Raw genomic sequence first — 144,179 nt, 5'->3', positions numbered from 1 at the left:
AATGTGGTCCTTCTCACCGCATTTTGCGCAGGTGGGTTGACTGCGGCACGCCGTTCGTGAGTGACCGAATTTCTGGCACTTGAAACATCTTACGGGGTTAGGTATGTATGGGCGGATTTTGAGGCTATAATAGCCTATCTTAATATCTTTCGGCAATGTCGGTGATGAGAATGTCAGGATTATGTTACGTGATGGAGCTGGATTGCCATCTTTGCGGCTCATAATATGTTTGGCAGATGTTACGCCTTGAGACGCCAGTTCCTCTGTTAGTAGTTCTTCATCCATATTAATCAAGTTAGTATCTGAAATCACACCACGTGAATAATTCAACGTGGGATGGATTTTGACTATTATTGGAATGTCTCCGAGAGATGTGAGCTTTTGAATGGGTTCGGATTGTTTAGGTGTGTTAGTTTCAATTAGAAGGTCTCCTGAACGAAGAGCCTTCACTGATTTGAATGTGCCTATTGCGCCATAGAGAGCTTTGTCTATTATGAATGGTGACACTTTGGCCAGTGGTGTATCAGTGTCAGTACAATGCAGGAAGAAAAATGAAACAGTAGGAGCAGGATCAGTGACAATAGTTTCGCTCATAGCAGTTCTTTGACGTTTTGGTGCATTTTGATTTTTCCCCATTTTGGAGATAATGTGTTCGGCCCCTACCGACCATGCCCACCATGGAGCCCTACAAGGGGACGCGCACACGTAACCGATGAAGGTTAGTAGCAACGCCAGGTTAGGTAGGAGCTATACACCACCGAAGCAGGCGAGCAGACGCGTTCAAGATCCAAGATCGTCGTGAAGCAGCACCAACAAACCTCAACGACGTCCGGCAGGCCCGGCCCCTCTACCTGCCCAGTAGTGTAACCCCTTCAGCCACCGAGGCGACCAGCCGATTGACCCAGACGGGGCTAATCCAGGCCTCCCGTTTCGGCTGAATCCGAGGCCAAAGCTAGCGCATCAGGCTAACCAGGATCCCCATCTCCAGCCTTACGGGTCTCCACGCACGGCAAACACGCAGGTAGACAGCATCCCAGATAGGGCATACGCTAGAAGCAATGCCCGTCTGGGACGACCCCTCCCCGCCTAAGCGGGGCCCACAATGAGGGGTTGGACACAAAAGACAAGGACATGTACAGGACAGACAGATAGACGCAAGACAAGTATTGTAAGGTGTATGGAAATTCACATGTAATCTGGGCTATTGAAATGTGAATGATATCAGCACAAATATACGAAGACAATGACGTGTGATAGATTTAGCGTGACCCAGGGTGCACCACGAGGAGGCCTATCACATTACACCCCCCTGCAGCTCGAATGCCAATGGCTAAGTGTGGGCTTGATGGCATGAAGTTTATTATTAATTTGATTGTTCCACTGATCCTGCCAGCGGCGATGCATCACATCCCGGAGGATTGAGAAGTGGTCACTGGCAGGTACCGAAAGGCTATTATCAATGTTAGTTGTTGTTCGAGCTGCGGTGTCTGCTTTTTCGTTGCCCGGTATTCCTACATGACCTGGTACCCAGTAAAATTTTACTGCAGTACCATGATGCGTGAGGTAATGTAGTTCATGAAAAATGGCATGGATGAATGTGAAAAGTGAAGGAATACAGTGCTTGCAATGCGCTGCGAGAGTCGCTATAGATGATGCATCGTCGGTGGCGTTTGCGTCGTATATGACGTAGAGCCTGAAGGATTGCGTACAGTTCTGCCGAATAAATAGAGAATGTGTCGTGAAGTTTGAAAGATGTCTCCTCACAGCAGATGTAGGCACAACCGACATGCCCAGGGCTCTTGGAGCCACCTATATATGGGGAAGTACCTGTTGTACCTACCCCTGTGCCTGAAGAATATCTGTCGATATATGACATCTGCTGTGGTGGCTCTAGGGTATAATGATAATGAAAGAGCGATATCTGGCAGAGACTGCTCCCAGGTGCCAATTGCCAAGCAACTGGGGCCACACGACTGATGTCTATTTGTATTTCTTCTACAAGTGCCCTCATACGAAGACCATAAGATGGAAAACATGAAGGTCGAGCAGCAAAAAGTCTATGAAATGAGGGATTAAAAATGACACGATGAAGTGGATGACCTGGCAAAGACTTCATTTTGATATGATATTTCAAACAAAGTCTTTGGCGTCTTGATGTCAGTGATGGCTCGTTGCATTCGACATACAGGCTCTCCATTGGGATAGCTCCGAGGTGCCGACCCGTATACAATGGAGCCGTAGTCAAGCTTCGATCTTATTAAAGCTTTATATAAGTGAAGGCGCGACTTACGGTCAGCTCCCCACGATGTAGAAGAGATGACCTTCAAGAGGTTCATCGTCTTCATGCAACTAGCTCTTAACTGTGCAATATTAGGTATAAATGTAAGTTTCTTGTCAAATTTAATGCCGAGGAATTTTGAATTCTCTACAATAGGTATTTGACTGTTATTTAAAAATAATTGTGGGTCATCATGAAGCTCACGACGCCGGCAAAAATGCACAGCGACGGTTTTGTCAGCGGAGAAAGCGAAACCGTTATCATGAGCCCACTTGCTGATCTTGTTGAGTGCGGTTTGTAATTGTCTCTCGGCTGACCTCATATTCACTGATTGATACGATATCAACAGATCATCCACGTAGAGTGCGCCAGTGACAGACAACGGGAGTTGGTTCAACAACCCGTTGAGTCTTAAAATAAAAAGTGTAACACTTAAAATGCTACCTTGAGGTACACCTTGATCTTGAATTTGAGGAGCTGATAACGTGCTTCCGATCCGTACTTGGAAGATGCGGCGAGCAAGAAAGTTCTTAATGAAAATGGGCAAGTTGCCCCGCAAGCCGCAATTATAGAGGTCGGAAAGAATTCCGTGCCTCCATGTACGATCCTAGGCCTTTTCTATATCGAAAAATATAGCTATCATATGCTCCCTCTTTACAAATGCTTGTCTAATTGATTTGATGTCTCAAGGCGTAACATATTGCATGTTGTGGACCTGAACCGTCTAAAGCCGCTTTGATGTTTAGATAAAATATTGTTAACCTCAAGGTAGTGCATAAGGCGATAGTTGACCATGCGTTCCATGAGCTTACATAGACAACTGGTCAAAGCAATAGGTCTGTAACTGTTAGGTTGCTGAGGATTTTTGCCAGGCTTCGGGAATGCAAGAAGAATGGCTGCTCGCCAGGTGTCAGGAAATGAGTGACTGACCCAGATCCGATTAAATAATATGAGTAAATGTGAGAATGATTCAGATGAGAGATGCCGAATCATGGAATAATGAATGGCATCGGGCCCTACAGCTGAGTCAGGACTTCGCTGCAAGGCCGTCGTCAGTTCATGAAGGGTGAACAATGAATTGTACCCCTCCGGTGTAAAAGGCCGGAAGGTGTACGATGTACGTTCGGCCGATGATTTAATGGGATGAAACGATGGGGGATAGTTCGCATCGCTGGAAACAGCGGCGAAATGGGCGGCGATGGTGTCCGCAATATCCCTCACATCGCTGATGATAGTGCCATTGGTATTTAAAATGGTGATGGGATGAGACTGATAATGACCATTGATTTTTCGGATCCGGTCCCAAATGATTTTCGATGAAGTTGATGAGTTGATTCCCGTCGTAAACTTTTGCCAGGACTCACGTTGAGACTGGCGCCTGGTTCTTCTCGCTATCGCCTTTGCTTTTAAAAATGCCAACTTGTTTTCATGGGTAGGATACCGCCGGAGCCTACTCCATGCTTTCTTTTGAGCTTTAATTGTAAGATTACATTCGTGTTTCCACCAAGGTTTAGGAAATTTAGGAAGTTTCGAGGAGACTTTGGGTATTGTTTCATTGGCTGCTGAGATCATACAACTGGTCACAAGGTCGACACAATGGTCGACTTCGGATTGCGAAACCATATTCTCCGTGATTTCTGCCTTGAACGTGAAGTCAGCCCATCGGGCGGCCACAAGCTTCCACCGAGGTGGTCCCTCAGGTATGATATGGCGTCGGTCAAGGCACTTAACCACTAGAGGAAAATGATTGCTCCCGTGGAGGTCTGGATCAACTGACCAGGACCAGTTCGGCAAGAGTGAGGGTGAACATAAGGATAGATCTATTGTTTGTGGCATGGAAATGAGTGAAACTGCCATCATTCATGATGGCAAGGTCCATGTCGTCTAACAGCCGTTCTACCATTTCCCCACGAGGGGTGTTGCTGTTAGAACCCCATATCATGTTATGTGCATTGAAGTCTCCAAGAAGAAAAAATGGTGGTGGTAATTGATCAATCAGATCTTCTAGATCTCCCTGTAAGATGGTGTCATTTGGTGGCAAATAAATGGAGCAGATGGTAATTCTTAGGCCTGTAGATATTTCCATCGCGATGGCTTGCAGTTTCGTGCGCAGCGTTAGAACGCGCGACGACACGTGATGTGGAACCAGCAGAGCAACACCGCGGCAAGCCCTACTCCCGTCATCGTAATCGATACGGAACAGGGAATGTCGCCTGATGTTCCATGTCTCCGAGGGCTTCGTAAAAGTTTCCTGGAGTGTCACGCAAACAGGATGATAGTGATTGATCAAATCCTTGAGATCTTCGTAATTGGATCTAAGACCACAAATGTTCCATTGAATTATGTTGGCCATAAATTAAGTAGAAGTAGATGGTTTAAGGTCCTTAAATTTATTCCGGTATAGTTTACGGCGAGTAGTACCGGAATCCGATCTATTGTCAAGCTCCATGTCACCAATTGATGTGTCATCAATTAGTGACACATTCTTCATGGATGGACATTTCAGCGCTCTCTATACAGCTTTTCGTGAATATCCGGTCTTTAACTTTTTAGATTTATTTCCAGAATTAATCTTGGGTTTAGTACCAGATTTTTTGAATGTGTTAGCCGTTGCTTTTTTCGCTTCTACTTCGGAGGTAGTGGACTCCCTCCGGAATCCAGCGGAGCAACAGCAGCCACAACTATTGCATGGTTGATTGGATGAAGTTTGAGTAGATGTGTTAGCTATTGGTTCGGTCTGAGTTGTAATAGAACTTTGGTGATATTGTTAGTAGTCGGTGATGGTGTAGTCATGTTGGTGTATGATTTACCAACTATTGGGGCTTGGTTAGATGTTACGCGACGACGTGCTTGAATATACGAGATGTTATTAAGGACCTTGATCTTCTGGGTCTCTTTTTCTTCATTCCATTTCGGACACTTTCTGTCAAATGCGGGGTGATTACCACCGCAATTGACGCACTTGAATGATGTTGAGGTGCAGTTGTCCGAAGTGTGGTCCTTCTCACCGCATTTTGCGCAGGTGGGTTGACTTCGGAACGCCGTTCTTGAGTGACCGAATTTCTGACAGTTGAAGCATCTTACAGGGTTAGGTATATATGGCCGGATTTTGAGGCTGTAATAACCGATCTTAATATCTTTCGGCAATGTTGGTGATGAGAATGTAAGGATTATGTTGCGTGATGGAGCTGGGTTGCCATCTTTGCGGCTCATGATATGTTTGGCAGATGTTACGCCTTGAGACACCAGCTCTTCTGTTAGTAGTTCTTCATCCATGTTAATTAAGTTAGTGTCTGAAATGACACCACGTGAATAATTCAACGTGGGATGGATTTTGACTGTTATGGGAATGTTTGCAAGAGACGTGAGCTTTTGAATGAGTTCGAATTGTTTGGCTGTGTTAGTTTCAATTAGAAGGTCTCCTGAACGAAGAGCCTTCACTGATTTTAATGTGCCTATTGCGCCATAGAGAGCTTTGTCTATTAAGAATGGTGATACTTTGGACAGCGGTTTATCAGTGTCAGTACAATGCAGGAAGAGAAATGAAACAGTAGGAGCAGGATCAGTGATAATAGTTTCACTCATAGCAGTTCTTTGACGTTTTGGTGCATTTTGATTTTTCCCCATTTTGGAGATAATGTGTTCGGCCCCTACCGACCATGCCCACCATGGAGCCCTACAAGGGAACGCGCACACGTAACCGATGAAGGTTAGTAGCAACGTCAGGTTAGATAGGAGCTATACACCACCGAAGCAGGCGAGCAGACGCGTTCAAGATCCAAGATCGTCGTGAAGCAACACCAACAAATTTCAACGACGTCCGGCAGGCCCGGCCCCTCTACCTGTCCAGTAGTGTAACCCCTTCAGCCACCGAGGCGACCAGCAAATTTACCCAGACGGGGCTAATCCAGGCCTCCCGTTTCGGCTGAATCCGAGGCCAAAGCTAACGCATCAGGCTAACCAGGATCCCCATCTCCAGCCTTACGGGTCTCCACGCACGGCAAACACGCAGGTAGACAGCATCCCAGATAGGGCATACGCTAGAAGCAATGCCCCGTCTGGGAGGACCCCTCCCCGCCTGAGCGAGGCCCACAATGACGGGTTGCATACAAAAGACAAGGACATAAACAAGACAAAACGAGACGCAAGACAAGTACTGTAAGATGTGTAGAAAAAAACATGTAATCTGGGCTATTGAAAGTGTAGGATATGAGCACAAATAAGCGATGACAATGACGTGTGATAGATTTAGCATTACCCAGGGTGCACCACGAGGAGGCCTATCACATTACACCCCTCACTCAAGTTATCCGCAGCACATTCCCAGATTACTTAAGTAATCCGCGGCATAATCACTTTTATGACGCGCGGCACAGGTCCAGAGCACTTAAGCGGCCTGCGGCACATTTCCAGATCACTTGGATCCGTTAAGTATTTAGAGACCACTAAAGTGGCTCTGTAGGGGACTCAATAGGGAGAATGTTAGTTCAGGTACCCACAAACTAGTGGAAAGTTTTATTCGTTTTTCGCGCACCGAGTAAGTCGCCATTAAGAATATTTTATATTTTTATAAAAGCTGGTTGATGATGTAAGCATCATCCAAACCCTCCCCCCCTCAGTCATCAAAATTCAACAAATCGGAAATCCCCCATCGATGCTGACGTAATACTTGAATAACCCCTAACATAAAGATACCCGAAAGTTATTTTCTGAAGGGTAAAAAAAGTGGGTTCCGTCTTCCCCCCCCCCTTCCTGTAAAACCAGAGGTGGCTCGGGCTCTGTCACCTAAAGACGAGTTTTCCTAGAAGCAGATTTTCTGTGCTGCGCGCAACGTGAATCACCCAGCGCGACACGCCATCCATTCACCAATAAGAAAAGCAGTACGAGTCTTTTCCTACAGAGCGCAATACGGCTCACGACCGCGCTTTACGTCGACGCGTGATTGGCGGACTGCTTCTGGAGGAGTTAAATGCGTCGTGTGTGCCGCGCGTTTCAGCGATCTTCTTTTTATTTTCGTGTTGTTCTATTTCCCTTCCCTTCAAACCAGAGCATAAAGCCGATAGAATAGCTGACGTCAGGACCAAACTATATAGCCGTCCTGAGCTGATGCGCCACGCTTGGAAACACATCATGTAACACATTTCTGCCGACGCGAAATGATCCAGTTCGGTTCACGCGGAGCAAAAAGCCTTCGCCTAGGAAAACCCGGCTTCAGGGATGAACGCTCGTTACGGAATCCCACGAGAGAGAAACCTATAGTCTCTCATTGAATCTGGATAGAGCCTGTTCTTCCCTCCTTTTTTTGCCTTCTTATTTACGGCAACCCATCTACGAAACAGATTCGCTTTCCCCACCGAGATTTTGGCACTTTGACTACAGCGCGGCAGCGAAAAGATACATTTGTTGTCGTCCCCTTTCCAATGGAACTGAATTTTTTTCCTTCTGTTTTTTTAGTAGCGGGTTGTGCTGCGAATAAAACATTTCAAAATGGGAAGGAAAGCAGTGACATTTTGCGGTTTCTCGGAATTTTCGTAGCGAGATTTTGGCTGTAAACAAAAGGGAGGGAGAGATAAAATAGGAATAGTAGGAGAGAATTGCGGAAAAAAAGGACGATTGCGGCGAAAGTAGGAAAGGAGTACATTTCTAAAAAATATGAAAAGTAGGAAAAATAGGGGCGCTGCGAGGTCTGCACCCTTTAGACCAGTGATTCCCAACGTGGGCGCTAACGCCCCCCTTGGGGCGATGGAAAGTTCCAGGGGGGCGGTAGAAGCAATGTATATAACATAGGATCCTATGGGTGAGATTGCGTTGGGGGGCGATGGGAGAAAAAATTTCTGAAGAAGGGGGCGATGGGACAAAAAAGGTTGGGAAACTATGCTCTAGAACAGTGTTTCCCAAAGTGGGTAATATCGCCCCCTGGTGGGCGATGGAATGGTCCAAGGGGGGCGATAGAACCTACTGATTTAACATAGGATCTTATGGGTTTACTTGAGTTGGGGGGCGATGAGAGGAAAAAATTTCTGATGAAGGGGGCGATGGAACAAAAATTTTGGGAGACTACGCTCTAGACAATGGCAGTTTTGCATAAAAATGTATAACTACCTCTAAAAATAGTGTTTTTACCTCTCTTCACGCTTGAGATAAAACTATTACAAAAAAGAAATTTTTTTATTGATTAATTTGTGTTTGTGTTGTATGTGTGAAATTGCCCTCAGATGTTAATTTGAAGAAAGAATCATTGTAAAAACTACTTAATGCCTAAAAAAAATGAAGATTAATATATATATAAGATTCATACATACGTATACTTCTGGAGCGAAGAGGTTGCACATATGTCACATGTAACATACATTTACGTACTCTAAATTATTACATATATACGCTACACGAAATTTCATTTCTTATAATTTAGAAAAGTACTGACGATGAGGTATTGCAATTTTCTTGAAAAATTCATTTTACTCCTGAAATATTATGTAAGTGTTTACATTTTTGTGTGATAAGGTTATAAAAGGTTTTTCAAGGAAATGTTGGAAATGAAACTTTTACTTATTATTTAAATATTTCATGACTGAATATGGTATGAGTGTGAATGTGTTACATTACATAACATAATATGATGCATTATAACTATATACTCAAAATAAATGCATGATTAGAGTAATTTTAATGTTCTTGGAAGATAATTTTTATATTTTAATAACCCCTAGTTAAAATAAATTTTCGAAATTAAAAGTGGCAAAGTGAATGAGAAGAGAATATTTAAAAATATAAATGAAATAGGCTGCATATATAAGAGATAGGTTATATAATGAGATTTAAAAACTCAAAAGTCTTAAATTATTAGGAATTATCCCTTTTGGAAAATAAAGCAATTTCGTTTTTCAATATTTTTTTATATTATATAGAATTGATTTTTTTTTTAATCCCATATTCCCTAAATATTTTACAAAAGAATGAATGAAATTCATTGAACAAATGAAGGAAAGTTTTCATCAACTCGATCGAGTCAAATTTCGTTACAGCAACATCCTAGCATTAACACGAAATCACTATGTTCTGCGAAAACGAGCCAAATGTAATAGCGCAGAACCTGTTCTTTCCCCGACAATACTGCTCATCTTTTCTTCACGATCGACAAGTTTTATGAATAGCGTGCGCTGTCTGTTTATACCTTTAGTCTATGGTGGAAAAAACTGACAGCTGACGTGAGTGTGATTCGAACCTTTAATTAGGGGTCATTCAAGCATCGATGGGGGGGGGGGGGGTTCCGATTTGCTGACTTTCGATGACGGGGGGGGGTTGGATAATGCTTACGCCATCAACCACCATTTATGAAGAATATGAAATATTCTTAACGGCATCTTATTTGGTGCCCCAAAAATGGAAAATAACCTTTCGATAGTTATTGGGCACCTGAACCATATAATTCTCCGTATTGATAAGTCCCCTACAGAGCCACTTTGGTGATCTCTAAATGTTTCGCGGATCCTTCTAGTGCTCTGAAACTGTGCCACACATTACTCAAGTGATCCGTAATTATATACCGCGGATCACTTAGATAATCTGAGAATGTGCCGCGGGTAACTTGAGTGATGTAGAACCACACTGGGGGTCACTTAAGTGCTCTAAATGCAACATGTCACTCAAGGGATCTGTAAATATGCCACGGATCACTTAAGTGTTCTGCAACGGTATCCCGGATCATTTAAGTGATTTGAAAATGTGCCACTGGCCACTTAAATGCTTTGGAATTGTATCACGGACCACTTAAGCGATCTGTTAATGCGCCGCTTAGTTCATTTTTACAAAATTAGGTTTGAGGAGGGCAGGCAGCATCAGATAACCCTCAGGGCCATATTTTGTCCGCGGGCCTTTATGCGATTTACCATATATGGCTTAGAGGGTGGGTCGCAATTAATTTATTAAAGATAAATTTTAGGTTCATACTTCAAATAGCGCCGCTGTGGTGATCGAGTGACGTACTCGCATCGGGATGATCCGGGTTCGAACCCCACCGTCGCACAGTGGTGCGTTTTACAGAAAACGTGGTCAAAACACTTTACTCGCCTTGAAATTCGTTGCATATTTTTGAAAACTGTTTGGAACAATAGATACTATGCTTTTTTAACGGCGCGGTGCAGATTATGAGATTAAAGGGATCTTAAGCATATGAAATTGATAAAAAATGATATGTCTGTATTATGGCTATTGATAGAATTGCGATAAAAAAACATAGCATGGATTTGTTCATGATATCTCATCATGACATATATGACATTTGAATTGCAGTAACATGCAAGGATATTTCTGAGATGCATTAAAAAACTTGTAACATAAAAATGCTGAATAAAAAAATTGATTAAAAATTCAAAAAGTAAAAACAAGAAGTTAAAAATAAGCGTAAAACGTAATTTAAACACAGAAATTTATAATAAGTTTGTAATGGATGGAAAAATGTTTCTGATCGTGGTCTGGGTGTAAGATCTTATGGTCACAACGATCACAACGATATATTAATGTGTATCATAATAATATTACGATCATAATTATGATTTATTAACAACTAGCTTTAACCCTCTGAGGATTACAGAATATTCACAAAATGGTTTGAGAAAAGAACACTTCACCTTCAACAAAATGTTTTCAAAAGTGGCCAGCTAGAAAATGCTTCCCCCCCCCCCCTTCTGCTCCGCAGGACATCGGGCAAGGTGTGGTAGAGATTTGACTGAAGTGGCATTTGTGTAACGCCCGCTTAATGCCTCTATTCTTTAGGCTGAACAATAGTGCACCTCTGGATTTTTGTCGAACCTGCTCAATCGTACTGACAGAGTAGAGAGTTATTTACTTGGTCCGGTTTAACTATTCAGAAATATAGATGAGGGAAATATGCTGAAAAATTTGTATTTTAGGTGTTCTGCTTATGAGATAATTTATAATTTAGGTGTTAAAAAAATAAAGGAGGAAAAGTGTGTATATATCTTGAACGTATAATTTAAGCTTGATCTTTTTTTTAGATCATCAATCTATTTTAGAGGTTCTTATCGCATCGGCTTCAGAAATGGGTCGTACAGATCCATCTAAATTATAAATATACCTTATATTTGCTGTTCCACTAATTTCACAAATAATGAAAATCGAACATTTTGTTTGTATAGGTGTGTACAAACTTTTTTTATAGGCGCTTTCACAGATTCAAAATATAAGGCTTCTAAAGTTGATCATTCTGTTGGATTTATGTTACGGCTAAAAAAAGTAAAAAACTCCAATTTATTTTAATGCCATGTCATTTCCGTTTTCAAGACTCAAATTTTTTAGATCGGCGTTTCTCAACCTTTCTGAACCCAAGGACCACTGAAATGTCTCATACAATTTTTCGGACCACATATGTCCCCTATTACGGGACATTCCTGTAATTTTTGTTCCGATTATTTTTTTTATACAATTTGTTCCGTTTTTTTCAACGAGGCTATATTTAAATTTGTAAATTTACTGAAGTTGTGAATGCACAGACACACATTCATGTTGCAAGGAGTACTATAGTTATTAAAATATAAAATTTAACTTTCTATACGGACATACTATGCCCAAAAACCAACTAGAAAGTTGTTGCCCTGACTCTCCTTATGATGTCAAAAAATTCCACGTTTCTAAGTGGAATATTCACTGAGATATCGATTTAGAAAAATGGGGGAATGTTGGGGAAAAATAGCATTCGATGCGGGTAAACTGTTTTATCACGTGGAAACGTGGAATTTGTTGTTGTTGGCTGCAGTAGAGAGACAGACAGGGCACAACATTTTAATTTGATTTTCGGGCACAGGGTGTCCGTATAAAAAATTAATGTGTTTTATTTTAGTAACTAAAAACCCTTTGAAACATGAATGACGTATCTGAGTAATGCTCGCTATTTGGATACTGTTTCTAATTGGGAGTATGCCTCTAATGACAACGTTCGCCAGTAAAATGCTGTGCGTACCGTTACCTGTGCCCCCGTATATATTTTATGGGAAAAGCGAAAAATTCGGTTATTATGCATAATTCCAGACCATTTTGACAAATTTGTTAAATTTTCTGAATTTATCACATTTACCGGTGATTGATAAATAGACAAATACTGCTATAGGCATTTAATTTTCAATTGCAACACACAATTATTAAAAGGTTGCATAAAATTTCTATGATAAACACAACGTTTAATAAAAATTGGCGACATTGATAAATTGACAGAATGAAGTATGCACCAGTCTATCAAGGCCTTTTAGAAGAAAATCTGTTTCCCTTTGTTGACGGGAATTATCTGATATCCAAGAATGCTTCTATTTCACTGCTGAGTTCCTAATACCTCCCCAACCTAAAGTAGTCTTCCTGATAATCCTCGAAAAAAACCGATGTCAAACAACATTCAATTGTTCATCTGTGTTCTTCTATGTATGAGTATTTGTGTTATCAATGTGTAGGAAGGTACATGTGCCCTACAACTCTTCTTTTCCCGTGTCCTTTTATTTTAGAGATCTTCAAGTGAGGGGCAGTCTGAAAGATTAAAAATGGAGAAAGGAAAGGGGCGTACGACATGACAGTATTAGTGTCCGGTGCAATACAAAAGATACGGGGGAAGGAACTGGTTTTCTCCGACGCAGTTGTGCGTTCCTGGCACTTTCGAAACCCTTTTTGGTGAACGCATATGTGAGTTGCTGCCCCTTTTGGTACACTAAAGCAGTGTTTCTTAACCTTTTTTTGCCCGTGGCCCCCTTTGAACCATATTTTTTTTTCTCGTGGCTCCCCTGTCCTACCCAGAGTTTCAACTCTCATCTAGAAGCAAGACACTTTATACGTATTGAAATGATTTTTTTCAGTGAATTTGTACTGAAGGAAAATTTTGCAAATAAAATTGGCCTCCAGACCACAAGCCTAGAATTTATTGATCTCCCCACTAATCCGAGTTCTATCAGCATTGTCTCAACATCATGGGGACCCCTCACAAGAGTGGGACTCACAGAGCTACAGCCCGGGCCTAATATGGTTTTCATCATTTTTTTTTGTTTTTCATACAATAAATTTCATATAGAGAAGGGGGTCCAAAAAATTTAGTCGGGGACTTGAGAAAAACCCCATCCTAGGGAACTTGTTGCAAAATGTAGGCGGTGAGGCCTGGGTGGGTCCATGCCCTAAAGAAGGCCCTGATTTTATGAGTGGTTTTGTTGGATTCTCTCTCTCACTGAAAGTGTTAGTCTCTAATATAAAATCTTTATTTCTTCACACCTTAATTTTTCTTCTCAGTTCTCCAAACCACCTGTCATGGCCCCTTATTCCATTTTCTTCCGTGGCTCCCTTGAAGTATCCCAGTACCACAAGGGGGCCATATGGCCCGCGGTTGAGAACCACTGCACTAGAGTTTTGACTCACATGCGCGTCGCGGCCCCTCAGCTGGATAATACCCTGCGTTGCCCAGGTTTTCTCAACATACTGGGAGCATTGAAGAAGTGACAAACCATTGTAAAGGAATAAACATGTCTGAAGTGCATTGTTAGTGATCCGCGGTGAACAAAGTAAACATTCTGAAAGTCATTGTTGAGGCCCAAGAACCATTGCGGCCCGACAATTTCGGGCATTTGACCTGTTTTCACGAACTTCACTTTGACTTTAACTTGATTAATTTGATTCTTCTTTTTACATAATTTTTAATTTCCTTTCAGTATATGTAATCTTTGACGTATCAATAAATAATGGTTTTGCCGGAGATGCCCTGGACCCAGTGGCGTAGCCAGGAGCGGAGCAGAGGGAGCAAATGCTCCCCCAATCAAAATTCTGCCAACATTGGCACCTATCTTCCTAAAAATGACTAACGAGGTCTTCAAAAATTGCGACAAAAAAACATGTTCTGAAGTTTTTACTGTCATTCTCTGTTGATTTTACTGAGGTTGATTATACTTGCTTAGAAGGGGGGGGGGAAGGGGGTTTAAGCTTCTTTTGTAGTTACACTGTGAGCTCCCATAGATTTCACGAGTATGCACTGGAAGGATAAGGTGAGGTGCGGTGAACTTTTGGAAACCAGCAATGAGTCAGAGTTAGCTTATGTATGGGTCAGTGGGGGGAGAGAATTCGGTGCTCTTGAGATAAAACACCCGAGGTCAAACACAACAACAGGGTTTGTTCCAGGAAATGCTAGGTAGGTCCTCAAGTAAAAGAGCTCCAAGGCCTGGAAGTTCCTCAAGCTGAGGAACTTCAATCTTTAAATGATTACAATAGTTCACATGTACAAATATTGCGGTATCATTGGGAGTTCCAGCGCCCGCTTGACGACTTTTTTCCTTCTTAAGGAAAAAAATGGAGAGCAGTGATTGGTGAAAATTCTTGAAGCGAGTTTTAAACCCGCTTTTTCTATTTCCCATGTGAACGGAGCTAATGAGATAGTAAATGACAACTGCGTGATAAACGTTGGATCCACCAACACATATGTCCGCTCGGACAGACATTCTAGATCAAATCAATACATAATTCTTTTAACCCCTCTGCAGGTCTGGTGTCAAAATGGCACCATTTTTCCCAAGAGGTTGGGCGGCTTCAGACAGCACAAATATATGACAGAAATTATTCCAAGAAAATGACTGACACCTCCATCTCTTTTCCCCATATGTACTTGATGGCCGTGTACATACAATCAAAATCAAAGATTGACACAATTAAGCATACACTATACCAGCGGTTTTCAACCGGTGCTCCGTGTGCACTTCCCAGCGGCGGCTTGAGGAAAAATAAAATTAGTAAATTTGATAAATGAAAAAAAGAGGACTACACACACACAGATAGTTCCGCCATATATACAAAAAGGGCTCCTCGAGTCAAACAGGGCTCCGATATAAAAATTCTCAAAAGGGATCCGCGAGTCAAAAAAGGTTGAAAACCGCTGCACTATACAATTGATAAAAGCAAGTTTTTGAGTAAGGAAAAAGGAGGGCTTTAGAATGTACATGAACTGCGGTTGCCTCTCACAAAGATATACTTTCTTCCAGAAGCTTGTGTCCGTTTTATAGTATCATTGCTTCTCTACCACTTCAATACTGATATCTTCATACCCTAAGTGGAGTACTAAATTATTTTTTCATCAAGTGGTCAATATTTTTTCTAGATATTTTCTTTTCCTTAATATTCGATTATTGAGTACATTTTTGAATAAATATTTTCTTTGTGTTCATACAATATAAACTACTACTATGTATTAGCATTTGTTTATACAGTATTAAGTAATACAGTTGCCTTCATAAACCAGCCGTGCACTATACTGGCCCGACCAGCAATGTGGCGTTTTCGGGCTGATTTCTTTAGTGTCTGGAAGTGGAAAACCTATTAGTCTCTCCAGGGCCCGACTTTGATATGAGGAGCCATGGAGAAAGCAGAAATCGTGGGACTCTTGCAACTTAGATCAAAGATGTTTCATCTTCCGGACCCCCAAATTTATGATCAGGGGCAAATCTCTCCCTGCCCATGCGGAAATCGCACCTTGTTCGTATCTATGCACAGAAATTTTTTCCAACTACCTTCCGGTAATCCGGTGATTTCAGTACTTTATCCTGGAAACCCACTTTCTCTGTAAGATCGATCTTTCAGCAGCACCATACACTATAACGCCGATGTTATATATTTGACCCACGTTGCTATATTTTCTCTTAATGTTATAGAAAAAGAGGTCGAATTAGTAAAGAATTGAGCACTTGGCGGGCAAAATGGCCGGACTAGTGAGAATGTACTGTATACTTTTTGAGATCTTGGAAGCGATGTCATGTTAATGCTGTATACCAGGAGCAGTGATTTTGCAAAATCTGTATATGTATGCATTAGAAAAACAGCTGCAGATATATCACTGATTATAGTACTCTGGCACAAGACATTATTGACATCGGGTATATAAAAATGGTAGTATTAGTAGTAGTGAAATGGTAGTTCACTACCATTAGTAGAAATGGAGTGAAAATAACACCACGAACTGGTTGCTCCAGAACTGGACAAATCTCCAAAAATTTACATGCTCGAATCAATATTTTATGTACTAGCGCTGGATACATATGTAGGCAGAGAAAGAGGAGCATGGAAACGATCATCCCCTCCCTGTTCAGTGAAAAAAATTATGTATTATTGACATAGGTGGCAGGGTGGAAGTAGAACTTCGCCGTCCGCTCCCGTTCACTATACACGCTACTTCGGTGATTCGCAACGCCCCCCCCCTCCCGTTCGATGAGTTTGCATTCACCAATAGGTCGGGTATTTAAAATTTTTACATGCCCCCAAGGTTGTCGGACAATAGATTCCTTCAGCCCTGGTTTCCTCCCCAAACAATAGCATAAATTTACCTAATGTATTGTGTCAAAACATCGCCGCAGGAGTTCATGAATTTATACCTCAATCACACCTTCAACATTGAATTCATCAATTCTCATTACGATGTGTGCGCAGAATGCATTCTTAAATAACGAAATTCGTCAAAATTATGAAAGTCAATTTCAGACTCTAGAATCAACTGCTTCCGAATTAGCGGGAAAATGCGGTATTCCTGTCGAGTTCAAAAAATACAGGATGCGAAAAAAAACTTTTCCATGATAAGATCACCAAAGATGAAGTTGTGTTGAATAGTCGAAGAAACTTCATCACGAAAACATTTCTAGTCTCAATACATTCCATCATTAACATCTTAACAGAAAGACAGGCAGTTCGAAGAAACAGCAAGCAACTTTGTCTCCCTGGATCCGATTCACTTTTTAGAAGACGAAGCGCAAGAAGAAAATCGCTGTTTTGGCTAAAGAATACGATGATGTCTTAGTTAAAGACGAACTGGTGAAGGAATTTCTTTCATTAAGAAACCTATGAAAAGATATATGGGACGACATAAAAGCATTAAATATCAGCACAATGCTAAAATTCATGATTACACATGGAATGAACGCAATTTTTCTAAATATGGAAAAAGTGTAGACTTTATCTAACTTTGCCAATCAGCAGCTCTTCTGCAGAAAGATCATTCAGCAGGTTAAAAATTATAAAATATTATTTAAGATCGACCATGAAAGAAGAAAGATTAGCGGGATTGGCTTCGTTGTCGATAGAAAGGAAATTAGCTAATGAGCTTGATATTCAAAAAGTAATTGAGCACTTTTCAAAGATTAAAAAAAGGCGGAAAAAGTTCTGATTATGAATTTTGGTCTTGCAAAAATTCGCGTCAAAACTCAGAGAATAAGTGGATCATATAGGTTTTTATCGAACTTTTTCAGCTTCACTCATGAGTACAAAACTGTAACAAACATATCCCATGATAAAAACAATATTACGCAGTTCTAGAAACCCATAAATATTTTTTTTTCACTGTCGTAACAAGTTCAATTTCTTATATATATATATATATGAGGAACGAAAAACCCTATATATCTTGTGTAGTTTACACCAAACTATTTTATTTCCTTTTTTATTTTCAGTTAAAAAAGTTGTGTGAAAAATAAACACGAAAACAAAACGTAAGCAAATGAAGTTTTTATTGAAATTTTAACAAATTTCTCTGTATACTTAATTTTTTTTAAATTGCGCCAATATGAGGAACAGAATAAGGCGCCTTATTATATTTCGCTCCCCCACTGACACAAACCGGGCTACGCCACTGCCTGGACCTCCCCCCTTCTGGGGGGGGGGCAAAGAGCTTACATTGCTTCTTGCGAAGAGCCTGGGTGTCTCGCGGTTTCTACAGTGTTAAAGCTCAAATAATCTGCCATTTTTAAAGAAATTTTCTCAAATTCAAATCTATTCCGCGTTTGTATAGGCAAGACTCAACTATGGCATGTTGAAGAAAAGTCGGTCAGCTGAGTAGCAGATATTAGCAACTAATTTCACCTTTTTCATAAACTAAACATGTTAAAGTATGTTGAGAAATGAATTTCAGGAGGTCACATCAGGTCATTTTTTTCTACCGCCACTCACAAAACTTTTTTTTTAAAATAACTTGACATATATTTTTTAACAATTTATTTTTTAATAAAAATACCAAAAACGAAATCCAAAATGTATTTCTAAATTGCTAACACACTTGAAAGAAAAGAAATAACTGCGTAAAATTCCCTGGAGGGCTCTGTAGGTTTAGATTGATGTGCGGTATACTGCTACTTCAGGGGTGCAAGCTCCCCTTATCCATTTTGAAGCAGAAACGTTCATTTTTGGAGCAGAACTAAAAAGTAACTGTACCTGCAATATAAGGAGTAATTTTTCTGTGAAATGGTTGGAACGAATAATTGTAAATAAATTTCCTTCACAAATTAAAGTCCATTTAATTTTTTTCTGAAGTATCTTATCTCTGTCACTATTAAAACATGCATTACTGAAATGACGCATAAAAATTATTAGACTCTTTTCAAATTAAGCACCATGGATGCATACTGAAAATCTAAGCAGCAAGAATTCCTGCTGCTTGAACACCAAAATCTTGTTCATCCTGATATGGCAAAAAAAAGTGCGTGCAGAATATAATAAGGGTTTCCAGGGAAAAAAAAAGTTAGCTTCTCACAGAATTTAAAGAAATTATTAAATTAAAAGCGAAATGCAAAAAAACGAGAAAAATATAAATACCTTATTTACTTAAACAATTTCTCAACATAATAAATTGGAAATGTTTTTTTTTCTGCTGTTTTCTGAGCCCGAAGCCTGTTACAATATTTTCTATACGAATCACGAGTTGCTTTCAGAAGTTCAGCATCTTAATGACAATTTTTAGCAAATTTTTCATGCCCTTGAACATAAGATTTTGTGTCTCTTACTCTTTTAAAGCATTGGATGGACAGATTTCTCACTGTACAGACAGACTTTTGTTAACACTGAACTCTCTTTCACTGTCTGCATTACCAAGTGCTAAAGATAAAAAAGCCTTTCACCAAAACTGGCAAAATTTTGAACTTTAGGCTGCTTTCAAGGTTACAAAGTTTGAATATGTCTGCCCAATATCTATCTATTCTCTGAACTGATTTCACTTGTAATTCTTTGCATTGTAGAGCAACCCATTCATCACACATCATTGATAGTTCTGTTGGTGATGCAATGTTAAGCAACATCCCAGCAATACGTGTGGGAGTAATGTACCATCCCAGCAATGCATGAGAGGGTGCAAACATTTCATTCTCTCCAACATGTTTTGGAAAGGTAGGACATTTATATATAATTGGTATCTCACAGAAGTTATGTATATATAAAATGAGTACAAACTCCTTCCTTTGACTATTGTTAAGAGCATGCCCCTCCTTCACCAACGCAGGGGCGGACCGTGCGGCCATATTGGGCGCCGCTCTAGGAGAGGTGCCAAATGGAGTTGAAAGGGTGAAAAAAGCTTTGTCTATCAAAAAAAACGTAGTCAGTAGCACCAAAAATAGGTTCTGCATGGGTAGATTTTTTCCTTGAGCTGGCCCTGTTCGCTAAATCCGGATTTTTCGCGATGTGAAATTGTCACGATCGGCAACCACCGATGATAACCACACGACCGCATAGTGGCTAGACGACAAAACTATGGATGTTTTGGCTGGAGTTCTTACAGATCCCGTTTTTTCCCAATGATCTCCGAAAAATTTCGGTAATTTAAACGAGTAAACCAATCCCCCTTTTCGATTCTTCGCAAAGGAGCGTGTGCAATCTTGCGGGAAATAAAGCGAATTCACGCCGTAGATACGCTGTCTCTGAACGCAGGTTGGTAGCGGAGAAATTACCGTTATTTTCAGTATATAACCCGCAGGAGAAAAAACGCTCTCCGAAATCGGAAAATTCGGCACATTCATTCAGGGACTTTGATAGCCTGCGAGTTATACCAATAACGAGAACCGTTAATGGACTACTTCAAAGTAGTACAACTGCTTTCCAAAGTCACGTCACGAGATGACATGATTGTGGTAGATGGTGGGAAGTGAAAAAAAATTGAAAGTTCCCCTTCCATATCTTTTTTTCTTGTCTTGGAAAGAACGCGTTCCGTGAACAAAATTTTCATGCTTCTTTTACCTAAATTCCGGGTATTTGACACACTACGTGCATAAGCGGTACCTCCGCGAACCACAAACAAGAATTAGCGCAAATGCGCGGGGATTCGGCGCCCTGGCACACCATGTAGCAAGAGAACCGTTTCGGCGCAGTTTGGCGCAGCTCTTGCACCCCTGTGCTACTTGAATCACCCACATTGGAGCTCCTTCTGGGAGACAACTAAAAGGTGATGAACGAAAAAAAACGTACATCGAGAAGCAGGGGGTCATTCACTCTTCATCTGTGGAAAAATCAGGGTCCAACGGCAAACAACTTTTTTGGGGTTTTTGCCACGATATTCGCAAAATGCACCACTGTGAGTCGCCGCAGTGGTGGTCGGCTGAAGTTGGTTTCCTGTGGTTCACAACTTTGAGGCGCGAATGCGAGCCGATCTCCCCATTGAAAAGTCTCGCCACAGGCAGCAACAGGCCAATTCAATAATTACACTTCACTCATAGTTAGAAAAAACTGGTGGCAAATGGCAGCACTACACATATAACAAGCATTACACAGAAACAAACTTCACGTTAGGTTTCACTACTCGCACACTCCAACGTGTACCAATTCGTTAGAGGTTCCGCAGAAGCGGAATATGGACGAGGTACATGTATGGTTTAGTAGCCTTCAAATAGCACTGAAATTAACAGAAATTGATTATAATAACATATAAAGGTATTTGTATTTCTCCGAAATTATAACTTGAAAGAAAATCTTTTTTTGCATTAAAAAAATATTTTTTTATCGTTGAAGGGGGGCGCACGAGCTTCCCCCTATCCCCCCGTGTACGTCTCTGATCCCACCAATATGCGTTACGATTCAGAGGGGCAGAGCTGATGACGAAATTTTGCTGACAAGGGGGGGGGGGGGTCAAAAATGACTAAAAATTTGCTGAAAGCGTGTTTTTACATTGCGCCCGCTATGGTTCACAGATAGCGTGCGTAAACGAACCAAATTTTTACGCGTCCTTTTCTGAAATTCTGGGTGTAGATATTGGCATCTCTTGAATGTTAGTTACTGTCCAAGACCATGAAGTAGTAAACACTAAAGTATTTTTTTCTATCCATTCAGAAATTTTTACTACTACTCTACTAGTTGTACCCTTAAACTAGGCCAAAAAAAAAAAAATAATAATACATGAAATAGTCCACATACAATCTTAAAAATGATACAATTTTTGCTTTAGCAGAACCATTAATTGCAATATACAATATTTGTAGTATTTGGCAGTATATCTATGATTTCCTCCTCTATTAAAATCAATTACATGAATTTTGTTGATAGGATTTGGTAAAAAAGTAGGACAAAACTGAGAAAGTAAGACAAAAGTAAGCCATTTTACCAAAAAGTAGGACAAGTGGGAGCCCTGTTAAAAATAAAAATATTTCTGAGCTCTTCTTACACGGGTAGGACATTACTAGTGAGTCTTGTGTCTTGAACTTGCATGACAAGATTTTATCAAATTTGAATAAGTCATATTTTTTCAAAACATAAAAATCATTTTCCATTCAAATAAGGAATGCAATGCGGACATTGCTTACAGATACAATAAACCTATTCATAAATTTGTAACTAACTTTTTCAGTAACCTCAATAATACTGAAGAAAAACATTGTTTTTGCAATGACAATAATTTGCATAATTTAGTTGATAGTGATTATGGACACCATAACTGGTAATCTTGCTATTATAATAAGTATGGTACGCTCAGAAATTCAACGAGTCTTCGCAAAAAAATTCAGACTTCAAAAAAGCTTTCTGGGAAACAGATCAATCTTGTATGATGTTTCAAGTAATATTAATATCTTTATTGTCATGATTTCTCAGAAATATTCTTAGCCAGTTGAAGATTTTCAGGAATGGAAATTCAATGTAATTATATCGACATAAAAAATATTGAGTTTATATTGTTATTGGTCTGAATTTGAGGAAAAAAAGACTTTGGCAACTTTAAAAGGCTTTTTAAAGAAATTAGAAAGTACAGTAAAACCTCGATAACTCGTCATCTCATGTTATCGAAAAATTATGACGGCTTAAACGGAGTGACGACTTAAGCGAAGTGACGTCAGTTTCAATGCGTAATGCTGGGAAAATCGTATAAATTTAAAATAACATAACATTTATTAAAATATGAATTAAAATTACAATATTAATAAAATTTATAGATTGCAAAAGAAGAAATTTAAGTTTTTACCTTTTTAGAGCTTTTATTACTTAACTTACTGTGGTAAAATATACTGGTACAGTTTGGTTTATACTAGTGATTTTTAATTTAGACTAATCAGAGCAACTGCTAGGTTTTAGTTAGCTTTTCTTCGCAACAGAACTACAGCACATCAATTTTACATATACACGAAGTTTAATCTTTGTGTTTTAATTCTTTATCAGTTAAGTTCATGAAACAACTGCAAGGTAATCTTGGTAAAATGTATCAAGGTAATCTTTCATATTATAACTACAAGGTAATCTCGAACACAGGGTCCACTTTGAGGGAGGTGTGGAGGGCCCAGGGTAGGGAAAAGCACACATTAAAAGACCTCAACTTTGAAAAAAGTCTGGTTTTTTCAACAAATATAATTTGTTCAAATTTGAACACAATTCACCGCCATGCAATTCACCACTAGGAAAATTCACTGCCTGAAAATTCACCGCTAGGAAAATTTGCCGACAAGTTTGATGCGAGTCAGTGAGCGATTGAGTTACTCAGGCAATGAGCAAGAGAGTGAGCAATTGAGTTACAGAGTCAGTGAGCAAGAGAGTGAGTGAGCAAGCTACTGAATGGATAAGTGAGCTACTGAGTGGATGAGTGACCCAGTGAATAAGTGAGTGAGTGACCTAGTGAGTGATCTTAAAGATATGGCGGAAAGTTCTAATAATGACTTTATTAGAAGAAATTGAGGTGATACGGAAAAAATTACAAATTGCTGTTGCACAAGAGAATATATTCAATAATTCCATTAACTCTATATTTTACTCAGAATCTTCTAACGAGACATTAAAAGGAATAATAACAGAGAACTAAAAGATAATAAAGTAAGTGGATACGTGATGAATTAACTTTCTAATAATTAAAATCATCTGTTATCACTTTGATATTATAAAAAACATTGTTGATCATCAGTAAGCAATGGATTATTTTTTCATGATGAACTAGCTGTTACCAGCGACTTCATTGGTGTGGATTCTGCAATCTCAGATTTACTCAGCAATGATTACCCCCCCCCCCCCCCAATACCACTTTAACACCTCATGATCTCCATGGGTGATGAACTTTCAGAAATTCCATCTTATTAGTGCGTGTCTACATCTATATACTGTATATAAAATAACATGTCCTGAAACTCATTCATCATCGCTGAGCCAATACCGCTGAAGCTATAAATATGCCATTAGGTCGATATTGTAATATATACAATATAACATAGAACAATCAGATTTTTTAATCATTTGTGACACTACTAGGTTAAAACTAACTAATTCACTCACTTACTAGGTCACTCGCTCAATCACTTAATCACTCACACACATACTCACTAGGTTACTAACTCACATACTCACTAGGTTACTAACTCACATACTCACTAGGTCACTCACTCATTCAATTACTAGGTAACTTACTCATATACTCAGTAGGTCACTCACTCACTCCTTGCTCACGACTCAGTGTAACTCAATCGCTCACTCCCACGCTAACTGACTCGAATCGAACTGTTGTCTGCGAATTTTCCTAGAGGTGAACTTTCTGGCGATGAATTTTCCGGCGGTGAATTTTCCTAGCGGTGAATTTTCCTGGTAGTGAATTGTTGGTCGGTTAATTTTCTTAGCGGTGAATTGCATGGCGGTGAATTTTCTGGACACGAAACTTTAGTCTGCAAATGAACTTCCCCAGCGTAACTTTTGTTACCGGAACTGTTCTGTTTTGGAACATAGGGCTTTTATGGTGACTTTTTAGCACATGACAATGTTGTTAACAAGCCATTTTTTTAAAGGAATCCATAGAAATTACCTGCTCTTCTATCTCAAACTTTTTCCATGGTGACGAGTTAACCGAAATTAGCAACGAGTAAACAAGGGTTTAATAACACTGTTGTCTATGAAAGCTGGAAAGGCCTGAAGAAAAACGGCGACTTACCTGGAGTGACGACTTATTAGGGTGATGACTTAACAAGGTTTTACTGTATTCAGGAAAAATTCATTATCGAAGATAAAGCAGCTAATAATTTTGAGATTATTTGCAAGTTCTTTTATAATAACTTGTTGCTTAACAAGTACAACAATATTAACACATACACTAAAATATATAATAGTATGTACGAATAACACAAAAATATGTAATAAATAACACATACACTAGACCTATGAAAGAGATAACAGGAATCTTGCTATTCTCAAAAAACTTAAAATAAATAATTTTTTGTCACTTGTTGTCCATGTATTTTTGTAACTATTAAATTTCACACACAAAAATCCTATCAAATTTAGATTCATCACATGTGGCACCAACTGTTATAAAAAAGTGATGGTGGCAAAAGTTATTTTAAAATTCTAAAAACGTTTTGGTCAAAAGAGTTGGAAGAACCCACTTTTATCATAAAAACAATGAATAAGTTTTGAATTTCTAACGAAAATCTAAGATAAAGAGCATTGAAACTTTTGACTTTGAAAATTTATTTATCAATATTCCACATGAAAATATCTTAAATATCTGTAAACCTTTATATGAAAAATATAACATTAACTTTGATAAAAGTCATTGGTATAATTTCATAAAATTTTGCATATTTGAGAATTATTTGTTTAATAACATCAATGTTTATAAACAAATTAAGAGTATACCCTTGGGCACGTGATTCTCCAGTGCATTTGCAAATATTTTTTTAAAATTTTTTTCAAACTAAAATTCTCACCAAACATAAAAAAACCATGGTATTCAGGTACATTGATGACCTCATTATCTTTAACTTTGAAATTTTCCTGGAACTAAATGGGTAAATATGTCCTATTGACTTGAAACTCAAGGGAACCAATCATGCCTCACCCACAGCTGATTTCCTCGACTTAAAAATTTGTCAGTATAATTGTATTGCATATACAGTATTAGTATAATAAAAAGTTAAAAGTTAATTTTCTATCAAATTTAAATATCAGTATCAGAATTTTGAAAAGTATTTTTTTTCGGACACCTTTCTAGAATCAAAAAAGCATGTAACAATGCAAATGATTTTCTTAAGGTATCCGACTACCTTTTTTGTCACTTTTCTGTAAAATGGTTCTGGAGTGAACTTTAAATACATTTTTTGATAGAAAGTGTCTCGAAATGGTGAAAACAGTGACAAAGTTTGGTCTATCTATTATATTTTCTATGAAAAAGTCGTTTTATGTCAAATTTTAGGCAAAATTCATGTGATATTCGAAACACGATTGCAAAAAATTTTATTAATGAAATGCTTTGTGATTTTCACAGCGCATTCAGCTAGTAATGTTGCAGGTTATGAACCAAAACTTAAAGGATTGCATGATATGTTCATAAGTTACACCAAAATATGTTTAAGTACGTGTGAATTTTTTTGAAATTTCATCCTGCATTTTGTCTATAAAACACTGTAATTCAAAAAAATATATGTGATAGACCTTAGATTTTGGTTCATAACCTCAACAATATATAGCAAAATAGCAGATTAAAATTTCGTAAGGATGCAATAAATCAATTTTTACAAATCATGTCACGAAGTCAAGTAAAATGCCAAAAATAGCATTCTTTGTAAAACATGTTTAAAGTTTTTATTCGCGCATTACTTGTATGTAAAAACGCAACACTAAGGTGAACGTAACTTTGATTCTAAGCATCATATAAACAAAACAAGGCCTGTTTTGGAATCACAACAAATATCGAAGAAACCATCTTGAAACCATCAAAGCAATTGCGATAGACAGGGGGTTCAACACCAAGATCGTTGACGAATTAAGTAGAAAATTCTTGAAACCGGCACGAGGAACCACTCTAGAAAATATTACAGAGAGACCACTCAGAGAAAGTGTAGTCATACCCTACGATCCAATACTCTCACTGAAGATCAAACCGATTCTTAAAAAGTTTAATCTAACAACCATAGATGTGCCCACTAAAAACTTTGGTTTCATGCCCCCTACGGATGCTATACCGCAGAATAAACAATGGGGCATTTATTACATTCCATGTGGTGATTGCTCTCTTGGTTATATAGGACAGACAAGGAGACCCATAAAAGCAAGATTAAATGAACACGCTCGCTGTGTTAAGAATCAGGAATGTGAAAAATCGACCATCGCCGCTCACTGTTGGCAAAAAGGCCACAAATTCAAATTTCAAGAAGCAAGAGTTTTTCACAAAGTCAAGTCCACAGTTGATCTAGATTTCTACGAAGGCACATATATTCGGGCCTTCAAAAATATACTAGTGAACGATAATAAATCTACACCCCCGATCGCAACACCATGGCTTAAATTCATTTCGAGCGGGAATTACAAGAAAATTCGAATGGACCAATCGGATAGCACTACTCCGCAAAGGTCCAATCAGGACGCTGCATTAGTATCTCACGCAGGCTCACAGCTTCATTCTGACCACGACGTTTGAAGTGAACAGACGTACTTCTTCCGCTGAGCAACCGAGCGTGAAGATTTGGTATTCAACCCAAATGGGAAACTCGGTCAGCGAAACTAGTGGTTAAATTTTTCCTCTGAAGACGGCATCCATTGGTGTTGAAATGCATTAGGACTTTTATTATTTTTTGTGTATTTGCCTTATTCGTTGGTGTCTTCTAAACAACAAATATCGCTTTTATAAAAAATAAAAAAAATAAAAATCCATAATGACGTTTTCAACATAGTCGGAAACCTTAAAGTCTTTTCTGATTTAACAAATATCTTCAGTGCAACAGTTTTTCATCTTTCTTCATGGTCACGGGGTTTAAATTTCACCCACGTTTTTTTTACATGTTAGCCGATCGTCATAGTCTCATGCTTTTATGATACAAATACAACGCCACAACAGGCAAAATGCCCAACGAGGTAGCTGAGAAAAAGATAACCATAACAAATATGGATGTCATATATTTCAAAAATACAGCAACCCAATTAAAAACACAATCACAAAAATTATAAACAATATATACACAAGATACAATGCCCATAAAGAATATTATGGTTGTCTTATATTAAAATTCTCAATAAACATCAAAAATCATGGTATTCAGATACATTGATGACCTCATTATCTTAAACTTTGAAATTTTTCTGGAAAAATGGCAACACGCCGTAATGTTTGTAAACACGCGTCTACAACAAGCTCTGCAAATAAACATTAAATATCATGAAATTTGGAAGTACTGAACACAGAGGTGAGAGATATTGATAAAATAATGTTAGTATGAGTTCAAAATGTTAAATTAAGCACGTTAGATGTAAGTAAAATCTAAAAAAAGTTAATTAAAAGATATTGATAAAAAGTGAAGAAAGAAAAGGGCGATGATAGAGCTGCCATCTGTGATACAAAATAGGTACTAAAAGATCAAATCTTAAAGTGTCTCGGAGAACATTTTTACACTGAACTTGCAATGAGCTACAAATAAATATGGATGAATGTAAAACCTGCAAGGATCCCGTATATGACAAGAGTGAGTTTTTCTGTTGTGTACAGTGTGGAAGGTTTTTTCATCCGAAGTGTGTTGGAACGATATATAGCGTTAGGAAGATGGCAAAGAAAAAAAAGGAGGAATATAGATGCAAAGACTGTAAAAATGAGCTGAAAAGTGCTACTAGAGATGAAACAGGCAGGAAACAGGCATGTTGGGCTTCTGGAAATGAAGAGGATATGGATGAACCTTTGGAAAAAATGCAAAAAATGCTCAAGGCATTTAAATATCAAATGCAAAAGACCATGGATCTAGCAGTAAATATAAAATCACTCAAAAACAAGATCAACTTACCAAAGAGGTCCAGGAGGTTGTGAAAGCAATAGAATTCCAATCAAAATCAATGGAGGATGTAGGAAAAAAAATTGAAAATATTCAAAGAACAGTTGAACAGATTAATTCTGATGTTAAAAAAACAAAAATAGAAAATGAAAAGTTGAGAATGGAAGTAAACGATTTGAGACAAAGAATGAATGATATGGAAACAAGAAGTAAGAGAAATAATATAGAGATAAATGGAATCCCAAAAACAAAGCAAGAAAATATAAATGAAATAATGAACACAATGAAAACAATCCTGGGAATAAACGAAACAACAGAGATAGAAAAAGCCCACAGAGTGCCTTCGAGAAACACTAGTAAACAGAAGCCAATAATTGTTAGGTTCCATAATGAAAGGTCAAGGAATCTCTGGATGGAAAAAGCCAAGCGACAAGATAGTCTAACAGCTGACAAAATAAATCCAGATTTTCAGGATGACAGAGTATACATCAATGAACACCTCACACCAGAAAATAAGAGACTATTCTACGAAGCAAGGCAAGCCAAAAACAGACTTGGTTACAAATTCGCTGGGGCAAAAGATGGAAAGATTTTCCTCCGGATAGATGAGAAATCGAAAACACTTAGAATATATGCAGAAGATCAACTACAGAGACTGAACCCAATCTCAAGTGACAATGGAAATTGAAGAAACAGATATGATAGAGGATCAACTGCCTCTGGAGGAAATTCAAGAAGTGAGAAAGGTGATAAGGTGTCATAGCATAAGAAATAGAACACTTACATTTTTAATAATCAACATACAGAGCCTTAGAACGAACTTTAACAATCTTTTGATTTTTCTAAGAACACTAAATGAAAAAATTGACATAATTTGTTTAAGTGAAATATGGATAGATGAAAATGAAGAATTCAATTACTATATATCAAATTATGAGCATCTCAATGATTATTATTGTTACACAAATTCTAGAAGTTACAATAGATCAGGGAGAGAAATTATGTATATAAATAAAAAAATTAAATCACAAAAAAAGCATACTAATTTCACTACAGCAGAAGATTTGTTTATACACCTCACAGGATATGATGTTAATATTTTGCTCTTGTACCGTTCACAAGCATACACAATTACACAATTTAATGAAGAATTAGAAATCAATATGAAAAAATTGAAAAGCAACATATTAACTGTTGGCAATATCAACATTGATCTATATAGTAAAACTAATGGAACATCACAATATTTAGACATAATGGCCTTAAATGGATTCGAACCACTACACAAAAAAATAACACGAGAAACAAAGGAAAGTCACACATGCATAGATCACATATTTTATAGAACAAAAGACAAAACTTCACAGTATTTAACACTAATATCACTGACCACTACCCAATATTAGGAAGTATAACCTTCCTTTAAAAACAAGAAGAGAATTTGAACAATGAAAATGATGAAATAACGAAAATAGATTATATAAAGGTTTGAACAATTCATATCAAAAATAAATTTCAATTGCATATGAGAAAATGACTCGGTACAAAATAAATACAGACATCTCTTGGATATAATAACATTAAATACTAATCTCTGGACTAAAGTTTCAAAAAATTACCCTAAGAAAAATAAAAAACAATGGATAACTAAGGAAATACTTGACAGAATAAACCTGAAGGAAAAGTTATACAAAAAACATTAAAAAAATCAGCACATAACCTTATATGAGAACGAGTACAAAAGTTATAATAAAAATTTGAAAATTTATATAAAAAAGGTAAAACAAGAATACTTCCAGAGGAACTTTAACGCTTGTGAAAAGAATAAACAACTGCAATGGCAATTTATTAGAAGAAATGTATTAAATAAAGATTGTAACAGGCAAGCTGTTAACAAGGATGTACAGTAATACTTTTATTCACGAGACACGTGAGATTTAAGTTGTATCGAGAGACGAACACACTCTTGAGGAGTTCGATTTTAACCTTCATGACGGAGGGTTGTGTGTTTCGCAGGTTAATGCAAAATAAAGGAATGCTTCATGTTCGTCGCTTCGTATACACCTCACCAATCGTCACATTGGCGCCCAACTTTTAAAATAGACGCGTGAATGTTTTTTAGCTAAGCGGACATCCTAATTAGGTACCAAGTGAGTGAAAATGGCATATTTAGCGAAATATCGAAAAGACGAACTCCGTCGCCTTGCCGAAAAGATGGGCGAACCTACCGAACCCAAGATGAAAGTGATAGAGCTGACAAAACTTATTACGTCCAGTAAAGAATACGACGAGGCCTTTGCAAAAGGAGTGCTACAGACCCTCGTAGAAGAGAGAATTCGATAAGAAGAAGCAGAAGAAAAAATTCGACGAGAAGAAGCAGAAGAAAGAATTCGACGAGAAGAAGCCAAAGAGAGGAACCGGCAAGCAGAAATACAGTTCAAACTCGAGAGAATGAGGACAGAAGCGGAGAAGTGCCAAGCTTCCGTTCGACCGCCTGTGACAAATCGGGACTTTCAAGTGTCAGTTCCACGTTTTGAATCATCGGATGACATTTCATTGTTTCTGGTCCTGTTCGAACGACACATGGGATTACACCAGATTCCGGAAGAATTGTGGATTACGTATTGCAACGTCCCTTACGGGAGTTGCTTGCCCGGTTCGAAATATCCAGTAATAAAGTGGCAAACGACAAGTGGAAAATGATTGCAAATAAACTTTCGTATGAAATATTATTATTTATTCAAATTAATTATAGGGTTAGTCAATTTTAACAATGGATTAGTATAACGTGGAGCCCTCTATTTGACGTTAACAGTAAAGATACTGGCTCACCAATTGCTGATCATCAACAGTCAACTTGTATAGTGATCGGACATCCGATGTTGTTAGCCTTTCCCGTAAATATCAGAAGTTTTCTCGGTTGAGAGCCGGAACACCTTGATCAGTTCCTGGGGGCCTCTCGGTTGAGGGCTGGACCACCTTGCTCAGCTCCGGGGGGCCTCTTGGTTGAGGGCCGGACCACCTTGATCAGCTCCAGGGGGCCTATCGGTTGAGGGCCGGACCACCTTGATCAGCTTCAGGGGGCCTATCGGTTGAGGGCCGGACCACCTTGATCAGCTTCAGGGGGCCTATCGGTTGAGGGCCGGACCACCTTGATCAGCAATGAAGAACTTTGACTGTGAAGATTATTTAATATTTTTGATTCCGGACCTGCCGGAAAACGGATTCAAACAATGTAAATTATTGCATTTTAACAATTCAGCCTAAGGCCAATGGATACGGTAGCAAGACGGTGAACCGTCCTACTAGAGGGAACGCTGAATCAGCCCTGTTACAACGTACGGCCGGTATTTAAAGGAAAAACATCCGACCGCACGTGTCTGATCAAGCCAATCGGCTTCAAGGTCACCTCATTTGCATGCGATCGCAGGCGGACATCACGATCAGCCTTGATCGTCGCCATACGATCACAGCTGCAGACTAGTAACATTAATGACAACAAATCACGTGACGGCGACTACGGACTTTTACGCTGGGGGATCATCAGCACGTTACAGTATCTCATCAATAGCTTACCGAAAGAGGTGGCTAGGATCTGTGCCAGGGAGCCTGACGAGAAGTTCAAGAACTATCGGTATGTCGAGGAACTGCTGTTAAAGCGATTTAAGCTACATGCGGACAGGTTTCGATAACTTTTTGTAGAGCATCGGAAGAACTAGGAGAGTTCATGACGTGACTTTTATTTTGAGTTGAAAACGTATCTTGAAGGGTGGTTAACAGAAGTTAAGGTCACAATATTCGAAGACTTGATTAATCTAGTCATAGCTGATCAGATGAAGAAGAAGTGCCCTCCACAAGTGAAAGAACATTTCATCGATGTATGGGCCATGTTGATCTCCCCATCGGAACTAGCGGAGAAACTCAACGCGTATGAAGATGCCAGGAGTACTTTCACAAAGAAATTCAACCAGCAGTACGATGTAAAACAAAGCAAACACAGAGGACATATCCATGGACGTCATCGAAATCAGATGAACAGACACTTCCCATGATCAGCCTGGATGAACAGCGACCTGTAAATTGCTATGGATGTGGATATCCGGGGTTAATTAGAGCGCAGTGTCCGACCTGTAATCCTGAAACCACAGCGACAACCACTCAGTTTGGTCAGTTAGAACTGAATTTATGCTCTTCTGTAACAAAACCTGTAGCATTGTTAAAAATTCATGTAAATGGCAAAGTGGGAACTGCCTGTGCCGACAGCGGTGCTACGCACTGCATCGCAAGTGATACTCTGCATCGTATTTTGAAAGAGCGAAACGCCAAATTCCATCGGGAAACTATCGAGATGCGTCTTGCAAACGGACAGCAATCAACGGTGAATGTGTTGACCACAACGGTATTGGTCAACATCCAATGGAAGCGACTAAGGACGAAATTTATAGTTCTTCCTGGAATAATCGGTAACAGAACTCTTTTGGGAATCAACTTTCTAGAGAAAGCTGGTATCGTGTTGGATCTCAAGCGAAGGCAATGGTTCTTCGGGGAAAATACTCGGAAGCGATTCCACTTTGTGAACGAGTCTATGATTAAAACTGTTCAACATATATTAGAGGAGCATGTTAACTTGAATTCTTGCCAACTACGACAAGTTGAAGGAGAGCAACGGAAACAAGTGCTGAACAGTTCGTGGAAAAAGAATGAAAATTTTTTCAGTCCAGGGGGAGGAGACACTCCCGAAGGCGAAATTCGCCATGGTGATATGGCATCGGAACCTCAGCGGTGGGATCGGTCTAGACGTCTCAGGAACCAAACAGGTCACGTCTGTGACAATCCACGTCCTGCTGTCCATAGCGAAATCCACTGATCCGCAAGAAGCTTTCATCACCAACCGGCGCAAAGGCAACCACAAGTTACTCCGACAGACAGGCAAGTACTAGACTTACGTTTCCGCAGGAACGAACGAGTCGAACTTTCCGGTGCCAGGCGACGCAGTCCAGGATCACCAGGATATTATCACATACTGCATCGTTGTAAAATGCCAAGCCAAACAATAACGTCTAGCAATAGCTTCCATGAGTCAAGGACCCAAACAAGTATAAGCAGTGCTAGAGAAGGGAATGATAAATGCAGGGGGAGCGGTATTAAATATTCTGATCAAAACCCTAACGCGTGTCGATCAGAAGGTCGCAGCCATGCCCAAAGAAGTCGTGAAAACAGGTTGACTCCCATGCAAAGCCTTACAAGAGTTTCTGTGAAGCAGAAGGTGGAACAAAAACGGGATGAACGCAAAGGTTATGTTGACAATGGTTCCAAGCAGAGTTCTTGAAGGAAGAACTGGTCGACAAAGTTCACGCCACAACGAGATGGACCGTACCCTGTGCTAGCCCAGAGATCGCCTACGAGGTACATAGTCGCTGATCCGGCCAAATCGGGTGTCTCTGTCAGCGTATATCGTACTTCTACTCTCACACCATGTACGAAACCGGATGCTGTATCCGTAGTGCCATCACGAAAGAAGGGACGACCATGCAAAGTTGGAACTAACAAGAACACTGAACAACTTCCCATAACGCTGGTTCCTTGCCAGGACGGAGTAACCAAAGGGGGAGTATGTAACAGGCAAGCTGTTAACAAGGATGTACAGTAATACTTTTATTCACGAGACACGTGAGATTTAAGTTGTATCGAGAGACGAACACATTCTTGAGGAGTTCGATTTTAACCTTCATGAAGAAGGGTTGTGTGTTTCGCAGGTTGATGCAAAATAAAGGAATGCTTCATGTTCATCGCTTCGTATACACCTCACCAATCGTCACAAGATTTGAAAATATATATATTACCAAATTTTGAAAATCCAACAGAACTTGCAAATAAATTTAATCAAGAATTTATCACAAGAAATATAAATGATGATGAGGAAAACACAGATAATTGTATTTGTATAGAACAAGAAGCTTCCTCAAACACATCAATAAATTCCATGTTCTACCTCAAAACTAAAAGTCATATACTGAGACAAATTGTGGCAGAAATTAAAGAAAATAAAGCAAGTGGCTACGATCGAATTACACCTAAAATGATGAAAATTATCTCTCACTACCATATAGATGTATTAAAGGATTTAGTGGATTCCTCAATAACAAATGGAGCATTTTATTCTGAACTAAAATATATTCCCTCGTACATCATATATTTAAAACTGGAGATTCCAATGTTATTTTAAGTATTGTATTTGATTGGCTGGAAGCCTCACGAATCTCAAGCAAAGCCTGCTCAAAGAGGGTCTGATACATTCTCTTTGAAGGACATAGCAGGTTTGAATAAAAAACTTTGATAGACAGCAGAAAAAAATTTAGACCCGCATCTGTACATACTCTCTAACAACTATAGACCTATCTCAATTCTCCCGATTTTTTCAAAATTTTTAGAAAAGTGTATGAAATACCAACTGCTCAATTTCCTGAATCATCAAAAATTATTTTCAGCCAATCAATATGGATTCCAAAAAAACAAAAATACAGAAATGGCAATTCTAAAATTAACGGCCTTGATAAACAATGGAATAAATAAAAATAGATATTCGATAATAGTTTTTTTGGACCTAAAACGAGCATTTGATTCTGTGGATCTAAACATTTTAACAGAGAAATTATATCCAGCTGGTATAAGAGGAAATATCTTACAATGGTTTAAATCATACTACTACACTAGACGACAAGCTGTCATAATAGAGAAAAAAATTAGCAGTTTTCAAGAAGTAAAAAAAGGCGTCCCATGGGATCGGTCTTAGGGCCGATACTATTTTTAATTTATATAAATGAACTGAGTAAACTAAATCTAAATGGTAGCATTATATCTTTTGCAGATGACACAGTTTTCAGGGTTCATACTCATTTTCGTAAAAAAATTTCCCTGACTTTTCCAGGTTTTCCAGTCAAATTTTAAAAAAATTCCAGGTTTTTTTTTTAAATCAAAAAATTTATATAAATTAATAAAAATTTAGAAAAAATTAATTATATTATAAAATTATTTATATTAATTATAAAATTATTTATATTAATTATAAAATTAATAATTTTAATTACAATATCATAATGACATTATTATCGCAGATTTTTTTACACACATTCATGCTTTTCAAATACACCTGATGGAGAAGAAAAATGGAGCACAATTAAGGAATGAAAGATTTCCCTTTTAGGCAATTTCAATGCCCACAAGATTTAAGCCTTTACAGTTGTTTCCTTTGTGACATAATTAGTCAAAGATGTAGTTGGTTTCACTGCATCAAAATTCTTTACAGTTGGCTTGCACTCGCATAAGCGCTAGAACCGAGAAGCTACGCAATCGGGGGTTGTTCACTGAACTCTGATTTCACGTGCTTGGCATAGTTCTGGATGACTTATCTGTCCATGTTGCGAGTTTTACCGCAAAGCTGCCACCATACGGGTCATTTTTGACTGCTTCGATCCAATCATCCTACTGACGATCCGCTCAGACAAGTTTTCTTACAACGTATTGTTTTCAAATAAAAATACCCACGTGGAAAATCAAAACATACCCGTGCGTCATCTGTCGTTCCTAACTGAAGTCAACTTACAAAATTATCGCAACTGCGCTTTGTACCCATGGCTTTCTACAATGCGTAGATATGATGTTTCTGGGGAAGCACTAGGAAAAAGTTACGATAAAGTCATAGCAATACGCTTTTCCAAGCAGACTTACGAAATCCTCCTTCCTCCTTGGCAGTATCTAACGTTTTTTTGCGATATATTGCAATATTTTACGGATTATCAATATTTACAATGTTATCGGAATTCCCTTTTTCATCCCCACGGATTTTTTCCCCTCATTATTATTTTTGATCAATCTTTTTTCCCGAACAGACGGCAATCGTGACGATTTTCCAGGTCGTTGTCTGAAATTTCCAGGTTTTAAAGCAAAAATGGGCCATTTTCCCTGATTTCCCTGACTTTTTTTAGTAAAATTTTTTTCCCTTAACTTTTCCAGGTTTTCCCTGACCCGTACGAACCCTGGTTTTATATGTTGAGGATACAGAAACAGATAGTTTGGTTAAAGGAACAGAGAAGGACCTAACCAAAATAAATAACTGGCTAATTAAACACAAATTAAAAATAAATACACAAAAAACTAAATTTATGTGCACGAAAAAAGAAATATAAATGACAGTACAGAAGTTCACGTAAAATTACACACACACTGCCAATCACCTACTACATCAGTATGCAATTGTGAAGAAATAGGTAGAGTGTACAATTATGAATACTTAGGAATAATTATACAAGATAACCTAAAATGGAACATACATAGTGAAAAAATGATAAAAAAAAACTCAGAATGTATTCAGGAGTCATTTATAAACTTAAATACATAGTTGATAATAACTTCTTGAAAGATATCTTCTATGCATGGGTTTATTTAAACATAAATTACGGAATATGTGTCTGGGAGGAGCATATTATGAAAACATACGGAATCTATACAATCTTTACAATAAATTAAGATAATTAATAAATGTTCCAATAGAAAACAAAAACATACAGTGCCACATATTGACACTGAGACAGAACAACATGTACAGAATTTATAAATTTATCATCAAAAACGAAGAATGGTTAGTAAAAAATGAAAATAGAACCTAGAATAGATATAAATATATCTATCCAGTGCCTAAAAGTAACAAAACATCATTTCAAAAAAGTTTTTGTTACACCGCACCGAAAATAATGAACTTCATCTACTCTAGTAATTACACAAATAGTAATAAAAATACAGATTACGTCTTTATTATGATCAAAAACACAGATATTAATGCAGTACTTTGAAATAAATTATTGCACCAATGCCTATTAATTATATATATACTAAAATACATCTAATGAAGGAAAGAGCTGTTGCTGAGGGACAAAATCATGTAATTAAAATCATATAGGCCTGCTGGAAGGACTTCATAGTCCCTTGGGGCTACATAGTGTATGTATTATATGTGTGTGTGTTTTGTGTCGTGTAACATATGTTTGTATTTGTATATTGTATTATATATTTTGTATATTGTAATTTGCTGTTTGTTTGTTTTAATTTTAAAAAAAAGTATGGATAGCTTCTCGATTAATCCCAACTTCCATACTTCCATCTATAAAAGATTAATTTCAAAGAGTTTTTAATTTATTATTCTTGTAACTTTGAATGAAACAAATTTCATGAGGTAGTGTCTAAAAATTAATTTTTGTGTGGCTGATGTATTTTATGTGTTTTCAATTTTTTGTATTTTTCAATTTTGCTATTTTCATTTTTTCGGACTTCCAAAAAGCTTGTTTGGCAAAAAATGTCAGGGGAATGAATGGTAAAATATACCCATCTTTGGCTTACCATCATCAGAAACTTTTTTTTGCTTTTGGGACAGTGTGTGTGTGTGGGGAGGGGTTCCCCCCTTGAGAGAAAGACCTCCTCATTGTTCTATTAACTCCCTTTTTATGTTCATCTTTGTTTTAATTTTTCATTTAAATATATAAATGATATCAATTATACACCAATGTGCATAATTAAGGGAATTTACACATTGTGTCTAATTTCCCAAAAAGTACTGAACCAAACGTACTAATAATGCAGCCAAAGAAGCAAGCAAATATTCAGTGATGAATACATAAGCCTACAATTGCGTGTAGGCGGAGCTGTGATCACAAAGAGGATGATAAGCACATGAGGCATTTTCCGCGATTCCCGTGTTCGCACTCCTTGGCAGCATTCACTGTGTTTCTCACTCAAGAGTTGGGTAAAATTTATAAGCTATCAGGTAAAATGAGTAGCCACAAATATATGGATGATGGAATGAGATGAAAAATCATCTGTAGATTGGAGGCAGGGCAATCACAAGTGCAAGTGGCTGCAGAGCTCGATGTAACACCCACTGTCATGTGCAATTTGTGGAAACAGTTTGAGGACACTGGATATACATCAAGAATCTTGGACAAGGATGTCGAAGAGCCACCATGACCAATGAGAATCATAATTTATTTGGCACTTTCAGCATGGCGCCACAGGACTGCTACAGCATCCCAGCTCTTAATGACAGAAGACCTGCTATTTGTGTCTGCTCACTACAGCACAAAAGAGAGCACGTTTAGCATGATTCAAAACAGTCAGTGGTACCAAAAATTGGTTTTACTCTAAGGGAATGGTTGAGTCTTTTGGAGATGTAAGAGTTTGGCTAGAATACCAGAAGTATCGAAGTTAAGATGACCATGATAGATCTTATATAACAGGGTTAGTCGAGAAATAAGTCAAAGTAGCAGGGGGGAGGAGATTAAGTTTGTTTTCTAGTTTGAACACAAAGGACAAAAGATGATCATCGTGGATAAAATCGGTGGATTTATTTTGGATTGATTGAAGTTTATCTATATTAGTGAAGGTGTGGGGGTAGCAGATTTCAGCACCGTAGGAAAGTATGGGAGAGATGTAAGTTTGATAGCAGAGCAGTCTGATATCCCGAGGGGAATGTTTGAGGTTGCAGTGGAGGAAGAAAAGTTTATATGTATTGAGACATTTCGGAGGACGTAATCAACATGCTTGTTTAAACATAGGTCAGCTGAGATCATGACACGGAGGTATTTAATTTCAGAAATTCGGGATATGGTTAAATTATAGAGTGAGTAGACGTATTCAAGAGGAAGTAATTTATGAGTAACTCTCACGAAAACTGTTTTCGAAATATTGATAGGCATCTGCAATAGTGAATACCAGTCAAAGATAGAAACCAGAATATTTTGGAGAAGTTCTTGAGACTGTTGGTGAACGATGCGGGAAACAACGCAGTCATCTGCACAGAATCTAGTGATGCAGTTGAGGGATTCAAGAGGTCATTAATGTAAATCAAGAATAATAACGGGGAGAGGACCAATGCCTGAGGGGTACCAGACTTCACAGAGGCTGATGGGGAGTTGTGATCTTTAAAATGATAACATCAGCCTTGAACCAGACTTCAGTGGAGCACCATGATCTTCACATATGAGTCGAGATTCAGCCTAGACACTGACTCTCGAGGTACCCTCATCTGAAGAGAGAGCCTGGGACCCAATACCAACCCTCCCACATTAGGGAAATGCACAAAATGCACCACTATGGTAGTGGAGGTGTCACAGTCTAGACAGGCATCATGCTGGAGGGCGCGGTAGCCCAGGCCGATAAGATACTCGCCTCAAGTACCAAAAGGATGTTTAGAAGTGTTGCGAGTTCAATATCCAGTTTGTCCTTGTCAGAAAACTTTCCTGATACAGGGTACAACAGAAACAGCGACATGACCACAGAAAAAAAATGCTACCGCAGGGCATCCCCCATCAAGGGGTTAGCGCACCAATTCTTTCTCTTCTGATGAGTATAAAAAAAAGCCTGCCGTCCGGAATCTGCAATAAATTGTAGGTCCTGGTCTGATTAGCCCTCGTGAGCAGAAAATGACTGTGGTTCAAGAAAAATGATCAATGATCGTGCTGGATGGCCTCACACCCCTCCATGTGTTTTGACAGAGTGTCCCTGACTGTGCAAGGAGGTGCATAATTCTATATTAATTCTTAATATTCTATTTAAATTAACTGAGAGATCTTAGAGCCCATAGCACCATTTCAGTATCGTGTAAGATTGACTCGAGCAAAATGACAGAAATGACTTGGTTACAAACACAATTTTTGGCCAAAATAGGGTATTAGCAACCACAGATAATTCTTTTGTCTTTCCTTACAATATATATTACGTTCTTTTTTTTTTTTGGAGTCTTCCAACTGACAACTCTCTTCGACAATGCACACAGCACATTATGAAGACATGTTTTTGAGAATGACACTCTTTCTTGACCACTTCCAAAAGTACAGTGCAAAATGTGGAAATTACAAGGTCTGATATAAATAAGTGAAGGTGAACCAGATGATTTTACTGCGTTGTCCATCCCTTTTTTAAAAGGATATGTTTAAATTTTAGTGCTCAATGCCATTGCAATCAATTTTGACACTTTCATTTCTAACTCTTTGCTGATCATATAATTGGATTGAACACAATACATAAAACATGCAATCAAACTGAGAACAACAAAAAACAATAAAACTCCACAAAAAGTAACATTACGATGACACAGACACTCTGTGACCCTAAGGGACTGATAGTCCTTCCAGTGGGTCAATATAAGTTAAATTAGAGTGTTAATTGAATTATGCAACAGCCTTGTTACAGTACTAAATGGTTAATATTTTATAAAGTCATATATATATATATATATACCGGGTGATTATAAAAAAAACTATCCCGACATATAGGCTCCTAACTATCATACCATTTACAGAAACTTAATGAAATTTTGGCATAAGGTATTTTGATGTATGCGCTCAAGAATGATATGGAAAACAACAGTGTCACTCTAACAGTTATGGTTACAGTGAGAAAATTTCGAAAATATCAAATGGCAACACCAAGTTTTTTGTATTGGAATGTGATCTCCATTGTGAAAAACCCTAAATAGCATTCGAACGGCAACTGTAGCATGAAAATCACCGGCGGTAGATAGGCTAAAAGTGAGGACAACCAATAAGGACAGAGAAGTAGCATAAAATAAAGCATTTTATTGTGTTTCACAAATTTTCCACATGACCTTGTGGAGGACTAATCAGGCTCGGATCTCAGTCGAAGAAAAGGTGTGATGAATGAAACGAACATTAATGCTCTGGTGCACGGCAAAGTCCTTTTTACTTTTTCCTTGCCTAGCTCCGGGGATTTTCGTGCTACAGGTGCCATTCCAATACAAAAAACTTGGTGTTGCCATTTGATATTTTCGAAATTTTCTCACTGTAACCGTAACTGTTAGAGTGACACTGTTGTTTTCCATATCATTCTTGAGCGCATACCTCAAAATACCTTATGCCAAAATATATATATATTTAGATATTTTTAATCTGAACAAAGAAAATATACACATATATATATATATATTTATTTATTTATTTAAATCCAAACATATAAAATCAGTTAGTTGACGATCACAGAATTCATGCACAGTAAGTATTCACATGCATTTTTAAGTTTGATTGGTTACATTTTCAATGTTTTGTTTTTAAAATGAATTATTTGTGCATTGAGTTTTGAATCCCCCTGTGTATATAATTGATTTTCTACATGAGAAAGTGTATATTCTTTATATAAATTTACAATTTCAGACTGATCTTCCCCAAAAAAAAAATTGTATATATATACACCAAACAGGACCCAACTTGATAGGCTACTATAAGTTTGCCAGAGCTGAGCAAATGCCCTATAAATGAGGGGAAACTGTAGACAGGAATGGCTGTTGGGCTTTGGATTGGATTTTAAATTTATTGGCGCAAGGACCAATTTGGTCAAACTGCGCCAAAACAAATATAAAAATAAGAAAAATGTCCTTTTGCCATGTCAAAAACTAAAACTGTGCATGATAAAAAAGCAACATGAAACACAAAACAATGACATAAATTGTAAAAACTATAATTTGTTGTACAAACCAATGGCTTTGATGAATTTAAAAATGTGAGATGCATCGCTATGGTCAGATAAAATGTCATGAAGTGAGAGATGACTCTGACCAAAAGCGGTCGTAAAATGATGACGACGATGTGAACTAAAAACATGAGCAATGGTTAATGGACTTTGACAGTGAGGGCACTCTGGTTGACTCTCTCGCAATAACAAATATGATTGTGTGAGGTGACTGTGTCCTATACGCAACCGGGCAAGCAGAACTTCCTCCTTTCGGTTAGTCCTGCAGCTCGAACGCCAATGGCGAAGTGCGGGCTTGATGGCATGTAATTTGTTATTAATTTGATTGTTCCAATGGTCCTGCCAGCGGCGATGCATCACTTCCCGGAGGATTGAGAAGTGGTCACTGGCAGGTATCAAAAGGCTATTATCAATGTTAGTTGTTGTTCGAGCTGCGCTGTCTGCTTTCTCGTTGCCCGGTATTCCTACATGACCTGGTACCCAGTAAAATTTTACTGTGGTACCATGATGAGTGAGGTAATGTAGTTCATGAAAAATGGCATGAATGAATGGATGAATGTGAAACGTACAGGAACACAGTGCTTGTAATGCGCTGAGAGAGTCACTATAAATGATGCATCGTCGGTGGCGTTTGCGCCGTATATGACGTAGAGCCTGAAGGATTGCGTACAGTTCTGCCGAATAAATAGAAAATATGTCGGGAAGTTTGAAAGATGTCTCCTCACAGCAGATGTAGGCACAATCGACATGCCCAGGGCTCTTAGAGCCGTCGGTTTGTTGGGCTTTAACAACAACTCCTGGAATGTTTACTTTGGTTCCCTAGCATCATGTTTATCCCCATACAATGGTTTGTTACTTCTCTTATGCTCCCAGTACATGGAGGGAACCCTAGGCAGTGCCGATTATTTTGCTAATATTGTAAATATATACAAATTATATCAAAAGAAAGATACCAAATAGAATTTATTACTAATTGGTCTTTTGGGAGACTTTTTTGGTTTGAATGGAACTTTCTCAAGGACACTTGGTGGCCCTGCTTTGAATTTGAATGATTCCACATTTGCTACCTGTAAGACAGATATAATCATTTATAATAGCAATTAACAAAAAATGACATCATCAAATCAAAACTTTCCGCAGTCACCAGAATACTACTTCTGAACACATTTCAGTGTATACAACAATACTATATATACTATCTCAAGGCTTAAGAATAACCTGTCATTTCATCTGCAGAAGACATCATTGAAGGAGAGTATATTAAATGCCTGATAGAGAATATTCCTATTTATTTATTTATACAATATTGTCGGCCCTAGGCCTATACAAGAGAATGTGGTTGAATGAGACATAGATATTGTTTGATATTGTGCAAAAAACAAGTGATAGCGGGGGAGTTGACAATAGAACTGGGGAGTTTGTTCCATTCACCAATGGTAGGAGGAAAGAAGCTGTATTCAAAACAGTCAGTGGAACCATAAATTGGTTTTACTCTAAGGGAATGGTTGAGTCTTTTGGAGATGTAAGAGTTTAGCTAGAATACCAGAAGTATCAAAGTTAAGATGACCATGATAGATCTTATATAACAGGGTTAGTCGAGAAATAAGTCAAAGTAGCAGGGGGGAGGAGATTAAGTTTGTTTTCTAGTTTGAACACAAAGGACAAAAGATGACCATTGTGGATAAAATCGGTGGATTTATTTTGGATTGATTGAAGTTTATCTATATTAGTGAAGGTGTGGGGGTAGCAGATTTCAGCACCGTAGGAAAGTATGGGAGAGATGTAAGTTTGATAGCAGAGCAGTCTGATATCCCCAGGGGAATGTTTGAGGTTGCAGTGGAGGAAGAAAAGTTTATATGTATTGAGACATTTCGTAGGACGTAATCAACATGCTTGTTCCAACATAGGTCAGCTGAGATCATGACACAGAGGTATTTAATTTCAGAAATTTGAGATATGGTTAAATTATAGAGTGAGTAGAAGTATTCAAGAGGAAGTAATTTATGAGTAACTCTCACGAAAACTGTTTTCGAAATATTGATAGGCATCTGCAATAGTGAATACCAGTCAAAGATAGAAACCAGAATATTTTGGAGAAGTTCTTGAGACTGTTGGTGAATGATGCGGAAAACAACGCAGTCATCTGCACAGAATCTAGTGATGCAGTTGAGGGATTCAGGAGGTCATTAATGTAAATCAATAATAACGGGGAGAGGACCAATGCCTGAGGGGAATCAGACTTTACGGAGGCTGATGGGGAGTTATGATCTTTTTCTTGAACAATTTCAAGGTCAGAATTTAATAGAGTTTCAGTTAGAGGAATAGAATTATTGTAGATAAGTAGGACCCCACCCTAGAGTTCGTCTTTTCGGAAAGCATTGTAATCAGGTGGTAGAATTTCAGAATTATTAATCATATTACATAACCATGATTCTGTAACTTCAAGAAAGTGGGAATTATGGATAAGCAGGAATGATTTGAGAAATTTTACTTTAATTTTTAAGTTACAAATGATAATAGAGTTCCCATTTTAAAGATTTTATTTTTTAATCTGGAAGTTAGGTGGACGTTGTGATTGCTCGAGGAAGATGGCCTAAAGGGGAGACCGCAGAGATTTGGGAGGAGGCAGGCAAAGGAAGGAAGGCAAAGAAGAAGTTAGCATGAGAGGGGGCAATGGGGATAATGTTGTTAATACTAGGGTCCCAAACATAGTCAGTGTTATTTATAAGTGCATGATGTAATGAAAGGATTTGGGTTCGATTCCCTGCAAAGGCTGTTGAATTTTCTCTCTTTTCAAAAATTCATCTTCACAACAGTCACTTGTTAAAACCTTTGTATGGATAGCAAAGAGTGATGTCACCCTTTCATAAGTCGACATCTGGTGACAGCATCAGCAGTTGTGAGCTGAGTCAGGTCAAGCCGCCCATGTACGGTCCCTTTCAGTACACACAAGCTACAAGGAAAGATTGAGAGAATCGTTGCTTTTGTAGTCTAGTGATCTAGGGTGTTCACCCAGAAAGTGGAAGGATGTGGGTTCGATTCCCTGCAAAGGTAGTTGAATTTTCTCTTTCCAAAAATTCATCTTCACAACAGCCAGATGTTAAAACATTCGTATAAAATGTTAATATCTAGATAGTTGTAGCAGCATTGGATAATATTGAATTCGAGAATTGCAGTGGTTTCAAAATCAAGTTCCTCTTGGATATTACGAAAATTAGGTTGTGGTGGCGAGAACAGTCCTCTAAATAAATAATTATAGAGGTGAGGGAAGTTTGGAGGTAATTTAAATTAGAGGAAAGAACAGAGACTCTACTCTGGAGTTCCTTGACTGGAAAAACCTCTCCTCAACTGCACTCAGACATTTGGATAATCCAATTACTGTATATACTCGTGTATAACCCAAGTTTTTTTTGTGGAGAAATTCATTCCCCAAGTGGGGGGGGGGGGTCGGCTTATACTCTGGCCAGTTTTTGATGAAAAAATATCGAACCCGCAATCAGTAGTAATTTTTGTAGCAGTGTTCGAGAAACCAGCATTATTGGTGTGGGATATGTTCAAACCTCACAGAACAGATAATGTCAAAGCCAAGGCAAAGAAATTGAAAACATCATTGGTTGGTGGTGGCTAACGTTGATTGTACGCCTTTAGGCCTGTTAATGTGAGCATCAACAAGCCTCTTAAAGACTATTTGAGGAATTTGTGGATCGAATGTGAGTTCTGATGATAAAGGAACTGCAAATAGTGGTGCAGTGAGAAACCTGACATTGTCTTAGTGTGCCAATGGGTACATGAGGCATGGAATTCTGTTTCCACTAAAATTATCGTCCGATCCTTCAAAAAGTGTTGCATCAGCAATGCGAAGAACGGAACTGACGATATCCTTTTTGAAAGAGGCAATGGTGATGACAGCCCAGATGAAGATAAAAACAAAGATACCGCACCCCCCTATGATGATCTGATGGATTACCATGAGCTTGGAGACTTAGAAGAAACGAATTTAAAAAGTTTGAATCATTTTCTATTGTAAATTTCTGTAAGCTATTAATTTCACATGAAAATATAAGATTTTTTTTCTCTGAAATGCCCAGATTTTTTGGGGTAGGCTTATACACTGGTTTTAAATTTATTGTGGATTTGGTGGTCCTGAAGTGGTGGGGTGGGGGGGGGGGTCGGCTTATACACGAGTATATACGGTAATTGGAGGCTAAAGGAGTCCTGTTTTGTGGTAAGGAAAGTTAGTTGCAGGGTACGTCAATTTAAATCACTTGATTTGTTTTTTACATCATTGATTTAAATCACAAAATTTAAATTTTGTATTTCCTTTACATAAATTCAATCATATTGAAGTAAATGTAACCTGGTATGGTTTGCATGTTACTGATATGCGATAAAGTTTGCGATTAAAAGAAGTATAGGGATCTTTGGGGTAAATATAGACTTGAACATAATCCATAGATACAGAGCAGAAAGGACGCTGCTCTATTTCTAGATTTTGTGCATGGAAAACATTGCAGAAAAATATAGGGAGCTAAACTGCACTATATTCAATGCATTTCAATGTGGCACTAGGGTTCCCATGATTAAATAACAGGAATAATTTTTTGTATAAAGCTTTGCCCTAAATGCTGATTCAAAATAATAGTAGATGTTGTACAAACATAGATATCATTGGGCTTTTGACTTTACTTTTCATATTAAAATTTTGAGTTCTCTTTTTTTTTTAACCAAAACTCATTAAATCTATGAAAGAATGACAATGTGTAAACTATTAAGCAACATCATGCTTGTCAGAAACACTTCCACCAATTTTGCAACAAAACAATCTTGTCAATATAGAACTTGTTTTATTTAGTTGATGCTGAATTGTCCTTTGGTTGTATATTGAGTGAATTGAGATGTCTGCACAAGATTTGTGTTATACTGAGTTGCCACCACTCATTCACTTTAATGGGGGTGGAGGGTTCATGAAAAAAAACACTTTTTTTCTACAAAAAAAATGTTAATCCATGAAGTTAATTTGGGCTCAATGACCTTTAATGTTATATTATGATTATTTCAGTACTTATTATTTCATTATTTTATTGGTTCAGTACTTTTTGTGAAATTAGACACAATGTGTAAATTCCCTTAATTATGCACATTGGTGTATAATTGATATCATTTATATATATAAATGAAAAATTAAAACAAAGATGAACATAAAAAGGGAGTTAAAAGAACAATGAGGAGGTCTTTCTCAAGGGGGGAACCCCTCCCCACACACACACACTGTCCCAAAAGCAAAAAAAAGTTTCTGATGATGGTAAGCCAAAGATGGGTATATTTTACCATTCATTCCCCTGACATTTTTTGCCAAACAAGCTTTTTGGAAGTCCGAAAAAATGAAAATAGCAAAATTGAAAAATACAAAAAATTGAAAACACATAAAATACATCAGCCACACAAAAATTAATTTTTAGACACTACCTCATGAAATTTGTTTCATTCAAAGTTACAAGAATAATAAATTAAAAACTCTTTGAAATTAATCTTTTATAGATGGAAGTATGGAAGTTGGGATTAATCGAGAAGCTATCCATACTTTTTTTTTAAATTAAAACAAACAAACAGCAAATTACAATATACAAAATATATAATAACATGAAATAATAACACAGATTTTTGGTGTTTGTATTTTTTGCTTGTAGTTCATTTGTAGTTTAATTATTAATTCATTAAATTTCAGTGATTAGTATAAAAAAAGCAGTTGGGTGATATGAAAATATGCATTCTTAATGATTAACAAGATTTGTTTTTATTAATAAGCAGTCAGTTATTTTTAATTTAAAAAATCTAATTTAAATAAAAAAAATCAGATTTTTTGATTTAAAAAAAAAGATTTTTTCATACCCTTGTTAGTTGGTTGAGAATAGGTAATGGGTGTCTTGAATAGTGTGGAGGATGGATGAATCAGACAAATTTATTTGATGGGTTAGCAGTTGCAGAGGAAATATTGGATCTATTATGACCGGGTGGTAGAAAGTGGTTAACTGTGGGGACCAGGGTTTGATTCAGTATCTCCAGGTAATAAAAGTATACTGATCAGATGGGAGGACTGGATGGGCAGGCAAGAAGAGGTGCTGAATGACACAAACAAAGGGAATGGAATTGATTAAATCAGGCATCTGTGAAATCTCTTTAAAAATTAAGCAAGATTTGACATTCTCAAAAAATCGTCAACAAATAAGGCAAATACCAGAAAGTACTATAAAATTCCAAATGCATTTCAACACGCTATGGGTGTCGTCTTCAAAGGATAACATATATATATACATTGAAAACTCACGCATGGAAAAAGTTTACCAGCTGGCAAGGCACTATAGCAAATAAAAATTAATAGTAGCATTAAAGCTTCAAATTTTGTACGCCTATGTATAACTACAAGATTATAGGATAGGCTACTGGGACAAACATTGGCAAGTTATTTCAAATTGAAGCAGTTCAGAGGGGTTTCAATCAGAGCTTGACACATATTGAAAAAAGAAAGTTAGGCACCCTCCAAATTTTTAAGGAGACAAAAATTATATTTTAGAACAAAATAATTTTTACAGGAAACAGTCCTAAATAATGTTTTTGGACTTTCCGGGAGTTAATGGCCCATCCCTTTGTTAAAAACTGCCAGAATCAGAATACTACTTAGACTCTGATTCAGTGAACACATACAAAAAATTTTAGGCACCAATGCCAATTTTCTAGTTGCCATGGAGATCTGATACCTAGGATTTGTTAAGCCCTGAATTTAATGGTGGGCTGGATTATAACCTACCAATATAGTAGGGTTTAACAAATACCAAGCTCCAGGACACAGATGCAATTATTGGTTCGTACCCCATCGTAGCCACAGTGGTGGTTGGCTGAAGTTGGTTTTCTGTGGTTCCCAACTTTGAGACACAAATGCGAGCGATCTCCCCATTAAAAAGTCTCACCACAGAGAGCAACAGGCTTACAATGATAAATTATTCAATAATTAAACTTCACTCATAGTTAGAAAAGCTGGTGGCAGATAGCAGCACTACACATAACAAGCATTAAACAGAAACAAACTTCACGTCAGGTTTCACTACACATACACGTACGCTCCAACATGTAACAATTCGTTAGAGGTTATGCAAAGGGATATGGACGAGGTGCATGTGTGGTTTAGTAGTAGTATAGACTCAATTATAAAATCAGTATTGACACCTAAAATTTTTTATATGCAATTGCTAAATTGAAGTTTATAAGTTGCACAAAACTTTCTGATTTTATGACAATGCATCTCCAAAAAAGTCTGAAAAACATTAGTTTTGACCATTTTTCATAAGCCATGAGTATGTATGCTATATCTATGTATTTATGGGCTCCTAAGAAATTGTGCTGGTGCCTAAATTTTTAATTTTTTGGATTTATCCAGCTGTGCGATATTAATTTCGGAATTGGTGTGTTTGTTAATATGAAAAAAAGGTCAAGTTCTGGAAAGTATAACAAAACATTATTTTGGAATATTTTGACAAGCAAAAGAGTTGCTTGGTTTGGAAAACATTTGGCTGAAGCCTAAATTGTTTTCTCTCAACTTTTCTATACCTAGAGATAGAGCTACTCATTATTATTCTTTTTCTTTTTTTTAAATTATGAACAAAGCCAGCAAAGAGAAAATTGACTGGAAAAAATGATTTTAGTGTTATCTCACAAACAGAAATTAATGTTTCATTCAATCCTCTGTCAAGTCGCCCAACCATTATTGGTAGCATCCACGTTGTTGTTCTGTTCATCAACACCGTCGTCATGTATGCTATCTGGAAAGTAAAAAAAAAAATTATTACATGTTAGACAATTCGACAGAAAATTTTGAAGACATTCAATTGATACGTTGCACATTATTACAATACTACAACCACATGAAGCACCTTCCCAGCATTTAGCTGGAAAAGTGTTGTGAACCCACTGTTATGTCAAGACTTGACAAATCAAAAAACCATTTTGATGCCAACTTAATTTGTTGGGGCAAGCATTGTTTTTGACAGCTATAGTATAATCTTTTTTTTTCTAACAACTTACTTTAGCAATTTTTTTTCTAGCCAGTAGGCGCTTTTCTTTCTGGTTGGCAATGGTTGCAATTTTTTTTTGCTGCACATTATTTCCTTCAGCTTTTAGGTTGCCATTTTTTTACGGTTGATTATAGTCTGAAAGTGAAGCCACCCATAGAGGTCACTAACAATAATAGGCTTTTGTATAGAACACTGCATTTGAATCAACTGAGTCTGTTAGCATTTTGGGGAGCTTATTTTTTAGTATTAATTACTTATATTTAGTATGTTAAATTCAGTTTTTCCTTGTTAGAATATCTTGTTTCAAATTTGTTTTCTTTCAGGTTGTACATTCATATTTCCACTTATATTAATTTTTTGCATGCTGGCTGTTTGTTTTTTTATACTTTCAATCCCGCAAAATCTTTTTTTCACCCATGGACTGTTTTTGACCAAACACAAAGAGCTTTTTTGCCTTGACTGTTGCATTATTTAAACAAGAGTCCTGGTTTTTAATACTTTCAATCCCGTGTCTAGTCTATGATCCTCTATTTTTATCTTGGAAATTTTTTTGTTTTGGCAAGAAAGATGTCTAAAAATATGACTCCATTTCACTCTTGGCAATTTTCATCATGCTTTTCTGTTTTCTCACCAAAGAAAAAATAACCAAAAGGGGGATTACAGTATAGCTTTTTCTTTTTATCAGGGTACGACAATTTAAATCATGATTAACATCACGATTTAAATCACTTGATTTTTTAAAAATAATCATTTTTAAAAAATGATTGATTTAACTCAAAAAATTTAAATTTTGTTTTTCCCTGTATATAACTTTAATGATATTGAAGTAAAAAGTAACCTGGTACAGAGAGGGTTGGCAGGTTTTTGACACATGGCAGTTTTTGATGGTTTAAACTGTCACATCAAAAACCCACCGTCATAACTTCAAATATTGCTTTTCGATATAAAAATTTTCATTGAAAATGCACACATTAATTGCATGTAATGTTTAAAGTGACTATGTTATACAGAGAATAAATATTTAATAGATTGTAAAATAATTTTCTACTCTGCACAGAATTATTTTGGACAATATATAAGTTTTTTTCTCTTATAAAATATACAATTTGAATAAAGCATAACATAAACACTGAAGGGAAAACTATGGAATGATTTGACATTCTTTGATTCACGATGATTCTTGACCTTCTGAAATTTCTTCAACTGCTTATATATGAGCATTTGCTATCAAAACAGCCAGCACCTCCTCACTCAAAACTTCAACTCTGACCTAACTTCTCGCCTTGATCTTTCCTCCACATTTAACTGGGCCTTCTCTTCTGTTTTTTCCTTCCATTCCACTTCCCCCCCCCCCAATATTTCTTTTCTGATTCATTTCACAACTCTAGTCCCATCTCTAAAGCTGGTCTCCCGGAAATCTTCTAAAAAAACTAAACCCCCTCCCCTCTACTGGCCCCGATGGGATCCCAAATCATATCCTCAAATTCTGCACAGATGAAATTTGTAACTATCTCCTTGTTATTTTCAACGTCTCACTGAACACATCTAACCTTCCCTCTGATTGGAAAATTAATAAGATAATTCCCATCCATAAAACAGATTCACTGTCCCACCCTCTTAACTTTAGACCTATCGCAATCACCTCCTCTTGTTGCAAGCTCTTTGAACACATAATTGCCAAAGAAATCTGTACCCCACCAACCGTCTTTTTCATCACACATAACTTTTACATCCTCTTGTATAGGCCTCTGCCAACCAATATTGAATAAATGAATAAAATATAAACCATCTACACTGTGTATGGTACTCTTTTTACAACAGCTAAGTGTTTAAAAAAGTTTATTGCATCATATAGCCTATTTAATGTTGATTTTTGTTAGTATTAAATTATCTAGATAATCACTGATACTTAAAACAATATTCTTATTGTGCATAACATTAAAATATATCTAGCGATCAAAATACTAAATTGAATGACTAAAATGCCATTTAATTTGGCAATGCTAGCTTGTACATGATGCTTAAGAAACTCCTATTACTTATCCTTTGTCAAACTTAGTCATTCTTACTTTTGTACTATGATATGGTATTTACTAGCATTTATAATGCAATGGTTTTCCAATTGATGCTGTATTCAAACGTGCAAAACAAATGCTTTGGGTATCAAGTCCTGTCAGCTCTGCTTTGGTTGAAAATACTCTTCAAAACTCAGTGAATTTATACAGAGCCAAGAAATTTTTAGGTGAAAATAAATGAGTTTAATTAGTGTATTAATAGATGCTGCGTGATAATTTTTATATGGAATAAAATTTTGGGGAAAACAGAAAATTTAAATTATCAAAATAGATGTTTTCTCAGTAATTATCATTCCGAACATAAAGCCCTTTAATCTACATAAAAGTGTTTTGTTATTTAACATATCTATCAGGTTAAGAAAAACTAGTTGACAACATTGGCAATAAATTTTTGACTGTTTTAATACTGATTTAGTTTCTGAAGTCAAAAATCTAAGTCTGATGCCCTATCATACATATTTTGAATAAGCAACTCTATTCATAAAAATTGTTTTTTCGGGTTCGAAGACCATCGTCCGTTTGAGTTAGTTCTCAACGTTTCCCCAACACCAGTGGTTGGCATCATCAAGAGAATAGATAAACTGGATTCTATGGCTGGCAGCGTATTGAAAACAGTTGTTATGCTGGTAGAACCTGATTGGCCGAGAGATGTGGAGTTATCTGATTGGCTGTTGTCGTCATTCTGTTGCTGGATCTTGAAGGGGAAGGTTCTTGTTCTTCTGAGAGCTGGTGTCCAGGATCTGCTCAATTTCAAAGTTTCTTCTCTTCTATTATAGCTGTTTTTGTGCTTGTATATTTCAATAGTCTCTCTGTAGATTCATGGGAAGAAGTGGTCAACATTAGCTATTACCTGTGTTTTGCTGAACTGTACACTGGTCGTAAAGCGCATGCTCTGCCACCGCCGACTTTTCTGTTTGGCCCATTCTGCAGCATCGTTCGTGCTCTTTTATTCTCGTGGCCACAGATCTTTTTGTGGTTCCAATATATACCTGACCACAGGTGCACGGTATTCGGTAGATCCCCGGTGTTGATAGAGGGTTACAGTGGTCTTTTGCTGATCGCAGCATTTCACATATTTTTCTGGTTGGTTTGAAAATGGTCTTTATATAATGTTTTCTCATGACCTTGCTGATTCTTGCCGTCACTCCGGGGATAAAAGGCAGCACAGCTTTTCCAATTGATTGTGTCTCCTCATTTTCCGTTGGTGATTCCTTCATGGAGAGTAAGGCTTTTTTGATGTCGTCTTTTGTGTACCCATTAGAGCGGAAAACTGATTTTAAGTGCTCAATCTCTTTACCTAGATCTTTTCCTTCACATAGTCTTCTTGCCCTCTCGATCAAGGTTTTCAGTATGCCTCGTTTTTGGTGAGGATGATGATTGGAGAGCTTACGAACATATCTGTTGGTGTGTTCCCATTAGAACGGAAAACTGATTTTAAGTGCTCAAGCACATAAACATGCATAGTTTATAAGCTCTCCAATGCTGCAGAATGGGCCAAACAGAAAAGTCGGCGGTGGCAGAGCATGCGCTTTACGACAACCACAGTGTACAGTTCAGCAAAACACAGGTAATAGCTAATGTTGACCACTTCTTCCCATGAATCTACAGAGAGACTATTGAAATATACAAGCACAAAAACAGCTATAATAGAAGAGAAGAAACTTTGAAATTCAGCAGATCCTGGACACCAGCTCTCAGAAGAACAAGAACATTCCCCTTCAAGATCCAGCAACAGAATAACTCCACATCTCTCGGCAATCAGGTTCTACCAGCATAACAACTGTTTTCAATACGCTGCCACCCATAGAATCAACTGACCAATCGCAAAACAATAGTGTAGTTCAAGCCACTTATGTACATAAATACAACCTGAGACTCCGGAAAATTTGACTTTGATCCAGTTTATCTATTCTCCTGATGATGCCAACCACTGGTGTTGGGGAAACGTTGAGAACTAACTCAAATGGACGACGGTCTTCGAACCCGAAAAAACAATTTTTATCAAATGATGGCCGCGAAAACCTTATCAACTATTTACAACTATTCAGCTTAGCAAATTTAACACAGGTAATGAGCAGCTTAGATTAATAAACCATAAAATTATATTTTATATGTTCCAGACTCTTGAGTTACACGACCCAACCCACAATAAATTTTCCATCATGTTATATACCTATTGTGTTCAAAACATTATCAAAAAACATTCATTTAGGTTTTTGAGGATATTCGATAGTTTTCGACAGTTTAAACCAGTTTTTGATGCTTGTCTTGTCCAAAACCCAACCCTGACCTGGTATGATATGCATGTTACTGATATGTAACATGCATATGTAAAAGTGAATGATTAAAAGAAATAGCCTATAGAAGATCGTTGGGGGTAAATATAGACTTGAACTTAATCCCTAGATACAGTGTAGAAAACTGCACTATTTCTAGATTTTGTGCATGGAAAAAAATTGCAGAAAAATATAGGGAGTTGAATTCAGCTCTTAGCTAAACTGCACCAAGTACTTTCAGTGCATTACGATGTGGCACAAGGGTTCCCCTGATTAAAAAACAGAGAAATTATTTTTTGCATAAAGCCTTGAATTCTATGCCCTAATCGCTGATTCAAAATAATAATAGATGTACCAACATAAATATCATTGAGCTTTCAACTTCTCGAAACATCATCACTGCATGATGAATATTCTTCCTCGTAATCTTCATCTCCACAAATAAGCAGTCTTTCAATGAATCTTGTATTGACAAGAAGAGAGGACATTTCTATATATGCAAGCTATCCATACTTAAAATAAGACAACCATAAATATATATTATGGGCATTGTATGATATTTTATCATGTTTATATAATTTTTTTAATAGTTTTTTAATTGAATTTTTAATTGGGTTGATGTATTTTAGAAATATGACATCCATATTTGTTATGGGTATCTTTTTCTCAGCCACCTCGTTGGGTATTTTGCCTGTTGTGACCCTGTATTTATATGCTTCTTTTAAACTGAGCACAACTCGGGTCTATTTCCATGGACAATTTATTACCTTGTGAGTTGTGCCGGAAGCAGGGTTGGTAAAAAAACCATTTTTTTTTGGTTTAAATAACATTAACAGAAAAAATAATAAAATTCATGAAAAATCATTGACTTCTAATAATTAATTAAAATTAATTGTTTTTTAATGTAATTAACACTATTTCCATATGAATTAATCTGCAAATATTTCTTACATTTTAACAAAAATCCACTTTTGCAATTTAGTTATTTTCTTGCTTAACTCTATGAATTACTTTGTGTTTGAAAATTTTTAAGGTTATTATTAACCATATAATATAAAGGTTTTTTCTCCAGTTACTTTCAGTATGCTTAATTAGGAATCTTTTTTGCACAAGCTGCTATAAAAATTAGGTGAATATAATGTAGGCCTATTTAATGAAGCATAAATAATGCAGATTAATTAGAGATGATTTATGATATATACGGGGCGATTATAACTAAAGTTCTGATTTTAAAACACTTTAAAAAAAGAACCATCGTCAGAATGACTTAAAAATGTACATGAATATTCCTGAAGCAATGGAATTTTAAATGGCAAAGGGGGAAAAAAATATTTTAAAATGTAAAATTAACGACACTGTACTCATCCAACACATGGGAAACTTGCTCGCAGAATGGAAATGATAGCCAGTCAGGGCAAAATGATAACTTAATTAGCATTACCTGATTTCATAATTCATGGAAACATTACAAAAATGAAGTAATTGAACAAATAAAACTACAACTTACTTAAGAAATGTTAAATATGTTGTCCACTGTGTTCAGGCTATAAGATGAAAGCACAAAAATGCTTGTTCAACAACAGATCAGAGTATGCCATGTTCATGATGTGGATGTGCTTGCAATTCACCAGAGTTTGCAATTCGACCACTGTTCATAACATTTTGAGGTACCCCTCCATCCTCCCCCACAGCCAGAAGTTGCAAGGGTTAAGGTCAGGTGAACTGACGGCCAGGTGTCATGTCATGCTGTTATTGTCAAAATGGTTCTTCAGCAGCTGCTTTGCTGGTATTGCAATGTGCAACTTGATAAAAGTTGTACTATCCATACACTGATGTTGTTGAAGTGCTGAAATGATGTGGTTATACAAAATGGTATTATCCTGCTGGCCAAGTACAGCATGATCTACTTGCACATTTTGCAATTTTTTCTTTTGCCAAAGAAAATTTTTGTTGCTTCAGGAGTATCCATGCAAATTTTCCAAGTCATTCTGACCAGCAGGGCCGTCTTAAAAGCATCATGGGCCCCGGGCCAAGTGATCTTTCTGAGACCCTACCAGGCAAATTCTCGGAAATTTCAACTAGATCTCATTTTTGTGAGGCCCCTTTTCTCTTGAGGTGCCCGGACAGGCCCATTCCCTAAGACGGCACTGCTGATCAGTAGTTCTTATTGTATAGTTTTGGAACCAAAACTTCAAATTATAATCACCCCGTATATAGCTGACTATTTTTCGTAAATCTGTTACTTTTATACAGTAGAACCTTGATTAACTGAGCTTAATGGTGAAAGTATAAAAAAAAAATATTTAATATCAAGACTGGGTGATATAAAGTTTGAGATGTGCGCCTTCTTATGGGAAAGAAAATGAAAATGTCTGTGGGGTAATGTAGCTACTAGTACACTGGTCTTTGTCCTTTAGAGACAGCTGGTGTCTTGTACCACCTGTGTGCCCCTAGCATGATGGTGTCACTACTGCTTCTTTGTGAAGGAAAAAAACAAAACCATGTGAGATAATGCACCACTACATTTAGATGTGTAATGCAATACTTATTCATGAATTTGCTAAAGATAGAGCATCAGAATGTAGCCAAAAGTTAGAAAATGTGGTGAGAATGAGAAATTTTGGCTTCTGTATATCACTTTAAATAACTAAGATACTTTATATGAAAAAAATATATACATTCAGGCCACTTTTGTGAGACTTTTTGGAAAAAACTACTTATATCATTTAAAGATATACCATCAGAATGTCCCCAAGAATATTAAAATGTGGTAGGAATGAAAAATTTTGGCTAATAATGAACCAATATATTTTCAAAGAAATAAATTATATTTAGGCCACTTTTATTTGATTTTTGAAAAAACCACTAGGTTTAAACCAAACAACCCTGACCGGAAGTGTAAGTGTGTGTACCTAACAGTCTGAGTGTGTATCTGTGTTTGATTTTTCAGTGCTGCCATCTATATTTCAGAAGCGAGGTGAGTGATGCGTAATGACTGAATACTTGCACTGTTTGTAAGCCTGTTGGTCTGTGCAGCAAGACATTTTTAATAGGGAGATTGGCTTGCATTTGCACCTCGAAGTTGGGAATCACAGAAAACCAACTTCTGCCGACCACCACTGTGGCGATGGTTGGGCTTGAACCCAGTTCCCCATGATGCAAGTCCGTCACTATGACCACTTGACCACCACAACGGCTGTATTTGTATCATGCTTGTCTGAAACACATCCACCAATTGTGCAGCAAGACTATCTTGCCAATATAGAACTTGTTTTATTTAGTTGATGCTGAATGGCCCTTTGGTTGCGTATAGAGTGAATTGAGATGTCTGCACCATATGTATGATACTAAGTTGCCACTGCTCATTCACTTTAATGTTGGGGGCCTCATGAATAAAAGAACTTTTTTCTATAAAAAAAAAGTTAATCTATGAAGTTAATCTGTGATCAAAATGACCTTTCATGTTACATAAACACAGATTTTTGGTGTTTGTATTTTTTTCTTGTAGTTCGTTTATAGTTTATTCATTAATGCTTAATTAACTTTGAGTAAATAGGAGAGAAAAGCAGTTAAAAGATATGAAAATACGCATTCTTAATGGTTAAAAAGATTTATTTTAATTAATAAGCAGTCAGTTAATTTTAATTAAAAAAATCATATTTTTTTTAATTAAAATTTTTTATACAATTTTATTATAAAGAGTATACCCTACTCTCTATAATGTGTGGTACATTATATAGATCCCTAATGAAGGAAAGTCTTCTGGCCGAGGAACTGTGAATGCGGTCAGTTGAAAGAAATATACAGAGAACTGATGAAAGAGACTTAGATTGATAACATAAATCAAAGACCTGATGATTATAATAAAAAAAATCATATGATATTGGTCTGCTCTGTACTTTGCAAAAGTGATACCATTATCCAGCGGCAGATTAAAGTCGGTCGAGGCCCTGGGTACAAATGAAAATATTGGGCTCCCTAAATTAGAAAAAAGTGTGAAGTTTGGGTCTTTCGGGGTCATTTAGAAGTCAGGGCGCCCGCTGTTAAATCAGCCTCTGCCATTATCTGCAATTCTAATGAGTGATGTCACCTTTAATTCATGATACCAATGCTTGCATAGCCAAAAATAGAACAGTTGGAACAGCTATTCGGTGAGCATGCCATTGCTTATCCAGGTACCACCAGAGATCGGTTTTGTTGCCCGTGGGATTTTTAAATTTTACTAACCTATATTCATTCTAGTCTTTCTGGATCAAACTCCTCAAATTTGTCACCCATGGACTTCCCTTAGCGACTTTTTTAAAACCAAGGCTGATGTAATGGCATGGGTTTTGCCCTATTTGTTCAAGACCTTTCTTATCCAAATGACACTATTTGAAATGAATCATTGCTGTTACCTCTCTGGCTTTCTAACCCTTCTCTAGTGCTCTTTTCTTCCAAATGACATCCCATTTCCTTGGCCATTTGAATGACAAAACTATTGCTGCTTTTTTTTCTTGCCACTTACCTTCTGTGTGTATGGTATACTTATACAGCCAGTATGTGGATTGGATATCATTCTATCAGGTTGTACCTAATATTTATTACTTTTTTGCATACCCTTATCAGTTTATTCTTGGAATTCCTTATTATTTAAAAGAGTCCCGGTTTCATTTTTTTATACAGTAGGAAGAACCAATGTTGTTTATTTGAAAGAGTGGATAGCGACTTAGTTACCTTATGTTATTTTGATGCTCAGTCTAGATAGTGATATTTTTATTACTATTATGCATATTGGTTTTCAGTATTTTTATGTTTTACACGCTGGCTTCAGTGTCGATAGCGATTTTTCATCAAGGCCGCCATACGTGTTTGGCACCAAAAATTGCCAAGTAGTGATCAATATTGATGCTGTTCCCCGCTAGCTGGCTCTGGACTACAGCCTGCTTAGTTTCCCTGCAACAATATTTCTGGAGACCACAGAACATTACTAGAATTGCATTCTTTTATTTTTATTTTTTATTTTATTTATAAAACAAAGCTACAGGTTTAAACCCAATTACAGCTTGCAGTAAAAATAAAAATTTGCACAGAATAGAAAAAGCGACATGATAAAGTACACAAAAGACAAATAAAAAGTAACAAAGAATTACGCAAAATACAAAAATTATATACAAAGATATATACAACGCAATCACAGCAAAAATCTTCTTAAGTCGGTAACAGACGAATGAAAAATATCCAGATGTTGAGGAAGCGCATTATAAAATTCAGAAAATCTATTTATAGCACAGAAATTACCAATATTAGTATTATATGATTTGATGGCAAATAAACAATTGGATCTTGTATTGTGACACTTAATATTGAAACAGATTTCATTAAGAATTGGTATACAATCAATTTGGTTAGTCAACAGTTTCTTGAAAAAAATAACGAGCAAGTACTCTCTGCGTTTTTGTAAGCTATTGACATTGAAACTGTTTCGTAGATGAGTGGCAGATAGAATATTGTTATAAGGACCATATTTTTTGAAATATAAATACCTTAGAAAATTGTTTTGAATAATTTCAAGACTCATAATATGGCAAGCGTGAAATGGGTTCCAGATAATTGAAGCATATTCAAGTTTAGATCTTATAAGCGCATTAAAAAGGGATATTAACGTATTACTATCCTTGAAATCTCTCGACATTCTTTTAAGCAAACCAAGTTTTTTATATGACACAGAGCAAAGATTTTTAATGTGATCAGCAAAGTTAAAATTGGTACTATAAATAACTCCCAAATCGGTCGCAGAGGTTCTTCTAAGCAATTGGCTATTATTAATGTTATACGTAAAAAAGATTGGATTCTTTTTGTGAGTGAATGAAAGAACAAAACATTTATCAATATTGAGATTAAGTCTATTAAGTAAACACCATTCGTGAAGTAAAGACAGCTCATTTTGAAGGCTATAACATACATCAATACAATCAATACTTTTAAAAATCTTCAAATCATCAGCAAAGAGTAGACAATTTTTGAAAAGTGCGGATAGATCATTGATAAAAATGATAAATAACAACGGGCCTAGCACAGATCCCTGAGGGACACCAGAACTAGCAACAAAACCTTGGCTTACACAGCACTAGCTTATGGAGATACTTATTTCCATATTATTTATGGTGTTATCATAAATTTTAGACAAATTCAATGTTCTTGGCCCATAGAATGATAGGCATAATGCTAGTTACTAGATTACTATCACTAATTCTAAAGGTACATTTTACCGAGATATACAAAGCGAAACATTTAATGAATACCATGTGCTGTAATAAATGTATAAAAATTTATTCCATCATTTTTTTTTCCTGAGAAATTCCTTATAAACAAGTAACATTTTTCAACAATGCCAATGTAATATGTACAACAAATATGATTAGCATACATATAACAAAAAAAACTAACCAAAATAAGAAGAGTTCACTGGAGGAATTGAAACTCATGTATTGTAGACAGTTTATAGAAGAATAATTAATTTCTTCAAAAAATTGACACTTCAGTTTAGAGCCCCGATTAACCCTCAACTGGTACGGTGGGGTCATTTTGACCCCAAGCATTGCTCAACATGCCACTCCCTTGAGAAAGAAATGCATCCCTGGTGCATCCTGTTATCAGTACCTTTCGAGCAGATTGTTTATACAGTCTTGACAAATTTATGAGGGGTTCTATATTTTTCTTTCTGTTATTTCATTTGTCAAAGTTTCCGTGGTGAGGTGGGGTCATAACATTTTTTGTCTAATGGTCATAGTGTTGAGATCAAAATTTCATCTCGGACGAACACCAGTTTTCTCGATAGCGGTTTGAAATTAATGGTGAAACATATACCCGAGGTGAGCACGAGGATAGTGTTTTTAGTGAATTAATTGTATGTAAGATCTGTGTGATCAATATTTCATGGCGTTGTTTGTGCAAGTACTATGTTTTCAACTTAGAATAAGACTAATTTTGGTGCTTGTGAAAATGTAATAAGCATTACTTTAATTTGCAAATTTTATTTTCTGAGCATATTTTAATCATATCTGTTCATTTCTTAATCATAAAAATTGCGTTCAAAAATCTAATATGTAATTTAAAAAAATTTCAAAAGTCATGTCTCCTTCCATTTTTTTTCGAATGTGTGGCTTAATAAAAGAAAATTTTTGGAAAATTTAGTGAACTAATTGAGGGATGAATGAAGGCATGTAAAAAAAACCCAGACTCTTTGTTGATTTTTAAAATGCATTAATCATTGAGCTTATATTACTGGAGGGAGTACGACGTCAGCGGTCTCTGCCTTGGCAGTGCTGAGAACGGTGTACCCCAACATCTCCGTCGGAAGATTACATGACTCGGTGAAAACAAACACGATCCCCCATTATTTTCTTATGGCATAAATACGAGTTTAAAATAATAAATGAAAACATATTTTCAGCATCGATGAGATAATTCCAAAATTCATGTCATATATATAGCCATCGGTGGCTCATCGTCCATGAGCTATTAGCTGATCGGTTCACTGTCCATTGCACGGTTCCGTTCGGCGCATATCAGGGTTGGCAGGTTTTTGACGCATGTCAGTTTTTGACGGTTTAAGCTGCGGTTTAAACTGTCACGTCAAAAACCTCAAATACTGCTTTTCAATATATAAATTCCCATTGAAAATACGCACATTGATTGCATGTAATGCTTAAAGTGACTATGCTGCAATACATAATGTGTGATTTTAAAATATTCTTCCCCATCCCCCCACATAATTATTTTGGACAATTATATACATGTATATATACTTGTAAAATATAGAATTTGAGTAGAGCATAGCATAAAACTACGGAAGGATATGTAATGTACTCAAGATAGTTTCAACCTTCTAAAATTTCTTCAACTGTTTATTTACACTCATTGCCATAAAAATTTGAGCACCAAGAAATAATTGCGGGATCGAAACGAAAGTTGGCCTGAAGGTACATGTCGGGCAGATATGCAAATGATTAGAAATGCAGCGTGATTGCGCATTGCGTAATGCCACTAGAGGGCATTGAACTTCCTTCCCCTTGGAGTATAAAACAGGTAAGCAGAGCTTGCTGGAGTGTATTTAATCGTTTGCAAAGGAAATGCTGAAGTAGACATGCCATTACGCCGCCGTCGAAGACCATATGAGCAGTTGTCAGAGTTCAATAGGGGAAGAATCATCGGGATGATGGAAGCTGGGTGGTCAGCTCGGCGAGTAGCTCGTCAACTAGGCCGTTCTGATTTTACTGTGAGGAGGTGTTGGAACCTCCAGAAGAGACGTCATTTACATGGCGACCAGGTTCAGGACGCCCTCGACAGACCAGTCGTCGAGATGACCGTCACATCATCCGAAACGCACGCGTAGAGCCAACTGCCTCATTGGCCGCTATCCAGACACAGGCAGCAGCTTCACTACGGGCCCCTGTGTCTTCCCGAACCATCGCAAGGTGCCTGGCTGAAGGACATCTGGTATCGCGGCGCCCATTACATGTGCTGCCAATGACACCCATCCACCAACGCCTCCGTTTGGAGTGGTGTCGAGCACGACGGGATTGGACTGCAACGGAATGGAACCAGGTCGTCTTCAGCGACGAATCGAGATTCAACTTGAGCAGTGATGACAATCGTGTTCGTGTGTGGAGGCCTCGTGGTGAACGCTTCAATCCTGCCTTCGCTTTACAGCGACACACTGCTCCCACAGCTGGTGTCATGGTATGGGGTGTCATTGCTTACGATACACGGTCACCCCTAATATTGATCCATGGCACAATGACAGCCCAGCGGTACGTCCATAACATCCTTCAGCCACATGTGTTGCCACTCATGGCAGGGCTCCCAGGAGCCATTTTTCAACAAGACAATGCTAGGCCACACACAGCAAGGATGTCACAAGACTGCCTCCGCCACATTACCACCCTTCCCTGGCCTGCTCTATCCCCAGATTTGTCACCAATCGAGCACATCTGGGATCATTTGGGAAGGCAAGTTGGACACCCTACGAGGTTGGTAGAACTAGAGGCGCATTTACAGCAACTGTGGAACGAGATGGCTCTGGACATCATACGGAACTTGTATGCCTCAATGCACGCTCGTACCGCATCGTGCATTCACGCTAGAGGGGGGTCCAACAGAGTATTAAAACTTCTGTTCATCTGTACTTTTTTCTGCAATAAATGATCCTTTTTCTTGGATTTTCTAATCACTTACTTATATCAACATAGTACTTACATGTGTAAAATTTAGTTTCATTTCGACGACTTCTTCTGGGTGCGAAAATTTTTATGGCAATGAGTGTATATATGAATATATATATATTTGCATATCAACATCTGCTCTACTTTTTTTTTTTACAACAGATACATGTTTAAAAAGATCTTTCATGCTTGCTATGTATAATGTTGATTTCTGTTATTATATTATCTAGACAATCCCAGATATTTAAAACAATATTATTATTGTACATAACATTAGAATATATATATCCAGCAATTAAAATACTAAATTATCCTAAAATAATTTTTCCCCTGAAAAATTAATTCGTTCATTATTAGTCAATATTTTTCACTGTTACCACAGTTTCTATTCTTGGGTTACATTTGGTGGTATATTTTTAAATGATAAGTATTTTTTTTCCCCTTCAAAAAGACCTTATAAAAGTAGCCTGAATATACATATTTTTTATATAAAGTATCTTAGTTACTTAAGTTACATTACAATATCAAAATTGCTAATTCTTACCACATTTTCTAACCTTGGGCTATGCATTCTGACGTTCTATTTTTAGAAAATTCATGAATGGGGATTGCATCACAGATGTAAATGTAGTGGTATATTATCTCACAGGGTTTTGTTTTTCTTTTTCCTTCACGAAGAAGCAGCAACAGTAGTGACTGCATTATCATGCTAGGGGCAGATGGTCTTATAATCCAATAAAGACACCAGCTGCCCTTAGAGGACAAAGACCAGTGTACTAGAGAAAAGTCCAACTTTGCTATTTATTGTTTGAATTGTAAAGTAGTGAGGATTAATATGGAAACCAATTTCAGAAATTTCATTTGATATTTTTTTATGTTTAGTGAAACCAATTTCTAAGAAATCATAAATATTTAGTCTATTATTAGTTTAGAATATAATGAATTGTGGTGGAAGGCCACAGCATATAGCCTGGCAAAATTTTGATAAAGTAGAGAAAAATGGAAAGATCATAGCTGCCAACTTTTGAAAATGAAAATTCGGGAGATTTTCGCGCGAACCCGTATTTTATGCTAAAACCACTCCCTAATAAATACAATAGGGATTTTTCCAAATAAAATAGGGATTTTCCAAGCATAAAAGTTAAAGCGTAGGGAATAAAATCCCTACTTAAAAACTAGTCAAATTAAAATAGGGATTTTACTCACATGGAAGTTAAACCCTTGGAAATAAAATTCCTACGCAAAAAACAAGTGAAATTGGAGGCCAAAACTTCAGTGATGTAAAAATAAATATTGTGTTCAATCAGAAACGCTGTGAACAAACATTCTGCGCGAATGACCCCAAAATCATCGGAAGATGAAGGAAAACACCGTCAATTTTTGAAGAACACTGACTTTTTGTGACACTTGCTTGATGGTTTTTTTTTTCATTTCACATGAGTGATTATGTCAGTCTTCCCATGACCGATGTTTATGTCCGTAACACAACTTGTACAAAAAGGAAAAGTCGCCCTCTTCTGGAAGTATCTTTAAAATTGATTAAATATGTTTTTGCTTATCAGTATTCATGCTTTGTTATATTGCACGTACGTAACTTCAACAAAAGAAATTTTGACCATATACGCGTCACTAGAATCTTCAATTATTATCCAGGACTATTAGCTGCTAAGAAATTTCCCTGCAGGATGACAAACAACTTTCTTGTTACCATCAGAGGGTTTGTAAAACTTCATTAAAAAGGGAATTTCCCCATTTACGACGTGTGACATCATTTCGAAAAAAAAAAGGGCTTCATGCCCCACAAGAAATTTCTTAAGGATTGTTTTCATAAGCGGGGATTTTTTTTTAATGAAGTAGGGAATGTGTAGGGACAATTAGGGATTTTTGTGATTTTCGTAAAAATTCGGGAGATTTAAGAACTTTTCGGGAGGTCGAGCAATGAAGCTAAAATTCGGGAGATTCCCGAAAAATTCGGGAGACTTGGCAGCTATGAAAGATATATGCAAAATGCATTAATTGTGGAGTTATGCGATGTAATCGTGTGGACAGGATGAAGAGCCATATAGCTCAGTGTATTGGAAGGGGCAATGATGTTGAACAAATACCTGATGTACAAAAAGCAACTACATCAACATCTACAGAGTCCATTGCTTCACAGCCTATTATTTTGTTGGAATCAACAGAACCTGAAATTTTCACTCAAAAAAAGAAGCAAAAAATTGATGACTTCATTGTGAAATCAAATTCTGCTACAACTAAAAAAATTGATTTAAAAGTGGCAAAGTTTTTTTATGCCAATAATATCCCATTCAGTGTTGTTGAACATTCAAGTTTCAAAGATCTAGTTTCTGCTTTGCGACCTGGTTATAATACCCCAAGTAGAAAAGCTTTGGCTCAGTCATTGCTTGATGAAGTTACAAGAGAGGTTGAGAAAACTGCAAAAGACAATCTCAGTGGAAAAGCTGTAACTTTAATTGAAGATGGATGGAGCAATATTCATAACGATCCAGTCATAGCTACATGTATACATTCTGAAGGTAAATCCTATTTTCTTGAATCTGTTGAGTGGTTGCTATTATGAAAAATGCAGATTATCACAAGCAAATAATTGACAATTCCATACGTTTGGCCCACGATAAATATTCTTGTGAAGTAAAGGCAGTTGTAACTGATAATGCGAAAGTAATGAAGAAAGCCAGGCAACTTTTGCTTAATGAGATTGACCAAAATTTAATAGAATATGGGTGCTCTTCTCATTGGCTCAACTTACTCAGACAAGATCTAACACCTGAAGCTGTGCTCAAACAGGTGGTTAAAATACAAAAATAGTTTAGAAACCATCATTTGCCTTCGGGATGGCTTAATGAACATATGGGGTCAATAAAACCCCAATTACCTGGTGATACTCGATGGAAGAGTACACTTACTTGCCTTGAAACATTTTTACACAATAAGCCATTTTTTCAGAAAATAGTAGAAGATCACGAAAATGACATTAACAAAGGAATTGTTATTTTAATCAACAATTATAATTTATACAAACAGTGTAAAGATCTTTTATTCCAACTCAAGCCAATAAGTGTTGCATTGGATATTCGTCAAACAGATACAGCTACAATAGCTGACTCATGCCGTGTTTGGCTAAGCATTCTCAAAGAAAGTGCTCTTCAGCCTCACATTGAAAAGATACAAAACAGGATGAACCAGATTCTGAGACCATTTCATTATTTGGCATATAATTTGCACCCAAAATATAAAGGTGAAGGACTGACTGATGTGCGAAGTGATTTGGCTCGCACATGGGCAACAGAGAAAATTAACGGTTGTCTGCCATTGCTAATTTCATATGAAGCGGAAGAAACTCCTTTTCCACCTTCTTATTTCAGTGCAGCAGGAAGAATGACAAACCCTGTGATTTGGTGGAAAGGACTTTCTAAATGTAATGCTTTTTCAGCTGAGCCTGCATCTGAACTCATAAAACTAGCAATGCTTTTGCTGTCCAGTCCCGCCAGCTCAGCCTCCATTGAACGAGTATTTTCTAACTTTGGATTTGTCCATTCAAAACTTAGAAATCGTTTAGGTGTAGAAAAATGCGCAAAATTAGTTACATGTTATCGGATGCTACGTGGTAAAAATGAACCATACTATTAATTATATATCTATTCTAGACATTTTGTACCTCAAATTCAAAATCGCAAATTATAATTAATATTTTGTTTCAATTTTAATAAATTAGTGTTTGAAAATGAAACATTGTAATATCAAAGTGCCTCATCATTAAGTTACATACCTATTCTATTCGAAACATCCCAAAGCATTCATTTAGGTTTTTGGACGGTTTAAACCAGTTTTTGACACTTGTCACGTCAAAAACTCAACCTTGGCACATATACGCTCTAGCGAAGGAAAATCTCTATCCCCTCTGTAGCTTAGTGGTCAGAGCACTCGTCCGGCAATCGAGGGAACTGGGTTCGACTCCCGGTAGAGGCACAGATGATGTTTTTCCTTCCTTAAAAAAAAAAAAAAAATTAACATCTAAAATAATAAATATCTTCACAACATCCAGTCTTCTGTATATCTTGAATTCCAAAATTAATGAAAGAGATCATTCCAAAATTAATGAGAGAGATAATTTCAACATTAATGAAAGATAATTTCAGCATTAAATGAAAGATAATTCCAAAATTAATAAAAGTGATAATTCCAGCATTAACCAAAGATATTTTTAGCATTAATGAAAGAGATAGTTTCAGCATTGATAAAAATTTATAATTTCAAAATTAATGAAAGCGATAATTCCAGAGTTAATGAAAGAAAATTTTTTTTTAATGAAACAGATAATTTCAATTCCAAAATAATTGGAAGTGATAATTTCAGCATTAATGAAAGAAATAATTCCAGATTAATGAAAGAAATAATTCCAGATTAATGAAAGAAATAATTCCAGATTAATGAAAGAAATAATTCCAGATTAATGAAAGAAATAATTCCAGATTAATGAAAGAAATAATTCCAGATTAATGAAAGAAATAATTCCAGATTAATGAAAGAAAAATTCTAGTTTAAATGAAACAGATAATTTCAATTCAAAAATAAAATGAAAGCGATAATTCCAGCATTTGAAAGATAATTCCGGAATTAATGAAAGAGAATTTCAGCATTAATGAAAGAAATTATTCCAGCATTAATGAAATAAACAATTTAATTTTTTTTATCTTTAGTTCTCCATCCTTTCTTTAATCTTTAAAACGCAATATTTAGAGACCGAACTGTACATTTCTATGGCGAAGTTGCCAGGCACGAAGTCACATGGTTTCCTTGCATTTGACATTTCTGCCGTCGCGGCGGCTCTCCCTTTAGTAATATAAGCTCGATGGCATTAATACTTGCTGGGGTCAAAATGACCTTACGACGCCAATTACGCACAGAATTTTCAGAAGGGTTATATACCGCCAGTGAATTGTCAATCATATGAGAAACACGAATTTTTTTTTTTGAAATTGATGAAAACAACAAACATCAACACAAACTCAAAAGTTCTTTCTCACCATCCACCTATCACACACGCCGTAGTTTTTATCAACTTTAGGCTTTAAAACGGTTAAATCTGGAAAAAAACGGTCTGACGCTTTGAAAACTAACTACTCATCAATCAACGTTTCATATTTATGATGAGTACTTGAACAAATAAAACAAGAATTTTGATTGCTTGATGATTTCAAATATATGATATGATTTCCCTTATAGCTTATATCCCCTTCTCCATTTGAAAAAAAAAAATTTTAGATATTAGGATGTATAAATTATAAGATTTTATGAATGATATAATTAATGCAAAGCCATTCTATATAATTTTCAATTTCGTTTCGATTTCGAAGTGCTGCTTTCGATGTTCGGGCCGTCCAGTAGTGATTGTTTGTTGTTGTTCTTGTAAACGGCTAAACCACCCGGGTAACAAATGTCAGCATCGTTGAGATCGCCACCGAAGCCCGTTCCCAAGCCTGGCACGTACTAATTCATTTCTTTATTTGTATTATTATCATGGCTCCCGACATCCAAGAGCTAGGTCCCTAGGCTCTTCTTTGGCGGGGTCCGCCTCTATAGTGAGTTTCTAACTTAAAAAAAACATAAAGGTTAATAATCGTCCTGTCTAGAGCCCCGTCAGCTCCACCCTTGTAAAGGGGGGGGGGGGTCATGATTATTACCTCAATAGACATGGTCCCCTCCATATGGGGAAAGGGGGGGGGAAACTACAGCAAATGTAGGTTTTAAATTCAAGATTTCTATTCTGTGGTTTAGAAGTTTTGATATTTGTGAACATGTAAGAACTTGAGAAAGGAAAGTTGGTTGTCTACTAGAAAAATCGAGCCCTGAACCTCTTGCGATCCAGGCAAGTGCACTCATTATGCCACAGGGTCAGAAGAATCTCTTGATTTGATGAGTTGTGGGCTGAGAGGACACATTTATCTCTACAATCAAACCTGGGTCTTTATGATGGAGTCAGCATGATCACACAGCTGATTCTTTTTTTTTTTTGACTGTCAATCATGCCGATTCAAAAATGATTGTAGAAATTGACATTTCCTTAGCTGAAAAACAGTTCATGCATTCAAGCTATGTGTTTCAATCTGATTCGAAGTGAAACACATGATCAATGGAAAATCTCAAAAGAATTGAAAATTTGAAAGCAGCATGTTTGGAGCTATTCAAGTATTGTGTCAGCACCAATATATAGGCCTGTGTGTGTGTGTGTGTGGGGGGGGGGGGTTCAGATTTGCTGAATTTGATGGGGGGGGGGGTTGAATGATGCTTATGTCATCAATTACCTTTTTTAAAAATATGAAATATTCTTAATGTCATCTTTATTGGATATGTCAAAAACCTTTCCCTAATTTGTGGGCACTTGAACTAACATTTCCCCCAATGATAAGTGTACTATAGATCTTTTTTTCTAGTAGACCCCTACAGACCCCCCCCCCCATCCTGTCTCAATCAGGCCCATTATATTTTTACGGGGATGAGACAAAGAACATATATTCAATGTCGCAGAACAATTTTGCTACTGCAGAACGATATGGACGAATTTTTAGAAAAATGTAGAAAACACTATTATAAGAATTTTTGCCGCAGAACATTTCCAGTCAGCCAAGGGCTCAGTGCAGAACAATGCAAAACATTCTTTGGCAACTTAATACATGTGTGCATATATACACATCACCTTAATAGTCCATTTCTATTGTATTTTTTAAAGCTGGTGCGAGGAGGGGGGAATCCCTCTCTGATCCCCCAAATGAAGGGCCTGTTCTCACTTATGAGGGGGGAGGGGGTTGGCTGAACTGTTTTGTGTGTACTCAGCCCGTGACATGCGTTGTCCTTGAGTAATTTGCTGGACTCCAGTGTGTAAGCAAATACATGCTCTTCGAATGGAGAGGGAATGTGGTTCACTGAAAGTGTGCACTGTGGTCGGGGAGAATTTTCTACTTTCGCCCTACCACCCATGTTAATTAGACAATTTTTTTTTAACTGTGAATCGTCATTCATTCACCCTACCTCTGTATTGTCTATGCTCCTGTATGGTGTAGACACCCCAAGACCAGACACATCTACTCTATAATATAAAATCACAAACTCGAAAAGTGCCTGTTTCTATGTGACCGAAATTAGTGACGATTTTATGTTACGAAATGGGTGGTGTTTTTGTGTTACGGAAGTCGGTTACGATTTTGGGTGGTGTTTTTGTGTTACGGAAGTCGGTTACGATTTTGGGTAGAGTTTTCATTTAACTCCTGAGGACATCAGGAACCGCTTGACCTGTATGGATCAAGTTTTGTGCATTTACCCAGAGGTATGTATACATCACCAGTGCTCCCAACACACAGGGTCCGGGTACCCAGGGCAGGGCATTGGACAGATCTCTTTATGGGGAAATTGACAGGTTTCATTTTGAGTCGAGGATGAATACTTGCTTCTCATTGTGCATTGCTTATTGTGGCACTGCAAAAATAATGGTGCATTACTGATTGCGGTGCATTGCATATTGTAGTGCATCGCGTGCTGTATTGCTCATTTTAATGGAGCGTTTAATGTGTATTGTGGTGCATTGCGTACTATAGTACTTTGCTTATTGCGATGCATCACATACTATGCTGCATTGCTTATTTGTGGTGTACAATATTACTGACTACACACATTACTACATTACTGATTGTGATGCTTTGCATGTTGTAGTGCATTGAGTGCTGTATTGCTTATTGTAATGCAGTGCTTTTGGCTTATTATGGCTCATTCATATTATGGTGCTTTGTTTAGTGCGATGCATCGCGTATTAAGCGGTATTGCAGTACATGAGGTATTGTGCTGCATTGCTTATTGTGGTGCACTGTAAATATTGGCCAATTGCGCATTGTTATGCATCACGTATTTTAGTGAATCACATGCCATATTGCTTATTCTAATGCAGTGCTTATGGTGCACTGCATATTGTGTTGTTTTGCTTATTGTGGTGTATTGCGTATTGTGCTTAATGTGGTGCACTGAATATAGTGGTGCATTGCTTATTGCGGTGCTTTGAATATGGTGGTGCACTAATTATTGTGCTGTATTGCTTATGGTGGCGCATTGCTTATTGTGCTGTATTGCTGAGGATGGTGCAATAAACACTGTGCTGTATTACTGGTGGTGGTGCATTAAGTATTGTCCTGTATTGCTTAAAGTGGTGTCCTGAATATAGTGGTGCATTTGTTTTTTGTGGTGCACTTAATATAAGGCTGCACTACTTATTGTGTGCTGCATTGCCTGAAATGGTGCATTGCTTATTGCACCTAATCGCCGATGGTGCATTGCGTATTGAGCTGTATTGCTTATTGTGGTGCATTGCAAATAGTTGTGCATTGCTGATTATAGTGCATTGCTGATTATAGTGCATTGCTGATTATAGTGCATTGCTGATTATAGTGCATTGCTGATTATAGTGCATTGCTGATTATATTGCATCGCTTGCTTAGTGTGTTTCAGTGGTTGCGACAACCCAGCATAACTACCCAGGATTCTGGTCTGGCAAAATTGGTGCAATCGATACACAAAGGAGAGAGACAAATGATTTCAAAGAAATTTCTAGTTTTAACAAAAGTAAATTTATTAATTCTTTAACAATTAAATAAGTTAGGAATAACAGAATTATTTCTCAATTTTCATACCGTACACCAATCCAAGTCCGTTGTCTCAATCTAGTCCGACTGCAGGAGTTAGGCGATCTTTATCGGATCACACGTGCCATGACGTCATCGACCTTGGAGGAAGGTCACGATCCGAGATGAAACCTCACGTGGCTGGAAGAGCTGCAAACAACGGCCGAGATGACGATAGGAAGCAATGATCTATGTGGAACCATTCATCGACCTTGTCGGAAGGTCACTACCCGAGACGAAGCCTCACGTGGTGGGAAGAGTTGCAAACTCAACGGCCGGAAATGACGATCGGAAGCAATGTGGAACCATAAGACGGACAGATGAACGATGACAGGAACCGGGAACGACAGTGATTGACTAGAGATGTGGCATGGTGGGTCCGGAACCAGCCGGCGGTGTAATAGCAACAGAGAGACGAACTGTTTCATACTTCAGATGACTCACCCAAAGGTGACCACCTTCACCTAAAGTGATGTATTTTGAGTTGAAAGGCGAGAACGAATGCGAGACGATGCCAAGTAGCACCGGGAATTTATACCTATAAAAGGAAATACGGAACGATCCAACTCCTGGGACCGACCATCGCAGCAAAATACACATCAGAGCACAGCCAATAGGAAAATACAACGTCTAATTTACATAAATAAATGACAATAGATTTTTTATAGGAACTTTTGCAAAAATAAGAATGGCAACAATAATAAATTAAAATGGCGATGTGATCAAGATCGCACATTTTACCGGACTATGAACAATGAAAATATCACAGACTAATTGAATCAACCGTGCACGGTTATAAAAGGTAAGATAACATAAATTCTATTAAAGATTATACAATAACAACTATATAAACATGTTTCAAAAATAAGAGATAGAGGCTGGTTTGGCAAATTCCCCAAAGGTTCCCAACTATTGTTACATGGTTATAGCATATTGTGGTGCGTATTGCGATGTATAGTGCTTTATTGCGTATTGAGCTGTATTGCTTATTATGGTGTGTATTGCGTATTGAGTTGTATTGCTTATTATGGTGTGTATTGCTATTGTTATGTATTACGTGTTGTAGTGCATCACGTACTGTATTGCGTATTGTGGTGTATTTTGTTTTGTGCTGCATTGCGTTTTGTACGCACATCGTGTGCCATATTGCTTATTATAATGTCGTGTCTACTGCTTATTGTGGTGTATTGCGTTTTGTACTGCATTGCGTGTTGTACCTACATCGTGTGCCGTATTGCTTATTATAATGTCGTGCCTATTGCTTATTGTGGTGCACTACAATATGGTGAATGTGGTGCATTACGCATTGTTATGTATCAAAGCAGTATGGTACGTATTGTGGTGCACCACTGATTGTGTTGCATTGCGTATTGTACGCATTACGTAGTACATCGTGTTCCGTATTGCTTATTATAATGCCGTGCCTACTGCTTATTGTGCTGTAGGCCTTATTGTACAAATACAAATACAACGCCACAACAGGCAAAATGCCCAACGAGGTGGCTGATAAAAAGATGCCCATAAAAATATGGTTGTCATATGTTTCAAAAATACAGCAACCCAATTAAAAATGCAATTAACACAAATTACAAACAATATATACACATGATAAAATATTATACAATGCCCATAAAGAATACTTATGGTTGTCTTATTCTAAGAATGGATAGCTTCTCGATTTACCCCAACATGTTTATCGTATTTCTTTTTAAACGTGTCAATTGTGTTACAATTTACTACCTCCGGGGGTAAGCTATTCCATTTATTAACAACCCTATTAGAGAAAAATTCCCTGCGACACCATAACCTTGCATTGTCCCTCACCAATCGATACTGGTGTCCCCTTGTAAAAGCAGTCGATTGGCGGTGTACTAAAAGTTCATGGTCCATCCTATCCATCCCATTGAAAATTTTGAACACTTCGATCATATCTCCTCGACACCTGCGTTCATCCAATGTAAACATATTCAAAAAATGAAGTCTTTCTTCATAACTCAAGCCCTGTGTGCCAATAAGGACACGCGTAGCTCTTCTCTGCACCCCTTCAACCAAGTCTATGTCCCTCTGAAGGTATGGTCTCCAAAACCTTACAGCATACTCCAGTCCAGGACGAACTAAGCCTCGAAAAAGCGGAAGAATGACTTTAGGAGAACGCGAAGAGACCTTTTTGAAAATGAGACCAAGCATTCTATTCGATTTTTTGACAACCGCTGAACAATGTTCAGAAAACTTAAGTCGCTCGTCAATGAGAATTCCCAAATCGGTGACTCTAGTTGCATCCGGGATAGTGACACCATTCAACTCGTAAGAGACCATTCAACTCGTAAGAGAGTAGATTGTAGTGCATTGCATGCTGTATTGCTTATTGTAATACATTGCATATTGTGCTGTATTGCTTATTGTAATACATTGCATATTGGGCTGTATTGCTTATCGTAATGCATTGCGTATTGTAGTGTGTTGCTTATTGCAATGCATTGCGTATTGTAGTGCATTGTGTGCTGTATTACTTAATCTAATGCATTGCGTATTGTAGTGCATTGTGTGCTGTATTACTTAATCTAATGCAGTGGGTATTGCTATTGTGCTGTATTACTTATTGTGGTGCACTGCAAATACAATGCTGATTTTAGTGCATTGCATGCTGTATTGCTTAATCTAATGCAGTGGGTATTGCTATTGTGCTGTATTGTTTATTGTGGTGCACTGCAAATACAATGCTGATTTTAGTGCATTGCATGCTGTATTGCGTATTATAATGCAGTCTGTATTGCGTATTGTGGTAGATTGCTTATTGCGATGCTTTGCTGATTGCAGTGCATTGCTGATTTTGCTGGTTGTTGATTTGTACTGTTATGCATTTCGTACTATAGTGCATAACGTGCTGTATTGTGTGCTGTACTATGGTGCATTGCATATTATTGTGCTTTGCTTGCACGATACGTCACATTTGCCTATTGTGGTGGATTGCATATTATACTGCATTGCTTATTGTGGTGCACTGCAAATGGTGGTGCATTGATGTTTGTAATGCATTGCGTATTGCAGTACATCGCGTGCTGTATTGCTTATTTTAATGAGTGCTTATTTATTATATTGGGGTGTATTGCTTATTGTGGCGTACTGCAAATAGTAGTGCATTCCATATTGTAGTGCATCGCGTCTGTATTGCTTATTTTAATGAGTGCTTATTGTGTATTGTGCTTATTGTAATGCAGTGCTTGCGATGTATTGTGGTACATATTATGGTACTTCGCCTATTGTGATGCATCGAGTATTGTGCTGTATTGCGTATTGTGGTGCATTTCTTATCATGGTACACTACTTATTTTTCAGTATTGCTGATGTTGGTGCATTGCTTATTGCTGCATTGCGTTTTGTGCTGTATTTCTCATTGTGGTGCACTGCATATAGTGGTGGATTGAGTATTGTGTTTTATTGCCAATGGTGGTGCTTTGCGTGTTGTGATACACCGTATATAGTGAATCACTACTTAATTTGATGTATTGGTGATATGGTGGTGCATTGCATATAGTGGTATTTCGCATATCGTGGTATATCATGTATGTATTGCACTGCATCGAGTATTCTGTTGTATTTATGATGGCAGAGCATTGCTTATCAAAATCAGAGTGGGAAACTGTCAATTGAATGGCTATTTTGCAGGCATTCGTAGTGCCTGAGAAATATTTTGTTTTATAATTAAAGATGTGACGAGTAGTTAGCTCCATTGGAGGAGTTGGGAGGGGGGGGGGGGGGGTTGGACACCATAGCATCAGGCCTAGTTGGCAATAATTCTATTAATTGAAATGATAGCTAAATAGGAAGGAATTAATTTTAATTATTCAAATGGTTGTTTGTAAGCAATCATCTTGCCAGTTATTGATGAATGGCTCTGGAATTTAGAGAGACCACGATGAAGAAGAAGAATGCTCGGTACTTCGCACCAGCTAGCAATGGCAACAGTACCATTCCATTAATTGATGATTAACATAAACCAATAATTAATCAATATAAAACACAAGCTAAAAGTATAGTGTGTTCAGTCTATAATCATGTGAAAAATAATCCCTGTGCATAAATAGCAAAGTTCACTACAATAGTGTCAGACTTTCTATGTATTCTCAAAGGGCAATCAAATTAGAGGTGTATGCAAGATTGACCTTTGGGGAGGGGTGCACAGAAGGCTTAGAGGGTGGGTTGCAATAAACTTTTTAAAGAGAAATTTTGAGTTCTTAGCCTGCAAATAACATTGAAATTAAGAGAAATTGATTATAAAAACAAAAAGTTTTTTTTTTTGATATTTTTAATTTTTATTTTAAAATATTTTTTTTTGCATAAAAAATAAGTTTTTGATCATCTGGAGGGGGGGGGGGAAGGGATAGGAGCTTGTGTCTCCCACGTTCGTCTTTGATCCCAATATGCGTTAGGGGTAGGGGACAGTGCGGAAATTTTTTTTTGATGGGAGGGGGGTAAAAAATGGCCAAAAACTCTGATGACGTTATAGTCTCTTTACAAATTTAGATTAGAAAAACAGCTACAGTACCAATCAAAAATCTTGACGTTGAAAAATTTGTTGCTGAGTTGCAATTGACTTTGCTTAAGGAACCGTTGCCCATAGCTCAAAGTGTGTTATTGGACTGATTAATATCAGTCTCAAAAGTAGAGGATTTTTTTTAGTTGTATTCAAGAAATCAGCAAAAATCAAGTACAAGAATTAAAAAATAGCGTCATGTGAAATGTAATTTAATAATTTTTATATCAGAGGGAGAGATTTTCATTTCAAGGAACACCTTAGTGAATGTCTATTTAGTTATTTTTCCTATTAGTCTATTTGCACGTACACTTACTGAAGGTGAATTTACAAATGAAATTGCAAAGTTACATCGAAATTTCTGAATATTGTTCAGCGGTAGTCAAAAAAGTGAATAGAATGCTTGTGGGGTCTCATTTTCAAAAAGGTCTCTTCGCGTTCTCCTAAAGTCATTCTTCCGCTTTTTCGAGACTTAGTTCGTCCTGGACTGGAGTATGCTGTAAAGTTTTGGAGACCATACCTACATAGGGACATAGAATTGGTTGAAGGGGTGCAGAGAAGAGCTACGCGTGTCCTTGTTGGCACACAGGGCTTGAGTTATGAAGAGAGACTTCATTTTTTGAATATGTTTACATTGGATGAACGTAGGTGTCGAGGATATATGATCGAAGTGCTCAAAATTTTCAATGGGATGGATAGGATGGACCATGAACTTTTAGTACACCGCCAATCGACTGCTTTTACAAGGGGACAACAGTATCGATTGGTGAGGGACAATGCAAGGTTATGGTGTCGCAGGGAATTTTTCTTTAATAGGGTTGTTAATAAATAGAATAGCTTACCCCCGGAGGTTGTAAATTGTAATACAATTGACACGTTTAAAAAGAAATACTATAAACATGTTGGGGTAAATCGAGAAGCTATCCATACTTAGAATAAGACAACCATAAGTATTCCTTATGGACATTGTATAATTTTTATCACATGTATATATTGTTTATAATTTTTATTAATTACATTTTTAATTGGGTTGCTGTATTTTTGAAATATATGACATCCATATTTTTATGGGAATCTTTTTCTGAGCCACTTCGTTCGGCATTTTGCCTGTTGTGGCGTTGTATTTGTATATTTGTATTACTGATCACTTTTGGTGAAACTTAGCAAAAATAATATGTTTTCTTTGTTAGACCAATTGATTTACCATTATCAGCACGAAATCCTAAAAAAATATAAAGATTAATTTTCATATTCTTATGCATTTGTTTTTTCCATATTTTAGGTCAGGTTAGAGTTGTTAGAGCTCTATATCCTTATAATGCTCAGCAGGTATGTTTGCTTAACTCATTTTCTTGCACTTTTATAAATTTCAATATCAATATTCTGAATTTGATGAAGGATTCAGTTTCATCAAGAACTTTTTTAATATTAAAGAAAAAATTAATTAATACAGTGAAACCTGTCTAAAATGAACATGCTATGAGATTGTGGTGTGCCGGCGCCCTCAGTTCATATTTCACTCGCCAGATGGCGTCTCCATACCATAGTGTGCTTCCATACTCAGTACATAGTTTTTCCTTTCTTGTATGAAGTGTACAAACTTCAATATAACAGCACTTCAAATATTTTATTTAGACAGGAAAAATGGTAGTACCTTCATAAGGAAAGACAAAGAGAATACAAAACTACAAAAGGTAAACAAAAAGAACGTTGCCACACATATGTAACATAATACACACTCTGAGGGGTGAACAAGATTAAGTGAAATACTATTGGGGGACTACTAGATTAACAATACTCCCCCTCACACCGAAGAGTAAATTGAGTCCTAACATTTTTCGAAACATGAACAATTTTTGAGGTGTTAAACTTTTTGTCAAAATGTCTGCTTCCATTTCTTCAGTGGGCTTGTACTTCACTGATACATCACCAGATGCCACCTTTTCTCGAATAAAATTTTTTTTGATGTTAATATGTTTCGATTTTGAACTAACAATTGGATTTCCTGACATGTTGTTTGCTGATTTATTGTCATTATATATAATTATCTGGCTTTGATTCAGTCCCAATTCATTTATCAGTTCTTTCAGATGAATCGCTTCTCTGGTAACTTCGGTTAGGGACATATATTCAGCTTCACATGATGACAGAGCCACGGTTCTTTGTTTCCTTGATTCCCATGATATAGCAGAACCTCCGAACTTGAAACAGTAACCAGTGTAGGACTTACAATCTTCACTACATGAAGCCCATGTGGCATCAGCATATCCAACTATCATCTTCCCAGTCTTTTGGTATACTAATGATAGATTCTTGGTACCTTGTAAATATCTGAGAATTCTTTTCGCTGCCATCCAATGTGATTTTTCATGGCAATTATTGTATTCGCTCAAATTGCTAACAGCGTATGTGATGTCAGGTCGAGTACCTACAGATAAATACATAAGTGAACCAATAAGACTTTGATACGGATATTCAGATGTTATATTTTTTCCTTTTGACAGTTTGATAGATGATTCCATCGGAGTAGATATTGGCTTACATTCTGACATTCCAAATCTTTCAAGAATACTTGTAATGTACTTTTGTTGAGACATTATTATCTTTCCATCTTTAAGTTTGAATTCGATTCCAAGACAGTACTGGAGTTCACCTAAGTCATGCATTTCGAAGGATTTCATAAGTTCAATTTTCAATTTTTCAAATTGTTGGACCTTATTCGTGGCTATAATGAGATCATCTACATATATTGCAACAATAGTTTTCTCTCCCCCTTTCAATGAAGAGTATAGACATGGATCAGCATTTAGTGATTGAAACCCAAGTTCCTTGAGGTTTTTGTCAAGTTTTGTGAACCATTGCTTGTTTCAGTCCATATAATGCCTTTTTCAAATGACAGACTTTATGTGTTTCATCATTCCTCAGATCAGAAAGCATCTTTTTGGCTTTCATGAAGACTGTTTGATCAGTGTCTGAGCTGTGTTCCAGCATTATTTCAAAGACAAGTTTTTCAAGCATCTCTGGTTTTTCCATGAAAATGTCCTCATCAATTTCTCCATTTAGAAATGCTGTAGAAACATCTAGTTGATGCAAATACAAATCTTCTTTAACAGCTAATGCCAGTAATAGCCTAATTGAACTTAACTTCGCTACAGGATCATATGTTTCATTGTAATCGAGTTCTGGGCATTGGTCATAACCTTTTGCAACTAAGCGAGCTTTTCTTCTCTCAAGATCTCCATTAGACTTGTACTTGTTCTTCAGAACCATCTTACATCCAATAATGTTCATCGAATGTTGCTTTTGAACAATTTCAAAAGTATCATTTTTTAAATGTGAAATAATTTCTTTTTTCATAGCATCAATCCATAACTGAGCATCAGGACCTTTGAGTGCTTCTTTCAATTCACAATAAGCTGACATTTCATAGTCATTGAACCAAATCGGCTGTTGTCTTGTTCTTTGGATTCTAGTTTCATTCAGGTTGGTCTTTATCATCTCCATCAATATGTTGATTTTCATCAGATTCTGAGGATTCATCTTGATCAGAGTTTAACACAACATCAAATACTTCACCTATATTTTTGTTTGGGACAGGAACTTGAAATTTTGTTTTGTTGGACATTTTTTCTTTTTTTTCTAGAAGGTCGTCAACATTATTTGAGTTCTTGTCATTGTAGAAAGTGTTCAGTACTTTCACATCTCTGGCTATTTCTATCTGCTTTTGTTATTCATCCATATTCTATAAGCTTTTGAATATTCAGCATAACTTACAAACATGCCAACATTACCTCTTGGATCGAACTTCCCTTTTTTTCTTTTCTTCTCTAGGACATAAGTCTTTGATCCAAAAACTTGTAGATGCTTTACCGATGGAATTCTTCCAGTCCATCTTTCAAAAGGTGTTTTATGCTTAATCACTCTTGAAGACGTTCTGTTACATAAATAATTTGCAGTATTGATGGCTTCGGCCCAAAGTGAAGGTGGAGCTTTAGATTCAATTAGCACGCATCTTGCTTTATCTAGAAGAGTTCTGTTTTTCCTCTCAGCTAGACCATTTTGTTCTGGTGTATATGGTGCAGATAATCTTCTCTTGATTCCACATGCTTTTAGGAAATCACTGAATTCAGTACTACAGTATTCTCCAACTCCATTGTCACTCTGCAAATGTTTGATCTTTTTGCCAGTGCCATCTATTTTTATATTCTTTGAAGAATTTCAGCACTTCATTTTTTTGTTTCAGGAAGTACACTTTACAATATCTGGAACTTTCATCAATAAAAGTTACAAAGTATTTTGATCCGCCAGGAGATGTTACTCGCATCGGCCCACAAACGTCTGAATGCACTATCTCTAACAAGTCCAGTTCTTTTGGATCTGTTCTCTCAAATGGGACTTTTGTCACCTTTCCTTGAATACATGCTTCACAGTCATTCAGTTTTTCATTCAGATTAAAATACATTCCTTGAACTGCATTGTTTCTTTGTGCAGATTTCAGGTGGACTTCATTGATATGACCTAGTTTCTTGTGCCAGGTCATGATCTTGGATTCTGCTGTATACCTTGAATTTTCTGGTCGATTACTAGCATCGTATGTGTACAGACCATTTTTCTTGGGTACAATCAAAGCTATTTCTCCTTTTTGGTTTTTAACAAGAGCTTCATTCCTTTTGAAAATGACAGTTTCTCCATATTCAGTGATTTTGTTCACAGATAATAAATTTGTCATCAGTTCAGGAACATACAGTGTATTCTTCAATGTAACTGTAGAATCTCTGTTGGATTTCAGTTCTATAGTTCCCTTTCCTTGAAATTTGGTGTTTTGACCTACAACCGCTAGATTTATCATTCCAGTATCATGGTCCTCGATGAGATTTTTGAAACTGGAGTCATAACAACACATGTGAGATGTGCTTCCACTATCCAAACACCAGGATGATTTGGCTTGTGGTTTGTCTACAAGTGATGACAGACACTTCTCTTCTGCTTTGAAGGAAGAGTTATCTTTTTTCACATTCTTCGACCAGCAGTCCCGAGCAAAATGTCCAGGCTTTTGGCACTTGTTGCATCGAAATCGTGTTTCTTTTTCACTTGATCCTTTTATATGCGAAATCTCTGGTGTGGTTTCCCTTTTCCATAAAATACATCTTCAGGTTGCCTTTCAGCCTTGGAATGCGAGCTCCTTGCTTCACTTTCCTCAATTATCTTTATTTTCAGGTCTTCTGGTCGTAGCAATTCATCTCTGCACTCTATTGCAACCTGAAAGTTCTCGAATGATTCTGGAAGACTGTATAACATCATTACACACAGCAGGTCATCATGGATTGTAACATCCATGTCTAACAATTTGTCTACAGTGTCCATAAATGCATTGAGCTCTCTTGCACCAGCTTTTTCTTGTATCTTTAATAATATCAATTTTTTTAACAAAGTTGCTTTTCTTGCAGGACCAGAACTTTGATAGATACCTTTTAGTGTATCCCATACATCTTTGGATGTAACACAATTTTTTACTTGTTTCAGTTCTGTAGGGCTGATGATAAGCAACAAATCAGATCTTGCCTCTAGATCTTTGCCAAGCCATTTTTGTCTCTTCTCATCTTCAGCTGGTTCTGTGATTTTCCCATTCACATAATCCCACAGTTTACTTTTAATAAGTAAAGCTTGTGCCTGAACCTTCCAGGTGTCATAGTTTTCTTTGGATAGTGGCTGTATACAACTTGAAACTCTGGTGGTTTCCATTTTAATATATTTATTCAGACTCACTAACTTGCATTAAGTGAGCACTGGTCCCCATAACCTAAAGTAACTTAAAATATTTTATTTAGACAGGAAAAATGGTAGTACCTTCATAAGGAAAGACAAAGAGAATACAAAACTGCAAAAGGTAAACAAAAAGAACGTTGCCACACATATGTAACATAATACACACTCTGAGGGGTGAACAAGATTAAGTGAAATACTATTGGGGGACTACTAGATTAACAATAATAACTCCACGACAGCATTTATTTTTATCAGTTATTGTCTACACACGCCGGAGACGAGGCACGCTGGTATCTCGGGTCGCGAAAACGATTCTCATGTTGTAAATTATTAAATATGCTTAATGTAATTAAAACTTACATTTATACTTCTGATTCTCCTGGAGTCGTCTATATGTCTTACAAGATAAAAACCTGTCTTGAACTGGAATGAAAAGATAGTTCCGTCGATGATTAGTGCTTTGGTATAAGGTCAGGGTTGTTTGGTTTAAACCTTGGTTTTAACCAAGTGGTTTTTTTACAAAAAGTCAAATAAAAGTGGCCTAAATATAATTTTTTCCTTGAAAAATATCATATTCGTCCATTATTAGCCAAAATTTTTCATTTTTATCACATTTTATATTCTTGGGGTACATTTTGATGGCATATCTTTAAATGGCATAAGATGGTGTAAGTGGTTTTTTTCAAAAAGTCTCATAAAAGTGGCCTGAATATATATATATTTTTTCATACGAAGTATCTTTGTTATTTAAAGTGATAGAAGCCAAAAATTTTTCATTCTTACCACATTTTCTAACTTTTGGCTACATTCTGATGCTCTGTCTTTACCAAATTCATGAATAAAGCTAAGAACATAGTAAAAGCGGCAAGCAAAGTGACGAATGAGAAGGAAGAGAAGCTACACGAGAATATAGCTGCGAGCAAGGAACATAGTACACATAGTGGGGGCGTTTGATGTAGCAGAGAGTATCAAATAGAAACTTGCACTCAGCTTGGTTTTTTAAATTAAAGAATGCTTAAAAATTTCATAATTATAAAAATCATTGCTCAGACAACAGTTTAGAAATAATAGTGTTATGTGAATATCACTATTTTTAAATACAAACCATGGAAATATTCCTCACATTTTGATTGCTTACCTCTCTACACCTTTTCCTGCTGCACTTGAGTGTGATCACTTCTCGAAAGATCAATAATATTTTCTACTAAATTTATGAGAAAAAAGTTGAGAAAGATATCAAGTTTATCAAAGTCCCCCACCGTTTAAATTTGCATTATTAGTATAGGCGGAAGGGTAGTAGTGGAAAATCTCCCCCCCCCCCAATAGCTTTATTTGTAGAAATATTTGGTGGTTTCATTTTTTTTACACAAGAAACGTAATTATTGACACCCAAAAATCTAGCACAAAACATTCGGTATGCTTCCAATATGGAAATATTGACGGACACAGAAAATAAGCAAATACAACTTGCCAGTTTTTCCACAGAAATATACATGATTTTTAATTCAGACTACTCAAATACATTTACCCACACACAGTGCATGATAAATTACCATATAATATAAATATTATAAACTCAAAATATAAATCATTATCGGTTTGGTTTAGCATGTGCACACGAAAAAAGTTTTATGGGAAATATATGAAAATTATATTTGCTATTTGCTGTTTTAATTCGATCGTCTACACCATTTTGAAGTAAGTCAAGAACTTTAACATCAACGATTCTGGTGACATTTTTGACCTCACTACCGCTTTTTAACAGCGAAAACAAGCCCTTTGACAGCCATCTTGCAGCTACACACAAGCGAGCAGAGCGGCAAAAACAAAATATCTTGAATGCGCTGCTGTTATCGTTTGTCGCAGAGTTCCCGCTCTGCTGCGATGCGGGTCACTATATGCAGGTGCATTGGAATCAGTGTGTTTGATTCCGCTGCTTGGATCTCTTCTCCCATCGTTGCTTTGCTCTCCGTTTCACTATGTGTTCAGCCTAAGGATTGTATGATACATCTAAAGGTAGTGGAGTATTATCTCACAAGATTTCTTTTTCCCTTCACAAAGAAGCAGCAACAGTAGTGATACCATCAAGCTAGGGCAGGTGGTCCTATAACCCAATAAAGACACCAACTGTCCTTAAAAGACAAAGACTAGTGTACTATAGTCCGTTTCAGGTTAACTTTGCAGTGAAGAGGAAGCTGCGAGGGAACTGCATCACTCGTTGCTATGACAACGAAAGCCTGTTAACGTATGTATTCATGCGCGGCCTCGGTAAGGTATGGCCGATTCTCGCCAATCTTGCAGAAAAAAATATTTTTGAAGTGTAACGTAATGCTTGTAGAAAAAATTGCAGTCAGTTAGTAACAAAAAATTAGCTAATGAGAAAAAAAATCATTGTTGATACTTTCAGAAATCAAAGTTGCGGTTCTTGAAATCATTTTTTTTATTGAAAAGTATCTTAGTAACTCTTATTAACCGGTTTTGACATTTGAATTTGGGAATAGCCCCAAATAATAATAAAAATGATAAGGAAAAATTTAGAATTCTTTTACTCACTTTTCTTGCCGAAATTTCTGTCGCTCACCCACCTGAACGCATATACGTCGATGCCACTTGTTATCACTACAGTTTTAGTCATTTTTTACGGATTCCCATTCTATGGAATCCTCACTTGAAGTTGTAGAACTATCGGATTCTCTATTACGTATTAATTGTTGTTGCTCCAAATTGTGTTCCATCAGGCCATCTGCAATCCAAAATTCCTCTTCTTTTTCAATTATTGCCAAAAAGATACAACTGTCACAGAAGAAAAGAATACACTGCAAGCCTAAACCATTAAGGGTCTCTCTCTCTTGCTTATTTATATTTATCTGGAGAGACACTGAAGGGGCATCTGAAGGAACAGCCTCTACTGTGGGGGAGATGGCGTTGGTGTGGGTGAAAAAGAGACATTACTTATGTCAACACATTCCGCTATCTTCTATTGGAATTCAGAAACCACCCCTATCCTACGAATATGGCAAGAAATAGATATAAAAAAGGGGGGGCGTCTGGAACAGTAACCTACACCCATAAAGAGAGCCTCTCACAACAGTATCAGCGCTGTCGTGAAAGAGGGACACTTCCTGTAATCTATGAGGGAATATCTGAATTCATTGGAGGCTATTTTCGGGAGAAACTGATTGAATATTCGTCTGAGTGTGTAGGCCTATAACTACGTGCAAAACTGAATGAAAAATTGTATCGGAAAAAATTCAACAAAATGACGATATAATATATATATTATATAACTGTGCAATCAAAAAAAAAGCACGATAGTAATAGGGTACTAGTAGTAGTAGTTGAAGGGGGTGCAGAGAAGAGCTACGCGTGTCCTTATTGGCACACAGGGCTTGAGTTATGAAGAGAGACTTCATTTTTTGAATATGTTTACATTGGATGAACGCAGGTGTCGAGGAGATATGATCGAAGTGTTCAAAATTTTCAATGGGATGGATAGGATGGACCATGAACTTTTAGTACACCGCCAATCGACTGCTTTTACAAGGGGACACCAGTATCGATTGGTGAGGGACAATGCAAGGTTATGGTGTCGCCGGGAATTTTTCTCTAATAGGGTTGTTAATAAATGGAATAGCTTACCCCCGGAGGTAGTAAATTGTAACACAATTGGCACGTTTAAAAAGAAATACGATAAACATGTTGGGGTAAATCGAGAAGCTATCCATTCTTAGAATAAGACAACCATAAGCATTCTTTATGGGCATTGTATAATATTTAATCATGTATATATATTGTTTGTAATTGCATTTTTAATTGGGTTGCTGTATTTTTGAAATATATGACATCCATATTTTTATGGGCATCTTTTTATCAGCCACCTCGTTGGGCATTTTGTCTGTTGTGGCGTTGTATTTGTATTTGTAATATTGGCGGGGAAAATTTCTTGGAAATCGCGCCAAAATATTCTTGAGCTCGCCATGGATTTTTGATAATGGTTACCAATATTTTTCTAATTTAAACATTTTAAACGGATATACATTGGTTCAAAACGGTATTTTTTCCGTATCTTTTTCAAAATCATAAAAAATTTTGAAATATTCTATATAAATGATCATTATAAACCTCCGATGTATGGGAACTGTATTTTGTGGCGAAGGAATACACTCTCTACCTTTTTCTCCACTGCAAAGTTAACCTGAAACAAACTATAGTAGTTACATTACCTCACAGACATTTTCATTTTCTTTCCCATAGGAAGTAGCACATCTCCTACTGTATATCTGTCTTAATATTCAATAGTTGTTTTTTTTTTTATACTTTCACACTGTTAGGCCTAGTTAATCAGGGTTCTACTGTATAGTAGTAGTAACAGATTTATGAAAAATAATCAGCTATATGCAGGTGATCATAATAAAAGTTTTGATTCAAAAACTATACAATAAGTCAGGGTTGGTAAAAAAACCAAAAAACAAGTTTTTTTGGTTTAAATAGTATTAACATTAAAAACAATAAAATTTCTGAAAAATCATTCAAACTTCTAATAAATTAAAATAGAATGTTTATTAATATAATTAACACTATTCCCATATTTTTTAATATATATATAAAAAAAAATGTATGTCTGTCTGTTTGTCCTTTATGCATTACAACACCATTCATCCGACCACCATGAAACTTTGGGAAGTTGTTGAGTACACTCCCGCGAAGGTTTCTGGTATAATACATCTATCCTAGGTGGCACGTGTGTTGAAAGTTTCTGGCATAGTTGTGTAGCGGGTGCTAGACAACGGCGATTTATAAGTTTTATTTTAAAATTGCACTAGCAATTGCATCATCTGGAATTGCGGCAACACTTTTGGATGGTGGTCGAACAGCTCATTCAGCACTGAAATTGCCATTGAATTTACAAACCACTGAGACACCAACATGCAATATCACCAAAAATTCCGGAATGGGCAAAGTTCTCCAAACATATGAACTTATCATATGGGGCGAATGCACAATGGCTCACAAAAAAGCATTGGAAGCCCTTGATCGTACACTGCAAGATTTGAGGGAAAATGGACAGCCCTTCGGTGGACCACTCATTTTATTGTCTGGTGATTTTCGACAAACTCTGCAAGTCATACCACGTTCAACACCCGCTGATGAACTTAATGCATGTCTCAGATCATCAGTTCTATGGTGACATGTAAAGAAATTGACTTTGAAAACCAATATGCGTGTTCAACTACAAAATGATGCATCCGCCAAACGTTTGCGCAAAACAATTGCTGGATATTGGGAATGGGAAGATGGCAATCGACAGATGTACACAATGTATCACATTGCCAACAAACTTTTGTAAGATGACATCAATCGAAGACGAATTAATTCAAAAGGTTTTCCCAAATATCGCTCAGAATTACAAAAACTGTACAACAACAAAACAATTACAACAACTGTATGTGACCAGCTCACGTGTTGGAAAACCTTCTGATTTATTCGTGTACGCACCAGACGGAAAAACAAAAAATATTGTGTATCCACAAGCACTCTAATAAATAAATAGAATTAAAACGATGCTTTGAAATGAAAATGGTGAGTGCATTTTCTCGAAAACCTGCCTTGGGTTAGTGTTGACTGACCTAGTACAAATTAATACTGCTGAAATTGTTCAGCTACTGGAACCTTCAATTAATTTATTGATAACCTGTATTTATAGGTCTTATGCCTTCACTGTTTCAGATTTTCTCCAAGAGTTTGAAATTTTATTGGGTAATACACAAAAAACCGCGATGTAATTATTATTGGTGATATTAACATAAACATATTGGATCAAATTAATACTAACCATTATGAATATCTCGATCTTCTGTCAAGCAATGGTTTTTTACCTATGATATCTCAAATCACCAGACCTTCCTCTAAGTCATGCATTGATCATATTTTTATAAGAAATTCTTCACGGCGCTTTTGTTTTCTGAATCTGTAGTCTGGGAAACGGATTTGACCGATCATTACCTGATTCTATGTAAATTATCATACTCTAATGTTAATTCTGGTCTGGTACAAAATTCAATGTTTATAGAAAAAAATTATTAATTATTCCCAACTCAAGCTATATCTACAGATTTATACACTTTGCATAAATAATTCCCAAAGTGATGGTGCTTTCGATGAATTTATTGTTAAACTTGAAACCATCATAAATAACCATACATCATATCGTTATATTAACCTTTCCAGACGGACTGATAAAACTTGGATTACATCAGAGATAAAACATTTAATTAAAATAAAACAAAAACTATATTTTAAAACTAAAAAATATCCATATGATCAGGAGGTAAGTACTGCATATTATAATGTCACTCATTACCGAAAATACAAAATCAAAATTTCTAAACAATTTCACTTCTTCCAACAGTTTTCAAAATATGATACTCCTTTCAAACGATGGAAGATAACATAATTGGTGAAAATCATAGTAATCCCCTCCCCGATAACATTGAACCCCAAGTGCTTCCTGGTAAATTTAATGATCATTTTGTAAATATTGTTTCATCACCCATTTCACCTTCGGATAACTACAAAAAATATGTCCCCTATTCTAACAGATCTTTTTTCATCTCCCCAACTTACCCAGAAGAAATCATTTCTATTATAAATCGGTTATCTCATTCGGTTTCTAGTGATGATATGATTAATTCATTGATTCTTAAATATTTTCCTTACCATTTAATTATAATACGCTGCTCAAAACCGTGCAAGACAGCCACGTATTGGCATACAATGGATAGTACACGTACTATTGCATTGATACGCGTACAATGGATAGTACACGTACTATCCATTGTACACGTATCAATGCGCAATACAGAAAAAAAGGCGTAAAAAAATGTGGAATTAAGCTTTAATTCTTTGAAAATATGGAAAAAACATGAAAAGATGATTTAGGGCAACAATTTTGTTACATGTAAACGATAAAAAAAAGTACTGTTTAGACGTGATGCATGAGTTTTAATAGGGCTTGTGGTCTCCTCGAACAGCTAAGACTGCTGCACACCTGTTTGCCATGGATGCGATGAGGTTATCGATCAGACTTTGGGGAATACTGTTCCACTCCTCAAGAAGTGCAATCTGCAAGTCTCGGACAGTAACAGGTGGCCTTGGTCGCGCAGCAATGCGTGACCAAGCATGTTCAGCTTCAGCATGTTCAGCTTCAGCATGTTCAGCTTCAGCATGTTCAGCTTCAAGCATGTTCTCCACCAGACGAGCTCTATGCGTTCGGGCATTATCATCCTGGAAAACAAAGGAATCTCCAATGGCTCCAGCGTAAGGGATGACATGAGGTCGCAGTATCTCGTCTGCATACCTTCGGGCCGTCAAAGTGCCATTCCGAATGATATGCAGGTCCGTACGTCCGCCTATGCTGATTCCACCCCATACCATCCAACCAGCTCGTCTGTATTGTGACCTTTCACGAACGAATGCAGGGTTATTTCGAGTGCCCCTGTCCCTCCATACCAGAACATGTCGGGTGTCACACTTCAGACTTTGTATATGTATGCTTCTACATTTCTTTGCTAAATAAAATAAATAAATAAATATTCCTGAAGAAATATAATTTTATTAAGTAAAGGGGAAAAAAAGACTAAAATGTAAAATTAATGACATATCATCCAACACATGGAAAATTTGCTTGCAGAATGGAAACAATAGCCAGTCATGACAAAATGATAACTTACTTATAGCATTACACGATTTCATAACTCATGGAAACATCACAAAAAGAGTGAAGTAATTGAAAAAATAACTACAACTTACTCAAGAAATGTTAAATATGTTATTCATCGTGTTCTGGCTTTGAGGTGAAAGCACAAAAATTCTTGTTTAACAACAGATCAGAGTATGTCAGTCATGGTCATGATGTCGATGCACTTGCAATTTACCTTTATTAAACCAAACGCACCCCCACGTTAATATTCCTGAGTAACTTCTAACATATAGGGGATGCGCTGAAGTTTACAATTCACCAAAGTTTGCAATCCGACTACTGTTCATAACATTTGAGGTACCCCCCCCCCCCCCACAGCCAAAAGTTGCAAGGGTTAAGGTCATATGAACTGATGGCCGGTCAGGTGTTGTGCAATCCTGTTATTGTTGTCAAAATGGGTCTTCAGCATCTGCTTTGCTGGTATTGCAATGTGCATTTTGATAGAAGTTGTTCTATCCACACACTGATGCTGTGGAAGTGCCGAAATGATGTGGCTGCACACAATAGATTATAATTCTAGCCAAGTACAGCATCATCTATTTGCACGTTTTTCTTTCACCAAAGAAAATTCCATTGCTTCAGGAGTATCCATGCAAATGTCCAAGTCATTCTGACCAGTACTTATTGTATAGTTTTTGAATCAAAACTTTAATTACAATCACCCTGTATATAGCTGATTATTATTCATAAATCTGTCACTACTATACAGTAGAACCTTGATTAACTGGGCCTAACAGTGAAAGTACAAAAAAAAAAAACAACTATTGAATATTAAGACAGATATACAGTAGGAGGTGTGCTACTTCTTATGGGAAAGAAAATGAAAATGTCTATGAGGTAATGTAACTACTAGTACACTAGTCTTTGTCCTTTAAGGACAGCTAGTGTCTTTATTGGGTTATAGGACCGCCTGCCCCTAGCATGATGGTATCACTACTGTTGCCGCTTCTTTGTGAAGGGAAAAAGAAATCTTGTGAGATAATACTCCACTACCTTTAGATGTATGATACAATCCTTAGGCTGAACACATAGTGAAACGGAGAGCAAAGCAACGATGGGAGAAGAGATCCGAGCAGCGGAATCAAACACACTGATTCCAATGCGCCTGCATATAGTGGCTCGCACCGCAGCTGAGCGGGAACTCTGCGACAAACGATAACAGCAGCGCATTCAAGATATTTTGTTTTCGCCGCTCTGCTCACTTGTGTGTAGCTTCAAGATCACCGTTGAAGGTCTTGTTTTCGCTTGTAAAAAAGCAGTAGTGAGGTCAAAAATGTCACCAGAATCATTGATGTTAAAGTTCTTGACATACTTCAAAATGGTGTAGACGATCGAATTAAAACAGCAAATAGCGAATATAATTTTCATATATTTCCCATAAAACTTTTTTTGTGTGCACGTGCTTAACCAAACCGAAAATGATTTATATTTTCAGTTTATAATATTTATATTATGAGTTTTAAGCTAATTTATCATGCACCATGTGTGGGTAAATGTATTTGAGTAGTCTGAATTAAAAATCATGTACATTTCTGTGGAAAAATTGGCAAGTTCTATTTGTTGAATAAAACTTGAAGCATAAAAAGTAATCTAGTATGCCTCAAAATCTGATCGTCTTTTCTTTCTTATAAAACCAGATGTGGCCCGGCTCTGTCCCATTAAGGATGAATGCTTGTTACGGGATCCTGGTAAAGGCAGCAAGATTATCTTGTGCCTTTTAGGTGCGGGATTCCAGAAGAGAAACTCTAGTCTCTCCTCAAAACTTTATTATGGACAAAGCCTAGCCCTCCTTCTCTTTTTTTGTGTTCCTTATTTTATGGCAAATGACTACTTGATCTGCAAAACAAATTCACTTTTCCCATTGGAGTTCGGCTTGTTTTTAGCACATCGACTCATCACGGCAGTGAAAAGATAGGCTTGTCATTGTCCCCAACTCCAGTGGAACTGAAAAAAAAAATTTCTTCTCTTTCAGTAGTGAGCTGTGAATAAAACAGATCAAAAAGGGGAGGGAGTGAGAAGCAGTAATATTTTGTGGTTTCAGATATAGCTTTTGCTGTAACTTTTGTGTCCCAAGCTTTGTGTAAAGATGACTGACCAAACAAAGATGACTGTATTCGACTAAAAAGGAATTACACAGATACCTTTGTAGTACCACTGATTTAGGCCTAATGCATCATTTATCTGTGTGATCAAACTTCTGTGTTCACAGTGATGAGAAAAATGGTCAACTTATGTAATGGTCTCCTTCGGTAGTGTTGACATGATTTGAAACAGCAACATCACGCAGGGAACCTCACATTTTAAAATGTGGCAAAGCTCGTCATTTGCTTCAATAAATTTATTCTGCCAATGACTGATGGAAGAGGCAACAGTTTCTTTCATGCTCCACTTTTAAGAGGAAAGAACTCTGTCCACAGCCGGTCTAGTCAATAAGATGATGACTTGCCTTAGTATACTGTTAAAGTACATTCCCGGTTTATTTTTTTGTTTCCCCAACAAGTAGTTCATCAGTGAATAGCAATAAAGAAATTACAACTTTCTTTTCCACTTAAATCATTTATTAATGTTAAAGTTTAAACTTTGCAAAAAAAAAAAAATATGATTGATTATCAGTGTATATATAACAAATTTTCTTTTAGAGTTATTAGCATTAAAAGTACAACAATTGGAACGTTCTCACCAATTCAGTCTGACGGAATACCTTTCAAGGCTCCATTATTACAGGAACCACAACTTCACTATTTGGATGAACAGTCTAAGCGCTTGGAGCAGGCCCGTCATTTGGGAGGGGGAGGGGGGTGCAGGGGCTTTGAAAATACACTAAAAATGGTGTATATATATATATTTGTACTGGGGGGGGGGGGTGCAAAGAACATGTACTCAATGTATGTATATATATATACAAACATTGAGTACATGTTCTTTGCCCCCCCCCCATCCCCGGAAAAAGTTTGACCCGTCTTCCCTGGAAAAAGTTGAAATGACGGCCCTGGGGGGGGGGGGGCTTGGAGCATCTCTCAGGGATGCAAGTCCAGCACAAACAGTGCTGAGAGTCCAGAGAAGATGTAGGCATGTCACAAAGTTTGTCAGTCAGAAATATTACACTAAAACAAAGTGTACTTATATTTCTGAATTAAAAAACATATTGTGCACATTTATCACATTTCAACTGAAGTAGATGGCAACTCTTCACTCGATTCCCACGGGCGAACCGCAGAACCCCCATATTGCACTATTGGGGATTTGTGGGCCCCTCATGTTGCAGTAGATTGTTAGTAGCCTCTCCCACCCTTCTGTGGCTGTTGTATGCATTTTTACGAAGTTAAAGTTAGTTTCATCGTGGCTCTGAGTAATAAGCGACAGTGCTTTAGCATCACTTTTTGGATTAATGAAATGCCCTAGCTTCAGCAAGTAAAGAGCTTTCCTTTTCTCTTGGAGGAACTTTTTCTCTCCAGTTACGAAATCCAAAAGTTTGTGAGTCTTCAACAGTAGTGTGGTGGATATATCTTGTCCAGTCTTTTTGACTTTGCAATCTGTTGATATGGAACCTCACATCCATCAGAGGTATGTGGTATCACTTTCATCGAACGATCACGCAGTGACAACATGACCTGCAGCCAATAACCTCTTGCGATTCTCCAACTCAAGGTGTAGCGGAGTTAGAAGCACAATACGATTGACACAACTAATTATTAACTTTAATTAATTATAAAGCAAAATAAAAAAAACACATTACGTAAAACTCATGCACGTATACAACTTACTCTCCATGAGTACACACACAGACTGGTGACAAAATGAGCCAATTAGCGGGCAACAATTGGCTTCACAAGTTAGAGCTAAGGTTGGTGAAATATCGTAATTCAACAGATTCAGACAGGACAGGACCATCACAGTACAGATGTCTGGTAACCTTATATACAAAGAGCTTCACGATTACCATTGTATGAGGAGTCATGCCATATGTATTGTTTGTATATTTTTCTTATTGCCTGCTATGTTACAATAATTTTTTCAAATGTTATATATACAGGGTGGACATAAAGTCTGTAGAAACTTTAAAAATTCATAAAAACTGGAAAATAACCGAAATAAAAAAATGTTTTGCAGAGTTAGCATCGCTAAATCACAGGTATTTTTTGAAGGCAGGAAAAAAATCCTGAAAAAACAGCTGATAGATGGCACTGACATACATAAGTCAAAGAAAAAGATACGCAAATAACGAACAGAATGCCTCCAAATCATTCATTACAGCAGTATGTGTTCCACATGACCACCACCACCACAGGGGATAACACATTGCAGGCGAGTCACAAATCCAGCAACGGCAGAGTATAGCAGGCCACATACATGGGTTACAACGGTGAACTAATTGTGGATTAGGAGCATAAGTTCTTATAACTGTCTCATTTGTATATTTCCACTGAAGTCGCTCGTAACAGCGCCACCTATCGGCTGTTTTTTAGTTATTTTTTTCCTGTCTTAAAAACATTCCTGTGACCTAGCGATGCTAACCCTGCAAACAGTTATTTTTTCGGTTTTTATTCATTTTTAAATTTTCTACAGACTTTTTGCCCACCCTGTATATTATGTATTAAATTGGCATTTGTTTCAACAGCCTGATGAGCTGTCATTCGAAGAAGGAGAAAATTTGTATATATTGGACCAAATTACTGATTGTAATTGGTGGAAAGCCTCGTGCAATGGTAAAATTGGATTGATACCAAGCAATTATGGTATGCACGTTTTTGTTTTATATTTTCTTTTTTCATTGAAATGAAAATTTAATCTCAAAAATCATTTGTGACAAATAAATGCATTTACATCATTCTTACAAACCTATTCACATAGCATTCAATTCGCCAGAGTTACGGAAAAATTGGATTTAATAACAGTCTCATTATGGAAAAAAAAGCATAGTGATACTAAAAATATTATATGAAATAGACCAATAGAACCAATGAAAAATACAGATAAAATAATATTTTTCTAGACTCAATCAGTGAACACTAAATAATGGAAATATTAACACCACATATCAATGCTCAGTTTCAGATAAATATGAATGACATATGGGCTGACAAATTTTGCCGCTCTTCTCCCATTCTAGTCTAATTCTCTTAATCACAGGTGTACACAGTATTTTCTCAAAAGGGTAGGGATTCAAAATCTTTTTCTTCTGTGGGGAGTTGGTTACATTGTTCCTGCAAAATAACACTATAACCTCGGCTGCGTTTGTGTATGCCAATGCTCTTTTATGTATGTCTGTGTATCTGTATTATGTATTTTCTGTGTATCTCAACTCCTCAAATTTACCACCCTGGACAAAGCTTGTTAAACTTTTGCAGAGCCTGCTTCGTCCTCCTCCCATCCCTTCCTGTAAATACGCCTGTCTTTAAGTCACTCTTTCGGTCCCTTACATACATAGGCGTAGATAGACTTGGAAGTCTGGAGGAAGGCACGATGATGATGATGTCAGTTCATATATACATTAGATCAGTCAACTTCACCTTTGACGCTGGGGGGGGGGGCGCCCCCCTGTATCTCCGCCCATGCTCACATACTTCATTGGTCATAAGATCACGGGTTGTGATCTTCCTAGATCATGCATACTTGCACACTTTCTTGATCACTTATACTTGCACACTTTCTTGATCACTCATACTTGCACACTTTCTTGATCACTCATACTTGTACCCTTTCTTGATCACTCATACTTGCACACTTTCTCGATCACTCTTAGTCACTCACTGATTTGGTCTCTTGCTCTCTAGGCCACTCTTTTGGTCATTCACATGCATGAAAACTTTCTATGTTGTTCACTCACCTGGTCTCTCATTCTCTTAGGCTTTCTTTTGGTCACTCACATGCTTGCACACTGTTTTGATTGCTCATTGACCTGGTCTTTTGCTCTCTAGGTTTTGTTCACTCTCGTGCTTGTAAACTCTAAGTCATTTGTTTGGGCGCCCACTGACATAGTCCTTTGCTCTCTAATCAGAAGCAGATTTATGGTTTTACCATCTGTGAAATTTTGCTGTCTTTCTCCCACCATTCTCCTGTAAATATGTCTCTGGATATCTATGAGATGGTATTGGAACTACTATGAAGCATTGTGAGCTTATTTGATGTATATGCCAAAGAACCTCACCCTACTCTAGCTCATCAAATGGTACAAACAAGTTGATAAAATATATAGTAGTAATAATTAACCCCTTAACGATCGCATAATTTTCAAGAAAACAGTAATAAAAGTGCCTATTTTTTTATTCAAAAAATTGTATGAAAATAAGTGTATGAACAATATATGTAATCATTTTTAATTTTTGGAATTTTTTGTAGCTTGAAATCAAGAAAATTTAAATTTTCAGGAAAAACCAACAATCAGGGTTATTGTGACTGAATGTTGGTAGAAAAAAATAAAAAATATGTTTTAAACATTAAAAGAAAATTTTATGAAACTTACACATAATGCAAATAAATATCAATAATTTTTTTTTGTATGATAAATTCCAAAGCTTGAGATGCAAAGTCTAACGTCACAATATGGACAGTAGTACCGAGTTTCCTTCCTACATCTCTTATTGTTTGCATCTCTTCTTGAACTACAAACTTCGCATTCTCTTGATGGTTGCCTTTTCTTATCAGATGGAGGTATTTGTCTAAGAAAAGAAATCTCTCAATCAAACGGTTAGGGTTATCCTTCAAGCTTGGCCAGCCTCTTTTTAGAATGGTGTCTGATGACCGATACGTTTCAATAAGTTCATCTACTAAAGACAAACGAAACATCAAATGGGATTTTTCCCCCCACCTTGTTTTTTGTAAATAAGATAGAAATTCAAAATAGTTTGATCTAACAGATGAAAAAATATTTTCTTATAGTATTTCTTTCCCCTTTTTCGAGCAACAGATATTGGTCTACAATATCTACTGCTCCCATATTTTTGTTGTAATTTGTTACAACTGTATGTTTTTTCACAACTTTGCTATGGCACTGTACATCTACCATGTCATTTGTATGGACAGTAGATAACATTATAAATAGTCTGGTACTGCCATCTGGTATGTAAAATAAGAAATAAAAAATTTTCCGGGTATAAGAGTGGATTGTTTTTAATTTTTTCGGGGCGTTACTTTTGAACACTCCAGCCCGGAAATATCACAGGCACGAGAAATAGAGGGCGAAACTTCACCCTATCATTTTGATGGGTGAGAGAGAGAGAGAGAAGGGGTTAAAAATAGCAAAAAAGGGCATTGCAGATCTTCGACTGCAATTGCATGGAGAATACAGGTTGATAAAACCTTACCTATTAAAAGATATTCTGAAGCTTCATAAGTTTGAAATAAAATCAGAATAATTAATTAAAATATGTTATAAGAAATTATTACATTATTGAATTGTGCAGAAAGAGTACTAAAAACAAAACACGTAATAACTAATAAAATATTCATATATTTCCTAAATATTTAAAATATTTTTATATTGTTAAAATATTCATATATATCAAGGTTTTGAATTTGCCCCTTGTAGTTGAAGAGAGTACAGAAGAAGTTCTCCATCCATTGCATGAAGCAGCAAAACGAGGAAATTTATCCTTCCTGAAAGAATGTCTTTCGAATAAAGTAAGGAATAGTGATCTGTAAGCTGCATCTATAAGTTAGAATCTATTTGGTCCATTTTTACAATGCATTTACTAACTAAATTGATTCCATCAATATATGAATATAAACACTCATATGGTGATAAAAAGTGTGAAATGTTTTCAAGCCACAGTGTCTTGAGACTCTTTCTCTTTTTGGTGCTATTTGTCTAATTACATAACACTAGAATGACAACAGCACACAAATATTTCACGGCAGACAAATTTTTTATATGATATTTAGCTTTCCGTTGAACACAATATGTTGACTGCTAAGTTCAGATGTAATCAGGGTTCGTTGATATTTATTTTCATAATGTCATGATATGATATTTTCAGTCAAAAAATGATTTGATATTTTCATGGGTGAATGAATTCTTCAATCATAAATTAGCTCATCTGTAAATAAATAAACAATTCAAAAATAAAAATATTCAGTTAAGAATGAGCTGATATTTTCAGTAGAGAATGATCCTGTATTTTCAGTTGAGAATGGTTTGATATCTTCAGTAGAGAAGGGTCTGATATCTTCAGTAGAGAAGGGTCTGATATTTTCAATGGAGAAGGATGATACTTTCATTCAAGAATGGACTGATATTTTCAGCTGAGAATGATCTAATATTTTCAGTTGGGAATGGTTTAATATCTTCAGTAGAGAAGGGTCTGATATTTTCAGTTGAGAATTGTCTTATTTTCAGCTGAGAAGGGTGATATGTTCAGGCTAGAATGGGCCGATATTTTTGTTGAGGGCTGATATTTTTGATATTTACGATGAGAGTGGGTGGACTGGATACATCGATTATGAGTAAAAGGCACTCTTCACACAAGGAAACCGTGTCATTCAACATCACAGTTTTGTTTACAGGAGTCATTCTACCAAACATGTTGCCAAGAGGTCAACTACGAACTTGCATGTTTTTGGCATAACCAGCCAATATAAAACCTTTACTTTTATAGCGTAACAATTTCAGTAGAGAAAGCTGATATTTTCACTCAAGAATGGTCTGATATATTCAGCTAAGAAGGGTGATACTTTCAGTTGAGAATGGTCTGATATTTTCAGTTGAGAATGGTCTGATATTTTCAGTTGAGAATGGTCTGATATTTTCAGTTGAGAATGGTCTGATATTTTCAGTTGAGAATGGTCTGATATTTTCAGTTGAGAATGGTCTGATATTTTCAGTTAAGAAAGGTGATATTTTCAATCCAGAATGGGCTGATATTTTCAGTTGAGAGTGGTCTGACATGTTCAGCTGAGAAAGGTTATATTATCAATTGAGGAGGGTTATATTTTCAGTTGAGAAAAGTAATATTTTTAGTCGTAATGGGCTAATATTTTCATTTGAGAATGGTCTGATATTTTCATTTGAGAATGGTCTGATATTTTCGGTTGAGAGTAATCAGTTATTTTTAGCTGAGAATAATCATATTTTAAGCTGAGAAGGGTGATATTTTCAGTTGTGAATAGTCTGCTATTTTAAGCTGAGAAGGGCGATATTTTCAGTTAAGAAATATGATATTTACAGCTGAGAATGGTCTCATATTTTCAGTAGAGAAGGTTTGATATTTTCAGCTGAGAAAGATGATATGTTAGTTGAGAATGGCCTCATGTTGTCAGTCGAGAATGAGCTAATATTTTTGGTTGAGAATAGTTTGCTGTTTCCCGTGGGGAAGGGTGATATTTTCAGTTGAGAATGGTCTGATATTTGCAATAGAAGGTCCAACATTTTCATCTGAAAAGAGTGTTATTTTCAGCTTAGAAGGGTGATATATTCAGTTGAAAATAACCTGATATTTCAAGTGGAGAATGATCTGGTATCCTCAGTAGAGAATGGTTGTTATTTTCAGGTGAGAAGGATGATAATTTCAGGTGAGAAGGATGATAATTTCAGGTGAGAAGGATGATAATTTCAGGTGAGAAGGATGATATTTTCAGTGGCTGATATTTTAAGTTGAGAATAGTCTGATACTTTCAACTGAGGAAGGGAATACTTTCAGTTGGGAATGGTGTGATATTTTCTATTTTTTCTATATTTCGATATTTTCGATGAAAAAGGGTCTGGTAGTTTCAGCATAGAAGAGTGATTGTGTGTGTGTGTGTGTTTTTTTTTTTAAGTGGTCTGATATTTGTAACAGAGCAGGGTATATTTATTTTCAACTGAGGATAATCAGATATTTTCAATTGAAGATAATCTGATATTTGCAGCTGAGAAGGGTGATATTTCAGTTGAGAATGAACTGTAATTTCAGTTGAGAATGAACTGTAATTTCAGTTGAGAATGAACTGTAATTTCAGTTGAGAATGAACTGTAATTTCAGTTGAGAATGACCTGATATCGTCAGTCGAGAATATTTTCAGTGGAGAAAGGTGATATTTTCAGTTGAAAAAAGGTGATATTTTCAGTTGAGAATGATCTGATATTTACAATAGGGAATTGTCTAACATTTTCAGCTGAGAAGGGTGATGTTTTAAAGTTGGATATTTGTTTTAAGTTGGATTTTGTTGAAGTTGATATTTTGTTGAAGTTGATATTTTAATTGTTGATATTTTCAATAGAGAATTTTTTTTCCAGCTGAGAAGGGTGATATTTTCGGTTGAGAGTAATCTGATACTTTAAGGTTAGAAGGGTGATATTTTCTGTTGAGAATGGTCTGATATTTGTAATAGGGAAGTGTCTGACATTTTTAGTTGAAAATAATCTGATATTTTATATTAGAATGATCTGATACTTTCAGCTGAGGAAAGGGATATTTTCAATTATGAATGGTGTGATATTTTTAATTATGAATGGTGTGATATTTTTAATTATGAATGGTGTGATATTTTTAATTATGAATGGTGTGATATTTTTAATTATGAATGTGTGATATTTTTAATTATGAATGTGTGATATTTTTAATTATGAATGGTGTGATATTTTTAATTATGAATGGTGTGATATATAATGAATGGTTCAGCATAGAAGAGTAATGTTTTTCATTGAGAATGGTTTGAAATTTTCAGCTGAGAAAGCTGATATTTTCTGTCACAAATGGTCTGATATTTTCAATAGGGAAGGTTCAATGTTTTCAGTTGAGAATGTGATCTGATATTTTCAGCTGAGAAAGGTGATATGTTAGTTGAGAATGAACTGTAATTTCAGTTGAGAATGGCCTGATATTGTCAGCCCAGAATGAGCTAATATTTTCAGTCGAGAATGAACTAATATTTTCAGTTGAGAATGTTCTGATATTTTTAGTGGGGAAGGGTGATATTTTCAGCTGAGAAAGATGATATTTTCATTGAAAAATGAGCTAATATTTTCAGTTGAGAATGGTCTGATATTTACAATAAGGAATTGTCTAACATTTTTAGCTGAGAAGGGTGACATTTTCAGTTGAGGATAATCTGATATTTTAAATTGAGAATAGTCTTATATCTTCAGTCGAGAACGGTTGATATTTTCCATTGGAAGTTGTCTGACATTTCCAATTGAGAAATCTCGATATTTTCAGTACAGAATGATCTGATAATTTCAGTACAGAATGATCTGATAATTTCAGTACAGAATGATCTGATAATTTCAGTACAGAATGATCTGATAATTTCAGTACAGAATGATCTGATAATTTCAGTACAGAATGATCTGGTATCTTCAGTAGGTAATGGTCTGATGTCTTCAGTAGGTAATGGTTGATATTTTCAGTTGAGAATAGGCTGATATTTTCAATAGAGAATTTTTTTTCAGCTGAGAAGAGTTATATTTTCAATAGAAAATGTTTGATGTTTTCAGTTGAGAAGGATGATACTTTCATTCAAGAATAGGCTTATATTTTCAGCTGAGAATGAGCTGACAATTTCAGTTGGGAATGGCCTGATGTTATCAGTCGAGAATGGCCTGATATTATCAGTCGAGAATGAACTAATATTTTCAGTTGAGAATGATCTGATATTTTCAGTGAGGAAGGATGATATTTTAAGTTGAGAATAGTCTGATATTTGCAATAGGGAAGGGTCTGGCATTTTCAGCTGAAAAGGGTGAAATTTTAAGTTGAGAATGGCCTAATATTTTCAGTAGGGGAACGGTTGATATTTTCAGTTGAGAATAGTCTGATATTTTCTGCTGATAAGGGTGGTATTTTTTGTCAAGAATGGGCTGATATTTTCAATAGAGAATTTTTTTTTCCAGCTGAGACCTGTGATATTTGCAGTTGAGAGTAATTTGATACTTTAAGCTCAGAAGGGTGATATTTTCAGTTATCAAAATGAACATACATTTCTAGCCAAGAATGGGCTGATTTTTCCTGTAGAGAAGGGTGATATTTTCACCATATAAATGGGCTGTTTTTGTAGGTGAGAATTGTCTGATTCTTTCAGTTCAGAATGGTCTGTTTCTTTCAGTTCAGAATGGTCTGTTTCTTTCAGTTCAGAAGGGTCTGATAATTTCAGTTGAGAAGGGTGACATTTTCAGTTGAGAAGGGTTTAATATTTTTGGCTGAGAACTGGGTACGCCAATTTAAATCAGCTTGATATTTTCAAAAATGTGATATTTCTGAATTCTGAGTGCAATGTGCTTGATGGGCGCACATTCAAAAAGCATAATAAACACCTAATTAAATTCATTTATACAACTGCCAAATGATGAACACCATTATTAGGGATGTCAAAAGAAGAAAAAATACAAAAGTTTATTTTAAAAACCCCATGTATTTGACATAAAACAGTGGCAGAGTGAGATGACAAAATGACCACACTGTGCCTGTCAGATCAAATGCACTAAAAAGGTTAATAATGTAGTGAGTGATATGTGATCACTTTTTCTAGCATAAAAAGTGAACTTTTGTAAAAACTTTTTCTAACATAGTTTTGCTTCCAAACAAAAAGTATAGAGAAATTGTTATGAAAATTAAATTTATGAAAATGTTGATAGGTATCTGTGAATGGCTTAGATAAAGCAGGATGCACAGCACTCCATTGGGCTTCCCATGCTGGAAATGAAGAATGTGTTGTAGAGCTTTTGAAAATCTCAAATATTGAAATGAATGTACAGGTATTCTATTTATTTGGTTTATTATATGATTCAATATATATATGTTCATGTGTGTCACTCTTAATTGTAAATCAGTGGTTCTCAACACTAGCCCTAGGATATTTTGGGTAAGCTAGAGTTAAAAATCAAGTTTAAAGAGAGCCATGGTAGGCAATTTACTTTTTAAGTAGTATTGATGAGATATCCCACTTCAAATAGAAATACAAGTCCACAACAGGCAAAATGTCCATCGAGGTGGCTGAAAAAAGATGCCCATAAGAAATATGGATGTCATATATTTCTCTAAAATACAGCAACCCAATTTAATGATAGATTTTGAAATAAATTAGATTTTAAAATATGTTAATCAATAAAATTCAGTTAGATGCTTTGCCTCTGTAAAAGTGTTTACTTCATTACATTCTCACTTAGTGCAATAAAACACTGCTTGACACAAAATATTCCCTAACAAATGCAGACCTGCCAACTCTCCAGATTTAGGCAGGAGATTCCAGATTTTTCATCCTTCCTCTTGCTCTCCGGATTTGTTAAAATTTCTCCGGATTTTGCCATAAAATTAGATTTTATCCAGTTTTCACGTTGATGGGACGTCAATGACTACCGTCGTCATTGGGGAAAGCACCCATAGAGAACAGCTGTGGTAATTTCCATTGAGCAGCCGTAAAAATAGTCTTGGTGGGCACGTTTATCTCTTTATCGGAAATCATTTATCAGGGGCATGACCTTGGTTGCCGAAATTCCTGTATAATCGTCGTTATTGTATTCCATTAACAACCGTGTGGTAAACACAAGTTTCTTTGTCAGCAGCTTTGTATTTTGAAGTTTTTTAAATTGTTTCCTCTGATTAAATATGTCTTCAGAAAGAAAATATAAAGCTTTAAGCTATATAAAGCTAAATGTAAAGCTTTTAAGAGTTCATATACCCAAGATTATCAACACTAATAGCATCCACGAAAAGAAACACTTATGTTATATGAGCAGCATGTAGATGTGATTTCTCTATTCTGCGTGGAAAGACTGACATGGAATTATATTCTGCTCAGGGACAATGTAGAACCTGCCTTGGGGGGGGGGGTGGGGGATAATGGAACTTTGTCTTAATTGATTAAAGAAATGTTTTTGTGAATTTTTTTTTTTTTATTGAGTCTATGAGTGCCGGGGGGGGGGCGTACCCCCTCGGGAGAATATCCGGATTTCTGTATTCCAAAAGTTGGCACGTCTGCAAATGTATAAAAAATTCTATAGTTTTCTTTGTGATAAAATAAATAAATTTTCATTCAACTGTATTATTCAACATACTTAAATTGGTATTTTGTTTAATTGTAATAAACGTAAGCATATAGTGCTAACAGTACACTTCAAAGTACCAGGCTTATTAATTCTTTTTTTTTTTTGTTTTTAGGATTTAATGAGAACTAAATGGGCCTATACTAAAAAAATTTACATGATAATTATTTCATTTTTTCATTGTAGATAAAGGTCAAGTGAAGCATAACGGGGAAAAAATGTGATTACTTTTCCAAATCTGGTAGAGCTACTTATAAAACCACTTGAGAAAATAAACCTTAACAAATCCAAAATATGAAGAGAAAAATAGTTAGACACGTTTCGGAACTATATCAAGGTCCTTCTTCAGTAGCTAAGAAAAATAGGTAGATAGCGAAAAGGCAAAACTTTCTTTAATTTTCAAATATTTCTTTTGACCTCTGTCCTGAACAGTGACTAATTCCTAGTATGTGTATTTTTGCTATCTTTTCATGTTTTTTACCTACTGAAGGAGGAACTTGATATTGTTCCAAAAATCGTTTAGATGTTGTTCTCTTCCTATTTTGTGGTTGTTTACATTGATTTTCCCAAGTGTAGAATCAGAGTATCATATATTGTACACCCTTGATTTCCATATGTAGAAGATACTGCACAATCTTAAGCTCCCCTCACCCAAAAGGTAATTTATTTCTACTCATGGCCCCCACATCCTGGAGCAAGGCCCTAGGCTGGGATCTTTTGGGGGTCCCTGGTCAGACTTGCAGGCCGTACTATACTAGATTTATAGCATGAAGAAACAAAAAATCATGAGAATTGTCCCAGGGCTGGAGCCCTGCTTTTGCAGGGGCCAGTGTTATCCAAAAAATAATTTTAAATGAAATTTGAAGAAGTAAAATTGAATTTTGGTGCTTGAATCACACGCATCTAGATGCCTATTGGCAAATACCACTCCTAACAGGGATATATTTTTACACATATTTTTTTAGTGTTATTACCTTTGATGAGCTGCAATGTTGTTGCTGCTCCAACTGGCTGTTGCTTTTTAAAAATTCACTCGAAGGGCATCTTTGTTTCTTTTTCAGCTTTCATTAATTTGTTTATTTTCATCTGATGGGAGGATTTTGGGTTCTGCCAATACATTCATATCTAATAGTTATGGACTGTACATCCAGAGGCATATGCAGGATCGATTTTTAGAGGAGTCACACAAGAATTTGGGAACGGGGGAAAAAAGCACACAAATCTCTTCCATCTGAATTTTGAGTTACTAACCTTGAAAAAGCCTTTTAAATTAACAGAAATTTATCAAGATGGTTTGCAAAGGTGTTTTCTTTTGATATTTTTTCTTTTTACAAAACTATTCAACTTTTTTTTTCTTCAATTTCTGATCATCTTGGGGATAAAATATATGCCCCCCCATGTCCCTTCCTGTGTACCCTCATTACTAGGTCTCTGCCAATTCAGACTTCAGACAGGAAATCACCAAATACAGTATATCTACACCAGTGTGTCCTAAAGTGAACAATATTGACCTCTGCAGTAGGAGAATAGTTACGAATACAATATAGGATATCTCTCTCAGGAAAGGGGGCAATGAGGGAAAAATATTCTAGGGGTGGGGAGATGATGAACAAAAAAGTTTAAGAAACTATGATCTACACAAACCATATTCATGTTCAGCTTTTATGCATCATTGTATTTTCCTCACCGCCAAGAAAAAATTATTTCATGAGAAATTGATGCTGGTTAACAGAGAAATGTCTGATGAATGAGGGTTAGATAAATAATGGTCTATTATATCTGGAAAACACAACAAAACTCTTTCCGCACTCAGCATGCTTTAAACATTTATTTCACTTATAATGTCAGAATTTTTGAACATATTTAATTTTTTTCCTTGTTATTTAAGCAACAGTATTTTGTTACAGAATAAAATAGGAGATACTCCTTTGCACTCTGCAGCATGGAAAGGAAACAGCTCCGTTGTGAAGATGCTACTGGACAAAGGTGATTGTGTGATTCCATGAGAAAATCTGATGATGTTTCTGACTTTTCAACTCTTACTAATTTCAATGCTAATTCTTCGGCACATTTAGCAGTTATGATAGTAGTAAGTCATAGGAAAATTAAAGATACTAGACATATTAAAAAATATTTCCTACATTGTTGTAAAAAAAAGAATTTCCAATTTTTTTCTGAGCAATTCATGATTAACACTAGAACTGCAGCACTTTTGATATACCCAGAACCGTTGACTGGGCAAAATTGACACAAACTGTCAAGAAATGATGTTCCATAGCAAAATGGATTTTCTTTCGGTTCCTGGATTTCCCCCCCCCTTATTTAATGTTGTTTAATATTTAATTGTGTATTCAAGAATGGAAGACTACATGTGTTTATGAGTATAAAAATGGCTTCAAAATTATGTGATTCAGTAAAAATGGGATATATATTTACACTATTCATGATGCAAAAACTTTTTTTTTTTTGGTTAAAATATACAATAATGGAAACTTATTGTATATTTATATTGCATATGGGACAAGGATGGTAAAGTGCTGCAAGTTAATTGTCAAATTAAGTTTGAGAGCATCCAGAATATGTGATTTGGTAAAGATAAGTATTGGTTTCGTACTCATAAATGAAATGTATGATGTGCAGTTTGGAGCAAATTTTTTTAATGATTCTTGTATATTTACCGCATGTTGAAGTTACACAACCCTTGCGAAAATCAACAGTTCTGTTTCCACATTTTGATGTTACTTGACAGTAAAATATTTTTTTTTTCTTGATTGCTCATGAACAGCTACATGATCAAGAGTATGCAGAACGCTTCCTCTTGCACAAGGATGGCACATATGATGAACGCTACTCTTCAGATTTGTTGGGTGCAGATAATCCTTCCCAAGGTTTAGAAGAAAAAAAAAACATATTAAGAGGTTAAAAAACATATTAAGAGGTTAAAAAACATATTAAGAGGTTAAAAAACATATTAAGAGGTGTGAACCTCAACTGCAAGCCAGAATTTTATTCCTTTTTCCTAACATTGTGTACAAACATTGCATTGCCATGTTTTTCCTAGAATTGTGTATTTACTTTCTCAAAACCTTTCTTGAATCCAATCAGCCTCAGAGTACTAGGATTGGCAGGTTTTTGACACATGACAGTTTTTTACAGTTTAAACCGCTGTTTCAACTGTCACGTCAAAAACCTTTGTCAAAGACTATCAAAAACCTCAAATATTGCTTTTCGATATAAAAATTCCCATTGGAAATGCACACGTTAATTGCATGTAATGTTTAAAGTGACTATGTTATACAAAGAATAAATATTTAATATGATTCTAAAATAATTGTCTACTCTCTACAAAATTATTTTGCACAATATATATATACTAGGGGGGCTCTGCCCCCCTGCCGCCTTTGGCGGCCAACCCCCCTCCCCCCCCACTTCTCTCCCGGACATATCTTGTTTATTTCGTCCCACTTCATCAGCGTGCTATGGAAAAGGGGAAAGGGACGTGTGAAAGCACCAGCCTACTGAAGAAGCGAATTTTAATGAAAATAATAATAAAGCAGCAAAAAACAAATGAGATTCATCAAGTATCCCCAGAAAACTTCCCCATGGGGGTCCCCAGATTCAATTCGCTGAATTTCAGTGGGGCCCCACACTGGATATATATTGGGCTACCGATGTGTTGCAAATTTTACAATGTTAAACCACAAAAATCAATGAGATACATTCAGGGGCACCGAATTACAACCTGCCAACATTTCCATGAAGCCCTGACCTGCAAGCTTGTCGGCCACCCCCCTGTGAGAATTTTTCATTTTTATCAATTTTACAACGAATAAAATCCAGGGCCCCACATCCAGTAGCGGGGACACAATACGCAGATTTTTAGTGGGGCCCCAGACTGGCTATATCTCGGGTTTCGGCTGTGGCAAATTCTACAACAGAAAAGAATGAGATTCATCCAGGGCCCCCAAAATCAAACCTGTAAACATGGGGCCCCCCGACTTGGAAGCTTGTCGGTCATCCCCCGGAGCGAGTGCCATGAAAAATTTTCATTTGTATTCGTTTTACCAACGAATAAAATCCAGGGCCCCCAAAATGAAACCTGTAAACATAGGGCCCCCGACTTGGAAGCTTGTCGGTCATTCCCGGAGCGAGTGCCATGAAAAATTTTCCTTTTGTATTCGTTTAACCAACGAATAAAATCCAGGGCCCCCAAAATGAAACCTGTAAACATGGGGCCCCGACTTGGAAGCTTGTCGGTCATCCCCCGGAGCGAGTGCCATGAAAAATTTTCATTTGTATTCGTTTTACCAACGAATAAAATCCAGGGCCCCCAAAATGAAACCTGTAAACATAGGGCCCCCGACTTGGAAGCTTGTCGGTCATCCCCGGAGCGAGTGCCATGAAAAATTTTCCTTTTGTATTCGTTTTACCAACGAATAAAATCCAGGGCCCCCGACTTGGAAGCTTGTCGGTCATCCCCCGGAGCGAGTGCCATGAAAAATTTCCATTTGTATTCGTTTTACCAACGAATAAAATCCAGGGCCCCCAACCAATTACCCGGGACACCAATTCGCATACTTTTGGTGGGGCCCCAGACTGGCTTTATCTCGGGCTTCCGCTGTTGCGAATTCTACAACAGAAAAGAATGAGATTCGTCCATGGCCCCAAAATGAAACCTGTAAACATGGGGCCCCCGACTTGGAAGCTTGTCGGTCATCCCCCGGTGCGAGTGCTATGAAAAATTTTCATTTGTATTCGTTTTACCAACAAATAAAATCCAGGGCACCCAAAATGAAACCTGTAAACATGGGGCCCCGACTTGGAAGCTTGTCGGCCATCCCATGGAGCGAGTACCATGAAAAATTTTCATTTGTATTCGTTAATCCAGGACCCCCCAACCAATTACCCGGGACACCAATTCGCATACTTTTGGTGGGGCCCCAGACTGGATATATCTTTTGCTTCCGCTATTGAAATTTTTCAACGTTAAAGCAGCAAGAAAACAACGAGATCCATCAAGGGCCCCTGGAAATGAAAACTTTTTACTTATACGTGAAATCTTCCCCGGGTACCCCGACCCTGTGTAGGGAGCACTGCTGTTGTGTGTGTATATTATACATATTTTATCCTCTCGGCATGGACCCCCCCCCCCCCCACAAAGGAAGGGCTGATAGGGGCCACAATGATTCTTATCACTTTTTGATTTTTCACACTATAAATTAATCACAGAGGGGCCCCTGAAAAGCTGGTTTGGGGGCTCGAAATCTAAATTCCAGCCTAAGGGCTCTGCTGTAGGATGTAGGAGCCTCTTGGTACATGCACATAACATGGTCCCGATGGGTCAAATGGGTCCCAATATGTGAATATCGACCCAATATCGATATATGAATCGAACCCACTTCCGTAACAGATTTCCGTCACTCAAAAATTTCACCCACTTCCGTCACTCGGTTGCTTAGCAACAGGCCCTTTTCGAGTTTGTTTGTGATTTTATATTATAGAATAGATATATATATATTTTTTTCCTTATAAAATATACAATTTGAATAAAGCATAGCATAAACATGAAAGGGAAAACTATGGAATGATTTGACATTCTCTGATTCAAAATGATTCTTGACCTTCCAAAATTTCTTCAACTGCTTATATATGTGTGCATTGATATAAACCATCTGCTGTACTCGTTTTACAGCAGATAAGAGTTTAAAAAAAGGTTTATCACATATGTATATCATATATGTATGGTGAGATTTCTGTTATTAAATTATCTAGATAACCACTGATACTTAAAACGATACTCTTGTTGTGCATAACATTGAAATATATCTAGCGATCAAAATACTAAATTGTAGGACTAAAATGTCATTTAATTTGGCAATGCTAGCTTGTATATGTCAAACTTGGTTTATTCTTACTTTTGCACTATGATATGGTTCATTTACTAGCATTTATAATGCAATGGTTTTCCAATTGAAGCTGTATTCAAACATGCAAAACAAATGCTTTGGGTATCAAGTCTTGTCAGCTCTGCTTTGGTTGAAAATACTCTTTAAAGCTCTGTGAATTTATACGCCCTGATCTAAGAAATTTTTAGGTGAAAATAAATGAGTTTAATTAGTGCATTAACACAGATGCTGCATGAGAATTTTTATATGGAATAAAATTTTGGGCAGATCACAAAATTTAAAATATCAAAATTGGTATTTTTCCTCAGTAATTATAATTCTGAATATAAAACCCTTTAATCTAAATAAAAGTGTTTTGTTATTTAAAATATCTATCAAGTTAACAAAAACTATTTGACATCATTGACAGTAAGATTTTGATAGTTTTAATACCGAGTTAGTTTCTGAGATCAAAAACCTAACCCTGATGCCCTATCATACATATTTTGAATAAGCAGCTCTATTCCACTTAGCAATTGAACACAGGTAATGAGTAACTTAGATAAATAAACCATAAAATTATATTTTATATGTTCTAGACTCTGTTGAAAAATTCAAAATTGCAAATTATAATTAATATTTTGTTTTAATTATTGTAATAAATTAATGTTTAAAAATAAAACATTGTAATATGCCAAAAAGTACGTTTTTCATCATGTTGTACACCTATTATGTTCAAAACATTATTAAAAGCATTCATTTAGGTTTTTGACGGTTTTCGACAGTTTTGATGATTTAAACCAGTTTTTGACACTTGTCATGTCAAAAACCCAACCCTGGCCGGTACTCATGCTTATAAAGAAAAAATATTTAGCTCTACTTGCTGTTCATTGAAATAAAGATAATCTCCGAGGATGATGTCACTCTCTGCTATCCATACAAAGGTTTTTAACTGCTGGCTGGTGAGAAGATATGTTTTGGAAAGAGAGAAAATTCAACTGCCCCTGCAGGGAATCGAACCAGAGACCTTTCACTTTCCGAGTGAATCCCCTAGACCACTAGACTACAGAGGCAAGGAATATCTCGATCTTTCCTTGGAGCTCGTGTGCACTGAACTGGACTATACATGGACGGTCGGACCTAAATCAGGCCAGAGCTCACATTGCTGATAATGCCACCAGATGACTTATCCGAGGATGATGCCACTCTTTGCTATCCATACAAAGGTTTTTAACATCTAGCTGATTTGAAGAGGCGTTTTAGGGCGATCACCTGAAAAGTGAAAGGCCTTAGGTTTGATTCCCCGCAGGGGCAGTTGAATTTTCCCTCTTTCCAATATATATCTTCGCATCAGCCAGCTGTTAAAATCCTTTGTAGAGATAATCTCTTCTGACAATAAATTGGCCTTGACCTTGAAGGGCCTGTATTCTTCACTATCTTCATTGGCAAATACATTGTAGAGAAGAAAACCAATGCCAAGAAAATTGCACACCCCATTTTCCCCCATAGTATAATATTGGTCAAAATAACCCAAACCACAGTTTTAGGTATAAGTGCTTATTGCTCTGAAATACAAAATGTGTAGAAAATAAAATTTTTGTGAATTAACATTTATATGATGTCATGAAAAGTCAAGAAATATTTTTATCATCTGTATTCAGGTATACGATAAACAGTGGAACTTCGGTTAATGAGCTTAATTTGTTCTGCCATTGTGCTTCTTATTCAAATCAAACTTCCCCATAGGAAATAATGGAAACTCAAATAATTTCTTCCACAATTATTCATTCACATAAAAATGATTAATGAAAAACGACATTCAATCAATAATTAAACACATAATAAAAAATAATACATAATACAATAAAATAACCATAATATAAAAATTAATAAACATAATAGCCATAGTTTAACATAAAATAGGATGATGTTTACAAATTAACTTACTCTAAACGGCGAGAGAGAGGACTATTGTTTCGGATGATTTACAGACTCACTGTTGTTTGCAAACCTATTCTTTCTGTGTGAATTTCAAAAAAGAACCTTATCCAACAGCTAGGATTTCTGGGAAATAGGAAATCGCAGTGTTCATGGGACAGATTTATAGCTTGCACACTGCTACAGCTTTATTTGTGTGGTTCTTTTCTACGCAGTTTTGTACAGATTCCTGCATTCTACACATCTCTCTAATCTCATTTTATGTGAGAGGGACTTCCCCTTACTTCTCTCTTCCTCAGATGAGATACCGGCCATAAACTCTTGCTGGTGAGTGCAAAAGAGATCCATAACTTCATCTACTGTCAAGTTCTAGCATTTTTTCACCACTAGTTCTTGAATTACATCTTCATGCACCTCAAGTCCATGGTCTTCCCCAAGCACATAATCTCTACAAGTAATGGCTCCTGTTCATGAGCTAGCCCCTCAAAGTCACGTTCAATAATGCAATCAGCCCACAGTTTTCTCCAGAATTTAAAAAGAATTTAATGAAAACTTCAAATGCACATACACATGGCTGTAATGCTGCGCCCAGTTTGGTATCGTAAATATTAACACTCGCGTGCATTAATTTTCTGAGTGAAGCACGCTTACCAGAGACTGTAGGGAGAATATTACCCAAAATTCCATAACACGTATGTGGGCAAAAGCAAAAAAAACACCATTTCAGTTGTGATAATGTAAAAATAAATAAACAAAGCGCAAAACATATTCACTAAATCCCAGTAGCAGTAAGCGAGTCACACTACCACTAAGATTTAGTAGTAGCAAGACTCACAAAATCATTTATTTTTGTGATTTTACATTCTCATAAATGATGATAAAACAATGTTCAGGTCTAATGAATATCAAATATGCGTAGAGGGTGTTTAGTCAGATTATAAGGGAGAAAAAACACTTATCTATTTATTGCTAGTAAAATAGGATTCAAAAAAAGAAAACTAAAATAAAATGATAAAGCACAAAGAGGATTCTACAATGACTCCCAAGATGTTCCAAGAGAGTCACAAAGAGGTCGATAAATCTGTGTGTGTGTGAAACAAATGATAAAAATTGCTTCCACAGGAAATGAACACCATTAACAATTCTAGCAATGCATTGTAGCAAGTTATTTTAAGATTAGGAAAATTTATGAAAAAAACTACAATAGTGTTTTCCTCACTAAGTTGAAAAATTTTTTACATGCAGATTTTTCCAACTTAGATATCTATATACCAAATTCCCAGCATGCCAAATGGGGGACACCAGCTTTTTGAATATTGGATTCTGATCCATTCCCGACATGCTGAGAAAGGCAAGGTTTAATGTGGATTACATATTGCATTCACAAGACTGGTATCAATTTATATTAAATATTGAGTAAATATGTAAATCAGAATAAAATAATAGTTTTTCACTGTAACAAATATGTTTTACATGGGAATTCCATAATGGTAATGAAAATTAAGCATTTATGTATCACTTTAACCCAGGGTTGTTTGGTTTAAACCTTGGTTTTAACCAAGTGGTTTTTTTAAAAAAACCAGTTTGCTTTTTTTCAAAAAATCAAATAAAAGTGGCCTAAATATTATTTTTTCCTTGAAAAATATCAATGGTTCATTATTAGCCAAAATTTTTCATTTTTACCACATTTTATATTCTTGGGGTACATTTTGATGGCATATCTTTAAATGGCATAAGATGGTATAAGTGGTTTTTTTTCAAAAAGTCTCATAAAAGTGGCCTGAATATATATATATTTTTTCTTATGAAGTATCTTAGTTATTTAAAGTTATATACAGAAGCCAAAATTTCTCATTCTTACCGTATTTTCTAACCTTTGGCTACATTCTGATGCTCTATATATATAGATGTTCTAACATATTTAACATTTCTTGAGTAAGTTATAGTTATTTGTTCAATTACTTCACTTTTTTGTGATGTTTCCATGAATTATGAAATCGTATAATGCTATGATTAAATTATCATTTTGCCATGACTGGCTATTGTTTCCATTCGGCAAGCAAATTTCCCATGTGTTAGATGATGTCATTAATTTTACATTTTTATGTATTTTTTTCCCCCTTTACTTAATAAAATTTCATTTCTTCAAGAATATTCATGTCAATTTTCAAGTCATTCTGACAATTGTTCTTTTTTTACAGTGTTTTGAAATCAGAACCTTAGTTATAATCACCCTGTATATCATAAATCATTGTTAATTAATCGGCATTATTTATACTTCATTAAATACATTATATTCACCTAATTTTTATTATAGTTTTTGCAAAATAGCTTCCTAATTAAGCATACTGAAAGTAACTGAAGAAAACATCTTTATATTATATGATTAACATTAAAAGAATTTTCAAACACACAAAGTAATCCATTGAGTTAAACAAAAAATAATTAAATTGCAAAAGTTGGTTTGTGTTAAAATATAAGAAATATTTATTGATTAATTAATATGGGAATAGTGTTAATTACATAAATAAACATTTTATTTTATTTTATTGTTAGAAGTTATTAATTTTATTTTTCATAAATTTTATTGTTTTTAATGTTAATACTATTCAAAACAAAGAAAACGGTTTAAACCAAAAAACCCGGTTTTTTGGTTTTTTTACCAACCCTGCTTCAACCTAATTATCGCAAGTCTAATACAAAATACAGATACTGTGGTGTTATGCACAGGTGTTTTTTTTTTTGCGTGTTCAGAGATTGAAGAAATATGCTGTTGCTTTAGAATTGCATTGTGTTTTGCAATGCATATTCTTTAATTTTTTTGCTCTGCTTATTCCAATTTTAATCACATGATCACAAGGAATACAAAAATACTTACTAATTTTTCCATTAAGCTTATCAAATATACAAGAATGAATATGCTTAGTATCTCCAAAAGAAATTTGCCACCTTCCCCCTCCTGCGACAGCTGGTGAAGGCCATCGCAAGGACCACATATATGCTTATTATCTGGCACTTGCAATAAATCAAGATTCATGGTAGCAAAAGCAAACCTGAAGTTTGAACTATCTCTAATGTAGTTCATGAAACACAAACAACCCTAAAATGCAGAGAACAGGCGAGGTTCAAATGAGCTAATTCAGTCGATTCTCTTTTATGTAATAACCCACATAAATGATCTCGGTAATTTCAGACACCGGCTGGGCCGAGATTTTAATTCACTATTAACCTCAGAAAACATTTTTCAAGATTGTTGAGATTTTCTTGGTTATGCTTCTTCAGAACAAAAAAGAAAAGTAAAGAGACTTGCACTTTTCTCCAGCTGAAGGTGTCTCTCTGTTAAGTAAAGGATTCACTCAGAGAACTCATACTTTTGTCTAAATCTTGTCTAATACATTTGTGTTAACACTAAAAAGTGACATATTATATTTTTTGTACAAATATAAAGCATCTTTGCTGCTTTCCAAAATAATTGCATGCAGCAATGAAAACTGGAGAAAGAAAAAAGGGTGACCACCTCTTTCACGTCCCCAAGCAAAAAAAAAAACTAATCGCTTGACCTCTAGATTCCCCCTAGAACCTAGGGGGTGTGGTGCTATCTTGGAGGAGAAGAAAACACAAATTCAACACAAGTAGGGTCAAGTAAGGTAAACATGTTACACTAAGAAAGGAGGGGGATTGTGATACACCTGAAAAAAAAACACTTTATTGTTGACCAAACCAAACCTAAAAAATATATTTGAATTGCTCATTTCTTACTCTTTTCACATCCTGTTATCTCTTTAAAAATTTGAAGCATTCAAGGCATTAAAAAAAAATTATGACACTTACATTTTTCGAGTAAAAAACTTTTGTGTGGGTACATCAACAACTTTTACTGTAACTTGCTGTAGAATGAAGATATTTATTATTGATGTATACAAAAATGTTAAAAATGTTGGGGAAGAAATTTCCTTTCAGGCTATATTTACGTTTATATTGATATCATACTTTTTGTGATGTCTATGTAGCTGCAAAGTAGAAGGGCAAATATGATACACATTTTAGCAATTGTTTATATTACAGGTTATGTTTGCTGATCAGCTGATTCTATACACACACTATTTTTATTTGTGCTTTGATTTATTTTATTTAAGTTAGGGTTTAAGTCAGGGTTGGCAGGTTTTTGATGGTTTAAACCGCGGTTTAAACTGTCACGTCAAAAACCCTCCTTCAAAAACCTCTGTCGAAAACCTCAAATACTGCTTTTCAACATATAAATTCCCATTGAAAATACACACATTGATTGCATGTAATGCTTAAAGTGACTATGCTGCAATACATAATGTGTGATTTTAAAATAATCTTCCCCCCCCCCCCACATAATTATTTTGGACAATTATATACATGTATATATACTTGTAAAATATAGAATTTGAGTAGAGCATAGCATAAAACTACAGAAGGATATGTAATGTATTCAAGATAGTTTCAACCTTCTAAAATTTCTTCAAATGTTTATTTATATATGAATATATATATATTTGCATATCAACATCTGCTCTACTTTTTTTTTTACAACAGATACATGTTTAAAAAGATCTTTCATGCTTGCTATGTATAATGTTGATTTCTGTTATTATATTATCTAGACAATCCCAGATATTTAAAACAATATTATTATTGTACATAACATTAGAATATATATATCCAGCAATTAAAATACTAAATTATCCTAAAATAATTTTTCCCCTGAAAAATTAATTCGTTCATTATTAGTCAATATTTTTCATTGTTACCACAGTTTCTATTCTTGGGTTACATTCGGTGGTATATTTTTAAATGATAAGTATTTTTTTTCCCTTCAAAAAGACCTTATAAAAGTAGCCTGAATATACATATTTTTTATATAAAGTATCTTAGTTACTTAAGTTATATTACAATATCAAAATTGCTAATTCTTACCACATTTTCTAACCTTGGGCTATGCATTCTGACGTTCTATTTTTAGAAAATTCATGAATGGGGATTGCATCACAGATGTAAATGTAGTGGTATATTATCTCACAGGGTTTTGTTTTTCTTTTTCCTTCACGAAGAAGCAGCAACAGTAGTGACTGCATTATCATGCTAGGGGCAGATGGTCTTATAATCCAATAAAGACACCAGCTGCCCTTAGAGGACAAAGACCAGTGTACTAGAGAAAAGTCCAACTTTGCTATTTATTGTTTGAATTGTAAAGTAGTGAGGATTAATATGGAAACCAATTTCAGAAATTTCATTTGATATTTTTTTATGTTTAGTGAAACCAATTTCTAAGAAATCATAAATATTTAGTCTATTATTAGTTTAGAATATAATGAATTGTGGTGGAAGGCCACAGCATATAGCCTGGCAAAATTTTGATAAAGTAGAGAAAAATGGAAAGATATATGCAAAATGCATTAATTGTGGAGTTATGCGATGTAATCGTGTGGACAGGATGAAGAGCCATATAGCTCAGTGTATTGGAAGGGGCAATGATGTTGAACAAATACCTGATGTACAAAAAGCAACTACATCAACATCTACAGAGTCCATTGCTTCACAGCCTATTATTTTGTTGGAATCAACAGAACCTGAAATTTTCACTCAAAAAAAGAAGCAAAAAATTGATGACTTCATTGTGAAATCAAATTCTGCTACAACTAAAAAAATTGATTTAAAAGTGGCAAAGTTTTTTTATGCCAATAATATCCCATTCAGTGTTGTTGAACATTCAAGTTTCAAAGATCTAGTTTCTGCTTTGCGACCTGGTTATAATACCCCAAGTAGAAAAGCTTTGGCTCAGTCATTGCTTGATGAAGTTACAAGAGAGGTTGAGAAAACTGCAAAAGACAATCTCAGTGGAAAAGCTGTAACTTTAATTGAAGATGGATGGAGCAATATTCATAACGATCCAGTCATAGCTACATGTATACATTCTGAAGGTAAATCCTATTTTCTTGAAGCTGTTGAGGGGTTGCTATTATGAAAAATGCAGATTATCACAAGCAAATAATTGACAATTCCATACGTTTGGCCCACGATAAATATTCTTGTGAAGTAAAGGCAGTTGTAACTGATAATGCGAAAGTAATGAAGAAAGCCAGGCAACTTTTGCTTAATGAGATTGACCAAAATTTAATAGAATATGGGTGCTCTTCTCATTGGCTCAACTTACTCAGACAAGATCTAACACCTGAAGCTGTGCTCAAACAGGTGGTTAAAATACAAAAATAAATTAGAAACCATCATTTGCCTTCGGGATGGCTTAATGAACATATGGGGTCAATAAAACCCCAATTACCTGGTGATACTCGATGGAAGAGTACACTTACTTGTCTTGAAACATTTTTACACAATAGGCCATTTTTTCAGAAAATAGTAGAAGATCACGAAAATGACATTGACAAAGGAATTGTTATTTTAATCAACAATTATAATTTATACAAACAGTGTAAAGATCTTTTATTCCAACTCAAGCCAATAAGTGTTGCATTGGATATTCGTCAAACAGATACAGCTACAATAGCTGACTCATGCCGTGTTTGGCTAAGCATTCTCAAAGAAAGTGCTCTTCAGCCTCACATTGAAAAGATACAAAACAGGATGAACCAGATTCTGAGACCATTTCATTATTTGGCATATAATTTGCACCCAAAATATAAAGGTGAAGGACTGACTGATGTGCGAAGTGATTTGGCTCGCACATGGGCAACAGAGAAAATTAACGGTTGTCTGCCATTGCTAATTTCATATGAAGCGGAAGAAACTCCTTTTCCACCTTCTTATTTCAGTGCAGCAGGAAGAATGACAAACCCTGTGATTTGGTGGAAAGGACTTTCTAAATGTAATGCTTTTTCAGCTGAGCCTGCATCTGAACTCATAAAACTAGCAATGCTTTTGCTGTCCAGTCCCGCCAGCTCAGCCTCCATTGAACGAGTATTTTCTAACTTTGGATTTGTCCATTCAAAACTTAGAAATCGTTTAGGTGTAGAAAAATGCGCAAAATTAGTTACATGTTATCGGATGCTACGTGGTAAAAATGAACCATACTATTAATTATATATCTATTCTAGACATTTTGTACCTCAAATTCAAAATCGCAAATTATAATTAATATTTTGTTTCAATTTTAATAAATTAGTGTTTGAAAATGAAACATTGTAATATCAAAGTGCCTCATCATTAAGTTATATACCTATTCTATTCAAAACATCCCAAAGCATTCATTTAGGTTTTTGACGGTTTTTGACAATTTTTGAAGGTTTAAACCAGTTTTTGACAGTTTAAACCAGTTTTTGACAGTTTAAACCAGTTTTTGACACTTGTCACGTCAAAAACCCAACCCTGGTTTAAGTGTTTTAAGACCTTTCAGGCTTACATTTCTTATTTCTTTGTTACAGATTAGGCCTAATTGAAGATTTATCCTGGCTTTATTAAATGAACTTGGTGTTACTAAAAGGTGTTGTGTACACAGCACTTTTTAGTAACTTTCCAGCAACTTGAATTATAAAACGTTGAACAAATATGCCAAAAAAGCTAAATCAATAAGCGAAAACCGAAACCGAAAACCGTAATTGGTGAAACGGGGTTCCAATGGATAGTTATAATCCATCAAACCCCCTTCATCATGACTCTGGCAATTCCTGTGCAGTAGTGTGCTTTGCAAGATAGTTAGATTCTAATAAGGTGGGTGAAGACATAGGTTCACCTGAGACCCAAGGGTTTTTTTTTTTCTTTCAAAAGTTTTCAAATCTTCATAGACCTGGCAACACAGGTCGAGGCATGTGTAGAAAATTTTTTGGTCTTTTTAATCGTGCTTTGTGTCTACTGTCGTATGATGAAATCTCCGCAAGGTGTGGAAATTCAGAATCGTTCAATTTATCAAATAAGTTCTTTGCCAGTTTCTTTGCATATGACGTTACATCGGCCACTCCAGAATCACGTCTGATATTAACGTTTCTAACGTACCAAGGTAGTCCGGTGGTATCTCCTCAGAGTCTTGTTCTGAAATCTCTCCAGAGCGATGGTATTCATTTTCTTCGAGAACAACCAGACAGGCACAGCATACAGAAGAATCGGTCTAATTGCCATCTTATACAGAATAATTTTATTTCGAATTGAAAGACTTGAGTGCCTGTGGCTTAGTCTGTTGAGCATGACCGAGGCCACGGTCGCCATCAACATACTGCCGGGAGAAACTGAATCTCTTGTCCATTATCACCCCCAAATATTTATTGTGAATGACTGGGTTGATTATAACTCCTTGTACCTCTATGTGTGCTTGTTGTAGTAATGAGGACTTGTTAGTGAACCACATGAATTTGGTTTTATCTGCATTCAGTTCAACACGGGTTCGCACACACCAGCGCTCGACCAATCTTACCATTTCTTGCAAGTTTGAAAGGGCCTTGCCAGGGTCCTTATCTGTGCAACAAAGGGCACTATCGTCGGCATAAAGAGCGGTGAAACCCTTAGGGGCAACTGGGAAGTCATTCATATGAAAATTGTGTAGGATGGGACCTAACACACTTTCCTGAGCTATTGATGAACGAATCTGTCTAGAATTAGATATTGAGTCATTTATCTGTACTCGGAAGGAGCGCGAGTCGAGATAATTGCTCACAAATTTGATGATGTTATACGGCATTCCCATGCGAATCATCTTAAACAGCAGCCCATTGTGCCAAACTTTATCAAAAGATTTCTTTAAATCGAAAAAGGCTACTGCTGCAGTGTCTTTATAAATAGCTTAGACCGACATAGCAAATTTAAGGTTCTTAGCAAGCGCTATGTCAAGAATATCTGGTGACTGGCCAGCCTGGTCAGGAAAATGAGTTGGCGCATAAGGTTGAATGCTCTTTCTGGTACAAAAATTTTCGAGCACCCTGCCTTGGGTGTTTGTAGAGTACGAGTTCCACAGAAAGGATTTAGCATTCATGTCACCACACATTATCACTGGGTACTGACTATTGAAAAATTTGTTAAAAAGTGGAATGTCCATAGTGTTTCTCTGAGGTTTATAGCACACTCATATCCTAATTTTTTGATTGTTTACGTAGATCTCTATTGCTATTACCTCACATTGTGTCGAAGGAGGTAGCTGAATAATATCATAATTAATGTGTTTCGCTTTACATATATAGCTACTCCTCTCCCTGGACCAAAGCTTCTATCCTGTCTGATACAGTCATAATTTGCCACTTTGGCAGTGTGATAAGGACGAAGCAATAACGAATAACGAATAAATCAATAAGCAAAAATTCAAAAATTTGTTTATGTGATTGTACCACTTCTGCAATTTTAAATGATATTTATAACCAGATTTAATTGAGGCTTTTGTCTCAAATTAGTTAAAAATATATCGAAATAAATTTTGGAAGACATAAACATGTATCTAATCACTTAATTTGTGTAAAAAAAATTGATTTTTTTTACCATACAAAAATTTGGTAATTTGAGTGCTTTACATTTTATGCTCTAACTCAGGCATTTAATGTCTGATTGGCATGATTTTTGGACACATAATACATTACAATATGTGTGTGTCAAAAATGCCCTCTCAGCTTTCCTATATAATACAGGGGCTTGAAAAACAGAGGTATAACACATTTGCCCTTGCCTTGTATCACAATTGCCCTTTTGGGAGGACAAATATGATACACATGTTTTTTTTTTTTTTTTTGGGGGGGGGGGAGGGGAGTTTGAAAAAGTACACAAGATTAAAAATAATACTGTAAGTGTTCTTACTTCCCTCCTAAAGCTGAATCTAACACTATTTTTTTTTTCTATTTTGTATCATTACTGGTTGAGGAGAAACATGCAAAAGTTTGGTTTTTGTATCATATTTGCCCTACCTAATCCTATTTAAGAACTTTTCCTGAATCTATGACCCCAAATTGATACCAGTATTCTGGTATCAATTGTTGTTTCTCAGTATGCTAGCTGGGGGGGGGGAGAGGTGAATACAATATATAAAATTGATTTTCTGTCTGGTAGCTGTGCTGCATACTCTACACAAATCTACAATTTTAGACCTAGCTTCATTAAATTTCGTACATATATATACCGAACAGAACCTAAGACGTGAATAATATATATATATATTACTTCAAATTCATCAGGACTGGGCAAATGCCTGAAATGGGGAAAAAAAACTGTTGGGCAACAATGGTTTGTGGACTTCAACAATTACTTTTAGAATGTTTACATTGATTACTGTGGTTTCCAAACAATATGTTTTACCCCTGTTTATCCCTTCACAATAGTTTGTAAATTCTTTAATGCTCCCAGCATATGGAGAAAACCTGGGCAGCACAGGGTATTTTTGCTAGTTCATAATCAATAAAGTTCAAGTGATAGTGTTTTGTCATTTGAGGCAGTGATGTGACAGTAACAGGCCACATTTTGTTGTAGTTTGTTTCTTAGTTTGCTATTCGATTCCGAAGACGTGCAACAAGATTGAAATGAAAGAGATGTAATCAGTGGTAAAAAATAGAGATGGGACTATTGAAAGCATCAGAAGCTTTTCAAACACTTGGATCTACATTAAAAGACTACGAAAAAAAAACCTGAAGATATGAACTTCAAAAATATTACTTGATATGCCACTAGGACGAAGACCTTTTTTTATCTCCTTATGTAGAAGATCACCTTGTTGAGTATTATTTACAAATGGATAAAACTAGTTATGGACTTACGGCAAAGGATGTAAAAAGGATGGAATTTCAACTTGCCATTGAAAATAATTTATGCCACCCATTTTCTGAAGAAACAAAAGTTCAGGTAGGAAATAGCTTTCTCTTTCTTTTCAACAAAAATTCCCTTGTCTCTGGAAAAGGGAGAAAAAGGAAAAGCACTATTACTTGAAAGTCTGTCAACTTCTGGTAAGAAACATCAGGCAAGGCTGTAAAGGAACCAGCTCAAAAAAAAAAAAAAAAAATGCAAATAAAAAAAAACAGAAGGAAGTTATTCCCTCTTCAGAAGATGAAGAACCTCTATATGTGTCAACTGACGATAACGACAGCAGTTGTGGCGAAGAAGATAATGATGCCCAATGTTCACTTTGTGGAGGACTTCACTCAAACGATTGTCATGGGGAAACATGGTTAAAATGTTTGATATGTAACAAATGGTCTCACGAAAAATTTGATAAGAGAAAATGAAAGAAAACAAAATGTTATGTTTGTGTAAAATGCTCCTAAAAAAGCTGCCTTGTATTATTTTAGATTTTTTAATAGGAAAAATTCCGAATTCACAAAAAAAAAATTTTGGATGTGTTAAAATTAAGTGTGTTACAGTTGTAATCCAGTTTATTTTTAGATAGCAGGCTAGACAATAAGGCTAGACACATTAATTAGTCCTCTAATTAAAATAATGGCTTAAGTGGGTGATATTTGGGCTCCCTACCCTATGTGAAAATTAGAGATGGGAGGAATATTGATGTGGCCAAATAACCAAATATTCTGCTAATGTTTCTGCGAATACCACCCCTTCTAAATATTACAGACCGAATAGCCATTTTCTCAAAATTCATCACAATTGTGAACAAAATCTGTTTTGAATTGAAAATAAAATTATTGGGGTAATTTCAAATGATTGATATTGGATTTTAATTATGTAATTTATTATTTAATTAATGTTAAAAAACAGGTAATTGAAAATTTTTTATTGCCATGATACTGACTATCAATTTTAATGATGATATATTTGTATTTTAATATTACTTAAACAATCTTTTTTTTTTCAACACTTCTTACAATTTTTTGATCTGATTAAGAAAATTTCAACCATTGTTTATTCTAAACTAGTAATGCATCAAAAGATTTACAACTTATTTTTCCTCTTTAGATGCTCTTTGTCCCTTTCGATCAATACATATCTTGTCTAGGTACATCCTTTAGTTGGTGAACATACATAGTTCATGCTCACTTCCACCTTATTGCAATAGGATTCTATTTTTAGTTTTATGCTTTCAGTATTCTAGAAATTCACCCAGACATAACCTCTTTTATAGAAAAGGATATACAACACAATAAAATATAACTAGCAAATTTTTAATTTATGGGAAACGTTTCAATTAATTTAATTATTTAAAATTACTTTGTTATGCTAAGATACACTCAGACATTCAGCTGAATAGATAAGCATTATTTGGTCGCACCAAATATGTGTCAAAAAGGCTGAATAATGGCCAAATGTTTGCCCCATCTCCTCATAAAATTACATCTGTGTTTGTTAAAAGCTGGTCCAACTTTATTGTCAAAAATTGACTTTTTTATTAATTTCTTGATGGTAAAGTTTAATTCCTCTAGTCAGATAGTAAAAATTCCAAAAAGTAAGTTTTAAAAATAAATTGCTTACATATCCATTAATCACTTATTATTGTCATATTTGTGGTTTTCAGGTGCGAAACCTCTGTTACTGAACCATGAAAGTAAGACAGCATTTGATTTGACTAAAGATGCTGCAACAGGTGCATTGCTTATACCTTTTCAGAGAACATGTAAGCATTTTTTTTCAGCTATATATAATTAGTGATGTATAAATATACAGTAGAATCACCTATATAAAAATTTCTCTGTACTGTGGAGCCTTGATATTAATATGCAATTATTCTAAAAGCCATAACAAGTGCTAAAGTAATCTTGTAACTCATCCTCCAGGCCATGGGGAATTTTCTTGTCATGTTCTTATGCTTGAAATTTTAGTTATATCTTCATTGGTAACTGATTCTATGACAAAAGAATTTTCAAGGAAAATATGATTGGGAGATCAGCAGGACATTCCAGCGGTTATGTGTAATGTACAGGATGCACCAAAAGTCCATGACTTATTTAAAAAAAAGCAATATAAAATCAGCAAACTGTCATCTTACAGTGATGTTTGCAGTGTCATGGTCAAGCATTATTTCTTGAATATTAAAAGAAATTGTACAAAATTTCTTGCATTGCTTGTATTGTACCTGAAAACACATAAACAACAAAAGTAAAATTCTTAAAAGCATAACAGTTTGCATTTGAGTTTTGACCTGCTTTTCACCAAGCACTGTTACACTTTGATGACCTGTCCTACTTCTGCAGGCTAACCAAGCTGTACCTCTAATTTACTTTAATTTCAATTCATACATTTTTAATATGATCTGCAGTATCAATTATTTGTAATAAGGTATCAATTCTTTTCATGATTCCTCTCATGGTTATTAATTTTAACCATTTATAAACGGTAAAGTGCAATCTATGCATGGAATTTTGAACTTTTTTCATTTTCCAGAAAAAAAAAAATCTGTATCAATATGCTTATTTCACTGCCCTCTCATAAACTCAGTGATTTTATGTACTGTATATACTCGTGCATAAGCTGAAAAAGCATACCCCCCCCCCCCCACCACTTCTTAAGCTCACCTTAATGTTTTCTTTCATCTGTGCCTCTACTTCTTATAAAATTTTAAGAATTGGAAGAGGTTGTTGATAATTTTTTTCAGAAGAAATGCCTATCTTCCTATTTGTGTCCTGTACCGTTTCTTCAGTACATTCTTGGTTTATTTTTAATGTTGCCCAACATGAAATTCATTAAACAGATGACAAAAATGAAAGACGCAGTTTTTCCACTTGTAATCATTTATTTAGTTATTTTAAGTAAAGTTTTTCCTTACACTAAAAACATTTCACTAATTTGGTTATTATAGTATAAATCCTGTGTAAAGGTTTTTTAACAATAAAAATTCAATAAATTTATTGGCTCTCACAATGCAGTTCATAAAGGCACCTTTTACAGTTCCTACATGACAGAAACCACAGCTTCCAGTTACAAATGTTCAGGTTGAGTATCTCCACTGAAATCAACTGTACATGGTGACAGAAGAGGTGCTACTCAGTGCTCATCTCACTGGGCAAGCACCGTAGTAAAGAGAATAGTTGTCTTTGAAACGCTTCAAGTGCATATGTTCCAAGTACACTACTGATATTTGAGATAAATAATTCCCATTACCCGCCGTCACAACAACCTATCAGAAACTAAAATATTCTGACAGAAAAATACTTATTTGCATAATCACACAGAGTAAAACAATGTTGTACAGCAGCGGTTCTCAACCTTTTTTGTACATAATTTTTTTCAATACATAATTTTTATATCGGAGCCCTTTGTGTATATAATTTTTATGGCAGAACCCTGTAGGCCTCTTTTTTTCATTTACCTATCAAATTTACTTATTTATTTTATTTTCCTTGAGTTGCTGGGGAGCCCTGGGAAGTGCACACAGAGCCCCAAGGGCTTCGCAGAGCACCGGTTGAGAACCACTGTTGCACAGTAATGCCATATGGAATCTGGCAACAACTCAAAATGAAAACATTGGATACCTGGCCAGGGTCTAGAATACTAACTCCTATTGCACATTGAAAAATCTTGTGATGTTATTGACCTTAAAGTGGTCCATGGCCCACCAATGGCATGAAGGTAAACATTGCACTTTAAAGTATAATTATATTTGCAAAAATATTAATTTAAATTTACATTGCACAACTTATATTGTCGCATTTCTCTGAGGTTGACGATGAACCCATGTGGGATTCTTACTAGTGGTCCGCGGGATCTCCTGTATCATAATATTGGCAATTTGCTGGCCCTTCATGTTACATCCTGTGAGCCACCTGTTACTTTTTTGTGGTATAATAATTAACATAATATTACTGAGAAATTGAATTTTCTGGATATTATGCCGAAACTGATATTTGAAAAGAAAAGTGATTTGTCTCCTCCAGGAATCGAACCCAGGTCCCCTTGCATACCTGGCAAGTGCGCCAACTAATACATCAGAGACACACTTTTTCAATTCCTTATAACACGCATTAGTAGCGTGAAGCGCTGAGTGGAATCATAGCAGCCTCCATTAACTACAGCAATTTTTGCCTTTTACGGCCTAAAATATACTGAGAAATTGAATTTTCTGGATGTTATGCTGAATGCTATGGGCATCTTTTTCTCAGCTATCTCATTGGGCATTTTGCCTGTTGTGGCGTTGTATTTTGTATTTGAAACTGATATTTGGAAAGAAAAGTGATTTGTCTCCTCTACAATTTTTTGATAGTAAATGTGCTGTTCCGAAAGCACTTTTTGGAATGCTTGTTTCGGATTTAATTAAGCGATAGACTTTTCATTTTGTGTTCAATATATTTTTTTAATATTAATGTATATATTAATATCATATTAACTTCTTATAATTCAATTGGTAAAAATTTTGACTAAAACTCAAAATTCTAAAGAAACACCAATACATGCCAAGTGCTTAACCAAGTTTGATTTGTCTCTCTATGTTTCTATGCTTCACTTCTATGTTAAAAAAAGAAAAAAGAAACACCATTGGATAAAAATAATAACCATATATTGTACTGTACCTATTGTTTGATATTGAAATTATTTGTAGTTCGACCTTGGATAGATCATATATAGATCTCTTGGGTCTACTATGAATATTTGCATTGATTTTCTCCTCCATCCCATTGTGTTTGCTTTCTCTATTTGTATTTTATCCTTCCCTCCTTCTTTTTGTATGTTTGTGTGCCAATAAATTCTAATGTACTTAGTGTTCCTTATACAAGATGGAAATGCTGGAATGATTGATTGAGTTCCTTTTTTTTCTTAAACAATGATTAAAAAAGAATCATCCGATTTCAAAATGATTCTACTCTTGAAATCGACCATTATCAAAAAATTTTCAGAAAACGTAGACATCCCCCCCCCCCCTACTTATATTCACATTTATTATCTATCATTCTGTGTTTTTAATTTTTAAGCAATATTCAGTTTTGAAATCAGGAAATTCTCTGACAGATTGTATGATACATGTTGATTAGCTCAGCTGAATAAGGGCATTTTTTTAGTTTCAACATATTTTTAAAATTAAAATGAATCTCTTATTTGGATGTTTTTGTTTTAAGAGATCCTCTTGCAACCCCCACTTCGGGAACCACTGCAGCTGATCATTCACTAATATTTATATTCATATCATTTTGATGAAAAGCTTTTTTTTCTTCACTTAATAATGTCTGATGTTTTAAAAAAAGTTAACATTCATTTTATTTTCAGACTAATCTTAATTTCACATTATCTGCTAATAAAGTAGTTTTTGCTGAGTAAAATTAGAAAAACTTGGATAAAATGTGTTTTAATTAAATAAGATTTCATCTTGAATTTCCTGTTACGTATAAATTGTTTGGTTTTTTTCCTCCAGCAACATCCTGCATTGAAGACTATGAGGACTCTGATGAATCTGAATGAATCTTTCCCCATGTTTCATCACAATTTTCTATTTCATCTCTGCCATCTTCCATATTATTAGGCATTTATTAAGCTTCCGCAGTTCATTCCAGGAAATATTGAGGAGGAAAGAGTATTTATGTACCACTTTTGATTTAATCTACATGCAATTCTATATTTAGGATTTTAAATATTTTATAAAAAAAAAATCCTGCGAAGTGCTTATTTTTATGTACAAAAAGAAATAATATATGTTCTGTTTTTTTAGACTATATTTGTGAATTTTTTATTAGTTTGTCTCAAAAACTTTGAAAAATTATTGAACATATCATATAGAGATTGAGAAACGTTTATTCAATTCACATATTCTTAATTCAGTAGCTCCTCATTACACACATTCAGATATTTTTGCACCTTTCATGAGAATTGGTGCTAAAAATTTAATTAACATTAGAAACTGGATAAAATTGTTGACTGTATCACTTTTTTTTTCTCCTGACATGCATGATTTAATAAGGTGTATCTGCCCTCAAACATATACAGTACCTTGTGGAAACAAAAGTCATAACCATTCGAAAATTAATTTCATAGCCTTGATGTCATTACTAAAGGGAAACCCAGTAATGACAAAAAAAAATTCTGAAGGGAAGAGATCTTTACTTACATCTGTAATGTGACTTTGTCCTATGCATCAGTTGGCCATTCAACATCCTTGAGGAAGAGTCAGCAGTGGGGTTTTTTTTATACAAATACAACGCCACAACAGGCAAATTGTCCAACGAGGTGGCTGACTTAAGAACATCATAGATCCCCGAGCCATTTTTTGGAGGCCCTACCTACTACTGCGACACCACACAATGAGACACTGTATTATAATATTATTGTGAGATCTCTCGACTGACAAAGATTATTTGTTCTAGAACCACATTTGTTAGCTTAAACATGATTTCCCATGTTTCTATGGGAATCGTTTGATTTGTTCCAGCTTCTGCGTGCCAGAAATTTTAAGGTAATTATTTTAATACACAGAGGAATGCTGTAAAAAAACAAAAACTAATTGAGGACTAAAATGAACAGCTTCGAAATTGTATAAATGAGAATATACAGGAAGATGAGAGAATGCTGATCTTTTTATTTTCCAACATGTAACGCAACCAACACCAGCTTTAGTCTGCTATAAATATGAAGCTCGTGTTGACACAACGTAATCAAGTTCATACATGTCCCCATTCATTTCTATGTCTGATACATGCAGATGGAGGAGATAATCTCCCAGAATGCTCAGCTTGGTGCTAAGTCTTGCACTAAAAGAACTTATGCTCTACAAAATAGGCTACCTTTTTTTCCAATGCATTTTCTATTTTGGCTGAATCTTTCATTTTATATGAAATGGTTCAAATAATTTCAGAAAGAGATGCATCTAAAAAAGATTCTGTGGTGGACATGAGTAAATCGTGCCCTAGTAACAGTAATTCTGATGATTTGTGTGGATATTCAGCTCACGAGGCAGCTATTTTATGTTAGTGCATGCATTCATATCATCGAAAATGTTTGTTAGCTGAATTTATATTCGCTAGCCAAAGCAGAAAAGTCACAAAAAAATCGTTATCTGGAACAGTCGTAAGCTGAGATGTTCTTTAGCGGAGGTATCACAGAATGAATTATACTTACTTGAATATTGTACTTACAGAATCAATTTCTTTTTAACACTTGTTACAATTTTACATCTATTTAAAAATTAATCATATTAACCATTATTTACTCTCAAGTATTAATGCATCATAAAATTTACGACTTATTTTTCCACTCTAGATGTTCTTTGCCCCTTTTAATAGCTCAATATGTATCTTGTCTAGATATATCCTTCAGTTAGTGAACTTGTGTAATTCATGCTCACTTCCACATTATTGCAGTGGGATTCTGTTTCTAATTTCATGTTGTACTTATCCTTAAAAATTCAACCTGACAAAGCCTCTTGCACAGAAAAGGACAGCTATACATCACACAATAAAATATAATCTGTAAATTTTTAATTTATGAGAAAAATTCCAATTAATATAATTTTTTTTATTAGTTTGTGTGCTTAGATTGGCACAAATATTCGGCCGAACCGAATATTCAACAAAAGGGCCAAATAGCAGCTGAATATTTGCCCCATCTCTACCTGAAAGATCGTCATTCTTAAAAAAAACTTATGTCTTCACAAATCGCTGTCATTGTCAAAGAAAGTTGGCACACTGGGCTGGGGAAGACTCCAAAAAACAAATGTAATATACAAGGTGAATCTGACCTATTATATTCTGTCGAATGAAAAAGGGTGATAGGCGAACCCAAGTGGTTCACAAAACATCCCACCAACCCTGTCCTATCTCTGTTTTCGAGTTATGGTGGATAATCGATTATGGAGAAAAAAATGTGTCAAGTCTAAAAAAACCTGCATTTGTGAAGTTTCTAAGAGATTTTCATGCAAACTAAGCACATATTTGGGAAGACCTGAAAAAAAATCCTATAATATAACGTAATTTCATCTAAATATCTGCAGGGCTGCCACTTGTCCTAGTTTTTGGTAAAATGTCCTACTTTCTTCTCAGTTTTGTCTTACTTTTGTTTCACTTTTTCAGTTTTGTTCTACTTTTCCTACTTTTTTACCAAATCCTATCAACAAAATTTGCATAAATCATTTTAATTGAGGAGAGAATCATCGATATAATGCCAAATAATACCAATGTAGTAGATTGCAATTAATGATTCTGTCAAAGAGAAATTGTACTGTTTTTCAGGTTCTTTTTGGGGGTGTATGTGGACCGTTTAGTTTATTAATTTTTCTTTTGATTAGTTTGAGGGTTCAACGAGCAGAGATTAAAAACTTTTGCCTGGTTGAAAAATAATTGTTTTATATTTACTACTTCATGGTCTTGGACAGTAACTAATATTCATTATTATGGTTCCATTTTCTGCATAGGTGAAACAATAGTACGCATAATAAAGCAGTTGGGTACATAGGCCTATTCTAGATTTTGTGACTGATGATACTCAATAGCGTTCAGTTGTCTTCTGTATTTTTAGGGCATACAGAGGCATAAACAGTATTTACAAGGCTCAGCCAAGAGCTAGAAATGAAAGTGCTTCATTTCTCAAAAATGTTTGCACTGGCATTGAGCACTAAAATTTAAACAAATCCTTTTAAACATGGGATGGACAATGCAATAAAACATCATCTGGTCCACCTCGACTTATTTATATCAGACCTCATAATTCACACATTGTGCACTGTGCTTTTGGAATTGATCCTGAAAGAGCATCATTCTTAAAAACTTGTCTTCATAATTTGTTGTGTACATTGTCGAAGAGTATTGCCAATTGTCCTGGGGCTCGACCATCTACTTGTCCCCGGTAACGATTTTATTGTTCACTCAGCGATTTCTCGTTATGAGCGATAAAAGGGAAGTTTTTGCGACCATATTCTTTGTGAACGATAAATGCGGATCGCTGGGAGGGACAATTGTGAACGAGAGCCGGGAACCTCTCGTTCAGCGGAAGGACAATTATTTCAGTAGGCTTAACAATGGCGATGGCGTCGACTTACGTGTTGTTAAATGATTATTACGATTCTCAAATGCCTGCACGTGCTCCGGTTTGAAATAGATACGTCATGGATGCGTTTAAGCTGTCGGATAAAGAATTCGTGAACCTTTTTAGGTTGAAGAAAAATGCTACGAGGAAAATGTTCGAGGAAGTGCGCCGATGTTGGCCCATAGGTCGGAACTCGAGACACCGCTGACAGTTGAGAGAAAGGTAAGTAATAATTAACGTTTAAATTAAAATAATTTTAATCAGAAATTATTCGTTGTAGTGGTGTTTCATTTTGAATGAATGTTTTTTTATTAATAATGGAAAACGAATCAAGTACTTAACGTAAGCCTATTTAGGCCTATACATTTTTTATGTTCACAATGTTTTCAGGTAATTTTTATATTCATTAAAAAACACTAGGCTTTCAAAATAAAAGTATTTTGAAAAACTCATGCACAAAATATGTAGTTCTGTGCAGTGCCGTCTTAACACGTGGGGCCCCTTCCGGGCACGACCCGATGTGCATAAGTGGCCTCGTAAGAGTTCGTGCTATGATTCTCGCGAGGAAAGCATAAAACTTATAAGCTACAGGCCCTTTCAGTTAATTAGGGGGGGGGTCCTAGAATATAACTTTGCCTGAGGCCCATGCATGGTACCCACAAGGGTGGGGCTGAAGGGGCCCGGGGACGATTTCTATCATTTTTCATTGTTTTAAACTCTAAATTCACCTTTTCTGGAAAGGACCGGCAAAGATCCAAGCGTAGGGGTCCTGCGGAATAGGGGCACATGGACCCATTGCGTTCTTGAGACAACCTCAAACCTGTGATTACCAAATTTTGCAGAGCAGCTAAGAAATTACGCTGGCGCCTAAATATTTTTTCCATTTGTCAAGCCTTGCCTGTATATATATATATATGTGTGTGTAAAATTAATAAGTACCCTAAACAAGTTTACAGTATTTTGTTTAGATCACCCTTTGTCCATCACAGTTGTTCCAATGAAATATTCACTTAATGGTTTACCTATTTTTGTGAGTACTGAAGCGATTACACACTGCATGGATAATAATGCTATTCGCTTGTATGCCTCTCTCACTGAGGTCCAGAACTAGATGCTTGGTCACCCGGGGCAAGTGAGTATTTTGATGCCCCTTTGTAAGGTTTTGGAGAGGTATCAGAATGAAATTTGCACCCCCCTCGGGTCTAGTGCCCGATACCCATCTGCTCCCCCCCTAGTAGCGGCCCTGTTCTCACTTATGCATGTTCTTCCCTTGTACTTTTGCAATGGGGGGATGAGTGAGAGATACGGTATACAGTCTATATGCTCGTTATAATGACCATTCCATTACTAATCGATAGTTACACTATATGTCATTGTTTTTCATGTTTTGGGGGGGGGGGTGGTGATGATTACATTTTCCGAGAGCGCGTTAGCATTTGTTTCTAACAGAAGTTTCTCGTAGCACTTTACCATAACATTAGTTTATTCAAATATAATAGTTTTACAATATATCTTGAACAACTACCTCATGTTTGACTTTTGCGCAGGTTCTATGTGCATGTCACTGGTGCCTACCAAAGAAGCCTGAGTCAAGACGTCAGTTTGGGGATGTACGAACAGTCTGTGAGTAACTCTATCCATACAGTTACTGAGGCCATCAATACGTTGATGCTACATAAGTATGTGTGATGTCCCAATATGTCGACCTGCAAGAGAGTTTTTGGGAGTACCTGTTGTGGCACCATCAAAGTTTGACAAGAAGTATCCAGAGCCTTCCTACGTCAACGCACAATTGGTGAGAAATATAGTATTTCAACTTCTTGCCAATAATCATCCTTTATGATTTTGAATTTTGGGAAACGTCTGTGGAAAGGGGGGGGGGGGAAATTAATTTTTTAAAAGCGCCAGTTATATGGTTTTTGCATTTATATGACACCATTATTTGAGCCTGAACCCCTCCCTCCAAATTTTCAATGAGTTTATGCCTATGGGTGCCACATGGCATCACTATACCAAACATTAGACAGAAACAAGCTTCACATTAGGTTCACAACACGGACACACACATTCAAACATGTATCGATTTGCTAGAAGTTCCACAGAGCAATATGGCTGAGGTGCATGTCTGGTTTAGTAGTCATTTATGATACGTTCCATGAAAACTGTCACTATGCAATGACATAAAATAAGAAAAGGTGTGATATCTTTATACAAACTATCAAACAGAATTTATTCTTGTAGTACTATACACGTATGTTGTCTGAACACTGTTCTCACCCTTTATGTAAAATTTTTTTTCCATTATTAAATTTCAGGATATTTGTAATGATTTCTGTCTGACACAATGTCAGGTTTTAATAATTCACATGCTTCTATGCAGTCTTTTTAACTATCATTACATAGTTTTTTTTATTATTTCAGACAGAACTTCTGACTCTTAACATCGAGGCAATGGATGCTCAGCGGTAATGATGACTATTGCTAGTGAACTGTGTGGTTTTTTTTTTGGAGCGGTAAACACTGACTGCGGGTGTGTTTTTCCAACCTATATGTGTGAATGCAGTCAAAAATAAGGAGGGAAAGCATTATTGACCAGAAGGGCATGCACAAATGTTGCGTTTGTCTTCCAAGTTTTATCTTTGTGAATTTTTGATTGTGATGTTTTCAGTTTTTGAATGTAGTATTGCTTATAAAATGTCTTGTGTTTCGAATGTTTTATGCTGCAATGTATTGTGCTGGCAGTTAAATTTTTGCCATACCTCAAATTTTGCAAGAAAAGAAAATAATAAATGCACAATGAAACTAAATGTAACTGAGAGTTGACTCATTACTTAATCAAGGTGTGAGGAATTCATTGATTTTGGTTTTAAAAAGATTTGGAAATAGTTTTTATTAAAATATTTTTAGTGATCTTGATCCTTCCATATGTTTGGAAAGTTAAAATGAACAATCTGCTATTTCCTGATCTCTGTTAGCCAATGCATACATTTCATGAATTTTTAAATGGTTGAATTTAACTGTAAACAGGGCCATATTATCCTCCAGTCTCCTGTGGGAGATTAAAAAGTGACCTATCTAAATGAAATACAGCAATACAAATTCAATCAATAAAAAGGAAAAAAAAAATCACAATTTTAATTTTTCTTATATACTTCAATAAAATCTTTAAACATGTTACATAACTGTGATGAAAGAATGTTTAAAGAAGTGGGTACTTCTTTGAAGGTTATTGCAGTTTCCTCCTGTGCCTGTATAAGCTCTTCTATAGCATCCTTTTTTTTTTTTTTTTCTTCGTTGTGGCGTCCTGTTCAATGAAGCTGAGGCTGTTTCCTCTTGATGGGAAGGAACAGTAAGGGATACATCAACAGGACCTGAAATGTGTATTCAAGTGAAGGAGATTTAACAAATAATACCTTATAATCATATCCATTATGCATCAAACTTTCAGACAGTTATATACAATAATGATACAACCCAATGCCATCATGTCACAACTGTATGTGTTATAAGTTTCTGAAAATGCAGAGCAGTCTCAAACCTGGTGGGGGGGGGGGGGGGGCTATGCATTAAGACGGCACTAACTGGAAGACCACAAAACTCAATTGGAAATGTGTGAAACATTTCTGTATGCCAGAGGTAATAGGCACAGTATCCCAAAAGTTAAATTTAATGAGATCACAATGTAAAGAAGCTCTTCGCTTGTGAGAAAATGTGACATTGGATGAAGTGAATTTCACATTTTTTTTCACAGTACTCTTGTAGTGAGTCCATGTCTACACAAAAAGAAATGTTGTGGTTTAAATAATCATCCTATGCATAACTGCCACATTAATTCAACCTTCAAAAACCAGATTCAAAAAGGCCTGTTTGGACCGCTGTTAATTTTTGTAACATTCTACCATTGTTTATATAAACCACATAAAAAACAATTACATTAGATTTTTTTTCCTTTGAGAGATGTTGATAAAAAAAAAAATTTAGTTTAAGCGATTAAATGCAATATTTCCTTATTTCGTTTCTGTAATTTTTCTAACATCAGCAGGAAACAAAACTTTTGGTTTTATAAATGAAACATATTTAATAAATTAACTATATTTCATAAATTACAAGGTAAAATTCAACAAACTTTGAAGTACTCACCTTTTTCCAATCCTTCCCATCTTTGTTGGGACCATACGGAATGGCATTTAATATTGTCGCCAGCAGTGACCATGTTGTATTTTTGTCGTGACTTGTGAGGTCAGAGGACAGCTTCCTCTGAATTAAAACATGGCGTTTCTCCAAAAAAATTATCACCTCATACTGAGCGGCGATGGTCTTGGAGCATCGCTTGGGTTGAGCACCATTCATTGCGATAGGGAAAAAAAACACACGGAAGGGACAGAAAGTAAATAAACAGAATGTTTCTGTTGCCACCGACAGGAAGAACAATTAAAATAAAAAACATAGTAGTTGTCGTATTTCCTTAACATAGCGCTGATTGGTCAGAAGATGAATTACTCTCGAAGAAGCATTTTCGCGTACTTATCGTATCACGTGGTCTGAACGACAATCTTCAACGAATGGAAAATGGTCGCTCAGAATTATCGCTGAGACTTTTGTCCTTCAGCTTGTCTTTCAGAATTGTCCTTCAGCGAGGGACAGGTTGTTATGAACGACAAGTAGATGGTCGAGCCCCAGGTTGACTGAACTGTGGAAGACTCCAAAAAAAGACTAATATATATTGCAAGGAGAGACAGAAAATAATTATCTGTAGTTGCTACTTCACTGTTTTGGCCAAAAACTTTTTGTAAACAAGTCATTTCTGTCATTTTGCTTTGGCTCCAGTCAATCTTACAGGATACTGAAATAGTGCTATAAAAAAAATTTAAAAAAATTTCAAAACATAATAATTTTTTTAGGGATTTTTTTTTATCATGCTATGATTAAGTTGTCTAAGGGGTACCCGCCTCCTGTCCTACTTTTTCTAATTGTTTGAGTGGGAGCCCTGTATCTGGATTTATTGGCGAGCTACAAGCGTTGAAAGATTGTCAAAGTTCAAACTGAATTGTCACCAAAATTTTTCATCGTCAAATACCCTTCTGGCTACAATTTGTCAGAAGGGTACATTTACCAAAAACTTGTCTGTGGCATCATCGCAATCATGCAAATGAAACTGAACTCATGATGTCATGTTACCAGATCTACAAAAGGCGATGTGCCGATCCAGTTTTACTCTTGTTCTTCACAAGGCAAGAAGCACTATGTACTAAGTTAACTGTTCCTGTTAACCGTTAATTCTCTGTTCATGTTATCGGCCGATTAAAAAAATATTATAAAAATATTTATTTAGTAGCGTGTTGATTTCGCGCACCACATTGGTGACCCGTTCCCAAGGATGATGCTGTTCTGTTGACGGAGTTTAGCATCGCCAGGACTTTTCCTTTCTGATTGGAAATCACTATGCTGTGTCATCGTTCACAGATTTTGCTTTACACATGATGTTGGCTTTCTGAGTTCAGCTGTCACTAGCTTTCAATGCATTTGCTGCCTGGGAGATGTGGAGTTTGTGCTTCTAACCGAGCCGGAATTTTTAGTGAGAAAATTTTATTTTTATCCTTTATCTATGCCTGTTTTAGCCTTTTACACATTTAATATTTTTAGAGTTTACAATGGCTAACGATCCCAAGGATTCAAGTAATAATGAATTATTGCTTGTGAGTTTTAAAGCACCCCCATTTTGGAGGGCCAGGCCTAAATTATTGTTCAAGCAAATTGAATCTCAATTTGTAATTTCGGGTATAACTCCTGAAAGTACTAAGTATCATTGCTTAATTACCTCTTTGGATAGCAAAGAACCTTCACTGATTCATGACATCCTTGATTCCTCGGAATCTAATTTGAATGGGTATAACGCTATCAAAGAACGCTTGTTGAGCCAGTATACCGAAGCTGAATGCAATAAGCTTAAGACGTTGCTTCAAGGTTTTCAATTGATTGATAAAAAGCCCTCTCGCTTGCTTTGCGAGAGAAGTTTGGCAAATGGTCAATTGTCAGATCAGTTACTTAAAACATTGTGGTTAAATAATTTGCCCATTACTTTTCAGCAGATTTTATCTGTTAGTAATGATGATGTATCAAAGTTGGCTGCAATGACTGATGGAATAGCAAATGTCACTGGTCATCAGCCCTGAGCGAGTTACCCGCATTGAAAATAAGCTCGACGATTTAATTCGGATTAAACAGCCTAAATCCGCTGACCATTTCAAAAATTCCAAAAGCGATAAATTTTGTTGTTATACGAAATATGCGGATAAGGCACAATGGTGCATAGCACCGTGATCGCTTTCAAAAAGCTAAATTTGCTTTCACTTCAGGCGCAGAGCGAAAAAAGCGATAAATTAAGTCGCCTAGTTATTTGCGATAAAGTGTCCGGTTTTCGATTTCTTGTTGACACGGGTGCTAGTAAATCCGTAATACCAGTAAGTTTAATTCCCCGAAATGAAAGAGGTTTGACGACTCATTTTGAACTCGCAGCAAAGAATTAAAACTAGATTTGGGTTTTTCAAAATTTTAACTTGGAATTTTAACGTCGATTATATTCAATTGTATTAAGTAACTTTTGCATAAAAATGGATACGTAGGCCCTGTTGGGATGAGGGCGATGTTGCTAACGTTGAAAATGAAAATAAATTTCTGAAAATTTTACATGAATTCCCTGAACTGACTAGTACAAATTTAGATTCTAAATGTATGCATTCAACAAAACATTATGTTGAAACTTCAGGCCGTCCTGTTCATGCAGTCGCTTGTAGACTCTCCCCAGCAAAATTAAAAGCTGCTAAGGCTGAATTTGCTAAACTTGTCAAAATGAGAATTAGTGTAAGTCATCTAATAGCCCTCTGCATATGGTTTTGAAAAAGACCGGTGAATGGAGAGTTTATGGAGATTTTCGAAGATTAAATTCTATTACTAAGCCTGACCGGTATGCGATACCAAACATTCAGAATTTTTCCTGTAATTGGGAAGAAGAAAAGCATCGGTTGTTTCACCGACACCTAATAATCGATATAATTTACGCCCAAGAAGACAAGTGTCAACTGTTTCATCCTTTTCCGGCGGGTGTGAATGAAATTGAGATGCCGGCCATATAGACGTCAATTTATATCTTATTACAGCTTGATTGCTGAGAGTATTCTAGATTGGATAAACTCAGTTCCAGATTCTATTACATACAAGACAAAAATTATTCTTTGATTATTTATATAAGGACTATTACGATTACGGACTGATTATTTGTGGATGATTCTATGATCATAATTTTTACTCCAGATTCTTTATTGTATATATGTATATCGTTGTTTGTTATTTTCACATAAATTAATAAATTTCCGGATACACCCATCCCCGGGAAAGCTTCGATATCTGTCTGAGATGGGAAGCGGGGTGTGTCCGGTCCTTCAATGTTCAATGTAATTTGGATGGCGCGAAAATTTTTTCCACAATTGACTTAGTCCGTGCTTACAACCAAATTCCCATTGCAGCAGAGGATAGAGAGAAAGTGTCGATTATTACACTTTTTGGCCTATTTCAGTTTCCAAAAATGTGTTATGGACTTAAACGCTAGTGGTACATTTCAGCGTTTTTTGCATAAAGTCCTGGAATGTTTTGATTTTTGTTTCGTTTATATCGCCGACATATTGGTTTTTGTTCGTTTATATCGACGACATATTGGTTTTTGTTCGTTTATATCGACGACATATTGGTTTTTGTTCGTTTATATCGACGAAAGATTGGTTAGCATTCGTCCCTAGAAATTGAAAAAAAATAAAAAGACTCGCTCCAGTCAACTGCCACTGTGCCACTAGTGGGGTTCAAACCGGGATGAATCTATCATGATGCCCACACGATCGCAGTAGTTATCATATATTACTAGATTGCAGATACACACAAGTAGAGGGTGGCCTGAATCCAAAAAGGCTTAGGAACCACTGCTTCAAACGAATTAGCGTGCGCTAGAAATTGTCGTGTTTGTAATGCCACTGCTCATCTTCCGAATCAAAGTAAAAGTGGCAGGTATATGAATCGATTGAAATATTTTTTATGTTTTATTATCTACCGGCTTCCTGTGGAGATACTATTTAAAGGGGAGTTCTCTCTGCTCGAAGTTGAAAAACTTAAAAAGGCATTGTGCATAGTCTATGCATATTTATTTCTAGTGAAAGAAATTCATGCGATGTGTTTTATAACAAATCAGAGAAGAATGGAATTATGTCGAGTGATGAATGGTACAGACTAGCGCATAGGTTCTCAAACTTTTTCCATCCGTGGTGCTCTGTTACTTTAATCAATGCTTAACCGCGGCTCCCCAGAGCAGTTTAACAAAGAATCTCTTTGAAAAATTTTCGGGATGCTCCGCGGTGCCCCCGGCAAAGGTTGGTGACGCGCAGTTTAAGAACCCTCTGGTAAGTGCTGGCAAACCTCACGCCATAGTTCATATTAGAAAGTATCGTAAGCCCTCGGATAAGCGCTAATTGAAAAACACTAGATAATTTTTTAAGAGTAGACAACGTTTCGTGGATACTTTGTTTTTCTGAAGTACTATTATGTATATTTTAGTAAAGTAAGTAAAGTAAAATAAAATAAATAAATAAAAAATTTATAAAAAAATAAAGTAAAGTAAATTTTCAGTTACTTTTAAACTTTCCTCGTAATACCTGGAAAATTCCAGGCGCCTCAAGTGCAAAAGAGACCTCATGAAGATGAGATCCAGTTTGAGAGAGGGAGAGAGAGAGAACTGTTTGGCAGAAATGTCTGAACAGGTAGAGGGCCTTAGAAAAGTCCCTTTGATGCTCATAAGACGATCCTACGTAGACCACCTACGTGTTGCTGTGGGAAATAAAGAAACAAATAACGCCCAGAATTCTGCTTTAAAAAGCGATGAGTATATATAGTGCATTTATATTATTTCAGATTGTGTTTCACACAAGTGTGTGTGTGCTCGTGGCTCATCGCCACCCTTTTTTGAGGGACGTCTCAACGCGTTGGTGTATTGATGCGTGCTTATTCAGTACTTAGTAGTTGGTTTTTTTTTACATTAGGCCAGAGATTCTCAAACTGTGCGCCTCCAATCTTTATCAGAGGCGCCACGGAGCGGTGACCCTGACAAAGGTTTTTCGAAAATATATTTTGTTAAACAGTTCCAGGATGCTGGCGGAGCTCGCGGATGAGCATTGAATAGGGGAAAGACGCACCTCGGGTGGAAAAAGTTCGAGAACCCCCTGCGTCAGGCTATTCTGGGCAGTCACGTACAAATGATGACGAAGTCGGGGGGGGGGGGGTGGCACGGGTGCCAAAAGTTTAAGAAACACTGGATTAATTGGAGGGGAGATATATGTATCATGAGTTAGCAAACGCACCGGCCCCATAACTTTTTCCAGAGAATAATTTCTCCGATTCGGCACACTGCTGTATATGCATAATGATGAAACATCAATTCATAGAAAAGAGACAAAATGCCAACGTGGTGGCTGATAAAAAGATGCCCATAAAAATATGGATGTCATATTTCAAAAATACAGCAACCCAATTAAAAATGCAATTAACACAAATTATAAACAATATATGCACATGATAAAATATTATACAACGCCCATAAAGAATACTTATGGTTGTCTTATTCTAAGAATGGGTAGCTTCTCGATTTACCCCAACATGTTTATAGTATTTCTTTTTAAACGTGTCAATTGTATTACAATTTACTACCTCCGGGGGTAAGCTATTCTATTTATTAACAACCCTATTAGAGAAAAATTCCCTGCGACACCATAACCTTGCATTGTCCCTCACCAATCGATACTGGTGTCCCCTTGTAAAAGCAGTCGATTGGCGGTGTACTAAAAGTTCATGGTCCATCCCATTGAAAATTTTGAACACTTCGATCATATCTCCTCGACACCTGCGTTCATCCAATGTAAACATATTCAAAAAATGAAGTCTCTCTTCATAACTCAAGCCCTGTGTGCCAATAAGGACACGCGGAGCTCTTCTCTGCACCCCTTCAACCAAGTCCATGTCCCTCTGTAGGTATGGGCATACTCCAGTCCAGGACGAACTAAGCCTCGAAAAAGCAGAAGAATGATTTTAAGAGAACGCGAAGAGACCTTTTTGAAAATGAGACCAAGCACTCTATTCGTTTTTTTGACGAGTCGCTCGTCAATGAGAATTCCCAAATCGGTGATCTTAGTTGAATCCGGGATAGTGACACCATTCAACTCGTAAGAGAACCGCGGGTTGTTCGAACCAAAATGACCGACCATGCACTTATCTACGCTAAACGTCATGCTCCATTCATTTGCCCATGCTACAATCCTGTTTAAGTTGGTCTGGAGCAACTCCCTATCGCTTTCATTCCCGATTACCCCACATTAGCTTCACATCATCTGCGAATTTGCTAGTAATCCCATCGATACCCTGATCGAGTTTGTCGATAAAAAGTGAAAAAAGTATGGGGCCAAGGACACTTCCCTGAGGAACTCCACTTGTGACGTCTGTCCAACCAGAGAATTCCCCCTTCACCATAACTCGTTGCGACCTATCTCTTAACCACGATTCTATCCAATTCAGCAAGTTGCCCCCTACTCCAATCTCATGTAAACGCTTCAAGAGTTTGCCATGTTGGACCCGATCGAATGCCTTCTGGAAATCAAGGTAAACAACATCGTCATTTTTGCTCTTACCCAAAGCCTTAGTCACGTAATCATAGAAGCAAAGGAGGTTAGTTACACACGATTTCCCCTTCCTGAACCCATGCTGATTATCCGACAATACATTATTCTCGTCTATCCACTTCACAAACTGCCTTTTGATGATAATTTCCAAAATTTTCGAGAGGGAGCTCGTCAAACTCACTGGACGATAATTTGACACCGCTTCTCTACTACCCTTCTTAAATATCGGAACAACGTTAGCAAGTTTCCAATCTCTTGGGACGAGACCCTCAGCAACACTACTCCTGTATATCTGTGCCACTGGCCCCAACAATTCATTAGTACATTCCCTGAGGACCCTGGGATAGATATCATCTGGTCCTGGTGCTTTGCTTGCACATACATTTCTTAGAAGATTTAGGACCTCCACGTCTTCTACTTGAATATCGTTGAGGGTTTTATTACCCCATGCAACACCCGTATATCGAATATCATTATCTCCATTAAAAACCGACGCGAAAAAGTCATTGAAAGTACTACACATGCCTACATTGCTCTCTACCCTAGAGCCTCCTATCGAGAGGGGGCCAACTGTCCCTTTACATTCATTATTGACGTATCGAAAAAATGATTTTGGGTCAGAGCCAATGTTATCTGCCAACCTAGATTCAACTTCCTTTTTACTATCCCTTATCGCTTTCTTCAGCAGTCTTCTTTTATCAGTAAAGATTGATAGGTCACCTCGTCCACTTTTATACTCTCTGAATGCTCTTTTCTTTTCAAGATAAAGGTTCCGCACGCTATCCGTGAACCATAGAGGGTGCGATGTACAAACACGCTTTTTTCGAACAAAGGGTATGACGTCATGCAGAACAGAGGACAGCTTCGTACTAAATTCTTCCCATTGACTTACCACCCCTACTGATTCCAACTGGTCTTTGAAAACTTCCGCTAACCTTCTTCTCAAAACATCAAAGTTAGTTCTCCGAAAACAAGGAACCAGTCTTTTGTTATCAATCTTACCCGAGGAAAAGTTACAGTGAAATCTGACGATACGATGATCACTGGAAGAAAACTCTTCCCCCACCGAAACATGTTCAACTAGATTCTCAGAACTAGTAAGAACTAAATCCAAAATAGCAGTACCCCTAGTGGCTTCTGATACATGGTGATATAAAAAATTTTCGAGCACCAACTGAAGAAAGTATCTCTCATACTGATTTCCAGATGAAAGGTCCTCCCACTCAATACCTGGGTAATTGAAATCCCCTAGTATGAGAACCCTCTTTCACTTACACATGTAGGAAATTTCATCATGCAATTTGGTGATGTAGTTTTGATCCCTATTCGGTGGATTCAATTGGTGGTGTTGATTGCGTTTTTAATTGGGTTGCTGTTTTTTTTTTTAATATATGACATCCATATTTTTATGGGCATCTTTTTATCAGCCACCTCGTTGGGCATTTTGCCTGTTGTGGCGTTGTATTTGTATTTGATTTTAGCAAACCCCAACAATAAGTTTATGACGTCTTTTGTTCTCAAGCTCAACCCATACAGTTTCAATATCACTTCTCTTTACGTTACACTCTCTAGCATTCAAACAGGATTTCACGTATATCAACACTCCACACCCTTTCCTATCAGATCTATTTCTCAAAAAAGTATCGTATTCTGAGATGTGTAAGAAAGATTCAGCCCCATCGTTTGCCCAAGATTCTG

At 36.3% G+C, this 144,179-nt stretch overlaps 1 protein-coding gene and 3 long non-coding RNA genes across 5 annotated transcripts; 2 read left to right on the top strand and 2 right to left on the bottom strand.

Annotated features, from left to right (window-relative positions):
- Positions 1 to 42,398: 42,398 nt before the first annotated feature.
- On the bottom strand, positions 42,399 to 68,472 carry LOC149071064 (uncharacterized). 2 transcript variants are annotated; one of them, XR_016194699.1, is made up of 4 exons: positions 68,192 to 68,472; positions 67,207 to 67,425; positions 49,502 to 49,607; positions 42,399 to 42,860 (listed from the first exon to the last, which is right to left on the bottom strand). It is a non-coding gene; the product is annotated as an uncharacterized LOC149071064 (long non-coding RNA). The 2 variants fall into 2 exon arrangements; XR_016194698.1 differs by lacking the exon at positions 42,399 to 42,860 and having other exon boundaries at positions 47,602 to 49,607.
- Positions 68,473 to 68,809: 337 nt separating this feature from the next.
- Positions 68,810 to 128,471, top strand: LOC149071063 (osteoclast-stimulating factor 1-like). Its single transcript, XM_089248170.1, has 8 exons — positions 68,810 to 68,920; positions 77,920 to 77,966; positions 94,781 to 94,898; positions 97,691 to 97,782; positions 102,710 to 102,829; positions 106,024 to 106,102; positions 124,349 to 124,447; positions 128,174 to 128,471. Exons 1-8 carry the CDS (start codon positions 68,875 to 68,877, stop codon positions 128,218 to 128,220), a joined length of 648 nt encoding a protein of 215 aa, XP_089104296.1. The 5' UTR covers positions 68,810 to 68,874; the 3' UTR covers positions 128,221 to 128,471.
- Positions 128,472 to 132,000: 3,529 nt separating this feature from the next.
- On the top strand, positions 132,001 to 134,584 carry LOC149071062 (uncharacterized). Its single transcript, XR_016194691.1, has 2 exons — positions 132,001 to 133,567; positions 134,194 to 134,584. It is a non-coding gene; the product is annotated as an uncharacterized LOC149071062 (long non-coding RNA).
- Positions 134,585 to 134,887: 303 nt separating this feature from the next.
- On the bottom strand, positions 134,888 to 136,228 carry LOC149071061 (uncharacterized). Its single transcript, XR_016194690.1, has 2 exons — positions 135,913 to 136,228; positions 134,888 to 135,143 (listed from the first exon to the last, which is right to left on the bottom strand). It is a non-coding gene; the product is annotated as an uncharacterized LOC149071061 (long non-coding RNA).
- Positions 136,229 to 144,179: the final 7,951 nt, after the last annotated feature.

Source organism: Pholcus phalangioides, unplaced genomic scaffold (genome assembly GCF_987345545.1).
Source record: "Pholcus phalangioides strain wild (caught in Gottingen) unplaced genomic scaffold, Ppha-v1.0 ptg000019l_1, whole genome shotgun sequence".
NCBI lineage: Eukaryota > Metazoa > Arthropoda > Arachnida > Araneae > Pholcidae > Pholcus > Pholcus phalangioides.
This window is presented reverse-complemented; position numbering and strand designations above follow the sequence as displayed.

Coding starts and splice junctions, on each gene's coding strand:
- LOC149071063 (XM_089248170.1), top strand. CDS start 68,875: ATGTCAGCATCGTTGAGATCGCCACCGAAGCCCGTTCCCAAGCCTG. Junction 102,830..106,023: donor ATATTGAAATGAATGTACAG/GTATTCTATTTA, acceptor ATTTTGTTACAG/AATAAAATAGGAGATACTCC. Junction 106,103..124,348: donor GAAGATGCTACTGGACAAAG/GTGATTGTGTGA, acceptor TGTGGTTTTCAG/GTGCGAAACCTCTGTTACTG.